We start from the raw sequence: 121,896 nt of genomic DNA on the forward strand, positions 1-121,896 counted from the left end.
CTCATGTGACATAAGCCGATTATGCCAACAAGCGAAAACATTGTAGGTAAGTACTTACTAAAGGAAGACATTATGCTGAGTCGCAATTTTTCGCGAATGTTTCCGCTTGATTTATGAACGCTTTGTGGTTTCTTTAGTGAATTCAATTTACTCCGTATATACGTATGTAGTTCTAGTAAAATATTATATTTTGTTATGAAATTTCGGCTACTAGAGCCGTAATCCTATTTGTATCGAATCCGAGTATTAAAGAATACCTAAAAAATCTTTGTAGTGGTTATTCAATTTTAGATTAAGGTAGGTATTTATATAATATGAACTTGTATATTTTATTATATATATAAATATATAGATACATATAAATATAAGTAATTATGTTCTGTCTGGTCTATGCCATTTTCTGTCAGAATGTCAGAAACATTTTTAATTTAAATATTTTACATAAGTAAACAACAGCTCCTATTAATATAACTAGGTACACAATGTACAGTAACATAATTTTATAACGACGCGATGCAATCTACAAGTACGTCATAACAATAAATAATATTGCAGCTCTACTAACTATGAATATTTAAATAAAATGAATTAAATTAAAATACGTATTAGTAAATTAATCTGTTGAAAAACATTTTCAAAAATATAGTTTTATAGATAAGGCTTTATCATCAGACTTTGAGCATCATACAGGGTTTTGTTAAGACAAATGAAAGTAGTCTAAACACGACAAATTTATCATACGTATTTTCCTATACTCATTTTCCGTCATAATCAGATATTAAACGGTAAGATATACTGAAGCAGATTAAAAAATAAAAGGTTGTAAAAATGTGCAATTTTAAAATTAATATGATATATATAATAAATATAAATATAATAATAAAAGAGGATATTGATTAACTGGCTGACCCATATATCAAAGTCGCTGAGTCTAGAACTTTGAATTTTTGCTGACATATTTATTATACGAGTATAGTGTTGGTGAACAGTAAGATAGAAATTTTGAAAATTTTACACCTAAGGTGGTAAAAAGGGCGTTGGAAGTATGTTAGTTTAGAAGTGAGACACGTGAAATTTTATACAAAAAGAAATTGAATACCACACGCGAGTGAAGCCAGTGGGAAATCTAGTATATTCATAAATAGATACCCAAGTGAACGTAATACGATTTCAACTATCTACGACTGTACATTGTTACTAAGGGTCGATAAAAGTGTCGTAGTCATAATAAAACCTAACCCCTATTTCAAATTATACGAGTAATGCTCAGTTGTTATTTCACAGAATATTTTGTAGGCAGGTTATACATAAATCGAGTTTACAGCTTGTTGTTTAGGATCTGTTTATACCGACGTTACAAATAATAAATTATTCTTTAATATAAAAATGTAATTTCGCCGTGTAGGTACCGGCATAGAATAAGCCACCCTTTGCTTCTCCGTGGGTGTCGTAAGAGGCGACTAAGGGAACTTATGGCAGAAGTGTCCCTCTTAAAATATCACCAAAATCAAACTGCGGTTGTAAACCTGCCTGCCAAGCGTGCCAACTATTGATAAAACCCCCTTATGGGAAAGGCTATGTTCAGCTAACGGCTGATAAATATATATATATATATATATATATATATATATATATATATATATATATATATATATATATATATATATATATATAAAATATACTATTAGACTAAAATTATTTAATATATCCTATTTCTTTATTAGCAAAAAAGAACTACACCATTATCGGATTTTACAGTTCGTGCCTAAAGCGCTTCGTACCAACATAAGTTAAACGGAAAAAAGTCACTGAAATGAATATAAATATTTTTACTCGAAATACTCGTATTTATATTTTTTCTATTTGGCTAAAATTTTTATTAAACCAGTCGGTATTTTTATTATACTAGGTAAATAAGAGCACGTTGCGTTTTAGATATTTTTGTGGGTCATCATTGTAAAAGAAAAATCGATATACATCAAATAATAAACACATTTTTTTACCTGTAAAGAATATTCTTTCAAAAAAATATAATATTTTTTGTCTATGTAAAATGCGTCCTCTTAAATAAACGTATTATCGATAGATTTTTATTACTTTCTCTGTTGTTACATTACATCTTTGAGGACAACTCGTCGTGTTTGTACTCAAAATTTATTTTCAATTTAGAAGCTACAATGGATGTATAAAAGACAAACACACACCGTTGATAAAAAAAAAAAACATTCAAAAGAGAATTGTAGGTAATTTTATTTTTTCCTGACTTCCGTAAAACCTTCAGGATTAAGGGAATTACCGTTAAAGCTGCAAATTGTTTCGTGCACATTTATTTAATTTAAACCCAGATGAATACTGTTTTAAACACTCGGATTGAAGATAGACAATTAACTGCTGTTGCGGGTAATTTGGCTAGCTGACCTCTTATAATTTTATATATTTATGATAATCTAATCTCTTTGTATTTTATGTAATTTTGTTTTAGTTTTTTTATGGTGCTTTTTTTTTGATTATTTCTATAGCTTTTTATTTGATTATTTTTCTGGGCTTTATTTGAAGAACATAACCACATTATGAAAACTAATCGCCATTACTAAATTACTTGCTATAAATACCTTCATCCCTAGTATATTTTGTACGCATGTCTTACTGTTAAAATTAAATCATATTGATGTAACTACAGCGGTTGAAAGAAGATGGAGATAGCCGATAAAAATGCAGACTTTATACAAAGTCTCCCACTGGTATTAACTAATTAAAATACCGGCCACGTTGACAATTTATTTAATCCCTGATTTAAAAACGAGAAAGTCGAAATTTACAAATTTACATAGGTTATAAAATATTTGAAGTTTAATCTTTATAAGTTTGAATCCTTTTATATTTTTCTATATTTTTCTATGGCCATCGTACTTTCCAAACAGAAAGACTATTTTCAATATTGCTTAAATAAAATCTGGTTTAGTCAGGATATCTTTTATTTTATGGAAATCCATTCTTAGTAGTTAGGATCAAAAGAATTGAGATGCTGTATTTGAAATATTCACGGTTAGATGTAAAGCAGTTAGAAATGGTGATGAATTATAATTTTTAACGACATACATTTTTCAATGAACTTGTTCAAAACAATTGTTTGTTGATTGTAAAGGCTGAAATAATTAGAAGAAAATTCATTAAAATGATCAACTGATCCAATGTATTGGAACGGATGGACGCCTGTTATTCACAGTTACTTGTTTAAAATTAAAGAAGTATGAACAAGGCTGTAGAATTTGTTGGCCGGTACTCTGGTAGTAAAACCCAAGATCGTTCCATTCTGATATGAGGCGCCCCCAGCCCTTTACTACTTTGTCGGTTTTATAATGTTTCCTCAATTGCAGATCGTAACGCTGTTCAAATATAGCTCTGTCACCACGTTCATTTAATTACACTTTCTGTTACTAATTATTCAGTAGTTTAATTAGCATAGTAATAAAATTATAAAAAACTGTGTAATTTATGTGTAAATTTTTTTGTAACAATACTTCATAATAAAAATAATTAAAGCTCTGTACAGACGAGGTACAATTTTTGAGGATATATTTATATCGTTCTAAATAGAACATTCAAAATTAGATCGTCTAATGAATAAAAAAGAATAAAAGTACCTACTATTATTGTAAAAAAGACTTGTTTGTGAATGTCCTTATGCTTAGGTCTTGTGATTCATCAGATCCTAAATGTGGTATAACACCTCCTACTATCATAGTCTTTTTATCATCTGTCATACGATCTGTCATTAATAACTAACGTAACGATCACGTTAACATTAAATAATTTACATCTATTCTATGTTTTAATATTATATTGTTATTACAACATTAAAGTAATTGTATATAAATATAATTACACTGTATATTTCCTCATCATGGATATATCTTTTTTAGGTTTGTTAAAAATTGTAGCTGATAGTGTTGGCTGTAAACGTAGAAAGAGCCGGTATTATCTGTATCTATAGCCCTAGACGTTGGTATAACATACTAACATGCGTAGACACAGTCTACGCTGTAACTATGACGTAGGTAGTTAGCTACAAAAAGACTCAATCATCAGATCATCGGCCTTACTAAAAATAACGGTTTATATAAACGCTAAATAATCGTTTAGTTATAAAGTGGATAAGTATTATATACCGCTGTATATAATACTTATTTATATAAAACATTGTTGTCACTAATAAACGGTACGTAGATAATAATATAAACCGATAATAGATAATTAGCTATCTGTTATGCCGAAACCAATGAACTAATAGCTATATTAGGCACTGACGTTTTGAAACACTAATACGTTATACTTTTGTAAATATTTTGCTGAACTAGATGTTATCTTGCGGAAGACTCACTTGAGGTCGATCTTTGAATGTTGGCAATCACACACATACTAATGGTTGTAGAATTAAACAAAATAATTATAATCAAATAGCCTGTTATACTTTTGTATAATTTACTATAGTTATATAAAATTAAATGAGTATAAACAACAAATAAATTAGAGTTGAAATTTATTAGAACTTAATCTTTAATTACTATTATATTTTCTATATGTGTATTTTATTAGAAAATTTATTACAGTGGAGACGAAAGATTTCAATGTTTTCGAACGCTGATATGTCAAAATAAAAAAAAGATCTCTCTTAGTCTTAAGTTAATATTGTTACGAATATGGGTTTTTAATATAATTATTCGTAAAATTTCAGAGTATTTACAAGATTTAAATGCTTTCTTATGGGTAATAAGTTACTTAGTAACTTAATGTTATTTTTCGCATAGCAATACAAAGATGTTAAAAATAGGCAGTTATTTGAGTAGTCTTCTATCAAACAGAGGATTATCTTTGTTGGCCTTTACGTAGCTGAGTACTTAAGTGAAATGTTATATGATCTTTTTTTGCTGACCGTTCTTTTACATATATGAACTGTGATTATTGCTAAGGTCAACTGATATTAATAAATCATATCACAGATAGCAAGGTAACGTCTGCGACTCAAATAAAACGTAACTTTTAAATATATAGTTAATTTAGTATTTATTAATATTCATTTCACAAATTACAATACTCATAAAACTAATACATTTCACAGTATCACAAAAAAAATTCAACAATCTGTCCCACTCATGATTCGTACCCGGCCCAAAGGTTCCCATGACACTTGCGGCATTTCCGCGTTGTTCCACTTTTAAATCGTGTAGATTTTCAATCACCAAACCTAAAGGTGACTGAAAATCTACATTAATACGACGAATAATTGCTAACTGGGATACGTGATGAATTATATATATTACATCAGTACATTTTGTCAAAATCTAAAAACGAGGTGAAAACAATGGTAAAATGTATAGTAAAACCATCGTATAAGGAGCGCCTAAGTGGAGTTAGGAGCAATTTAGCCGCGAGATGAAAGATGTTAATCCATGAATAACTTAGACTATATATTATCGGGTGTCTGGAATACTTGCTTCTTTCTTCATTTATAGGGTTTCGCAACGTGAATACGCCTATGGATTTGTGGTTGTTATAAACTCAAATATATATACAAAAAAATATACCTATAAGTCAAATGAATTGTTAATTTTGTAATGTGAAAATAAAAAGAACAATTAAGGCATGCTTAGTAAAGAAATTAGTTTCATGTTAAAGGTCGTTAACAACAAATTTATATACTGCATTGTATTCTAGAAAACAGCAATAATCCTAATTAGAGCGATAAAGGTGTACTTTTTAATCGACTTAAAAAAATAAGGAGGTAATCAATGCTCATCAACAGATTTGAAAAATTCTTTTTGATCTGTAAGGATATACTTTTAGATTGTGCTCCATAGAAATTTACTCAAAATCGGTTCAGTAGTTAGTTTTTACAATAAAATAATTGTTTTGGATTCGGTTTTTTTTGAGGTACAGAATCTTTAATTATCTTTCAAAGAAATCTCTTCCAGGCAACCTAACCTTACGAGGTTTGTCCGGAAAGTACGTATAAAAGTTTTTTAAAAATTTTATTTTACAATTATTCAGGTAAATCAATTTTATCCCCTTCAAAGTACTCCCCCTGTGACATAATGCACTTGTGCCAACGCCGTTTCCACTGTGAGAAGGCTCCTTGAAAGTCCTCTGGTTGTAGGTTTCTCAGCTGCCCCGTCGTAGCTTTTTTTATCTCATTTATGTCCCCCAAATGCCGCCCCCGAAGTACCAATTTGGTTTTTGGGAACAAGAAGAAGTCACACGGGGCCAAATCCGGCGAATAGGGGGTGTTCGGTCACCGTAATGGAATTTTTACTCAAAAACTCACGGAACGATCTTGGCGCAAATTTTTTTCATTTGAAGTTCGTTTCTTAGAATTTCGTGGACCACGGTTTTGCCCAAATTAAGCTCTTCAGCCACCTGTCTGACCGTTAAACGACGGTCCCCATTAACACAAGTTCGAATTCTTTCCACGTTTTCGTCGGAATGTGAAGTGGAAGGACGTCCTGAACGTGGGTCATCTTTAACGCTTTCTCGGCCCTCTCTGAATCTTTTTAGCCACTTGTGGACGGTTGGTTCCTTCACAGCATCATCCCCATAAACTGTTCTGAGATCGGCAAAAATTTCACGGCCATTCTTGCCGAGTTTCGAGAGAAACTTGATTACGACGCGCTGCTCTTCAACGGAAGCGGGCTCCATGCCGACGGGGTTTCGTTAAGAGGTAACTTCACAGATGGCGTGACAAGCCAGTTCGCACCGCACGGCGGTCAGACCAGAACTGAAGCATTGTTAGGGACATAAGGAAGGGGTCCTGCGCTTACCTGGCCTCCCCACTCCTCTTTCTCGCATTCCAGAACACTTTTATACGAACTTTCCGGACAGACCTCGTATTTAATGATTTGCTAAATTTACGTGACAAACTCTGTTGACGGTCAATTACACTCCAATTGGCAATATTGTACAAAGTTTCTTTCTCTAAGGATCATTTACTAATTCAAATTGAGAAATTATAAGTTAAGCTATCTTTAAACCTATAAGAATTTAAACTTAAAGCTCCAAGGGATTATTAGAATCGTGGCTTTTAAAGTATTTTTCTATAAGAGAAATGCGGTCCTTAAATATTATTGAGGTTCCGTACTCACATAGAAAACTAAAAATCCTTATTTTTTTATTTATTCTTTATTGATTACATTACGTAAAATGTTTGGTATAAAAGGCGGATTTACTGTTATGTATATTATGTTACAATACATATATTTAACAGTCTATTCTGTTCATATTATTTTTATAGGAATATTTGATTATTTCTAAAGGAGATTAATCACATAAACTATTATACTTTAATAGTTCCTTTAATAGGAGCACTAAGAATTTCAATTTCTCTGTGTCTCGGTGGAAGTAATTCTCGTCTGTAAGCTGAACACCACCATGGATATCACAAAATATACTATGACACCCATGATACCTCTCATACACATTGAGGACTAATGTCTGGTAGAGAATGCTATCAGGCATTTAATCCGTTCTGTAGATATATTTTAGTGGGTGCAAAAGTATAAATAAATAAATAATGTCTTATGGCTCCGTGCTTTACAATTTTACTGCCATATTACATTTTTAGAAGTGACACGTAGTAATGAAAGCAAAATTGTTTAATGGTATATTCAATAGAACTTAATAAAAATTTAAACAAAGAATTATGAGTAATTGACCTAGCCAAAGGACAACCTTCTGATGTTCAATATTGGTACAAATCAAATATTGATTAATATGTATAGATTGGTTGAATATTACTATTTGTTAATAATTTCAATTACAGAGTGTTTCTGTGATAATTTGAATAAAACTTAGTTGCGTTTTCATTAATTTCTATTGAAATAGACTATGGAACCAGGGGTGAAGGTGACTTCTTTACAAAGTCTTCCTTTGGGTTGGTAATGAAAAATAAGTAGAAATAATTACGACAGTCAAAGTTTACTTCATATATGGCACATTTCTGTATCGGCTAACATATAGCAAGTAGGTGGTGGTACAATATTAGTTAGAGTGACTTTAATGAAACTTACAAATTGTTAAGCCCTATCTGTTCTTCTTCGGTTTATATGTTTGAAAGTTTCCTTTTTTCCCCATCTCAGTTTAATGTTATTGCGTAAGTTTTAGGCAAACTGACTTTCACAATTTTCTCACTGCTCTAAATATGTGTTCTACTAAATATGAGTATAACAATATAATCGCTCGATTACAAAATGTCTGTTTCAAAGTCGGTCTTCTATATTATTAATTAACAATTATCATAAAACAAAAACTAGAATATAATAACACAAGAAGAAAAAATAACACAAGAAGAAAAAACTAAATTTACAGTAAATAATGTCCAGTAACAAAATAATATTGTTAGAATATTTATAAAATAATTGTAGAATTTTTACAAAAAAATACAAAAGTTTAGGGGAAAGACGTGAGTATCTTCGCTTAGTATAAATCTACCTTTACAAGTTTTGCGAATATTGTACGAATTCATATCAAAGCCCACGTGTAGTCATTCATTGATTGAAAGACATTATATGTATTGCTATTCTTGGCAATATCTAAATATATAGGTAAATAAAGAATTGCGTAGAAATTTCCAGCCAAAAATACTTCAAATCTGATTAAGATTAATATGCGACGAGCGAAAAATGGCACATAGCTTTCATTTGTGGTGGCTTTTATGTATTTTCATATTGTTATAAACGGGTAACTGGCAAGATGGCAATATTAAATTATGACATATTATTATTTATTTATTTTTAATCCAAATAAGTGTGACAATTCCAATTTTAAAACTTGTAATCGTCATTATTGACATGTACTGTAATTAATATATAATGTTATTATTATTTTATTTCAAATGTTGTCATTATCATTATTATCTACTTTATTAATTTAAAAATTATAATGTAAATATTGACTTGCCATTGTGTGACGAAAACTGTTATATTGGTTAATAAAGAAATATGAATATCATATCTGGATAGCTGGCATAATTTTTATATTTAGTGATATTGGTATTGTTCATGACTGTAGGCGTTTGTTTATACTACATAAAATGTACATTATGGTAGGCACTGAGTCTGTTAGCTTGTTTCCATTCTTGTTATAATATCATTCTTGTTGTTGGCTGCTTGGTCAGCCAGTTTTTTTCATACACATATTTGTGTTTTTCAATTATTTTTTTTCAAATTTTATAATATGTCTTTGTTTACACATTGTTTTAGTTAGTTCACGTATACAGTTTATAGTCACAGTCCTATACCTCCTATTCTTATAAAAAATATTAAAAGCATAAGTTTTGATTATATTCTTTGGTTTAAAAGGGAAGCAAGAAATATATTTAAAGGGCCCAGGACGGTTTAATTATGAAATACAATATTGAAAGTCCGTCTAAGGGATGTCTATATTAAATTTCTGAGTACAACAAAATTAACGCATTAGTTTAATCTAACCTTTGACTACGAATAATAATTTGCAAACGTTCCACCGTAATGAGGACAATGGAGAATGATAATACGTTGTCGATTTAAGAACGTGTATTATATTTGTTAGCTACAAATAAAACTAGTTTCATTCGTACTAAATTTAGTATAACCAGATGTATAATGTTGAACGACCAAGCGTATTAAACTATTTGAAACAATCTGACAATTAAATATTTTCTATAAAAATTTAAGGATTTATCATTATTTTAAAGATATTTTTGAGATTTTTAAGAATAATATTCTTGGGATTTAGGAAATTTTATATTAAAAAAGTTCTCGATTTACCACTAGATAGTCAAAACAACGATTCATTCATCCTTACAAATATTCGCAAAGTTTGAGAGAATGGATGTCTGTTACTTTTTCACACAAAAACTACTAGAAATTTCAATAAATTTTGGTACACGGACACGTTATATTGTAACTTAGAACATAAGATGTTTTATATTTGCGGACAAAGTTGCGGGAATAGCTAGTATTAAATAAAGATTTGGTTACATTAAAGAGTAAGAGTTATAAAGGAAAAATATTTTTAAAATCTTTGAAGCTTCCTACTGGGGTTTTCCCAAAAGATAATAAAAAGAGAACATGAGGTTCTTAAAAAGCTTTCAAGATTAAAATGTATCCGTTATATATTTGAAATTGCAGGCATGAGACATGCTTAATATGAGATGTACTGTAAACTTGATTGCTAGCGTCATTGTTCAAAGAAATATTTTAATAATGTCAGCTGTGGTGCACGACCATGTCTTAGTATGTGGATGTTGAAATTTCTTTTTAAAACTTTGGCAATATACATCACTCTAGTCTGTAGCAACTGGAACTTACAATCTATGTATGTAGAGTTACAGTAGTTTACAGTGTATTGCAAATTACTAAAGTACTTTTATATTGTTTACACAAGGTTTGAACTGAGATCCACAGGGACTCAATAATTTTGTCGTTTATAATCACACAGTATATTTTTAAATGCAAGTCGTTTTAAATTTGGAAGATGTTGCTTTTGGTTTCAAACGGTTTAAAGTAAAACAATATCTTGCTATGAGTGTTGATGTTCTATGTGCTTTCTCTGAGATTGAGTTATGGAATAGAATGAAGCAGAAAGGTCGTTAGCCCTCCGTTTTTTTTCTATTCCGTAAGAGATGTAGCGTAATAATAGTCAGATACATAAATAGTAAGCTTAATTAGGTATTCAGTAAGTTATGAATAATTTACTATGGTACGTCGAATTAATGTTCGTAGTTAAACTAATGTGTAATAATATTACTAAAATGAATGTCTAATAGTTCAGTCCACAATATCAATTTATTTTAAGTATTCAATTTATATACATCTGTTTAGTAAATATGATTTTATTTTATTTTAATCGAATCAAAGAGTCCTTTATACTGTAGTAATATTTTAAATATGAAAGTGAGTTTGTTTCCTTACTTATTTCTTTGTTACTTTTTGGTGTCTTAACGACTTAACCATTTGTTATGAAATTTAACATAAAGGTACAATTTTGTATTGAGAAATACATGAACCTCATTGTCTACAGGTCACGTGAACGAATTTGCGGAAACAGAAATATCAATAAACGAATTTTGTAACGAGCGTAATTCTATACTATGTAACAAGTGCTTATGTATATTGTAACCATCTGAGCGTACTTTTCGTGGTACAACGAGAGCTCGTTAGTATACAGAGAGTGCCGCTTGGTACTGGTTGCATTATGCACGTAATGAGGTAATAAGCATACGCGACTGCGCGAACATAATGAGGTACTATAACGGAGCTTCTAATTTGTAATATTCCTTTTTATATTACAGTAAGGAAATTCCGCGTTACTCATTGGATCGAAAAAAGTCACCGGAGTTATGTTTGAAATTTCACATATAACTTTACTAATTTTGGCTTTTCTGAAAATTCTTACGGGAATCAGAAACAATGAGTTCCTATCAGGAATGCTGCCGGAAACAGCTTCAATATAAAATATGGATATCAAAGAAGGTACTTTATAATATTATTATAAATAGATACATAGATATATCACACAGTATAGTAGATATCACATAGTATGTGACATTATTTCTCAATTTCGAGTACGTAACTATTTTGGCCTAGAGTATAAAATTTTATAAATTTTATATGGATATTTGTAGTTAATAAAGTCTAGTACTAAGAAGATTAGGTACTTAGAAATGTCTGACATAAGTTGGTCACGCATTGAATTTTTTCGATTTTATTATATACAAGCCTTTGAGATATAAACAAGGTATCTCCCAGCAGTGGGGATAAATACGATTATTGTTATTAATATAGCATTATCATCCCAAGGAGGACAAGCGGGTATTGTCAGATTTCTACTGACTAAAATCCTAAGGTATTCTTCTCGCCGAAGTGCATATCGGCTTTCGGGTTCATATTAGACCTTGACCTCAGCAGTAATGCCGTGAATGGGCTTTTCTTTGTGTAGAAAAAATCTTCTCTATTCAAATGAGGGATACAGTGGAACACATATATCCCCACTTTTCGGGATTTACATCCAATACCTAGACGTTTTTGCTTGTTCTTCATTTGTTTAGAAAAGAGCGAGCTAATACATTGCAGCGGGGGTAAGGGATTGTTAGTAATGAAGATTAAAGTGCTTATTGCTAGCAATATACACAACCAGGTCGATCTTCCCGTGCCCCCCCCCCCCTGAAAACCATCGTGCTGAATTCCAGGTGTATTCATAACGATGGGTTAATTGACCTGCCTTTTTTATTCTTATACATTCTTATCATCCTTTACAGGTGTCTCGTGTTAGCGCAGGCGAGGTTATCATTCCATTATTATCCAAAAAAAAAACACAATGCGGCATATCACAAGAGATATGGTGCCCTCATCGCCGTGATTTTTGTTAATAAGATCTCTAATGAAAAGTCCAGAACGCTTAGCACCGATCGTTTTTCGTGGACGTATACAAAAGAATAATTGACCGAAAAGCGGGCAGAGCACTGCGATTCCCGATTCGCCATTATTTAACTACCTACATCAACTTATATATGTTGCGGCTTAAAAGGAAGTTCCCCCGAACGAAGCGTACAATACTTTACTTTTCAACTTTTCATGTTTGTGTTGTGCTAAACATACACGGCGCACGTTATTTCATTTAATATACTCTGGAGTTGCGCCATTTTATTACTCTTGTTTATTTCTCTTCACATGTAGCATTTGTGTTTTATCTCTGCGTCTCTTTGTAATGATCACGAATTGAGAGCGCTTGTAAGATAAGGGCCATAGTACACGCGAAACTCGCGTTTGAGCGATTGTTTTGTGTGCTGCATTGCTTTTTGACGACTTGCTATATTTGATCATTGTTTCAAAAGTTTTTCATTTTCACATTTCAATCGTAGCGTTATGCTCCTCATATGATAACTGGTGTTAAAAGTGGGTATCTTGTGTGCTATGGCCCTAAATATCAACGCATTTTGTTGTTTGTGGTTTAGAAATAAAATATATTTAATCATGCACAATATGTAGTAATATAATATATTGTGTTTATAAGTTGATATAGGGATTATTTAAAGCAACTCTTCGTCTATAAAATGAGAATATTTTCTTAGGACTGTATTTAGAGAATTATTTCATTAAAGTATTTCTATAAATAAAATAAACAGAAAGTAATATATATATATTTGATTTTCTCTCTTTCAGTACCGTGCTATAAATAAGGGGTTATTACAAAAATGATATTCAATAATGGAGATTGAAAGTTATTTATATATACTCGTAAATACGTAGGTATCGCAAATTTTATCCGTACCACCCCGTTCATACAGGTTATTGTAATGAATAATTATTAAACATTCTTATATATGTGCAATATCTTAATAACTTGAGCAACTAAAATTAACAAATTTAATTATTAATAAGAATTTTGTTATCCGCCGTGTAGTCCCGACGTAGAAAATGCCATCCCTTCGTGTTCGTGTTCGTCTTCGTGGTGTTGTAAGTGGCGAATAAAGGAATTTATTAGCCAAGGGATGGGTAGCAGCATCTCCCTTAGAACATCTCCAAAGCTTAACTGCGGTTGCCAACCCACTTGCTAAGCATGGCAACTATTGGCAAAACCCCCCTTATGAAGGAGGCCTATGTCCAGCAGTAGACAGTTAATGGTTGATATAAAAAAAAAAAAAAACTAATTTTGTTAGGAGATTTTTAAATATGGTTTATCATATAAATAGCTATCTAATTAACAACAAACAAACACACACACGAAGATTCAAATATCTCTTTACATGTAAAAAATATAGCCAAAGCGGTTGGTTATTTTTATCTATTAAGGAATTTCTATTTTTATTTAGTAAAAACATTATTATTTTAAACAATTCAAACGAATCGATAGACGATGAAAGAAAAAAAATATTGCCTACTAGTGGAGTTAGGTACATTACTTATATTAATAAAAATCTTATTAGACTTAGGTATTAATATAAATTTTTAATGTAATAACCAGATTCATTTTAGAATACCCACACGAGAAGACATGAATATCTTCTCATATGTAAACAACGTAGTCAAGGCGGTCGGCTGCGGATTTATTGACTAAAGCTTCGCTTCAACCTCAGGTCCAACTTTATTTGTAAGCATGTTGCAGGTAGAAAGTTTTCTATTTACACATTTTCGCTTTGTTACACAAGACGAAAATATTTATGTAACATTTTATATAACATTTTAAAATTAATATAAAATAATGATTTCCAAAGTGTGCTCTTGGAAAGTTTTTTTTTTTTAAAAAGTAAAGGCTATTTTGAAGAATACTTTGGTCACAGAGAGACACTATATTGAGACGTATCGTTGCATCAAATATTTTCTAGAATGGAATGGAAAATAGTATTGGATTTGGAAAGTATAACGTTAGCTAGGTGAGCCAAATTCAGAGTTTGGAAATAAAGAAATATAAAGATATTTTAGAAACATGATGTTTTTATGTAAAAATCAACACGAGATTATTTCGAAACCGTCAAAAAATATTAGTGAATAATTTAAGACTTTTCCAAACATTTTCCTTAATAAATCGGTTTACAAGCGGCGAAAATGTACATATGAATAATACAGACAAATCTTCCTTTTTTTAAATCGATTTTAAATAGCAATAAGTAGTGAATATGGTATACATAACGTATACATCTAGAGATAGCGATTTAACGAGATTTATAAAAAGATGCAGTCTTCAGAGAATTGAATTCAATAGAAAAGTATATTGATATGATATTATAAGACCTTTATACATTAGCATAATACATCATAATAAGAATGTTGATAAGCAAAATCGTATTACTCTGATGCTTATTACAATACATGCTATCAATAAGTATTCTGCATTGATTTTTATACGGCTTTACACCAGCAGTTTAAGGAAAAAAATGTAAAAAATAAATGACAAGACATGTGAGTGGTCCCTTTCCATTTCCTCAATAGGACAAATTCAATTATTTCCTTTGGGATTTTATTAAATTGCCAAAAAAGGTTTGGCTTATTACATACACTTTTTTATTTTATACCGAACGGAAAATATACTGAAATATTCCCTGTGGAAGTTATTTAGATTATTCATGTTTAAAATTGTGAAATTGTATCGTATTTATTTAAATTTTATTTATAGAAAAATCTAAAATATTTGTGCATTAACATAAACAAAAAGCAAAATGGATAATTGATAACGAGTTACAAATGTAAAGAATTATAGATATTGTTAATTGAAATCGCAAGATAATGTATGTTCGTTAAACATATAAGTACATACGAAAAATTTCGTCATATATTAATACTGCTTAATAGTAATACCGCTCCATTTTATTAGGTATGTTATTTTAAACGAATGGGGTAGGCTCTGTCTAAAACATCCGCGTGCACGTTACTTCACCCAATAAAGGAGTGACGAAGCATTATTGTATACCAAAACAAAGTTTGAGTAACGAACAACATTTACTATGGTGGAGAAAAGACAGCCATTGATCGATTGTCTTGCGACCTAGATAGACGTCGAACTTTCAATCAACGCTTCATTCTTCCACCCTATTCACGTTGTTTATATTTCCAAAAAGAGGAGGTTCTGAATTCGTTTAAGTTTTTATATGTATATATCGCTTAGGTTACATCACCAATTACTAATTTATTCTTATAATGCTTTTAGCAATGGATAGGGTTTACACTTATGTTGGTCTCATATTAATTTCGTGATAACTGAATATTTCATTTTTCGTAAAACGAAGTCGTACGTGTAGACACATGATCGTGCGAGCTAAGTTGAATTTTAAATCTGTTTGTGCCTATGAAAGATCTCGTCATTCACCGATGCGTGTTATTTATTGTTCGATATTTCGATTTATTTTACGTATATTTTTTTATTAAATTTATAATGAAAATAATTGTAGGTTATACAGTACCTAGTAAGAAGGTAAGGATATTATACATTAAGTTTCTCAAGATTTAAGAACACTGGAAAATTTTAGTTACTGTTTTAATAGTTATTTTTACAGCTCAAATTGTTCGCAGTTTGTTACAGCTTTTATATACTTCTGTCAAAATATTCGAAAAACAGAATTAAATAGATTTTTTTTTATATTTCTACTGGTCAGTGTTGTCGAAATATTAAATTTTCTCAGTTTGTATAATTATTTTATTTAGTTAATTTAGATTGCAAGGTAAACAAGCTAACGGTCCACCTGATGGAAAATGGTAACGGTTGCCTCTAGAAATGAACAGCATCGTGGACGTAATATAATACACTGTGCTAATTATAATACTTTTAATGTTCCTGAAGACTAAATTTTTATGCTTCCATAAATCGTAATTTCACTGCCATATTGAAAGCGAAACGACGCCATCGATGTTAATTTTCAATTAATATTTAAATACTAATGACTAATTTTAGCAAAATTATTAGGAAATACAACTGTCTAATTAAAGTAGGACCGGATGGAAAATAGACAAAAGCCGAACAAAGGATGTCCGTGTTTGTTCCATGCTAACAAACGACCGATACAATAGGAACGTTGAACCACAGATGAAATTAGGCAAATATTATGTAAAATTGCCCTAGGGGATCATCATTCTATGTTTCCAAATGTGAGGTTTCTTCTCTTTATAGGAATGAAAAATTTCAGTGTTTCACACAGCACTTTTACTTCAAGTATTAAAGCAATAAATAAATATTAAATTAATAAATCCTTGAGTGACTTGTTTTTATCCATAGTTTAGTATTTGTATTTGAAACAATGAAATCGCTATGTCTATAAGACAAAAATCTCTAAAATAAACAACATAAAGGAAAATCCGAGAGGCTTAGAATTTGTATTATCAAATACTTGGGCTTGATATAATTTACTGACCTAGGTTACCTGTTATCTAATTAAATAAGCAGTGATATATACCTACGTTTAATTATAAAATTAGTAAATGATTAATACAGGGTAAACTTTTTGTTTAAAAAGTGTCATAATGTTAAAGTATATCCTATTAATTTATGTATATCCTGAATGGATTAATATTACAAATGTTTCAACCGTGATGCAGTTGTGTTTGCATGGCTGTGTTTCGGTTTGAAGGGTGGGATATATCAATAAATTTACAAGATACAGAGATTATGAGTCCTCAGGAATGGGATTTGGGCGAATAAAATTCTATGGTTACCACTTTCCATCAGGTGGGCCATCAGCTTGTTTGCCATTCTAAGTTGTATAAAAAAAAAAGAATGAAATTTGGTACATGAGTAAGTTTTATCTTACATAGGATACTTTATGATATACTGATTCATTGGGGTAAAGCTGTAGCTTACTTTTCAAAGATATAGTGACTTCAATTGGGTCAAAATTAATTTGGGACCAACACGGAAACGAACCCTATGGATTGCAAAAAGAAGACGATTAACATGAAGGGATTGTTATTAATAAGGACTAGCAATATATCGCGCCGGGTCGACCTCCACGCGGTGTTCTCTGAAAGCTGTTGTGATTATTTCTTGATTCATCACGATGAGCTAATTTTGTCTTATACCACTGGATTGGCAAACCAGCATACGACCCACCTGATAGTAAATACTTTCGTTCCTGGTGTCCCATCAGAGTATACCGATAACGGAAAAGAGGTTAGTATTCCATTTTTAATTAAAAAAAAAACCGTTGTAAAACGTACAGTAATTTGACGACAATGTAACATATATTAAAGAAACAGTAGAAGAATTGAAAACTTTTTCCTTTGTAAAGTCGGTCGACAAACGAAAAATGCTTCGTTGATCACTTTAAACCGTCTAGACAGCTTTAATGCATTTCTCCTGCAAGTTTATTTTTAATTTGAATTTACTCATTAAAGAGTGGAATGTTTTTGTTTGCTTATTATGATTTTGAAGCCAAATAACTATAAGGGAGTCTTTACTTACAATATCATAACTTGTAAATATTAAGCTTCTGTAGTGTATTATTTTATGGATGTTTACAGGAAAAAAGGAGAGAATTGTAATATAATAAATATTATATTTAGTTTACAACATCAGAGTTAATTTAATTAAAGAGAATTTAGATTTTTTACTTAAAGTAAACTGAAATAGAGATGTTTAGATACCGGGGTCAATTCTGAGGTACCTAAAGTAAAATGTAAAAATTATTATATTTTTTTTATGAATCATAATAAATTTAATTTGCAATAATTATTTTATAACTTTTGTAAATTTATTTAATAATTTTGAATGAAATTTATTAAAATTTCAGTTCATATTAGTCCTTAGAATAAAGATTTCGCTGTGCTATCAAATTTAAATCCGTTTCTTTTATCTATACTAATATTACAAAGAGGAAATATTTGGTTCTTTGTTTGTTAGTTTGTAATAGATTAACATAAAAGTTACTCAATCGATTTTAAAAATTCATTTACCTATAGAAAGTTATATTGTTAGTAAATAACATAAGATATATAGTATGTGCGAACATTCTATCTTCCCGTTAGAAGCCAGGGTGGGTTGCTATTTCGAATATGTAAAAAAAATTATATTATAATTTTAAAGATAGGTTTAAAGAATGGTGCCACAGCATCGATCCCAATAATAATTTCCTTATGAACACATGAATTGTCTTGTTACAAAACTAGGAAACTAGAAAACTAGATTTAAGTGTACAACTTCTGCGTATACCTACTACTCGAATAGAGTTAGTTTTCTAAACTGGTTTAACTTGAGAATCAAACTCGGGTCTTGTTCATGTAAGTGGATATTGTATAGATATCTTTATTGGATTTAATGTAGGAAAGTGTTATCTGTGGTGTTGGAGTAGGAATACAATGTCATGGCTTCTTTTATACTTAGGTTATCGCAAAATATGGTTAAAGAAACACAACATTATCAGTGCAAGCTATGTAAGAGAATTTTTTTTAAATGAATCACTATATTAAACAATTTGGCCAGCATAGTAATAGTATGCTACTGTTACTACGCCGGCTAAGCGGTCATCTTTATAGAAGATACTTTTGCCCAGCAGTGAGTCGATAATGCTTTGTTATTATACAATATCCATTTGTAATTTGTTTGGGGAAATATATTACATAGCAACTAAGTATCTAAGATTTTATAGGGTACTACGAGTTCCTTTTTATGGTAACACCGGCAGATTGCCGCTATTAAAATTCTGCAGAACCTTTCTGCTTTTACGATCCGTCTGCCTTATGTTTATAGAATTATGGCTGTGTAGAGATGCCAGTTCAATTCCGTTGTAGATCATAATATGTTCAACAGATTTATAATTAAAGATTGACTCACAAAAAAACATCGACTTCAATTGTGACAAAACTAGTTATTTTGGTCTAAAAATTTAATTATTGAACCGATTTTGATAAAATTTTATGGGACCAATTTGTAAGTATACTTTCTATTTTCAGGTAAGAAAAGAATTTTTCAAATTGATTCAAAACTGATGGATTCTGAGGTAAAAAACATAAAAATATATAGTTGAATTGAGAAGTCTTCAGTCTTCGATTGAAAAGAGGAGGTTTTTAACACGTGATACATTTTATTTGTATGTTTATGGCGATATCTTTGCTAGTTCCGAATTGTTTTATTATTTTGTGATCCGTATAGTTTTCCCTCGTATTTTTTATATAATAATTTTAAGAATTAAATTAATATTTTAAATATACATTCAGGACTTAATGCAATGTAAAAGCCTTTACAAGTAAATAACTAAATACTTGCTTCTTTATTACCGACGTTTCGACGTGGATTGCGTCACGTCGTGGTCACGACAGGACTGAAGTGTGTAGACATGTGTAAAGAACGCGAATGTTTAAAATTAACTAATTCAATAAATGTCCGATTTAAACTTTATGTTACAATTATTTGACTCATTTATAAACATTTCTTACTATATTTCTGACTCCAAACACAATTAAACAGTTTATAGATTTTATATGACGTTTTCACGAAAAATTTAAAATTAATAATGTATTAGCTACATCCTACATCTGAATTTTTTTACGTGAATAGGGTCATTGGTGGTTTATTTGTGTACGTTTGTTATTTGTTAAGTTTTTTGAGTAATGTTTAAATAGATACTCTTATAATTCAAATAAGTATAAAATAACAAATTTAAAAAAGTCTTGAAAGGATAATTTGGAGTCAGCTTAACTGATTTCCATCAAACATAGCTAAAATAATCCTGATTAAACCAGCTTTGGAACAAAAATAAGATCGTATTGAATTCAGTTAATTCGTTTGGGTGCTACGATGCAAACTTAACACGCAAAAGCGTTGAGGGCTGAGAAATTGGGTTAGCTGCCTTATTTGATTATTTTTCAACCGACTTCTGTGAGGAGCAGGTTTTAGATTTTTATTTTTTGTGTATATTATACGTGTGATTTGTCAATTGTGAAGCGATTGTAAAAGAAATTGTGTTTGCAAATAATTAATTTTGTAAAAAAGAAATAACTTTAATAATGAAAAAATTGATAAACGACTAAATATTTCGTAGAAATCCTTCTTTCAGAAATTACATATAAATATTACTTTTATGTTCGTTACTTACTAATTTTATCAATGTTGAAGTTCCTTTTTTTTTGTGGAATAAAAGTTTAAATTATTCATGCAATAATTTTGCGTTTCATTGTTATTTCATAAATTTATATCGTTCAAAAAGTTCTATACAAAGTGCCTAACCTAACGGTCCATTTGTTTATTCTAATAAATTATTGATTATGAAAATTAAAAAGGTCTCCATACAGACGAAGGGTTATGCATATATAAGACGAAAAGCTTTATTACAGGTGTATAATATTCATATAAGATGAAGTAGGGACATTGTCGTTCCCAAGCACTCGTAGTATATATAAGTAGTTTCGTTCGTGAATATTTTTTGTATAAAAGTTGAGTGATTTTCTTTTAAGAATGTTCCTTTTTTAAAAGATAAAAGTAATGTATTTTTAACCTTTTTGTTCAAGGCAGTAGTATTTTTTTTATAAAGTATTATCTTTAATATTTTTAAATCTGTAATCTGTTGTTTATACTTTGTTTATACTTAAATTGTTATAACAATTTATGCTGAAATATCACTTCCAGTGAGAGTTTACAAAACTTCGATTTGACCACGATCCGGTTGAACTGTTCCGGGTTTTTGTAGTTACCTCCTACACTTTTAAACTTAGAGTAGCTAATCGCAGATTATTTCGATAGGATATTCAAGTCTTTATTTTTTTCACCAGTAAAAAGTCTCGATAAAGCGCTCCTCTAAATCAATAACATAAAAATTTAAATGTTTTTATATTAAAAAAATTTAGGTAAATACGATAAAATACGGAGAAAATTCTCGACAGGTTATGGGGTTAAAAAAATTAGGTTAAGAGGTTATTGGGTACAAATATTTTGGGTTTCTATGATTTAAGGCTACAGACTGTAGTCGAGACCGTCAGTAAAGGCCTCAGGAGTACTTGGGCGAAGGAGGGGGCTTTACAACCGCTCGGCTGCTCTGCATCACATGATTTGAATTAATTTATTTTTATCAATTTAACCAAGTACCTGGCCGGAAACAATTGTCAATCGTAATCTTACAACTCCACCTGAATAAGATTGTAACTGTAACTTCAAACTCCGAGAATAGGCTTAGTTGAAACTGAGTTGAAGACTGCTCGTCGACGATAACGACGTCATGTGGAGCTTAACGGAATGTCTTCACTGTGATTAATTATTGCCGTAAAACGTCCTGCTGTAGGATTAAAATAGGCTAAGGGATAGAGATAATGTAATCTATCTAAACCAAGAGACGTAAAAAAATCTATTTATACTAATGATGCAACAGTGAAATTAATGGAAATCAAGTTGGATCGAGACGTATCGCGGAAGTAAAGTTTTAGATTTGTTTTTCTTATAAATTAGTTTTCACCCGCGACTTCGTCCGCGTGACCGGACTATGTTCATTTAACGGAATAAAATGTAGCCTATGCCCTTCTCTAATCCATGGTAGTATGTTCATACCAAATTTCATAACGGCATGGTTCAATCATTAAGGAGCCAAAACAAACAAACTCATGTTCACATTTATAATATTAGTAATTTTTTAACAAGTCTATCCATCTATAATGGCTAATGTTCTTATTTAATAGAAAGAGTTTGTATTTGTTAGTGGATCGTTAATGGATTATTATGGTAACATTTACTACAAATATCTGTCATGATTAAAAAAAAGAAAGATGAAGAAAACAAAGTGTCAGGGGCCGAAAAAAAGGTGTGAGAGAGAGACGGACGGATGGAAACAGAGAAATATGGCTGTCGTGTGGAAAAAAGGATTTGTATGAGAACTACATTTTTGTAATATAAACGTCAAGTAAAAAAATGTATATGAAATCTATATTTTATTTCGCATCCAATCAAAAAGAAAAAAGCAGTAAACACCTAAGATTTTACAGATTCAAATAAAAAGCTAGTGCGTTCTAATACTACATAGTTTTGGTTCTAATGTATTTACGAACACAATATTTCTCAGATATTTTGTTTTGAAACTTCCCGTAATTAATTTCACACTTTATTTATTTATAACATATTTATAACTTCATTGTTAATTCAGAGTGTAGAAGGTGGATTTAATACTAAATATAATTTTCTCCCAGTAAATTTTACGGAGAGAAAGACAGAAGAAAATATATGTGGTATTAAGATATTATTTTCCTCAACAGAGAGGCCTAGGTTTAGCAGAGGGCAGTTAACGGTTTATTATAAAGATGATTAAGATATTATATCAACAACAAACAAACAATTCTGGTTTGAACTATATCCATAAGTAGGTACATCTAAAATTGTGGCTTGTACTCGTATTGGATATGATCCCACAGCAAAATCGTCAATCAAACTAACCATGCCCGTTTTCAATCCCAAACGAAAGCAATTTTAAGCTCGAATGTCGAAATCACTCGTCAAAGTTAACAAAGAGCATGCGTTATGAGATAAATCTTTCGTGTTAGATGGTTAATAGGTGCTTGTGTATTATAAAGCAATAACTGTATTGCAAAGCATAAAATGTGCATTATATGGTGGAGTTTTTTTTTAATTTTTTTTTGCAGCAGAATTTAAGCGCTTATTTCATTAGCGTACTATAATTGTTGTATATAGAATAACTAATTGCATTTATTTAAAAAAAAATACGCAAAAGGTCGCGAAAAACTGTTTTTTTTTGCATCTTGATTTTGTTCTGCGAAATTCTAAAAAGCTTACAAACTTCTGTGGGATCATACTTTAAATTATTTATTACACAATATTTCTATTAACACTTTTGTATTCAATAGTTGATATTATTGTAGGTACTCTAATTAATGCTTCGTATTGTAGATATTTAAAATTTTAGAATTTGGATTAAAAATAGTTCTGAGCAACAATGATAGAATTGTAACTCTAATAAATAAAATATGGATTTGGGTTCTATAACCATATTTTGCTATTTATTATAGTTCATCGTCTACCGTTTAACAAAATATAAAATAAAAGATATTAGAGATATATAATTGATGTATATAATTAATACACAATTAAATCTTGTTTTCAAGAAAATAAGCTTGGTATACTAGCGTAGGCTTCCAGGAGGTTTTAAAGCTGTAAGTAATGTATACATTTACCTCTACACTGCCAGCGTCGAGCGAACCTAATGGCAGACGTAGGAAAATGCGGGCATTATGGATTCAGAGAAATTTATCAACAGCCTGTACTGTAATGTGGGAGCACTTTTGTGTCGACAATTTAATTATTCGACTTCATTTTTGGATTTTAAATGTTGTTTTTTATACATACTTATATGTAAATTAATTCCTATTTTTAGCTGACATCAGATAGGAAGAGATTTTTAACCATAAATACCTGGTAGCAGTAATAAACCTAGTTTATGGCGATAGAACCATACTTAGAAGTAGAATAGGTATGGTAATGGTAGTGGTTAGGTAAATTCATATAAATATGGTTTGATGCACTATTTTACATATTTCTGCTCGAAACTTACAAAGACACTTCAAGGGTGCTATTTTTATGCGACGTATGAATCTATAAAATGAAAGATTTTACGACTGTACTTTCAGTTCAGTGTATAAAGGCCTATCATAAAACTACCTACACACGTAAAATTTCATACCTGAAAGTAGATACATCAACTTTTATATACGTGGGTAACGGAATAATGCATTTATCAGATCCTAAATTATTGGAAATATCCATTTTGGATTATATATTCTCCTTTTTAATAATTGTTATTGCCCTAATTTTTGGTATTAAACATACCTATCGTAGTGATAATTAAATTGTTTATTAATTTTTCTATGAATCAGATTTATTGGTATTTTTTTTTATACAACTTAGAATGGCAAACAAGCTGACGGCCCACCTGATGGAAAGTGGTAACCGTCGCCTATAGACATGAGCAGTACCATGGACATAACATAGTATACTGTTTCGCCCATGATACCCCCTATGTGTTGCCATTCCTGAGGACTCAGGTGTTATGCCTCTGTGAAGTTTAGAACTTCGCAAAGGTAGACGCAGTGGATTATAAGATCATTCATGCACTCTAAAGTGTTTAACTTAATAATTAAAAAGAGATAAAATTTAAACAACTTTATTTTCTATGTCTCAAAATCAACAAGGACAGTAGTCATGGAAACTAGAACTAATTTACCAAGATAAGTCACATCACTAACATAGATCAAGTAATAGTATTTATGATCTCAAAAATACCTATCTATTACACTCCCCCTCACGACGAACTTGAACCCTAAGTACAAGTTTGAGTGACTCCTATCTTCTTGAGCAGTTTTAATAATCTTGGTTGTGGTAATGCTTTGGTCAGAAGATCTGCTTCCATATTTTCTGTGTCCTTATACTTAATGGCCACTAAGAAAGAAAGAAAGTAAGAAAAAACTTTATTTTACAAGAAATATGCGACGGCACCCACACAGGGGTTAAAAAAAATCCATATATTAAGAATTATAATAAAGAAACAACACAAAAAAATATTTATAAAAAAAAAAAAAATATATATATAAAATTAAAAAAGAAAAATAAAACGATTCGTATTATAACAATTTCATCAAAAATGAGTGTGTGTGTGCGTGCGTCGCAATACCTGCAAAATGAGGCGCGTTATCAGCAATGCTGTAGTGTCAGGGACACTACAGCGCTGATTTTCAGCACGCGCCTCGCCAACCCGCGGGGTCCTAATAATAACAATAATGTTTGAAAACTTGACCAACACAGTGGTGTGCTTAAAGTGTATTAATTTCTTTTGTATGCAATCTCTTATAAAATGTTCTCTTATACTGATGTGTTTCGATCTCTTTCCAGTTATCAAATTGTTAGCTAATTTCTGTGCGGCCAGATTATCATTATAGATCGTAACACTCTCTTGAAATACTCCAATTCCAAGAGCTTCCTTCGCCGCTTCCGTCATTGCCATATACTCGGCTTCTGCAGTTGATAAAGCTACCACTCTCTGTTTCTTTGTTTCGTAACTAATTAGACCTCCACCATATTTAAAAATATAACCAGTGTAAGAACGACGATCAACAGTGCACGCTGCCCAATCTGCATCGGTCATACCAATAAGAGGCATTTCAGATTTCTTGTATCTTATACAAACGCTTTTCGTCCCCTTCAGATAACGAATTATTCTTTTGGCTGCTTGCCAGTGATTTTTACCATAACAATTATTGTATTGACTTAAATAACTCACTGCAAACATTATATCCGGTATTGTTGCTATTGCCAGATACATCAACGATCCAATAAGTTTTTGATATGGATAGTCATTCTTTTCTTCTTCATTCTCATTTTTCTCTAATTTTAAACCTATTTCCATTGGTGTAGATACAGGCTTACATTCTCCCATGTTAAACTTTTCTATTAAATTTTCAATATAAGTTTCTTGCGATAAAATCATCTCTCCCCCTACATGGGTGAATCGTATGCCCAAGCAATGATGTAGAGAACCCATATCTCTCAAATCAAATGCCTGTTGTAATTGCAATTTTACTTCTTTCAGTAATTTATCTGATTTGTATCCTAGTATCAAATCATCAACATAAATATTTGCAAAAAGTTTTTCTTTTTCTTTCTCCAAAATATACAGACAAGGATCTGCTGTAGCATTTCTAAAACCAATTTCCAACAATTTTTTATGTAATTTTAAAAACCATTGCCTTCCTGCCTGTTTTAATCCATATATAGCTTTATTTAATTTACAAATTCCCTCATTTTTGTATTTGTTTATATCTTCTAGCATTTCTTTTGCTTTTCGTACCAATTCTTTATCTTTTCCATTTAATATAATAATATTTAAATATTTATCAAGATTTTTCGGATTCTTCATATATATTTGTTCGTCTATGTCACCGTTTAAAAACGCGGTGCACACATCTAATTGACATAATTTCATATCATTTTCCATTGCATGCGCAATTAATAGTCTCACTGTACTTAACTTCGCTACTGGTGCAAACGTTTCGGTATAATCAATCCCTTCTTTTTGATTAAAACCACGTGCTACTAATCTCGCCTTTCTCCTTTCTATTTCTCCTAGTTCATTGTATTTATATTTAAGAATCATTTTGCTATCAATTACATTTTTATTCTCGTTTATATGTACAACTTTCCAGGTATTATTTTTAAGATGAGATTCTATTTCGTTTATTATTGCTTCTTCCCATTCATTATTATTCTTATTTATTTCACAGAAAAATATTTGTTCTACATCCATTTCATAAACCTGATGCCATGCTGGTGGTTTCCTTTGTCGTTTTTCATTACTGTAAGTAGTGGTTTCAATTTCATGATCAGTTGATACTTCATTTCCTGTTTCTGCAGGTACATTTACGACTATTTCATCAACTTTCGTTTCTTGTTCTGATTCATAAAATTCATGTCTATTCAAATCTTTTAAATCTTCTTCTTTGGGAATTAATTGTTTCTGTTCGTGTTTGTTTTTATTTTCATTAAACATTTTATTTAGTACTTTAACATCTCTGCTAATAAGTATTTTTTCGGAATTTGGGTTGAATATTCGATAAGCCTTGTGATTTTCTGAATATCCTACAAATATTCCTACAGTAGTTCTAGCTTCAAATTTTCCGTTTCTTTTTCCTTTATTTAGAACAAATGCCTTAGATCCAAAAATATGTAAATGTCTTACAGATGGAATTCTATTTACCCATTTCTCAAATGGAGTCGCATTATCAATGCTGCTACAAGGACTACGGTTTGCCAGATAATTAGCTGTGTTAACTGCTTCAGCCCAAAAATCTTCTGTCATATTAGCATCTATCAGCATACACCTAGCTTTATCAAGTAAAGTCCGATTTTTTCTTTCTGCCAAACCATTTTGCTCTGGCGTGTACGGTGCTGACAGTCTTCTTTTAATGCCATTATCTTTTAAGTACTTGTCAAATTCGTGATTTATATACTCTGTCCCATTATCACTTTGTAAATATATTATCTTTCGCTTAGTAAATCTTTCAACCTCATTTTTATATTCTCTAAATTTTGATAGAGCTTCATCCTTAGTTTTCATAGTATATATTCTTGTATATCTTGAGTAATCATTAGTGAAAGTGATGAAGTACTTCGAACCTTTCTTTGATGGTTGTCTCATAGGACCACATACATCAGTATGCACAATTTGTAATCTCTCATTTGTTCGTTCCTCATTTTTAGATATTTTAAATTGTAGTTTTGTTGCCTTACCTTTAACACAAACTTCGCAGTCTCGAATTGTGTCATTTTTATCAAATTCCAGATCGTTTATATTCCTTTTATTAAGAGCTATTTTCATTTGCCCCTCGTTCAGATGAGCTAGTTTTCTATGCCATTCCAGCATATTGGTTGTTTTGCAGTAATTAACATTTTCTTTGTTATTTTCTTTCACATAGTATAATCCATCCTCATTTCTGAAAGCCCTCAATAGAATAGTACCATTTCGCATGACAGTTGCGCTATTCCTTTGAAACAGGACTGTTGCTCCTTTATCCGTTAATTTTCCTACTGATATTAAATTTGTAGTTAAAGTTGGTATATATAATGCTTCTGTCAGTTGTAAGTCTGGTTGTTCCTTTATATTAAGTTTTGCTGTACCACGGCCTTCAATTTGAGCTGTACAATTTTCTGAAGCTAATTTTATGGATTTATTGTCTCCTTTTTCTATATTGCGAAATCTTTGTATTTCGTGTGTCATATGTGACGTACAACCACTATCTAAACACCAACTATCTAGTTTTTCTTTATTATTATTTGTATTCAGACATGTCTCTTCCGCACAATATAGGTTCATATCTCTTTTGTTATAGACTTTTGATCGGCATTCCTTAGCTTTATGTCCTTTCCTGTGACATTTATAACATTCTATACTCATTTTCTTATTTTTTTGATACTGTTTACTGTATAGTACTTCTTGTTCATAGTTTTGGTCACTTGTATTAGCCATGTTTTTTCTTGCTTCTGCTTCTTCGATAATTTTAACTTTTAAATTATATGGATCTGGTAGGTCATCCCTGGATTCTATGGCAATTCGAAAATTTTCGAATGATTGCGGCAAACTATATAACAACATTATACTAAGTAGATCTTTATTGATATTTATATCCATTTCCCCTAATTTATCAACAATATCCATGAATTTATTTAGGTGATCCACTATATTATCGCCATCTTTCATTTTTCTTAGTATTAATTCTTTTAAAAGAGTTGCCTTTCTTGCAGGACCTTTGCTATAATAAATACTCTCGAGTACGTCCCATGCTTCTTTGCTAGTTGTACAATTCTTCACTTGTTTCAGTTCACTTGGTGAAATTATAAGAAACAATTCAGCTAATGCTAATGCATCTTTTTCTAAATATTTATCTAGATCTTCACCTTCGCATATCGGTTTCTTTATTTTTTCTGAGACATAATCCCATAGGCCTATTTTCAATAAAAGTGCTTTTGCGTGAATTCGCCATGTGTCATAATTTTCTCTTTTCAACGGTTCAACATATGCATGATGACTCATTGTAACTTATATGTTCTGGGCCCATAACCTGAAGTTTAGAACTTCGCAAAGGTAGACGCAGTGGATTATAAGATCATTCATGCACTCTAAAGTGTTTAACTTAATAATTAAAAAGAGATAAAATTTAAACAACTTTACTTTCTATGTCTCAAAATCAACAAGGACAGTAGTCATGGAAACTAGAACTAATTTACCAAGATAAGTCACATCACTAACATAGATCAAGTAATAGTATTTATGATCTCAAAAATACCTATCTATTACACTCTGTAGCCAGTAAATTCACGCCATATCCCACCCTTCAAACCGAAACACAGCCATGCAAACACAACTGCTTAACGGTTAAAACACGAATGGGACAGAGGTACCCAAGCAATCGACTTTTGTACAAAGTCTCCCTCTGGTATTATTAAAAAAGGTTATATACATATATACATATGAAAGTGAGTTTGTTTGTTACCTCTTGGTGCCATAACGGTTTAACCAATCATTATTAAATTTGGAGTACACGTACTTTATGAGATGTAGTAGGACATGACTACTATTTATTATGATGAGTCAACATATCTTGGTTATGAGAACGAAGTCGAGGGCAAAAGTTAGTATACTTGTATGTATAATTTCGAATTAATATTTTAAGGTCTCGCGTACTTCGGAAAATTAATGTAGGTAGGTATTCCTTTTAGATAAGATTCCTTATACAATTGAGTATAGAATAGGTATTCTTATGGGAGTCGTAAGCCTAAAATGTTCAGGTAATGGTTAGTATTTTCTTAAATATTATTAAAATGTCATAATTACTGTTATTTTTGAAAGCAGTTATAACAATGGAAGAGTAAGGAATATGAATAATTAGTGATACAAAGACCGACATACATGCAGCTGTTACCAAAAACGATGATCTGAGAATGTGTAACATTCATAATTTATCAGTTCCTTAGATAGTGGGGAATAGCAATATTCAGCAGTCAACAAAGAATGGCTGATATAAGGTACCAGCAGAAAATCAGCGCAACGGGCACTCCGCAGCTTAATGCAGAGTTGGTTGCGTTTTCACTGTAAAGGCACATAAAACCATCTATATTTTTTTTGTTTCGCTTTTAAATTCATCAAATATGTACTTGTAATGATGAATAAATAATTTATCTATCTATCTATATATCGACAGAACAACAATAAGAAAGAATAATGTACAACGCCTTAATCGTGAGAAATAATAAAATGGCTTAGATAAATGAACTAAGTAACAAAGAAATGAAAGGGAATCTGAATGATCTGAAGACAGAATTTTAAATCGCCTTCAATATTTAAAGTAGCAGGACAGTAAGTAAAATTTCAAGCATCAAAGTGCGTCAGTTTATACGTATATTGAGTTACACATAAGGAAAAGTTCACAAAGATGTAGAATAATTAAGACTGTGAGCTACCTTTCGAAACAAGGGTGAAGTTGGAAGGTTCGCTCATTACAAAGTTACAGGTCTGAAGCGACGATAATTAACAGATAAAAGTTGATAAGGGCCAATTATTACGGTTTTAATTGTTTCTCCTCTTTTACTGAGAGGATTTTATCATTTGATTTGTATAGACGACAGTTTGAATTTGGTTTTACACGTATAATGAATGATTTGGGTAAGGTTCCGAAATGACAAAGTTTTGCATTTTGACATTTCGTATTTTCTCCTTCTTTAAGTTACGTGTTACGAAAATAGAACCATTACAACATCAGTTTGTTACTTATTAGTTTATCTGTATGTCAACATTTTTTTAAGACGAAATTTATATTAAATATTAAGGGAAAATGGCTATAAAACGGTGAATTTTTCATATAATGTACATTATAAAATTCATGGTTTGAATTTAATTAAGTCAAAAGTTATGACCGACAAGCCACCACACGAACGTTTTAAAAAGGGTACTAAACAGATTCTCCCAGTTTTCTTAGAATATTCAAATTTGGTTTAGAGATTCCAATAAAATTATTAAGTAAATATCAAAATGGAAACTTTTTGGTGTCTTCAGTAACCGTTTATCTTTATTCTCCTTAATGCTTAAAATGATATTTAGATTGTACGTTTTGATACATACCAATACGTATCAAATATATATAGGTGTATATGGCACCCATTAAAAGTTAAATTTGTGTTAATGCATTATCCTTTAGAATAATATAACTCAAAATAGGGTTGTTGTGGGTGAAAAAGTGAACCCCAGTTAGTAATTCGTGCGATTGAAACTTTCCAGTTCCAGCGAGCCGACGGTCGACCGGATTAAAATTCAGCGGCTTCCATTAGACTTTTCCGTTGTTTGAGTGGACATTAAAATGTGCGCGTTTTACAAAACTTTTTTTATTTATTTTACATCCCCGAAGACTTCCAGTGTTTTTGATCAGCGCTTTGTTATTTGCATTCTTAGAGCTTTTATTTTGTTTTAAATAAAAGGAATAAACAAGTTGGATGATGAACGTTGAATGCTGTCGAGTTTTTAAGCATTGTTAAAGTTATGTTTCAATAAACAGTTATAAAATCAATTTTATACAAATGTTTAAGTCTAAAAAGAGTTATCAATTGTTGGGAGGCAGTGGATTTCAATTCAATTCAATTGGATCAAACCATTTCTTACGGCGCGTTGTCAGGTACGTACAAAGAAAAAATTGGGTATGTAAACATATTATGAGATTTTTTTCACAAACAGGATTGGCGAAGACTAATGCAGATCAGAGACAGAAGATGCGCATATACACAGTTGAACTAAGACTGCTTTCCTTCTAAAGTAAATATTTGTAATAACTTAATAATAAATTCAGTATAACCAGATATTGATAAAAGCTATATTTCTCAATTATATTATCAGATCAATTATATTTATATTATAAGAAACGAAACTAAATTAAAACTGATCGCGTGTACAAACAATAAAATTATTATAAATTAAAAATAGTGGAAATAAATATAGGTAAGTAACTAAAGTATTATAAATAACATCAATACAGTCAATAGAATGAAATTCCATTAAGACGCCACAATATAAATCGTGAATTACTTATATTTATCACTTTAGCTAACCCGTTCCTGGAATGTCTTGACTTATCGTAGGTAAATAATTTTAAGTTGCTTATACTCGTATCATTAATCACTACAATTTCTTCTCTTGGGACTGAGTTTACGTAAGAAAAGATGAATTTAATGTGATAGCGAAACAAATTACCTTTCTTACTTTCTTTATTGCGTTTTCTAAAAACAACTACGATAAATAGAGCAATATACACTTACATTTCACTAGTCATTTTATTAAAGGTTAATTCATATTTCTTATACAAATATACATACACACATATCTGTTACGCCTGTCTTCCATTAGGGTAGGCAGAAACAATGGAACGCCAAATGCTTCGATGATTCTTATATTCTATGAAAATGTAATTATTTAGCCTTCAACATTTTAATATAATTAAAAATGCTTATTAGGGTTATAATATTAACTGTAAAAAGTTTTTTTCAATAGATGATAATGGAATGGTAACCCCCGCCTGCGCTAACGGTATACGCTGGCGGGATGAGGGATGATAGGTGAGGATGAAAAGGCAGATTAGCTCATCGTGATGAATACAGCTGGAATTCATACAGGTGTATTCATCACGAAGACTTTCTGGGGGAACCAAGAGGCGGCCTGACAGAGCAAATTGCTGTCAATGAGACTGGTATGTACAATATAACTAACAATTTCTATTCCCCAGTCATCAGAGTTATCACAAGCTAATCGTTAATTAGTTCCATTATGATAAATATAACAGATATATTAGAGATAGGAACATAATGTGTCAAAGGTTGAGTACATTGCTATGTCACAGATTAAGCAGTGCGGATGTATACTATACAATAATATTGATAATGTCAGATTATGCAAGAAAGAACGAAGAATATGTTAGAAAAAGACACCGTTCACTTCAGAACACCTAGTCTCAGATGTAGGGGGAGAAGGGATTGTTAGTAATGCGGATTATCAGTTGTATTGCTAATAATATACCCTAACAGGTCGACCTCCCCGTGGTCTCCCCTGGAAACCATCGTGCAGAATTCCAAGTGTATTCATCACGATGGGCTAACTGACCTGCCTTTTCATCCTCATCTATCATCTATCACTGGTGCCCCGCTAGCGTATAATGTTAGCGCAGGCGGGGTTACCATTCCATTATCATTCATTAAAAAAAAAAGTGTGAGATGCACAAAGATTTTTGTTACAATTGTGTTCACGTTATATAATAAGTTTGTATTAAAATTTTTACTACTTTTTATTAAATTTCATATATCTATAAACTAACGTCGTAGTTTTATTCTTTTTTAAATAAAAATATAGAGATCACCAGTAAATATTAAGTTTGAGACGCTTTTTTTTTTGGAAAACCAACTTGTTGAGTGTTTTATCTTCTTGTCTTGGAATATTAGATTAATTAGACATTATAATTTATTCATAAATGGACGGGTTGGGTTATTGTTGTCTTAATAGCCTGGAGTTTGTTTAGTCTGCAATTAGAAAAATGAAGCAACTGTTCATATAAAATAAAAATGAAAGAATCAATGAAGAAATTTTTATTTGTCTAAAGTACAACATGTAAATTAACAATATTTTATTATAAAAATGACATAATTAAGTAAATAGTATAGGTAGTAATTTTGTACTTCGCAGTGCTGATTAAAAAGGTATCCACTCACATATAATGCTGTTTTCAATTCAACAATTTCAACAATTTCAGCCTCTAGTTAGGACAGCAGTAACCATTGCTTATAGACATAAACAACAAGACAAGACATCACAGTATACAGATATTATTTTACTCTGTGCAAAAGTAATAAGTCTGAAGAAACTGATAATACTTTTAGTCTGGCATTAACGGTTTTTGTATTGAGTACGTGGATGGATTTAATGGATGGGGGGAAGAAATAATGATTGCGTGAAAGACGATATGGGTAAAAGAGTGAACCCGTCCTACGAGTAGATATGCCGATAGATAGAGATCAGTTTAAAAGGAAAATATACTGGGTCGACCTCAATGAAAATTAGGAAAAGTGATGATGAAAATTTATATATTTGGTATATACTTGTGGATTCAGATAACGATAATATAATCAGAGTATCTTAATAAAAATCCCGTGTCACGATGTTCATTCACGTTAATCTCCGAAACCATTCAAGTGATTAAATGACATTATGTAAATATGTATTGTTTACTCCAACTTGAGATATAGGATGGTTTTTATTGAGATAAGAAAAATTTAACCCGATAGATGGCAGTATTTTCAAATTATATTAGTTATATTAGAATGTATTTAAAATCTTGTTTGGATTGTTTGTATTAATATTAACTTATGACAAAAAACAAATAATGTAATAAAAATATTACTAAAATCTACGAGTATAACAAGCATTAAAATTGTAGGGATCTAGGTATTAAACTAGGTTGCAAAGTTTTTAAATTTAATGGTAATGCCCCCTTTTTAAAAAAAAAAATGTAAAGAACAAAGAATTTTATGAGTATAATAGAAAGTTTCGAGGAAAATGTAGGGATTCTTTAAATATTTAACGTAAAACTAAAAAGTACTAAGTGCCTGAGGATATCAATGAGCCGAATTTTTAGTGTAGGTATAATTATAATAACTGTATTCATAACCAACTGTATTTTTTCAAGATATAAAAAAATATACCTTTATATATGCTATATTTTTCCTAACCAAGATAGGTAAGTACCTTTGTTATTATTATATTGGTTGTATACATTTTGTATTATCTATACATGTATGAAAGAAAATACATGAAAAATACATAATAAATTACCTGTAAATGAAAAATAAATATTTGACTTACTACTACTACTTACTTTTACTACTTAAATATAATAATATAGTACAAAAGTTTATTTTTTTGTATAGAACATATATAAGATTTACCTTTTAAACTTTATAGTAATATTCAATTTGAATATAGGTTTTATTATTAACTGTAAAAATAAAAGGTAAAAATTAAAAAAAAAAAAAAAACAAAAGACATTGGAATAATGCAGATCCTAGAAGTTTAATTCTCTAATTACATAAGATCCTTGTAGCTACTATTTAGATATATTCTAAATAGTATAGAAACTCCAAGCAAACTTGGTTTTAAACAAATTGCGCACCTGTTTCTTAGAAAAATCACTTTTCCTTTAAACTTAATCTTGTTGGTTACACTGTTTGAGTCATAAATTGCTATTTGCTCTTCTAATACAGTTAATTGGTTTATATAGTTATATTGTATGTATTATGTATGTATTTATTTATTTAATAAATTATGTGTATGATAACATAAGTCTAATTATATGTATAATACTTGCTATATTCATATAATATAAATTATATGAATATATCAAGTATTGCTTTATTTTTCCTTTATTCAATAATGCACAGCCTACTTATTTCTCGGTTTGCCCAATGGTTGACTGGTAGTAGAGAATATCGTCCGGTATTAAGTCTACCAATTGTACATAGAATTTTACTGTGCATTAAAGTTTAAATAAAAAAATAAATAAATATTTTATTTAGTACACGGTTCTAGAAGAATCATTGAAAACAGCGTATATGTATGAGATTTGTTATAAAATAAGATAAATATGTGTAGTCTTTGGTATTCGGTAATCTCTACCTATCCTGTAAGGAACTTAGTGCAGATGTTACTAGATAGATTTTACTATAAAGGTATATTAATTCTAATTTCATTTACATTTTATTACTGTAAAAATAATAACATCGGCACTAATTAAATTCTTATGTAGCAACTTAATTAATATTAAAAAATATAATCGTCGTCTATTAGACGTCAGGAGAATATTACATAATATCAAAATGATGTGCCAAATTGGTAAATTGAACGCAATCTTCGTGCTGAGAAAATTCAAATTTAATACATTAACTGCGTATGTAGGTCGTAAATTGTTTTATATGAGTCCACGATGGTATCTGAGTGCGTAAAGACATAAAAAATAAATGGCAAGAGAAGTAAACAGGGATGTCTCTAGATTAATTCTATAGTAGGCTGTTGAGGTTTTACTGCTTTGACAAATCTGTTTTGTATTTTATAAAAGTTCCAATAATCTATTATGACCCGAATGATCTATTAGCGCGCGACAATCTAGCTACTGGGAATATAGTTGAATAGTTTTTAAGCGATCTTAAAAAAAATTGAAATTCTTAGTTTGAATTATTTTGTTTCTAAATTATACGATCACGTAGCCAATTAATTATAAACTGATTCCGCGTTCCAAAATAAAATATATTCATTATAAGATGTTTACGAAATATTTATTGTTTCACCAAGTCTCTTTTTTCTGAGCAAAATATATTTGTTTTTATATTACAGAATATCTGGAATGTATCAGTTATAGTTAAACGATTTGTGACATTATGGGTTACAGGTACTATTCATATTCTACGTTACAGGTAGTATAAATATAACTTTAAAATGTACAAATAATTCCCCTAACTGTTTCGATGGCCGATTGCATCGAAGCTGTTGCGATTGTAATATTACTAATGTTCAGGTGAGGGCGAAGGCCATAATTCACTGCATTGCAGACAACACTGACTGCACGGACATGTCAATTTTGGTACAAGTAATAACCTGCAGCGAATCAGTTATTTTGATATAATTCACTGTTCTTGTTGGAACTTCATTATATCGCTTATATGATAATTATTTGGAATAGTTACATATAGGCATATAGGAATACGAACTTTTGACAGTAATAGTGGTGGTCAATCTTCGAGTATTGGTAGTCACTAATATACTAATGGTAGCGGAATTAAACAAAATAATTCTAATCAAATAATCATTAATAACGAGAATATAGAAAACTATACAGGGAGCTCTTATTTTTTTATGTTTGAATTAGATATAGTCTAAAAGATTGATTTGAAGGATCTTGAGTAACGATCCGTACAAGCAAATATGCCAGTGAAAGTTAATTGCAAGTGGTTAGTGTGTATTCAGGACTATTTCTTGTGATAGTTTTTAGAAGAGGCTTCTACATATAGTGGTGGAATGTAAAGACGATGATCTCTCAGTCGTTATTATTATTGAATGATTAAAAATGTTATCGCCCGTCACTTAACATGTGACTATAGAAGCGAGCGGTGGTTAGATTACTGTGTTCCGTGCACCACTATTGCCTCATAATTTGCTTGTTCACCAACCCCTACCTATTTGCTCGACGGAAAATTATGTATTCTTTCAAAATTGTAGTAAAAACGACCACTCATGCATCGTTCTTTGTGGGGAGTGGGTCTGTATGATTACAGAGAAACTGCTATTTTGAATATACTCGTACAACATTGCCGTTAATGGATATTAAATTGCAGTGTAATGTAAAAACACGTTATCACGCCTTTCAGATTTTATCCCTATCAAAGATCGGGGGGGGGGGGGGAAGGGGGACTTCTATAGGTTTCAATAATCGGCTTGTTCGACAGGAACTACTGATGTCTATTTATTGGACAATGATTTCATCACGATTGCTTTTAAACAATATTTCCACCGTTTCCTGATTATGCGCCGTGTGTTTCACATTTTATTTAATATCTTTAATTGTATTAAATGTTATTTTGCTTCCATATCATATCAATGATTGAATAGACCGTTTTTAATTTTTTTTTATATATCTTTCATTACTCATATAATGGACAAAGGCTACGGTTATATGAATAGCAGTATCTACCGGTGAATCTGTTTATAACTATTGATTATTCCTACTAAACTTTATAAAGACGTTCGTTATTCAATCATGTTGAAACGGATAAACGGATTTTAATGAAACATGTTACGCACAGATGGACCGTATTCTGTATTAATATATGGGATTTTTATCCTAATTCAGGCGGACAAAAAGCGTGGGTTATTTTTATAGAGAAAAGAATATATGCATAAAAAGAAATATAATATTCCGCAAATTTACGGATGTTGACATTGAGGGTTCCGTTACAAAGTAATGCTTTCCATAAAAAAGTAACAGTTCTATTTATTTTCATCGGAAACTGTAAAAGTCAGGAAATCCGTAATGTTTTTTCATGACGTGTGTAATATTTTTTGCCTTGGAAATTTTTGCCAAAAAGAGACTCTATTTTTCGCAATATTTTCGATAAAACAAGACGAATGCGAGTTTTTAGTATAAAATAGAAATAAGGTCACATTAATTATATTTCCTAGAATAACGCTATTACGATTCCTAGTAAGAACAGCCTTTTAATAATCTAAAAAAAAATATTTATGACTCTTGCCTTTTTGTTTATGATTCGGCGGAAATATTATTTTTCTTTATTAATATTTTTATTAAGATTCATGCCCGATAAAAACCACATCTTTAATCATTACAAATATAAGACAAATATGGTAGCAAATCTAATCGATTACAAAAACAATTTAGCATATAACAATAGACCACAGATAATATACTACTATACTAGTGTGGTCGCTTGTACTTGCCCTGTGGTCCCGGCATAGAATAAACCACCGCTCTCTTTCTCGTGGGTGCCGTAAGAGTCGACAAAGGGAGGGCAAAGGATGGGCAGCAGTGTCCCTTATAAAATATCTGTAAAAGTCTAACTGCGGTTGCCAACCCGCCTGCCAAGCGTGGTAACTACTGGCAAAACTCCCCTTATGAGGAAGGCTTATGTCTAGCAGAGGACAGTTAACGGCTGAAATAATAATAATAATACTAGTGTGATTCAGAATAGATGATGTAATTTCGCAATTTAGCCACAAATTACAGATAAATTGAGAATATCTTCCTTCTGGACATTGTACAAACCGCGAAATTTTACGGGAGATCGCGTTGCTTCGATTTATAACAAGGAGAGGGCCTCTTATCTATGAGACCGCCGTTGAAGGATTCGCTCCCGTATTTGGGTATAAAGTTTTGTGTTGTGGTTTTTGTGGTCGGCATCTATTTGGCTATGGGATTGTTTCCAATCAAACGTCTGTAACGTCGTAGTGGGTCCAAGGGGGCTCTTGTTAGGGTTGGCACTTCTAAAACTGGAAAAGCTGTATATGTTGTATTATATATATATAGTATAGCCGGATATTTTTTTAAAAGCTGGTTTGTTTTATTATTTTTTACGTCAAGTGTCTTATATCATAGGCAAAGATAACTGAGTGTTAACGATCTTCATAATCACAAACGTTTCTTTCATTGTTTACATTTATCATTTTGTTATATATATTGACTGGCTTCTCAAAATGACAACTTTTACTTCTTTTCCATTTTTCTGTTGTATTTGCAATAGAGGTTCTTAATTCGTCTGCATTTTTTGTATATATTTCAATTTTGTATATTTGTAATGACAAATTTATTAACATTTTCAATCTGTAATTGCATGTTATTATCATCATATCAGCTTTTATCTGTCCACTGCTGAACATAAGCCTCCAAATTGGGGGATTTTGTAAGTAGTTTGCCCTCCTTTAGTTGCCTCTTACGACACTCAAGGGAAAGTAAGGGGAGGCCTATTCTATGTCAGGGCCACACGGCCATTATTAATTATTATTACAAATTTCATATGATGAGAAATAAAAATTAATCATATAATAATAAACATAATTTCAGTGACTTTTGGGGAGCTCAAACTTGAATAATAAAACATAGTCACAATAGGAGATACATTAAAATTTTAAAAATGTTAGAAAGCTTAAAAAACAGGGCATGCTGAATATATTTTTTTTTATCGGATATAAATATCGGATATGATAAACAAAATATTTCAGGTTAAGTTTGAATACAGAACAACCCTAGCCTAGGGGGAAGGCAGGCCATATTGGTCTTGTGGTTTGAGCTTGAGCGCTGTTGGCCTTGAAACGTACTTTTTGTTCAACGCAAGACTTAGGTTTGGTTTGTCCAAAATTATACAAAATAATAAAATATTATATTTGTGACTACCTCTCCGTGACCACAGAATAAATATTTACAATTTTTTGTATGTAACGAATTTTTAAACAGAACCGGTTTAGTAAAAAATCCGTTCAGAATTGACGTAATCGTATGGCTGAGGTAATTATATTTATTGTACAAAAGTGTTACAGTTATTGGAATGTCAATACGGTATTTGATATTTATAATAAGAATTGTCAAAAAGTTAGCTGTCACTGACATAATATTCTTTTTAATAGGTGATAATGGAATAGTAATCACGCCTGCGCGGCTACCCGTATACGCTGGCGGAGCATCACTGAGGAGTAATAGGTGACGATGAAAGCAGGTCTGTTAGCCCATCGTGATGAATTCCATTAACGTGGTTAAAGTTAGTTTCCTGGGGGAATCGCGTGGAGGTCTGATAGGGTGTAATAATCCTATCTGCCTACATTGTTACGGACCCAGCGTGAAGATACTTGTAGAATACTACTACTGCACCACACATCTATTTACTTTCATATTTAAACATAAAGTGCATACATGTAAGTTATTGAGTCCACAGTTTCTCAGTATGAAAGTAAATATTGAATACAGCTTTGATATAAAGGTAACTTTATAATGAAATGAAAGTAGGGTAGTTAGAGAAATGTGGATTGATAATATTCTGGACAATATCTAAACCTAATTGAAATTAATGGTTATATTAGCGTTAAATATTAAAAAAATCGGTTAGAAGCGAGTCGAATACACGCTTAAAAAAATAAAAGCCTATTTTGGAATGCGCGAATGAAGTCTTTTTTTTTTTACAACACAGGGGGCAAACGAGCATGCGGCTCACCTGATGGTAAGTGACTACCGCCGCCCATGATCACCCGCAACACCAGCGGCATTGCAGGTGTGCTGCCGGCCTTTTAAAAAGGAATATACTCTTTTCTTGTTATGTATGATATTGTATTTCATATCAAATTTGAAGATGCTAGTGCACAGTTTATATAATAGTGCATTTACAAGATACTAATACATCTGGCAGCCTAACTTAGAAGTATTGTCGCTTCGTTTTGGTCCCTTTTATGAAGAAACCAAGAATAATTTTTGCTTTGTTGGGAATATATTTTCACATACTCTTCATTAAAAAAGAAAACATAGACACAACGACTTTCATTTACCATTTCAGTCTGCACCATTTTTAACTAGGATATTAATATTAAAATAATGTACTTATCAAAAAGAACAATTTCTGTGACAAATTATTCACCATGTCGTTCACTCCATTTAAAATTGATGTACATCGCGTATAACACAATAATGCTTTTAGGGTGTCAATGGGGCTTCCACGGTTCTGTAGTACATCAGAGATATTTGCATAACGATATACACTCAGTTTTCACGATATAATATGCAAAACACTGCATCTACTTACAAGAGATAGACACCGTACAAAAATTATATTTTATTTATTCTGGTTTGAAATAAAACAATAATAATTGTTAAATAAACACTAACAAGATTTAAATAAATAAAAATAAAACAAAAAAAAGATGTCCCTGAGGCGATACACTTAACGGCTAATGTAATTCATTTTTATCTATATAAACTATATAATTATTTATCATATTTTATTTGTTCTGGTTTGAAATAAAACAATAATAATTGTTAAATAAATACTAACAAGATTTAAATAAATAAAAAGAAAACAAAAAAAGATTGCTTGGATTAACGACAGAATCCGAGAATAGAAGGGATTACTTTTCTTACCATCGTATATGGCATATTATGTGACTTATGATAGAGAAATATGTGGAATTTATCTTCAGATTTCTCAAAATCCTGTACTAATTTATTATTTACTAAGTATAAATTTTGTATAAATAAACACAAATAATAATTGTTACTATTGTTTGTTTTTAAAGAATTTTCCTTCCTAAATCGGCATCCTGACGCGTAATAAAATTAGTACGAAACTAACATAGAAGTAAACTATTTCAGGTAAAATAAGATTCTTTAAAATCAATTATTATTGAATTAAATTATAGAAATAATATTCATTAAATGATTTAAATCACGTAATGATGATTGAATTATGGTTTTTCATAGGTGGCAAACAAGTATACAGCCTCTCTGATGGTAAAAAGTCACTGTAGTCTATGGACACCTGCAACGCTATGGTAGTCACGTGCGCGTTAAAACTTGTGAAAATAATTTCAGACAATTCAAAATAAAAAGGTAAGATATTTTTAAGAACTGCTGAAATATATTTTCTTAGTTTCTATCAAGAAACTAAATCTACAAAATTGTTCCCTAAAGAGCTGAAATAGAGCGGGAAAGTTCGTGTGGGAAGTCGAATATTTTGTAAGTTGGATCGAATCTGCAACTAAAAATGAGGTCTACTGCAGGCATAGTATTATAGTATCTGTGTTCAGGACTTTGCCAATGAATTTACAGGAATTTCCTAACGTATGTTGACGCTTGCATTCAAAATAAGATTCTAAATACAAAGCTGATAGATTACCACACAAATTATAATTCCGGTGTACTCGTATTTTCTCTCTCTATATTGTGTACAAAAAATGTGATGATATAAATATGATCTCATAACTTCGGTGCTTTCGGCTTAATGATGATAAGTCGGCCAGTTGGGAAATCGGAACATTGAGTATCTTTTTATAATAAGTGTAAGTGAAAATAAGTAATTATCTAATTATTCACGTATCATTTGCGTAAATTGATATAATACAAATAATGTTTTTATATGCTTTTTAAGCAGTGTTATAATGAAGTTTGTTCGAAATACGGAACTGAGCGATGGTTGAGAGACTTTTTTCTTTTTATCTCTTCATCCCAGGATAAACAGTTTCTGTAGAACTCATTAAAAGTTTTAACTGATTTTACCTTCGTCCAAGAACCAGGGAGCCGCCCAAAGTATTAGCTCTAATGTAATATCTACACAGAGAGAATTATAACGTGATAATATTTATATTATACAGTGGTCGGTTATCGTTTATTTGTATTTGTTAGCAAAGAAAAATGATATAGGATACTGATAATATAAATTATAATATATTATTAGTAAACATGATTAATTAACTTCGAAGATAAGGAGGTCAAAATAATGCATTATATTACATTGTATTTATTATAACCTATATAAAAACTACAATTATTGTTTATTAATATTATTGGTATCCACATGTAATACAAAAGTGAATATATTTATATATATTGTATTATATTTATTGGAATATATTGTATTATTTTTTGTTTTCTTGGAATTGATATATATCGTCCTTTGCCTTTGCATAACATTAAAAAATAACTATTAATTTATTTGCATTAAAAACAAACTCATTTTATAAATTAGTACATATCCGAAAAATTAAAGGCAAAAATATATTTTTCAACAAAAAAAAAAGAATATATTTATTTCGCAAAATGGCTCTTCCATATCAAGATGACTTCTTTAAAAACCAATATTTCTTATTATCAGTTCATTAAACAAAAAGTGCCTGAGAAAAATAGTTCTAATGGTTTGAAAAAGGAAGTATCTATCTACGTACACAGATTTTTTTGCACGGCTGACGAATGTTGTGTTTGATGTGTTTGTAACTTTTTTATCTACAAATTTAAATGATTGATTGTAATAAAAAAAAATCCTAATTTACGCAAACAGTACGAGATCGTTTTTATTTTTCTAAACAATCTACAGGGAGTTTTGTAGACCGTCAAATAAAGTAAGTGCCTACACATCGATCAATTATGGCGGATACTTACCCAGATTAGTCCTATAGGAGTTATTATGTAAAGGCTCGTCTGAAACATTAAGGCGTCCATTAAACTCATTGAGTGGGCTTACTCGTATAATAGAGAGATTTTTACTAAAGATGTGAGATGGTCTTTTAATACTTATGTTCAATATTCAGTTTTTGTATTCAACTAGCGCTATTGAGCGCTAGTGGAAAATTTATGAAGAAACTTTATATTCAAGTATTTTTCTGTAGACTATCCTACGTGATGTGGACATATGTATCAATTTAGACTTTATATAAAGTAACTATAACAATATGTTGAAGTCCTACTATGGGTTTCTCCTCATAAGGAGATATTAGCCAACTATTACATACGCGGTTTGATAGAGGGTTTTATTTCCAGTTTTGTGCTTTACTACTTTGATTGTCTCTTACGATATTCTGGGAACGAAGAAAAGTAGTGATATATTTTAATTTTACTGTATCATCACAAGGAGCGTAAAGAAATTATGAAGATAAATGCCATTCTAAAATTCTTTAAAGGCTCTGGTAGGGAAAGGAAACCTTTAGACAAAAAAGGTGTGACAAAATTTCTACCGGTTTTGACATACGGATGCCAGACATGGAAATTTACAGCTAAAGCCAAACATAAAATCAATACCCGCCAGCGAGGTCTAGAATATAGCATACTCAAAATACAGAAACTGGATAAAATTCGATACACGAAATTAAGAACTATAACAAAAGCAACTAATGTTTTGAGTTAAGCACAGATTTTAAATTGGAAATGGCCAGATCACGTAGCGAAGCTCACAGATCAGAGATGGACTGTAAAAATAACACTAGGCCTATAAGGCAAAAGAGGCAGGAGGAGACCACTGTCACGATGCGAAGATGAGATCAAAAGAACAGCTGGCCCTAACTCGGTCCAAATGGCATAAGTCAGAGACAAATGAACATCCTCGGAAGAAGCTTTCATACAATGTGGGGTTCTTGTATAGAGAAAGAATATATATACTCGTATGTATAAATTATTTAACTAACAATTAATTTAAGCTAACTTATGAACATACCTAGTAGAAATAAGAAAATACTGTAATAATGCAAGAAATTGTAGGTTTTGTCGTTATTTATTGTTATATGATCATTGCAAATTTTTTTAAAATGATATATAAATTAGAAGTATGTTATTACTGTTTTATTTATGACAATGGATATTAAAATTCTCTATCAGATTGGGTGCTTGTATATACCAGATTATATGGATATAGCAAAACTGTTCTATATTCGTATATTGATTAAAAAACATCAGTGAGATGAAGCATCCGAAGGAATTCCGCCTGGAAAACATTTAATTTTGTCTTCAAGTATAAAGAGATTAATGTAGCACTCAGAAAAACGTCACGTACTTTATGAAATGACTTGCGACTTGCTGTAAACATCTATATTGTGATTTGCGACGTAAAAATTTTAAAAATGATTAGGGTGTGTTATATTTAAAATAATTTCTAGAAGTCGAGTAGTGTCTAGAATTTTTGTGTTATTTTGATTCTTTTATTAGTCCTTTGAATATATTTATCGTTTTCGTTTTATCTAATGGGAATCAAATAACATTGTACTTAGTTTTAAGAGGTCGCAACTTGAGAACTTCTTTTCGAGTTTTAGTTTTATTTTTTTTAATGTCAACTTTAAAAGAGGGGATAAAATTGATTTACCTGAATAATGTAAAATAAAATTTTTAAAAAACTTTTATACGTACTTTCCGGACAAACCTCGTATTTATCGTTTTCGTTTTATCTAATGGGAATCAAATAACATTGTACTTAGTTTTAAGAGGTCGCAACTTGAGAACTTCTTTTCGAGTTTCAATTTTATCTTTTTTAACCAACTTCAAAAAGAGAGGAGGTTGTATGTTCAACTGTATATTATTTTATGTATGCCTATTGATATCTCTATCATTTTTGGACTGATTTTAGAAATTCTATTTTTATCCAAAATAGTATACTCCTGAAATGGTCACGTTGTTACCAACGTCAGGATCTGATGATGGGATCCCAAGAAAATCAAGAGCAACACTCAAATTCTATGGGCACATATAGGGTGTTTGATATTTTTTCAAAAATTATTCATATATTTGCATCTGGTAATCATCCTCTTATGTTGCTGAACTGATGATGGAAAACACAACTCCTCAAGGGTAGTTAGAGGATAGGGAGAGGAAAGTTAGAGGATAATTCTTTAAATACTATAGGCACGTATAATCCGTTAGTTGCTATACTCCCTTAAGTTACTCAGATGAGCTGATGATGGAAGGTTTAACTCCTTAACGATGAGGAGTTAAGGGATAATCCCATGAATATTATAAGCACGTTATGATCATTTTTTAGAATTTATTAAGTTATTTGAGTGATTGCTTCTGGACGTCATTATTTTTGCTGCTGAGATGATGATGGAAAGCACAACTCGTTGGAAGGACTTTCAAAACTCAAAAGAGACTCAGCTTAATGTACATGTACATACTTTGGTAATAAATACATATTTATTTTTTATTTACTTATAGATAGATGGGTAAATCTAGTTACTCTAAGGATAAGGAGAAAAGTTATACTTATTAAACATTATCTAGTTTAAATCGAAGAATCGCGTGTTTTTGAAAATATAAGGATATTTGTGCCTACACGTATCTCACAAGATATTTCGAGAACGATTTTCCCACCCAGACTACTGCATAAACCACTTTCCCGTACGAGACATGCTGCTCACGCAGCCACGAATCGTGCATTGCACTTGATTGGGGATATGCTCACTCGATATGACAATATAGACATTTTCGCTGATAGGCTGGAAAATTGGTTGACGCATCTTATAGATTCTCGGATTCTCTATGACATATCTGTAATGTATATATTGACATTTGGTTTGGGATGGATTTGGACATTGTATTATATATGATTATCGTTTACCTATTTACAACTATAATTTAAGTTACAGAATTGACATTTTTATGCAAATTTAAATATATGTAATTTTAATCTTTTATAATTAAATATTAATATTAAATATCGTGATTAATTATTCATCCCAAAGGTGAACTGGTAGTGAATTCTACTAGCATTAAATACATCTTTTGTATTTTATTTTATTTGGTCAATAAAGTTATTTAAATAAATTTAATAAATAATTTGACATGTACAGAAAGTATAATTGCCCATGGTGTGTTAGAGTTTGATTATCGGTAAACGGCAGGTAGATAAACAAACAAACGAACAAGCAAACAAATAAGTAAACAAATAAAGGAACGAATGAGCGAGCGGACTAGCGTGCGAGTAAGCGACCAAGCGAGTAAGCGACCAAGCGACCAAGCAAGCAAGCAAGTAAATAAAGCAATAAACTCCTTAATAATTAGGGAATAATTTTTTAAATACTATAAGCACGTAATGTACGTTAGTTGTTATACTTCCTTAAGTTATTTAGAAGAGCTGATGATGAAAGGTTCTTAACGGTTAGGAGTTAGGGAATAATTCCTTTAATATTATAAGCAAGTACAGATAATTTCTTAGACTCTCATAAGTTATTTGGGTGATTGCATCTGGGAGTCATCTTTTTAAGCATCTTTCTAACATTCTACTGCTGAATGGATTATCTTATTAGCGAGAGTTAAAGGTTTTTAGATATGAGTACTGTGATCACTAATAATAAAAAAGGAATTAAAAAAGAAATTAATTTTCAATCCGAAGTTAATTAATTTGTAAACTAAGATACAATTATGCTATGATATAATGACAGTTTGACTGTATTAGATGAAGTGGTTTCTTCTCACTGCTTACGTATTATTTACACTAAAATGGAAAATATAAATAAACATCTTTTTTTAAATAAACCAACTTAATAAAATGTAACAGGAACCAAAAAGCGAAAAATAAACTCATATTTATCTTTTAATTTAAAGGGCGAAATCTGTTTGAAATCAGTGCCAAGACTAAGGAGAAGGAGAACAATAATTATGATATTTAGAGCTATTATGATATTTTAAAGAAACATAATTCTAATGAAATATTTAAATATTTTTGTTAAGGGTTAAAGATCAACCCAACAACATCAAACAAATGTTAATTTATATAGTTATCTATCCTCAACAATATAATCCATCAATTGGCAGTCAAAGGTCAGTTTATTTTTCACTTTTTGGTCCTTGTTACATTTTATTAAGTTGGTTTAATCTTTTTTAAAAAGTTTGTTTACTTTATTATAGATAGTAGCACTTATGGTATCAAGGTCGACCTACATGTGATTCCCTTTGGAAACCTTCGCGATTAATTCCTGGTGAATTCGTCATGATGGACTAACTTGACTTTATCCACACCTATCATTTCATTGGTAGCTTTTAGTGTAAATTATGTGGGATTACCATTCAATTTGTATCTGTTAAATAAAGATACTCTCCGATCACTTCCAGAACATTAATATTTAATAGAAAAGGTATAGAATACTGGAAACATGTTTCATGTCGATGTGTGTTCATTTCTATACATTCATGCAATAAAGCTTACTGGTAATCCGAGACGCCGTTTGTTCACGACAGGACAGATCTGGGGATTTTCCAGATTCTGCTCCGTTTCGTCTCTAGGTAATGTGTGTACTTTGTATATCTGTACAATATCTTCCAATGTATATATATATATATATATATATATATATATATATATATATATATATATATATATATATATATATATATATATATATATATAAAGTCATCTGCAAAGATAAGAATATCAGATATAAATTTCGGTTATAAATAATAATATAAATTTACTGTATAATTAATATTTTTATAATAATGGTATAAATAATAGTACGGCACCATAAATAAAAAAAAACGCAAATCATAATTAACGCTCTCTACTGAATAGCTGTTCTGTGTGCGTATCTCTAACGATTGGACGGCGCACGAGTCGCGGTGATTCAGTTCCGTGAACGCGTCAGCAGATTGCTCGTGAGCTTAGCCCGTGCCGCCGTTGACATTTCCTTTTAATATTTTTAATAGCTACAGTTTAGTTTTACTGCTAAATTTTTCTATTGCTAATAAGTGTGTGTTTAAATGACGCTGGGGATCTCAGACTATCTCTAAGCGTCGTAGCTGTGCTTGCTTCTGTTCCGATGCTGTCACGGAGATGCCGCGTGCTTTGCTTACTTGGTACGGAGAAAAGATAAACCTCATGTACTACTTCCACCACTACCAATACCTCTCCAAGGTAGTGAATCTAATAGTTACTTAAGTCTTATTGGCGTGTACTAGGAGAAAAAGGACATTATATTAGTATTAATACCGATACAGTGGTTTCATTGACTCAAACTACCCTTTTAACCGTGGCTGCTGATCCACGATTTATCTGCCGCTGTAATAGGAAATACTGTTTTTAGTTATGGTAATACTTATTGTGTATTTAAGGTTCAGCTACTGTACATTAGAATTAAGTACAGAAGTAATGAGTTCCTATTTCATAAAAAAGTTTTGTGCGAGGAATTTGCAATTTTTATGCTGTTGTTTATGACATTTTTTCTTTTTATGCTTATCATTAAATCAGGAATGACAATGCATAGGAGGTATCATAGGCTCCCACAGATGTCCATGGTACTGCTCATATCTATAGACGACGGTTACCACTTTCCATCAAGTGGGCCGTCAGCTTGTTTGCTATTCTAAATTGCATAAAAAAATCTTCTCTTACATTTTTGTCTATGATATGGCAATAATATTACAGAATACGGAGGCGTAACACATAGTCTTCAGAAAAGGTAACGCATGAATGGCACCATGTTTGTAACAGTGCAATCTATGACGTGTGAAAAATTTAATAACGTGATAGTGTACCAGACTGTTTATTTGTTTCAACTATCTACTATAAGCATGTCTGGAAGAAATTGCATGGAGATACGAATAAGATTGCCTTGAGTAGTCACGTCTGGGGTGTATGTACTACTTTGTACTCATGTTGTTGGCGCGTAAAAGATTTGATAAATAAAATAGATGGGACGGATAATGTCCGAGGGTCTTAATTGGATTCTAATTTCAAATATTTTTTTAAATCTTTCATTTTAAAAACATATAATTGGATATTGAAGTATTCGAAAGAATAATAGAATTAAATAATAATAATATATTTTTTGGAAATTATTTGATTTCGGCTATCATATATATGGACGAAGATAATATAGAGAAAACAGGCGTGGGAATAACTGTGTACTAATTTATTTTAAACTACTATTAGCTAGTTTCAAAATAAATTATTAATACTACGTAGTCTTTAGTTCTCTATTCTTTATATAAAAGTACGTTAATTACAACGCTTTAATATTCAAGGACTGCCTGCGGCTTCAAAGAGTGTAAAAGTGAGTGTATAATTGACTTGCGAGTGTGCATAATTAAAACTTTTACTCTGCCATATATAATTATGTTAAACTTATATAAATATAGCTTTGTATTTGTAATTGTTTAGGCTTGTATTAGTTATCTATATAAAATAAAATCAGTTGCTGAATGTACGTAAGCGCATTATTTAAGATCAGCTGTTCTTATATGGCTAATTCTTTTTTATAATGTTTGTATTTGTTAGGAACTTTTGTTTGAAATATCGTACGGAAAAGTGAAATATTAGAAATAATAATATCAATACATATAACAAAATCGTAACTGATCGCTGTCTGTGTATGGAATATATATAAGAAAACCTACTATATTTAATACTAGGCTTTATGAACGCAATAGTACCCAAAATAATGATTTTTAGAATTTTTGTCTGTTTGTCTGTACGTTTATGCACGCTTATCATAGAAACGGCTTAACCGATTTGAATGCGGTTTTCATTAATGTATTGTGGGTTATACCACTTAACATTTAGTGTTTGTTTTATTTTAATCGGTTCATAAATAAAAAAGTTATAAGAATGTAAAAAATCATATATAAAATACCATAAAGTAATCGGTAAATTGAATTAGCCAAAAATTTCTTGTATTGTATGTATTGCTTTTTAAAAATTCTGTCTACTCGTGCGAAGCCTGGTCAGATAGCTAGTTTATATATATAAAAGTGAGTGAGTGAGGCAGAAGATAGAATTGACAGATTGACGTTCATTATAGTATATCCGTGCGATGTTGGTGCGGACAGCTAGAATAGTTTACTAACTACTAGCTTTTACCCGTGACTCCGTCTACGTGACTAGGATATGTTTACTGTATATATAAAAGTAGCCTATATTCTTCATCATTCTATATAGTACGTGTATACCAAATTATATAGTGATTAGTTAAGCCGTTAAGGCGCTATTGGGTTACAAACAAACAAACTCACTCTCATATTTATTAGTAGAAAGAATACAGGTGGAAATCTGTTAAGTTTTCATTACAATAAAGATTTATATTGATCATAATTAAAATAATTGAGGGACAAATACACAGTGAAATGGCAAGCATTAGCATTTTTAAGGGAACGTTTTGTCAGTGAAATGGAGCAAAAAAAGGACAAAAAATATTGTGCGTCCCGTGCTAACACGGCGCAAGTCAAGGTAATCAAGTAAGTATATAATATTCTGGATTATTTATTAAATCTATTTTCATTATATTATATATTTCTCGACGTGCTGAAGAAGGGCCAAATTAAAAGTACCCGTAACCGGCGAGCGTGTATGGAAAGATTGATGAATGTGGAAGAAGCGAAAGAGGTTTGTTTGAATCGAAGCATTTGGCGTTCCATTGTTTCTGCCTTACCCTAATGAGAGACAGGCGTGACAGATATGTATGTCTATTTTTTTTTACTAGCCTTAATAAAGAACTTGATTTCACTCTATTTGCATTGAAATAATTTTGTTACATATTCTTTATTATATTTTAATAATAATAATTTAATGATTACTACATTACATATGACTGAACATGTTTTTCATACTCAATAAACTTTCAAAACGCAATGAAGTTAGTTCTCGAAATTTCCAACTATGCTTACATTTACGTATATTGCGTATGTAGGTCAGGTAGTGCGTAGGTAATGGCAAATATTAGACGACGTGTAAGTTATGTTATAACAGAACACTGTTATGACTCTGAATAATTATATTTTAATGCAAATAGTTCAGATATTAAATTTCGTAGTGCTTTTCGTTATGATAGTTTACGATTTAGTGATATAAACTATTTATGTTTAGATCGTAAAGTACTTAAGTATGACTTAACTATAATTCATTTGTAATTTTATTTTATAATTTAAATCTTATTGTTATTATTTATTTTATTAATTTCAAAATTATAATGTAAATATTGACTTGCCATTGTGTGACGAAAATTGTTACATTGGTTAATAAAGAAATATGAATATGAATATGAGTATGCATGCAATTTTGTTTTACTGTACACAGGCATATATCCTTTTTAAGTTTACTTTTTTTTATAGATCTATATAATATTTTAATCTTCTTCAATTTTATACCTTTATATAAATGAATAGTCAGCTCTCATAGTAGCTATAGTTTTTTTAAATGTATGATAATGGAATGGTAACCCTGCCTGCGCTAACCGTATACGCTGGCGGGGCACCAGTGATAGACCTAGCACCTAGTGCTAGCAATGGGACTGGTAGTCCTCATTACTAATAATCCCTTCCCCCCCAGTAGCTATAGTTGTGTGTATGAGACAGTAACAAGAAGTTATAATTGACTGTCTTTTATTTGGATGTAGGTCGTAATAGCCAAGTTATAATAATAATAACGCAAAATTTAACAAAACATGAAATTGAAAACTTTATTCATGGAAGACTGAAAGCTTAAAATTTACTTATATTAATTTTGTTAATTAAGTGTAATATTATGTTCTTTTTTGTACTAAAAATAAGACTTTGGTCTTATTAAAATCAGTATTGGTTCAATTTATTAAATATTAGCGATTGAAAAAAGAATGAACAAAATCTGTTCAGAATTAATGAAGATATCGTGTAACGTCAGTTTAGATTGAAAAATAAAAATGCTTGTGAACGGTCGACGAGTTTTAGATTATCTGTGTTGTTACATTTTAAGATTACGCTTTTATACTTATAGACAACAAATAAACAAATAGTTTGATTCACTGTTGATCCTGTCCAATTCAATAAACTACGACGCGTAGTTAAAACAATTCTTCTTGAAAACAAAATCCAATTTATTTCCAGTACCGATTGGAGGATTTCTATTGACGTAAACTAAATTGATACGTCACATTTGATGATGACGTGTCAAACTGGAAATGTGACATTTACGTTAGTAAAATTTCAATTATATAATAGGCCAAGAGCTTGTGACATATTTAAAATGTACTTGATAAATCGTTGTCAATTTGCCAACATTTTTATTGTCGACAAAATTTTTATGGGATATGTTAGTTTTAACTGTATTTTTCAAAATAAAGTATTAGGTTTTTCGTAATATATTTTCTTACAATATAAGAAAAAGGGCAATTCTGTTTAACGTTCACGAAAACATGCCATGTCGTTAGAAATATTATTAAATTCCTGTTAAGCGATTGTAGTATAAATTAAAATTTCCTCAAAATAAGAAGAGATACCTATAAAATAAATAAAATAGCCTTCATTCTAGTACTTACAAAATTTCATGTTGCAGTAGATAGGATAGAGGCCTTTGGAATTTAGTAATATTTGTTTAACCTTAATCCCTAAAGACTTATATAGCAGAAAGCACCATATATTCGCGTAAAGATAAACAGATACTGTCCAAAATAATTTAGGTCAGTTTATTTCTAGACAACAATACAAAAGAAAATATAAAATATGCTTACTCAAGTCTGCCCCAGAGGGCGCTACCTTTCTACTATTAGAGTGGTATTAGAATAGTCTGACCCAAGGCATATTTAATACGTTCAATATCTTTATTTGAAGAGATACTGTGATAGTCTTTAATATTGTTTAATAAATTAAAATGTAGGTTCAAAGAGTTGTTACTTATTCAAAACAAAATATGAATATGTACCTATTTACATTTAATTTAATTTATTGGAGATATAAAAAAAAAGGAAATCGAAATGAAATGAAATGAGATTTATTCGTAAGAAAACATACCTGTAGTTTCTTAGCTAATATTAATATTATAGTTTTATAAGGGTACAGTAATTATGGTTTTAGAACTGGGCTCCAAAATAGGTTAATATAATTATTTTAATACTGGTATGTATTAACACAATATATATAGGTATAGTAATAATATTATATTAGAGAGTTTTAATTACATAATAATTAAGCCTATATAAAGAAAAATTTGGAAATATTATATTGTATTGGTGGACTTTTTTATGTAACTTAGTACGACAAACGAGGTGACAGGACATGACATACCTGATGGAAAGTGGTAACGGTTGCTTATAGATATGGACATAACAGAGTACACAGTGTCGTCCATGATATCCTTCACACGTTGTCATTCCTGAGTACTAAGGTGTTTTTTTCAATGAATAATAATGGAATGGTAACATCGCCTGTGCTAACAGTATACGCTGAGGCATCAGAGAGGGATGATAGGTGAGAATAAAAAGGCAGGTCAGTTAGACCATCGTGATGAACACCCCCGGAATTCAGCACGATGGTTTTCAGGGGGGGGGGCACGTGGAGTACGACCTGAGAGGGAACATTGCTAGCAATGGAACTGGTTATCCATATTACTAACAATTCCGCCTTCTCCAGTATTAGTACTAAGTATGTATTTGTACCCTGTAATTTCATTGCCATATCTCATTTGCCCTTCAAACCGAAACACAGCCATGCAAACACAATTGCTTTATGACAGAAACATGAATGGGACAGATGTATCTAAGTAGACGACTTTTGAACAAAGTTTCCCTCTGGTAAATATGTGATCTAGTAGATCTGGCAGATGTTTTATAAGTAGACAATTTGTAGATAACTTTCAAATAAATATTGTAAGTGTATGTAAATTAGACAATGTAGATAAGAAGTTCAAAATTGGAATTAAAAGTAGTATATTAGTATTTCTGTCAGTTGTCTAATGTCCATCTACAAGTTCTATTAGGTTAGGACTAGATAACACTGTGTATAACAATATCTTTATTTATCTGTGTATTTATTCATTTATTGTTTCATTTAAGTACAATAGTAGATGTAATTGATGGCCATCTTTGTTGTATTGTATAAAGGTCTCCGAGGAGACGTGATATACGAGTATAGACAGACAAAAATAGATCTAATTGAATTTGTTGTCTACGCTTTAGGCATTTTGTGGACATGCTATTTTGAAACTCAACAGTAATGTTAAATAATATTATTTATGACAAGAAAATATCTCAAAATTAACAAGGATTTGATTGCAAGAAATAAATTTAGCTAAATATATAGACTGTATTTTCAAAATATACACATTTACATTTGTTTTACAAACTAAATCGATAATTGTAAGTTATTTATTCAGGGTTAAATAGAATGTGATGGAAATTTAAAAATAGTTGAAATTCACGGATCAAATATGATCTCTCTATGGTCCCAATGAATGAATGAATGAAAAAGTTAAAACATTATTTTACACATTTACTTTGAAGGGAGTTCAAAGTAAATGTGTAAAATAATGTTTTATTTTTTACAGTTCCGTATCTCAGTGATTTAAAACATAAATATTATGAATTTCTTTGATATTCTATTTGTCTGTTTATTACGACTCTTTATAAGTGCTACTGGATTAATTTGAATGAAATGTTGTGGATAGTATACATATATAATATAGTATTTGTGACACCATTTAAAATCTTACGAAAAGTGTCACAGGCATCATCTAACAGGTGATTTTATATAAACGTAATAAGCCACAATATAGTAGGACTTTATTTCTTTATTTAAATTTTTATTGCATTAAAAACATAAAAATAAACAATGACATACAAACAATTCAAGTGAAATACAGTAGCATGAAGATTAAAATGTACACATAAAGGTACAAAAGCCGGTCTTATCGCTAGGGCAATCTCTTACAGACAACCTTTGGTTAAATTAGACCAGAGGGAGACTTTGTACAAAAGTCGTTTGCTTGGGTACCTCTGTCCCATTCGTGTTTCAATCGTGAAGCAGTTGTGTTTGCATGGCTGTGTTTCGGTTTGAAGGGTAGGATATAGCGTGAATTTACAGGGTACAGAGGAATAACACCTGAGTCCTCAGGAATGGCAATGCAAGGGGGGTATCATGGGCGAAACAGTATACTCTGTTATGTCCATGGTATTGCTCATGTCTATAGGCGACGGTTACCACTTTCCATCAGATGGGTCGTCAGCTTGTCTGCCATTCTAAGTTATATAAAAAAAAAAAATTAATAAAATTAATTATAGTATAATAGGAGAGTAAAATGTATACAATTTTTTAGATATTGGCGCGTACAAGAACAAATTGTGGTAAGAACCCGTTAATCACGTATATGAAGTGTAAAATATGTGCAATTTTATGAAGATCCTTTTTAATTTCATCCTGTAAAATCATAAGTGTATCTATATAAATAAAGTATGCAATATTTGGCTCTTCTATTACATCGCGACGGTATTATCGTACGATATGTATGATAAATAATACAAAACGAATTACATACAAATTATGCGTATGACTTTGCCGTCACGGCATAATAAGGAAGCAAAATGCGTATCGTACAATATCGTGCCGTAATATGGTAATTTATAAAAGCGCCGAAAACGAATACCTTACAAACTTGGGTTATAAAACCAACCATGGGGTTATAAACAACATACAACACTCGTTATTGTGTAGAAGTTATTAGTGGGTGGGTAGACACAGACCCATCTTAGGTATATGTTATACTGTCAAATATGTATAGCATCAGAGTAACCTATTAATTTATAAAGCTATAACCTGTTTTAATAGAACTTAAAGATAGGGTTAACAGGTTTTGTTAAAAATTACAGAAACACGCTCTAAATCGCTCGAAAAACTAGTAACGGACTTATCCAGGCAATCAATTAATCCAAATTTTATTTGTACAACTATTGAATATCGACAAAATGTTTAGTTAAATGATTATTGATTTGTTTTTATTTTTACTACGTTCTATTGAAACAAAACATAGTAAGTAGTACCCTATTTGTTAATGTACGAAATAGTCTTATCTGCGTGTTTCATTTAGACGTGACTGAGTAACGAATTAAGATCCAAATATATGTTTGAATCTATACATACTCTCACTTTTATAATGTTAATGACGCATTTTTTATATCAGTAAAAGTTTATAATGATAAATAAAAAAAAAAAAAAAAACTTTTAACGGCTCAAAATTCGAATTCGCATTTCCCATCGAACTGAGTGTGTTTTTAAAGCTTCGGCGTGAATTAAAAATGTATCTCGAGAGCAATAACAAACACCTACACATCTGAAGTGCTTACAAACATATTTTTACAAACTTTTGCAAACATAATATTAGTAGAATAATATTAGTAATGTGGTAGCTAGGAAATAATTTAGCGGGATCACTTTTTCTATTCATTTGACAGTGTATTACGCCCCTTACTACAAGACAAATGTCATGTTGTTATACCATAACGGCCCGAGTTTGTGAGTTATTGCATTCAGACGTGTGTAGAAATGATAAACTAAATGAAACAAAGTCTTATTTTGTCACGTGGTATTTTGAGGAGTGCTTATTATACTTGTGACGTGATGTTATAATTTCGCTGAATAGATATTTCTTTTTAAATAATTCTACATCTAAATATATTTTTTTAAATTTGATAATATTAATATCATATTATATAAAAATATATGTTAAGTCGCGGCTCAGTCATAAAGAATGACGGTTTCCGTGTGTGCGCTGTTGTGATGTATTTAACTGATTTTTTTTTATAAAAAGATAACTTAAATTTTAATAATATTGAACCATCTTAAGAATTATTTTTTTATTTATATGAAATATTTAAAATTCGTATTGTTTAGAAAATTATAATGATTAAACGTAGAATGTAATAATAACTACTTAAGTGGCAAGATTAAGCTTCATTTTAAGTATATTTTAAGTCTTATTTCTATCTATAAGTTTTTAATATAAATTATTGTTTTAAGAGTTTAATTCATTTAGAAGGAAAGAAAGAAATATTTTAAGTAAAAATTTTTATTTAAGCATTATTGAAAAGTAATTTTTTCATTACACCGATGTCTATAATATAATAATAAGTTATATAGAATAATTATATATCAATTCAAATTCTAAACCGATTATGACACACTTTTGAAGAAGAAAATTATTAAATTATATTCTAGGATTATCTGTGTATTTGTTTTGAATCTATTTTTCTAACTTATAATAGAGATACGAGCATTAATTTAGCAATTGTGTGTTACATCCTAATGATACATTTATTGGCGGAGGGAAGATAGAGTGAACACTCAAGCTTGTGAAGTGTCCTTATCAGACGCTGGTATTCGATTGCGTTTGCTGAGACAGGCGCCATTGCAAAGTGTATTTTTTTTGCTCCAACGATACGTTTGATGTTTATCAAGCAATTCAATTAACACTGAAACAGCTGTGGTCCATAGATTTTTATAAATTATATAAAGATGAATAATGCACTAATTTATTGTATCTTTTTTTTTATTTAATGAAATAATTATAAGATTGGTAATTGGTAATTTTGCTTCTTCTGTTTTGGTAAACTTTAATAACTTATCTATAAAAATTAGCTTATATATAGGTATAGGTGTAGTGTTTCAAACACTATATCCTATATATAAAACATAGATTGCTTTTTATCTTGGTCTATCAGTATACTGAAGTTTTGTAGATAAATCATCGGACCGGAGTGAGTGAGTTCGTTTGTTTGTAACCTCTTGGCGCATTAATGGCTCAGTATTCAAGATAGAGAAAAACATAAACTAATTATATATTAACCCTGTAACGTAAACGATGACATAGATCAGTAAGTTTAAAATTTAAGGACGGAGATAGAGTACGAAACTTTAAACTCTAGGTCAATATGAATAAAGTCGTTATTTTTTAAGTTATGTAAGAGTTTAACTGGTAAGAATATTCATAAAAATGTTTTGAAATCCAACCATTACCATAGAGTATGTAAGGTTCTACTTACTTATTTATTACTTATATTTTATAACTTTAAGGTTGTTAGTATTAGGCTAAATTCATTACCAAATCAACCACAGCAAATTTTTAATAGGAGACTCTATGTATAGATTATTCATTCTCTATTTTCCACTTTGTAAAGTATATCATTTCCAGCAAATATTTTAAATATCAACTATCGCTACTGGAAAGTGCCGGATAAAAAAGTTTGAAAGTTTTCTCATAAACCTTTTTTATCCAGTACGCTATCAATCAATATGAAAAAAGAAGTAGCTGCGAGAGCTTCAATACAAATAAGCGGTGTAGCGTAGAGTAATATGCCCACGGGGAGATCTATGGACGAACTGAAACTATAAGGATTGTAAAAATGGCAACGCGACTCTAAAAAAGTCCTTCATAACCAAATAACTCTCATCAATTTTATATTATATCGTATTTCCCAGGAGGTGTTTGATACACTTATTGGACAGTTATCGTCATAAATATATAATGGATTTTATTTATTTATACTATATTACATTCAGAAAATATAAAAAAAATAACAGGATAAAAGTGACACAAAAAAAGGAAAGAAACAATTATAATAATATCTACAAAATGACTTTGATTTATAAACGACTTCATTGCTTATAATCAATCTCTTGTATCTGTAAATTAAGAAAATTTTAAGAAATAAGTAGGATTTTTGCATGCCGCTGATAAATAATTTGAAATTGATTATCTATATCTATTGATTATTCTTCCATTAATAATTATTAATGGAAGAAACAGATGTTCCGGAAACGGATAAATTGTTTATTTTTACAGTAAATAATTTAGATAGTAGGTATATTCCTAAAGGGATACACGACATGAAGAAATATGTACTCGTAAGCAAATATCAACATAATACAAGGTCGGCGTTATTACGGTTTTGTAATGGGAAAAAATAAAAAAATTACGTGTTCTTTGCTTTACTTTATGAAATATTTCTACTGCATTTTTATTTTTATGTACTATATACAATACAGAGAATCCTATACCTACTGATACTGATTTTGTAGAAAGAAAGTGTCATATATTGTAAAAAATTCATTGTAATAGTCGGATTAAAGTCTTTAAAGATAGACAATCAGGAATTTGGACAGGACACCGTCTGTCAGGTAAGCTAGTTTCTAATATATTTTGTTCTGTACTGTATCGCCATCCATCTGTTCAGGCAGACCGATAGTTATCAGATTTCTCGGGTGGCTGCGTACATTTCTATGCTCGTTGCGTACTACGACGTTTTAGTACGCCACTCGAGCGTGGAATATTAACCGATCTACTGACAGCTCAAATTGAGGTCCCTTTTTGTGGATTTTTATTTTATAATAAATTATTTATCTACTACAATTCTCTGAAGTAGGGGCTAATAATTTGATGCGGCTACTGATGATAAATTGACAAATATATCAGAAAATAAATTTTTGGATACCCAGAGGAGTTTCCATCCGCGAACATTTAGGTTGTGGAATGAGTTTCTTCCCGAGGTTCGCCCTAGAGACTACATAATGGAGTTCTGCAAAAAGGGCGCAATGATGTTATACCCACGTGATACACGCGTTCAGGTTACGGTTAGCGTTTATCATCGGACGAGTCAATTGCTTGTTTGCCAGCATTGCAGTGTAATAGAAAATATACATAGATAAATAATAAACAACTAAAGGAGGTTGTAAATGCCTCTAAAGTTCGCTCCGAGTCTAGTCCCATTCGTAGTTCCGTAACTTTAACAGTTGGAGCGGAAAATATCTTAGTCAAGTTCAGTAACGCTTTAAAACACAAGGTTTGCATGAAACTTCCTTCACTTCATCTTACAATATACTTCATTGTGCTGAATATTTTGTTGCAACTTTGAACTCGCTACAATGGCTATACAATAGAAACTTCACTTTTATCTACCTCCAAACCAGATCCCTCACGGGTAAAAAGAAAAAGCGGAAATATTGTTTTTTTTTTTGTGAATAAATTTTATTTTTACTTAACCTCACAATACACATTTTCCCTATACATTAAGTCAAGATTATACGTATATTCTGGTATCTCTATTATACCTTACCATGTAAGAAAAGAGAGGTATGAATAATAAACCTTTTTAGGCTTTATTTACTTATTACTCGCGACTTTGTCCACGTGAGTTTGATCCGGTCAATACCGGAATAAAAAATATCTTTATTCATATCATATAGTAGTAAGGTAACAAGCAAAGTCTCTTTCACATTTTTGTAATATTTTTTTTAATATGTGATAGTGGTATGGTACTTCCGTCTGCGCTATTGGTATACACTGGCGGGGCACCAGTGAGAGGTGAAGGTGAAAGCAGGTCAGTTAGCCCCTCCCCCCCCCTGGAAACCATCGTGCTGAATTCTAAGTGTACTTATCAAGATGGGCTAACTGACTTGCTCTTTCATTTTTATTTATCGTCCCTCACTAGTGGCCCGCCGGTGTATACCGATAACGCAGGCGGGGTTACCATTCTATTATCATCTATTAAAAAAAGAACAGTAAACAAGTGGGACTATTTTTGGCAAAGCATCTATATAGATTATATTCTAGATTGGTTTTTCTAGACACAATATGCAGAATTTAGACCCGTAAATAAAAATAAAACTAATTTAGATTCAATACGAGGTATTCATCGATTGTAAAAATAATTATCTAAGTCGATACAGAATAGGCGAAGACATACATGTTCAATAAATGCAGACAATTTAAGAAACTACTTCTTTTGGAAGCCGAATAAAAACGAAAATCTGTTAGAATTATATAGAGAAGATAATTAATTTGCAATTAGAATTGTTTACTAGATAATCCCCACTATAAGAGCATTTATCGACGCTATATAATAGCATGAATGCTGTACGTAATAGCTGAATTTGATTTAGCCCAAATCCTATTAGCTAGCTATATACGAATGTATCTATTTATCTAATAAAGGATTATTCTATGTATAGTTCTATTCGTGAACGAATGGTCAAACGTTTTACTCTTGTCTCCTGAGTGTTTAAAGATATTAATTTCATTTCTTTAAATATAAAAATGCGATTTTCGTATGTCGATGTTTTTGATCAGTGCTCTTGAATTATTAGAAAAGGAGAGAAGCGATTGTTAGTAATAGAAACTAGCGTCACATGTTTGTTTTTTTACCTAAAAGTTGAATCATTGCACCGTTCGCCGTTGATCCTCTCAAGCTTAAGTGAGGTTCCAGAGAAATTTTCTCCTACGAATGTTCAAGCTGTGGAATAAGCTCACTGCCGAGGGTTTCCCTAGAGACTACAGTATGGGGTTCTTCAAAAAGGGTATATTAAGGTTTTTCAGGGCCGGCAACACGCACGTGACATCCCTAGTGTTGCAGGCATCCATAGGCTACAGTGATCGTTTACTATAAGATGTGCTGTATGCTTGTTTGCCTCCTTTGTAGTATAAAAAAAATCGAATATTCTATTTCGACGAGCTTGTTGTTAAGTATCTACTCGTACTAGGGATGGTCGCTCTTAAAATATCACTAAAGCCTGACTGTTGTTACCAACCTGCCTGCCAAGCATAGCAGCTACTGGCAAACCCTCTCCTACATTGGTAAGTATCAGTGCAACCTATGATCAGCAGTTTTCAGTTAGCGATTGATATGATAATGATACGTAGAAAACATACAGACCGATGAAATCAGACATATTCAAGAATACAAATATTTTGTATTATATAGGGAACGAACCCATGACCGTCGGAAGGGTGCATTGAGTGTCTGGACCATTATTTTTTTTTCTTTTACTTTCTTTTGGCGTTTTAAAATAGATAGGGTATGCTGTTTTGAAGTAGATAGAGTTTAGTTGTACCCATAATTCCATGTAATTTGAGTAAAATATTTGAGTCTTTTATCTCTGTCTCTTTCTATTATCCAATTTCAATCAACTTCAATATTTTCATAATCCATATCACTTGGTTAGCTACGAGTATTTCTGGGAATAAAATTATCCAATGTAGGATAGCAAAATATATTGGAAATGTTTTTATTTAATTTATAACGCAGTTTGTAATTAAAGATAACTACCTATGTTAAAATAGAATATTGATTATTACAAATTGCTACTAGTTAGCCGAAGCTTTGCCTGCGTGAATTACTCAGAATACAGTCTATTTATAATCTAAATTTTAATTAGTTCAGTTGAGTAATAAATTTGTAAATATTTCCATAAAAAATCACATTCATAATCATAAGTACTGTAGGATTTTTCATTAGAATACACAACAATTACATTTCATAATTCGTTACCAACCTGAATTTTTTTTTTTCAAATTATTGTCGGATTTGTATTGTCAATACGATTATAACGAGGTAATTGTATATAAATACTGACTGTCAGAACTCCCTTTCTAATATCGTAAATTAAGTTATTCAGCAAAATAATTCAATTTTATTTTCAATATGGATTTAATTTATCTTACATGGAGCGAAAGACCACAAAAAAGGGTAGGCTCCGGAAAGCAGAATCATGAATATTTATGAATATAATAATCGGCCACGCAACGCAAGGACCTTTTGGAATCCGTATTGAAAACGGTGGACTATTAGTCACTTTAATGTATTATTAACTGATTGGAGATTAAAATACGAAATGTGCAAATAATTTCATATTTTAATTCCCAATCAGTTTGAATGTTTTGTTTAAAATTTTTCCCATTGTGTTCACGACAAAAATATTAATATCAACCCTCCATCAGGAATTGAACGGTGCTTATCTCTGCGCTAATTTCCGTACCGTGTCATATATAAATATAAGTATAAATTAATCACCGGTTCGAGAACATTTTCACCTGATTTCTGGTGTAATTTGTGTATGTTTAAACATATTATTAACGTCTTTGAAAACGTATCTTCATCATATTTAAGAGCGTACGTAATGAAGTTGGCAAAACCCTCCAAGGGGGACGCTTATGTTCAGCAGTGGACAGTTAAAGGCTGATATGATGATGATGATGATGATGATGATGATGATAATGAAGTTTGGAAATGTTACAATTATCTGTCAATTTTCAAAAACAACTAAGTACTTTTCAATGTTTTTAATTGATTATTTTAAAAGATTAGATGCAAAGTTTTTAATGGTAGATTTATATGCAATGTGATGTTTTTTTTTTCAACACAGGGCGCAAACGAGCATGCGGCTCCCCTGATGGTAAGTGACTACCGCCGCCTATGATCACCCACAACAATGTCTATGATTATCGATTTAATTTGCTAGCAGAGCATTGTTTCAAATATACTGATTTTTAAAAATCATCAGCCAGAAACATTTAAAAATAATTGTTTTCGAAAATTGACATAATTACAACGTTGTCACACTTTGCTAAGTAAAAGTTATAAACACTCTTAAACAAAATTATGTACCTATTTATTTAAAAAAAAATAACCATAATATTATCATATTTACGACTATAATTGGTAGTGTAGCGGTTTAAATACATTGTATTGCTTTCTGATTGCGGGTTTAATCCTAGCACAATATAAACATTTTTATTCATGAGTATATTTTTATTGGTTTCAGTGTATATAATAAATTTATTAGGATTATTTATTAGGATTAGATAGTTTTACGTGGTAAGTTATTTATTGTTTGTTTATAAATGTTAATTCATTTATTGGAGTCGTGATGATATTATAATGATAAAAAATACATTATCACAAAATAAGGAACATATATAATAAATTCTATTCGCACTTGACCTATCCAACCGGCTTATCTAAAGCTGGCCCTTTTTTGTAGCTGCTAGATTCTCCATTTTGTTACTTATACCCTTTAATTTATGGTATGAGATAGGGAATTTGTGATAGAACTTATGCAATAAACCTTTGTATTCATCAAGATAGTGAACTGCCAATAAACAATCTGGTGAACTTTTTGGAATGGAAAACAGAATCTGTGCTATAGTTACGCAGATGTGAAAGTCAGGTCAGTTGACCCATCGTTAAGATATTTTAGGGGATTCGCGTAAAGTTCGATTACACTTGATTAATAACGATATAAAAATATGAACTCATATACAATTATAGTAATTAAGTGAAAGCAAAAAAGGCATATTAAATATGACAACAATACGGGGGAAATCCTGTTGGTTATGAGAAGAATTGTTAAAATCAAAATGCAAAAAGAATTATCTATGCCGAATTAGACGAATACACGCAAAAAAAATGGCAAATTAAAAAGCTGCTTTTTTGAAAGTCGATTAAAAACGATAATCAAATTTAAATTGGAGATGTATGTAGCCGCTGTCAAAAGAAATGAAGCAGTATTGACATCAGTGAATGGGACGTCTAGGGCAGCCATCATGCGTTACCATTTTTGAGAATTATGGAGCTATGTCATTGAACCTTATAATTTTACTGCTATTTTTCAACCTTCAAAGCGAAACACAGGCATGTGAATACAGCTGGTTTGATAATTTATTTAAAGAGCTTTTAAAATAGCATGTTATAATTCAGATTGCCACATGATGTTCATTATTCAGAAATTAATATTCATCACACGTCTCATTTATTGTGGTGAAGAGAATAAAATTTACTTTGAGAAAGGTTTTCGTTTAAATTACATCAGTTCGAGCATTCACTGCAACATAAAATTTAATTAATTGATGGAGATTTTAGCGGGAAATTAAGAACTTTCTTTTTTATTTATCTGTGCTTAATAGGTATTTACAGAGATAAGTGTAAATTGGATGTGTTGTTAATTTATTAACCGAAATGATTGAAGGTAAAATATTAAGTTTTTCAATAAAATTGAAATTATTATATTTTTAGCCTTTTGGACTAATGAATGAATTTCAGCTTGAAAATTTTATATTCAATTTGATAATATTTAGACTCTCTATAATAAGTAACTTATTAACTGTTAGTTTCTGCAGAAATGTTAATGAAATTAGTATTTAGATTGAGCATTATTTTCAACCTGTAATTTGGTTGTATTATTTTTATGTTTATTGCTTCATAACTTTTTCAGTTGCAAACCGATCTGTTAATCTTATATATATAGATTGGTCAGAAATTTTGTTAATATTTAGTCGGTTTTTTTGTAAATATTTTTATTTATGTTAATTTTGTCTATTTTTATTTTTCACACAAAGATTATACAACTTAATTGAATAAATGTGTATAAACATTATCTATTTTTAAAAGGTAACATTATTAGAAATATAATTATAAATAAAAATATAGCCGCAAAGGTAAAATAACTTTGCTTTTTCTAAAATCGTATTAAATAAAAAAGTATTAGAGATCTCATTCGGACACTTTATTTAATAGCGTCTCGTCGTCGGAGCAGTCTGGAGTTTAACGAATGAAATTTTAAAGCTATGATTTTTTATTTTCACCTCTGACCGCTAATTATTATATTTCTACTGCTAAAATATTAAGAATTACATTTTACAGGAGATTTATTACTTGTTTAGTTATGTATAAGAATCTGAATAATTACCATAATCCTTACCTTACCATACCTTAGTTGTATATCGATAATTCAAAACAGGCAATACTCGTATAAAAGGCTGTTTTTTATACCTATATCGATTGATATTTTACTCGTTATTTTACTAAGGACAATAATACAGTTAAGATTTAATAAACAAGTATATTCAAATCAAATGCGCCTAAAGATAAAAATGGAAATTTTTATTTTGATTTTGTTTTAATGGGTGAAAATGGAATGGTAACCCCGCCTGCGTTATTGGTATACGCTGGCGGGGCACCAGTGAGAGGTGATAGGTGAAGGTGAAAGCAGGTCAGTTAGCCCATCGTGAGAATTAACCACGATGGTTTCCAGGGGGAACCGCGTGGAGGTCGACCTGATATGGTATGTTGTTAGCAATGGAACTGCTAGATTCCATTACTAACAATCCCTTTCCCCCTATTTATTTTGGTTAGGATTTTAAATGTGAACATTAGTTGTCTGTGACTGTTTACTAACGTACAGGCACAACTAACTGTCATACAATTTTGTATAGGTATACGTAGTATTCGGAAATGAGAAGAACATACGATATTACTTTTTATTCTGGTTAATCAACGTATCGCGGTTTTGCATATAAAGTCGCCAGTAACAATTATTATGAAATGAAGGAAAACATAGAAAATATACTCGAAAGAAAAACTGAATAAGTAGATTTCTTTGTGTGTATAGATAGATATGTGGATAGTATCGAACTGAGCCAGTCTGTCCAGATAACATCATCTCATTAGTGGAAAAGGTTTATATATTCAGCCCGACGCCGAGGGGCAGCCAGTTTGATGTCCGAATGGGAAATAACTACATCCGACAGAAGATATATGTTTTGTGTTTTATTGTGGGTTCTTTAAATTCTGAGTTGACGTTGATATATTCTTTCTAGATATGTTGCGAATAAAACTTATTTTAGAGTTTTAAACATTACATTAAGGTGTGTTCATGGTTTTGTTTGTGTGATGTGGTATAAAAAATAGTTCTTTATGCCGAATACTATATGTATGCCAATTGGTCACTATGTTATGGTGCCAAGAAATACCGAGCTGATACACTTTCACATATATAATATTACTAGTTGTATCCTGACTTCGTTCTCCTGAATTAGAGTATAAATAAAAGTAGTGAAAATGTTATAATATTTTATGACAAGATAAAATATGTCATGTAACATATTATCGTGAGGTACAAGATATGTATACAGAAGCGCGCGCGATATTTAGAGGCTTAAAAGATTTTATATATTAACGTTTCTCATATATTATCCGTATGTGATACCTTAAGGTGTTGTAGTATTTTTAGCTAATATAATATAAAATATTACAGCATCTGTTGGATAAAAAGAAGGGTAAAGGACAAACCTGGTTCACGTAGTCCCCGCGTGTAGGTGTTTTGTACGCGTTCTCGTTCTCTCTTCAAATTATCCAACATGTATCACGGGCGAAACAGTATACTCTGTTATGTTCATGGTACTGCTCATGTCTATAGGCGACGGTTACCACTTTCCATCAGGTGGGCCATCAGCTTGTTTGCCATTCTAAGTTGGAAAAAAAAATCCAACACTTTTGTTGATTTGCATAAGGTTTCACTGTATGTTGCGCGGAGATCGCGGCTGATTGAATAATTTGCAACTGGCAGAGATTTGTTCGTGATCTTAGTGGAACTTGACCAGCTCGACGCGCAGTTGGATTATAGACTGATTTTGTCCATCTACCCCCCAATGTGATCCCAGATTTAATAGGGAATATGGATAGGTAAGGAGGGTAGAAGGATATTGCGTTCGGAAATGTTTAATGCATATACAAATTATGAGATTATATTTACCAGAATCTATAGACAGATAGACACAACCATGGAAGCATACTTGATTCAGGGTAGAAAAGCGGTAAAACTGAAGTACTCATGAAGATGACTTTTGTACAAAGTCTCACTCTCTGTAGTAATTGTATTTTTATGTTGTTACCATATTCAAATTAGTAAATAATTCTATTCATCATATCAGCTTTTAACTGTTCACTGCTGAACTTAAGCATTGGATGCTTAAGCAAGAAAGGTTTTCCAGTAGTTGCCACGCTTGACAGGCGAATTGGGCAGTTAGGCTTTGGAGATATTTTAAGAGGGACGCTGCTGCCCATCTCTCGCCCTTCCTTAGTCGCCTTTTACGACAAGACTTAGGAAGGGGTAGTCTATTCTATATCGGACCACACGGCATATAAAAACAAATAATTCATTTAATTGGTATTAAAAACTCCTGAAATTTTAATAAACTTTTTTTATAACAGAGGGTGCAAACGAGCATGCGGCTCACCCAATGTTAAGTGACTATCGCCGCCTATGATCACACACACCACCACAAAGCCATTGCAGGTGTACTGCCGGCCTTTTAAAAAGAAATATGCTCTTTTCTTGACTAGACTTATTAAATTTACTAAAATTTACTTTATATATTTAAGGTATTATCTACATTGGTTCTTTTTTTATTTATTTGTACCTTTCTACCGTAGCATGATTAAGATTGCCATCATCATTTGTATACATTTAATATTCAAGTAAAAAGAAATATTATCATTAAGTATGTATATTTATATGTTGTAAATACTACATGTAGTAATATTTAAATATGCTTCAATATTTTCCTGCACTACTGACGGCTATTCAAAACTTCCTATGCCACTGTGTTGGGTTGACTGGAAGAGATCTCTTTTAGAGAAAAGTTCATCTTTACTCATATTATTTTTAATATTGTTATTATTACTTCTGAGTGCAATAAAGAATATATATTACGAGTAAATTATATGACTAAAACAATAGAAATTAGTACGAAAACCGTTTTAATATCGAACTTTGGGAGATCATAATGAAATACAAACAGATTCATATTTACTTAGGTCCCAGTAATGAGAGCCACGGGATCTTTGTAGCGTTCTTTTAAAGTGTTTTTTTAGTCCAATATAAAACAGGGTGGTGTAATTAACGGAATTAAAAGGAATATGTTAAATTAATATTTTACTATAAATAGGGAATCTAATAATAGTTGAGGTTGTAGGCATAAATTAATTTAGAATTGTATATCAACAAAAGTTAAGTGTTAATATTTTGCATTTTATTCATGTAAAAAATCTATTTAAAAGATCTGTGAATGTAGTTATTGTCATTTAAAAAAATTCTTTTGGGTAAATATTTTAATTTTTAATTTTTAATATTAATTATATATAATAAAGAAAATATTTATTTTGCTTCATGATATGAACGTACATATGTGTTTTTAATTCTGTATAATAATTTAATTATATATTGTGATTTTCCCGACTTAGATATACTAGGCATATTTTAGATAAAACATGTATACTTAATTATTTATTTTATTTATATTTACACTTTATTGCACCAAGTAAAAATAACAATAACAAGTACAGTAAATATTAATGAGAAGTGATACAAAAGGCAGCCTTATCGCTAAGCAATCTCTTCCAGACAACCTTTGGGTAGAGGACATTGAGAAAAGACAAAGGGTAGGTGGTGCACTATTATATAGATATTATCACATATATACACATATATATACACTACATATATACACATATATATACACTACATATACACAAACAAATATATACATAAACATACATGTATATATTTTTTATATAAAATGTGGCAAATCAAAACCTGTATATATCGGTACCGAATTGGTAGTAGTGCTTACGATACCTTGTTATACACGATTTTCCGCTGTACGGGAATTCGCCGTAAGTTTCCACGGCGGAAATCCTTCTGTTAACAAGAGGCTTAGATGTTAAGTAAAATGGTCCTTCTCTATAAGCCGGCAACATGTGTCCTATAGAAGGTTTATTTTTGCTTGTATTTGTTTGTGGTTTCTTTATTATTTCCGACCAGTATATAGATAAAGAAGTTGGAATCATTCGTGTATTAATTGGTTTAATAGAAAAAAAAAAATTACGTAAAAATATACGTTATTTAAACTATTAATAAGTTCCATTATGTTTGCAGTAATTTAAGCAGTATTATATCCTTTTATATACTTTCTTTTTATATCCAACTAGTATTTACCCGTGATTTCGTCTGCCTGGTCGGAATATGTTTACTAACCGGGTTAACAAGTAGCTTATAACCGTCCCATGCTATAGACGGAAGTGTAGTATATGACAGTGAAATTACAAATCATCACAGGCACATAAATCATCATGCCATAGAACCCAGGAATAGCAACGTACGAAATGTAGTACGGGCGTCACAGTGTATTCTGTGCTTCCATGGTGCTGTTCTTGTTTAAAGGCGATGGTTACTACTTCTCATCAGAAGGGTTGTTAGCTTGATTGCTGTTCAAGTAATAAATAAAAAAGTGTAAGTGTATTTTATTAAAAATGTTAAATTAGTTTATTAATTGAAAAGAGTTGAGATGTTATTACACTTCGATATGTATATATTATTCGGTATTGTGAGCGTGAAATTTAATATAAATTTCTTCGGTCATATTTCGATGAAAAACGATCAACTAACATTAAAAATCATCTTCACATGATATGAATATTCACACTTGTGATATTAGAGGGATAAGACGATACTTTGATAGTGCTATAAATATGCTGTTTTCTAACATTTGTGTCAGAAAGATAAAGGTTCTACCAGAACGTAAAAAACTGGTTAGGCGCGAGTTGAACTCACATGCCGAAGGGTTTCCGTATATATATATATATATATATATATATATATATTTGAGATAAAATGCTCAGTATCTCCTACAGGCTGTAGAAACGCTATTCATATCGTGGGAGATGCTGAGGTGAGCTAAACTTTAGAACCTCTACAATTACGTAGAGATACAGTCTCCCTTTGTGTCTTTTACCCCTTATTCCATGGGGAGTACTCGGAAAAACTTCATTCCCTTATTTCACTTTTCTCTTTCCGATATCGTACCACGAGGGTGGTTCAGCGATTGCATCCATTTCCGGTGACACATTTTTTTCACCTTATAACCTCGGATTTTCAAAGGTAGTGTAAAAAAAGGCTACGGTAACCGCTTACCATCAGGTGGGCCGTATGCTTATTTGCCACCTCAGTGGTATAAAAAAATACTAAATGAGCCTGCATCATGTGACCAATCGTTAAGACTAGAACATTCCCTTTTCAGTTTATCGTATTCTTGAACTACGTTGTTACTGTGTTCGCTCAGGATGGTGTGGTCACTTATCGTATGATAATAAAAAAATATCTTTATTGCATTTCTTATATCATGACTTAATAGATTATTGATACTACAATTTGCAGTTTATTATTTTGGGTTTAATTGTTAGTTTTTAATTTTTATATAACAACTTCATCCATTCATAAATCCGAAAATCTAAAAATGATGGTGCATTCACCTTCATCAATTCATGTTTTTAATTACTGCAATAAGATTAGATCCAAGAGTAGACTTGAATTCGATATTTTCAATATGAATTGATAACTATATTTTCTTATAAATATAAGTATATTAAATACAATATTTCAACTGTATTATTAGAAGGCGAATTAAGTACTTATCAAAGGAAAGAAAGTTTATACCAATTTTTTTAATTAATATGATTATCTTTTCATCCAAAATACCTCAGAGTTTGAAGACGAAGGTCTTTAACCAGTGCGTGTTGCCAGTGTTGATGTATGGAACCAAAACATGATCCTACATGATTGCACGTATGCAAAAGCTTCAAATTACTCAGCGGGCTATGGAGAGGGCTATGCTCGGAGTCTCTTTGCGTGAACTCCGAAACGAGTATATCCCCAAAAAACCAAAGTAACCGACATAACCCGAAGGATAAGTAAGCTAAAATGGCAATGGGCTGGTTATATAACTCGAAGAACTGACAACCGATGGGGAAGAAAGGTTCTTGAGTGGCGACCGCGTACGGGCAAACGCTGTGTAGGATGACCCCCCCATTAGATAGAGTGACGACCTGAAATGCATTGCAGGGAGTCAGTGGATGCAGGTAGCTCAGGATCATTCTTTATGGCAGTCTATAGGGGAGGCTTATGTCTAGCAGTGGACGGATAATGGCAGAAATGATGATGACGATGATAACTACAAATATAATTATAAAATATTCTGCCTATCCCTTTTATGAATACAGCTGTGAGAATATTATATTATTTTTATTTTAACCTTACCATACACATTTATCCTATTTACGGAGTAATAACTTTATGTTCACCTATTCACGTACATAAAAACGAAAAAGCTAAACTGCTTTTGGAGACTCTTTTCAAGTGAGACAATCTATTTAGACGTTATTAATCTTAGAGTGTGACACAAAGAGAATCTTAAATTAGTAAACATTGAGGTGCTTTGAATGAGATAGTACTTCTAAGTAGGTACTTAATTCTATGTATAGAAACAATGTTTTAATTTTTTTTATATTTTTGCACTTCTCGTAATCCGGGACGACCTTAATCATAATACTTATAATTAGATACTGATTTATTACGGTGTATAATTAAAGATAACAATACTTCATTGTTCGGAACATAGTTTAATCTATTGTTTTATTACAATTGTAATTAGTTTTCGGGGATTTGTTTGGGAACTATAAACGTATCTATGAACTTTAATATAACATCGTGTTTCTGTAATAAACAGAGGCTAATGGGTAAATCGATATAATGAATAAATCTTAATATACAAAGTAAGATTCAATCGATGAGGGAGAAAGATCAACCAGAGGGAAACTTTGTACAAAAGTCGTTTGCTTTTGGGCACCTCTGTCCCATTCGTGTTTCTAACGTTGTTTGCATAGCTATAGGCGACGGTTACCACTTTCCATCAGGTGGGCCGTCAGCTTGTTTACTATTCTAAGTTGCATAAACACAAGTTTTTTTTTTTTACATTTTTATACAGCTACGAAAAATTTAATTGTAATTCATAGATTAGTACTCTTGGTAGTAATCTCTTTCTTCAAATCTCTGTCATCGTAGAAGGTACTGTCTCTAATCTATGTCTGTCATGTTAAAGCTATGATTACACGATATAGCACTTAGGTAAATAACTACTACATCTTTGATATGACTATAGAAAAAGAGTTATTCATTTGTAAGATTAATATTACATTGATTTATTTGAATTCTTATTCCGACTAATGGAAAATTCATAGGAAAAATTATTTTGATTTTGTTGAAATAATTAAGTAGATATAAAAAATTGCTAGCTTTATAATGAAACTAATTAAAAAATAACTCTAACCACCCAAATCAGCTTCCTTTTAACTTATATACTGATATTAAAGATTTTCTACAAACATAAGGAAGGTTTGAAACTTAACAATACAATTAGATGTTGAGTCTAACCAGGTAAATTACAGTTTATTAATTATAAGAGTCGGCTTTTGTTACAAGTAAATAATATTTTTGTGAAAATATATTTAGATTTTTTTTATTAAAATTTAAATGTGGGAGGATGTTTAATTAACAATTAAGAAATATTTATATATAATTACCTACGACTACATGCTATTGGACTTTTTTTCATAATTTATCCTTTATTACATTATACAAGTCTAAGTCTATGCTTTAGATAGAGCATCGAGTGTCAAAAACGTGTCAATATTGAGCTAAGATTTAGTTAGCTAAGTTGATATTTGGCTAACTCAATATGACATATATTTTTTTCGAACGCGCTATTTTGTCAGTGTTGCAAGTAAATAAAATAAAAACATTCCAGGTCAGGTCGATTTCTTAAATTTGAATTGCAAACTATTTTCCGATCTAATGTAAATAAATATATTTAGTGTTATAAACAAATTAATATACAGATATACCGGTATAAATTAAAAAAAGGGCGGCCATTTTTAATGATTTTAAAACGATAATTTAACGTCCATACTAGGGTATAAATTAAAGTTAACACACAAAGATAAGCATCGTAACAAATATTTAGGCAGTATTTACCTTGTACTTTCAAATATATTTTTAATAATTTTATATCGTTTTTATTTTTTAATTTAATCTTATAATTTCTCTTATATTGTTACAATTTTTTTTATTCACTCGTAGCAAATGTTTATTATACGTGCACACATGGATAAAAAAATTTACCAATAGGTCAAAAATATTTGACAAAACATTTGTACACACTTTTTCTATATAATCTAAGAATTTACCACAGCACTGTATGATATTGCGCGACTTTACTGTCCCGTGACGATATGACAGGAGAATAAAATTAATGCAATATAGCAATTTTGGTGACTATATCGTGGACGAGAACGGAAATTTAAAAGCGTTTCCATATAATTGTACAATCTTTGCTCCCTTATTATAAACTGTGGTGATAAAATCGTACAATATAGTGCTACTCGAATTACAGTAAAATTATAAAAGCATGATAATTTTGTATTAGACGTATATACATTAACAAGATCATTACATAATATGATGGCAAGCAGGCTGGACTGTGTGTACGTTAATCACTGTTGTGCAAATTACAATTAAATAAATAGTAAATATACTTTATGTGTGTGTGTGTGTGTGTGTGTGTGTGTGTGTGTGTGTGTGTGTGTGTGTGTGTGTGTGTGTGTGTGTGTGTGTGTGTGTGTGTGTGTGTGTGTGTGTGTGTGTGTGTGTAAATTTACTAACATTAGCTTTAAAAACATTGTAACTAATAAATATTAATGAACCAAAAAGTTCGAAAGAAACATTATTATTATTATTATAAAATTAAAATTGTTATTATTATACTAGTGTAAGTAGTATTAACGTAAGTATATTCAAATAAACTTTATAATGACTTATTAAAAATACTGTTTCAATCACTCATAAGACTATCTAACTGAAATAAGAGAAATTTGTCAAGTACGAGGAAGTATAATATATGTAATATAAGTTATGTCAGCATCCCTATCGGAAGTTTGGATAAAAAGTTGCGGAGATCTCGATTTATGTTATGGAAACAGCCTTCAGGCTTGCTAAAATTTCTCCAACGCACAGTGGGAACTCTCCTAAGAAAGCCATCTCATAAATACTTTTTCTAAAACTCAGTGGATATGCATGTATAATACCTCAAATTGTAGCTAAAGAGTTACTCTATCATTATAAGTATGATTCAAATCTGTCACTATTCATACTTCATAGAACAGAGCATCTAAAGTCAAGGAATGAAAAAAATACAAAAATAATTATGAAACAAACCAGAGGGAGACTTTGTACAAAAGTCGATTGCTTGGGTACCTCTGTCCCATTCGTGTTTCAACCGTGAAGCAGTTGTGTTTGCATGGCTGTGTTTCGGTTTGAAGGGTGGGATATGGCGTGAATTTACTGGGTACAGAGGAATAACACCTGAGTCCTCAGGAATGGCAACGCATGGGGGGTATCATGGGCGAAACAGTATACTCTGTTATGTCCATGGTACTGCTCATGTCTATAGGCGACGGTTACCACTTTCCATCAGGTGGGCCGTCAGCTTGTTTGCCATTCTAAGTTCTATAAAAAAAAAAAAAAAACTTAAATTTCGTTTGGTATAATTTTATAGTATCAAAACAATAGAAGTCATATAGTGTGATACCATTTTAAAATGCTTAGAATGTGTACTTTACTACAAAATAAAAATATATTTAGTTTAGTACAATATTACTTAACCAAAGAACCATATATCGTTATATGTATTATTTTCTTTTCTCAAACTTTCACTTGGAGATTTGACAGTTGCCGAAGCTTGCCGAAGTTCTGATTTTGGTTTAATTTATTAGGAAATATAATGTAATTTGAGGGCAAAAGATTTTTTTTGCAGTTTTACTGCGTAATATATTTAAATCTAGTATAATATGATGGTGAGAATGTTTTTTTCTAAGTACGTATATTAAGATTTTTTTCTTTATTTGAGATTCTCTGTCTGGACACTCAAAAAAATACTTTTGTCTCAATTATTACTTTATATTTTATCTTTTGCGTTACTTTTAACAAGTATTTCACATAGTATTTAGTTCCCATTTCCATACAGACCTATTCTTTACCGCATAACCGCATAATGATGAATTTTTTAAATCAAGTAATTTTGCACACGTCTATGATCATTATTAAGTATAAAATAGTGCATTTACATATTAAATATTACAGTTCTTTATAAGCATTTGTCATTTCTAAACAGTGAAGTCTCGTGTACCGGACGCGACTTAAGTCTCTTATTGTTAAAAGTGATACAAATTATATTGATTATATCTCAAACTATGTACGAAATAATATTACCGAATCTTCAGATGCGAATATAGCAAAAATTATCGCAAGTATTTAGAAGTCCTTCATAACTCAGTTTCGTCAACGCTATACGAAATGTGGTCGAAAGAAAGAACAGTTTTTAAATCAAAATAGCAATTGATTTAATGTCATTTTCACTGTAAATCTAGAAAAAACTACATGCGAACCTGAACCTTCTACTTCGACAGAGAAAAGAGGAAGACTTTCTAAAAGATACGATGACAGTTCAGAGAGTACAAAGAAACGGAAAAACAAGGGACTGCTTGATACCTGTGGACTTGATTTCATACTGAACTCATATGTACAGGGTTTAAGGTCACGTGGTGAAGTAGATGAAGCATTCATCGTTGATATTTTACGAGCATGGCCGTTAGAAAAAAAGAGTGAAATACGCAGTAATTTTCTTAATGAACCGACACATATAATAAACAGCATATTCAAAAGATGAAGATCTTAGCATTTTTGTAGAATTGGATCTGAACAAGGCACAGTATGAAAATATGATGAGTTGTTTGATAGCAAAGAATTGCTTATTGTTTCCATCATACAAGTTGATTCGTGAAGTTACAGAATCTTGCTATCCGCCAAAATCACAAGGTGTTGATTCATTGTGAAAGTGTGATACGTTACTTTTCTGTCTTGCCTCTTGGGCAACTATCAGAAAATGCTCAAGAGTCACGGAACAAAGACTATAAAGAGTTCAGGCTTCATCATGCAAGACAATGTTCGAGGGTAGCCACTAACGAAGATGTTCTACACGCACTTTTATATACCTCTGACCCATACATAACAAGTTTAAAAAAACCTTCCAATAAAAAATATTTAGAACTTGTTGATGAAGTAAAGGAGCTCTTGAGTGACTTCTAAGTTATCTTTATAAGAGTTTTTGTTTTTTACGCAGATACTTTTACTTATTCCTGTATAAATTTCTTAGGACATAAATGTAAGCCTACAAATTTTATATTTCTTGTATTCCTATATTATTTATAACTATTAGAAATCAATTTTTACTCACAACGCATACATAATTTAAAAGCATATATATTTAAGATTATCAGGAAAAAAAATCATGTACATATCTTTATTAATACGGAAGTTATAGATTTATGAGATGAAAAGGAGTCAAAGTTCCCACTGTGCACGTCGAGGTACCCAGATACAAGTATGTATACGTAAAAATGGGGTTATGCTTTACTCTATGTATCTTATTAATATAATAAAATTATAACTAGACGATGTTTATATATAGGAGGCATTTAAGAAAAACAATATACCTAAGACCAGTAGTTGTCAAAACAATAATATTTAGAAGTTTTTTCTGTCTATATGTATGTTCTGGTAACATATTATGAATAAAAAATACTATTACTGCACCAAATCGGTAGTTTTCACAGTTGTGTTCCTAAGGGTCTAACTTAAAATATGGTATGTTTTTTTTTAATACGCTAACTAGAATAGCTCTGTTTCATTGTTCTTTCTACTTTTGAAATCCACCCGTACTAAGTAGCGAGCAAAAACCTAGTACATAATGTATATACATGTAATATAATCGCCGTGTGACCCCGGCATAGAATAGGCTATATCTTCCTTTCCCGTGGGTGTCGTAAGAGGCGAAAGGAAAGGCGAGGTTAAGGGAGGGCAAGGGATGGGCAGCAACGTCCCCTTTAAAACATCTCCAAAGCTTAACTGCGGTTGCTAATGCATGGTAAAAACTGGCAAAACCCCTCCAAGGGGGAGGCTTATGTCCAGTAGTAGACAGTCTAAAGGCTGATGATATGTAATATGTATATATATGCTTACGACTGTAACTTCCAATAGAATAGTCAAAGGCTTTTATCAACTGCTGCCTTCGTGGTTGTGGTGTTGTGTGGTGATAGTAATGTCGACATGCCCATATCTCGCTGTGCATATTGGAATGTAATATGGCAAAGAGCGAATCTGTCATCATTCGGATTTATGTGATTATCCATATTTTCATCATTAGAGAGTTACTCTAAAATAGAAATTGGCACGAAAAGTTTTTAGAGTAATGTAAAGCATTTTCGTGACTGATTATGTATTCGGAATAAACATACTATTACTCGTGTAAGTAATAAAACTGCGTTATATTTTTTCTTTTTATAATCAAGAAACAATGTCAAGGCAACAAAAATATACATATTCAAAGAGAATTCATGATCTGTCAACGTCAATATATATTACTGCTTAATACTCGTATATGTATTTTGAAAGCCTTTTATTCCATTAAAATCATAAAGTGCCTGCCTAACATCTCAATCGACGTTATCAAATAATACATTACTTTGTCGTTGTATATTGTGCATCATATGCAGAGAAATAAGATATTAAAAGATATTTTATAAATTGTACCATGATGTCGAAGTCAGCGTGGGGATAATATACGATTACAAAAAAGCAAAATTGGCGAAAATGTCGCTCTTATAAACATAATAAATAATAACCATCTTTTTAAGTTTGTCGATATTTTTTTACAATATAGGGGGCAAACGAGCATGCGACTCACCTGATGGTAAGTGACTACTGCCGCCCATGATCACCCATAACATGGCATAACACATAACGGCATTGCAGGTGTACTGCCGGCCTTTTAAAAAGGAATATGCTCTTTTCTTGAAGTCTATGATGTCATATCGGTTCGGAAATATTGCTGCTGGAAGTTGATTCTAAAGAGTGGTTGTGCGTGGAAGAAAGTTCCTTGAAAAACGCACGGTGGAAGATCGCCACTCGTCCAGATGGTTGGGATGAAACTTTAGTTTATGGCGGGTTGTACGATGGTGAAAATTAGCAGCAGGTATCAATCTGAACAATTTCTCAGAGCACTTCCCATGATATATTTGGTAGAAGATGCATAGAGATACAATATCTCTGCGCAGTTTCAGTGGATCGAGCCGGACAGTAAGGCGCTGGTTATCAATAATTCGAGTCGCCCGACTTTGAATGCGGTCTAACGGAAGGAGCTGGTACTGTGGCGCTCCTGCCCATAGGTGAGAACAGTATTCCATATGCGGCCTGACTTAAGCTTTGTACAATTTCAGGCGGAGTTCCGCCGTGAAATACCGTCTCACTCCATTGAGCACTCCTAATTTTTTGGAAGTTATCTTAGCTTTTTCCTCCAGATGAACGTAAAACTGGATGTCGCTAAATATATCAACGCCAAAAACTCCTAGACTCGACTTATTATCAAGGGAAGTGCCTTGAAAGTGAGGAGATAAGACAAACAGAAATATGTATTCAATTGCAATAAGATGTTATTATTGTTAGATTTCGAACTGCCCTTTTTACTTACACGTAAGATTAGGTTGTATGGGCATCGTTTATTTTGCCTATGCTTTTTAAAAAGAATAAACAAGAGAGAAAGAGAAAAAATAATATATTATTATTTTTTCGATAATTGTTCTATTGAATTCCAAGAGTCCTTTACAGTCAACTATAATGACACTGTATACAGTCACTTATCCCCGACAGCATATATATAAATATATAGAAAATAAATAAGTTGTCATTAGGAAAATAATTGACTTTGTGTATTATTTTCCCGTACTGTTTGCGAACATTAATAATATGTAATAAATACGCCTTACGAATGTTAAGTACGTATATGTACCTACATAGTTTTGCCACACTATCCTCCTTGCAGGTTAGACAGGGAGAACGAAGTATCAAAGACTCTCTCTATTCTCTACTTTTGACTAAGAAGTCAAGATATTAAATTAAAATAATAAATAATAATATTATTATATATTATATAAAGTTGGTAAAATATTGTGATGTGAACGTAATAATACTACACAATCATTTGAAACGATTACATATTTTTCAAATTAAATAAAGCAGAGGAAATTGCGGTGCCTTTGAAGAAATTAGCGTTTACACAGATCGGAGGTTATCGCTGATTATTCGTTGGAATGACTGTAATCGATTTGTATGCCTTCAAAATTATACTCAGAATGTAACGTCAATGCTGAACTGCTTTATATTTCCATATTATTAGTTTAACAAAGAACCTTAATTAAATATTTAAAACGCTCTGGTGCCTTCTTGGAATGAGCTGAATGGAGAGAGAATAATGTGAAATGAACTACGTACGGAAAGTTTTACAAGCAAGTTTGCTCTAGTCATTCGTTAGGTATTCAATAAAGTTGGGTTGCTGTAACAACACCTTTCTGTTTCATCATATAATTCCGGTTTACATTTGGATTTCATGTGTAGTATTATTTGTTGAGATGAATACAACAAGTCTATACACAGTAATATTTCCTTTATTAATGAGAAAGCTTTGTGGTAAGGTAGTCTGCAAAGCAGACTATTATAGTTGCATATATAATATAGCTAATACTAAAGATTAGTATAGTGCAGAATCATTGTACGTATATTACGTAGTAATGAGTGAAAGTACCTACGTAAGTACCAGAGGGAGACTTTGTACAAAAGTCGATTGCTTGGGTTTGAACCGTGAAGCAGTTGTGTTTGCATGGCTGTGTTTCGGTTTAAAGGATGGGATATAGCGTGAATTTACTGAGTACAGAGGAATAACACCTGAGTCCTCAGGAATGGCAACGCATGGGGGGTATCATGGGCGAAACAGTATACTCTGTTATGGTATTGCTCATGTCTATAGGCGACCGTTACCACTTTCCATCAGGTTGGCCGTCAGCTTGTTGGCAAACAAGAATGGCAATAATAAAATAATAATAATAATAAAATACATAAATTGAATATTATATCGACCTGGTATACGCCCAACCATGCCAGCTAATTCGAAAATAAGCTAATGATTTGTAAACAGCTGAATAGGTACTCGTATTCATGAAACATAGCAACAAGAAGTAAGAATTATTTATTTAAGATCTCGTAGTCCCTAGAAAGGCAAGGACTTTGAATATGTAAAACTCTTTTTTGGAATGATATTACAACAAATTAAAATATTTTAGAAACTTCTAATAACAGAGAAAAATTATATATATATATATATATATATATATATATATATATATATATATATATATATATATATATATATATATATATATATATATATATATATATATATATATATATATATATACAGTAACAACATATAATGGCAGTATATTGTGTCATTAAATATGAAATAGATAAAACACATTCTTACAAAAAAGTCTAAAGGATGAAGGTGACTCAGTCATCCAGAAAATCTATTGATATTAGGTTAACAATGATCAATACGCAACTGAAATGACGATGATCATTATAGTGTATAATAACGATAAGATATTATGAAGGGACGGTATTATGAGAATACTCATAATAATGAGAATGAGGTTGAAATTGCCATATAATATAAAAGAAGCTCTACCAAGCAGCGTATTTGGCATAACCGTTTCTTAGTATTGTTATTACAACAGTGTACTTGTTGCTTCATTATGATACTTGTGATAATGATAATGGTTGAAAAAGTTAATCACCTGCAATAATTAAAAAAAAATACGACCTATTTCAAGATATAAGGTAACCAATAAACTACCTGTTCTTATATTAACTAATTAATGTAAATTATAGTATATACGGATCTACTTCTGTACACCAAAAATTTGTAAAATTCAATTATTTTCATAAAATTCGAATATTGTAATCCGATATAAATTTATAATTTTGATTCCATTATCTACTTATTTACATTACGGTTATTTTTTATTTCTTTACCTGTATTCTTTATTTATTTTCTTTGTTCAAATATATATTATTATATAGGATTGCAAAACAAAAATATGTGATTGAAATTTAAACAATGTGGTTATCATTATTCGTGTAAATATTTATTAAAAATAAAGTGAGAGCAATATGGGATAATTTATATGAAATAATATTTAAGAAATTAGCTGTATAGATATGGTATAACACAAAGAGATGATCCAAAATATACCCACATTAGTATAAATTAGTTTATTAAAAGAGCAAGTAGTGTGAAATATAGTTCAAAAACTTACTACAACTAAATTTAATATATCGATTATCAATGATTTAACGGTTCTAAATGAAATATAGCATCTTTCAGTTGAAATTGTCTAGTATAAGTTAATTTTAAAGCAAACAACCCGAGCAAAATCCTATTTTGTTACTTCACAATAACTGTAAACTCTATCGATTGCTCGAAGGATGATAAGAATCTATTCACAACACAGCAACATTTAGAACTTTTTAAAATGGATATCCACCAACTTGTAAAATAAACTATGTTCAGTTGCAGATAATTTTCATGCAACAACGTACTTGTTGCTTTTCCGTCCTGCCACATTCTGATCATGTTGCTTCCAGCTATTTTCCTATTATTAAGGCATTTCGAAGTCCGATTATTTACAAACAGCTTTAGGCGATCCTGCTATTGATGGCAGGTATCAGATATTTAATAAATCTAAGTGATAAAATATGTATGGCACTTAATTAGCTCATTAATTTTTATATCAAACACTTTTTGGATGAGTAATTTTATGATGATTGAAGCTGTCGACTTTGAGAATCAAAAAACGCTTGTTACGAAGCAAAATTTATAGATGCGATACTGCGTTATAAGTTTAAGTATTCGTGAATGTATTCGCAATTGATGTAATTTTTTTAGTGGAGCAAAATTAATGTTTGGATTCTTTAAAAAATATTTGCACTTAGTTCGTATTTTGGAGGTGACTAAAAGCCGCTAAGATTAAACTTACTAAAGGTAGATTAGAAATTTTTGAAATTTGAGGATGCTTCTCTCCAGTTAAGTACCTACATACAATTCATGTTCATTCTAAAACAAATAAACCGCGAAGTGAACTAGATTTGTTTATTTATTTGTTTGTTTGTTACTTCTTGGCGCCTTAATGTCTTAACCAATCGTATTAAAGCATTGACGTATTTTTTGGTACGAGAAAGGATATCGGTAAATTTTTATCTAGGTCAGGAGGACGAAGTTGCCAGAGTAGTGAGTTTTTAATAATTTTAGATTTTGTTTCAAAACTAACAGAATTGATCGAATAGAAAATTTATTGTGGCAAAATTATAATACTAACATGAAGATAGATAATATCGATTGTAAAAAGAATAGTCAATAAATATACAAAAAAAGGCAAATTGAGTATCTCCTCGTTTTCGAAGCTGCTTCAAAAAAAGAGATACAAAGACATTTTAAACCTAATAGTAATTGTTTTAAATACAATTATTCTGTTAAACATACTTTGTTCAAATGTCCTGATTTTTGCTAGATTCGTCCTTAAAAACGGGGAGAGCGAACGAAGTGCTTGTAACAAAGTTAATTCTAACGTGACTTACATGCGATTCAATTTAAACTGGATTATTCTGGTCCCTGTCGAGATTCGTGCCGAAGAAACAATTCACTGATATATTCAAAATTAATTCAAGTAGTCCCGGATTAACATCTTCCAGGTTCTGCCCTGGCATTGTTTTATTTTGTAGCGTTGATTTTTCTTTCGTGATTTAATAGCCGGTCATAAATATTTGCAGTCTCACAGCAAGTAAATACTTACCTTATTCTTATGTAAATACCAGATTTGACTGCTTTGTTTGCTTACATTTTGTTGTTTTGATGGTAATTGGGGCTAAATAAAAAGCATAATAAATTTTTAGAATTTCTTGTAAATTTTATGTGTCAGATGAACTTGATTACTCAGTATTTTAGATGTAGCTACTAATAAGGTATTACATATTTTACATAAAAAATACCAATATGAAACGTATTCATACATATTATTTATAGTGGAGCGCAATTTTACTGATTTTTACAGTGCAGATATTATTCTGTATTTTTATTTTTCTGTTATCTATGAGAAGTAAAAGTAATTTAGGGCATGTGGAGTGAACATAGTTGCATTAGAAAATTAATAAAATTGTGTCTACGCATATAAAGAATAATTAAATGCTTTTTATTCCCAAGTGTACGATTGTCATCTAAGACCAGCTGGCCTGAATTGGATATTTTTTAAACATTAGTAAGTTCTTAGGGAAAGAATAAAATTTAATTGAACAAAACAATATCTGTTGGGTCTAGCAGATCCGAATAACTATTTGATGTAACCAATAAATTTACGATATTTTTTTATTTTAACCATATACGTGTTTCCCATTAGTATTCTTAAATTAATATTGTCAACATTAGGTGGTGAGAAATGTTGATATAGGGGTAAACAAATACCTTGTTAATTTTAACTGTGTATCGTTTTTACAAATTCAAGAAGGAATGCTAATAATGAAACGGCGAGGGAGAAAATTGCTTAGCTCGTTTTGGTCTTGTTTGTATCGTATCGACCACAATGGATTTAACGTTTATTACTGTAAAAACATTTTCTGGGGCGAAGTTTGCGGTTCCAGACTGAAGCTTTTATTTAGGTATGTGGAAATTCTTTTTAGTCTATTGCCTATATTGGGATATTTTGTTTCAAATTCTATGCATTGTTACTTTAAATAAAATCAAGTATGTCAAGATTATTCACTAAATATAACAAGTTTAAAATATAGATTGTAAGTAGGTATCATGTCGCATATGTCTTTATGTTATGTATTAATTAAAAATTAATAATAGGTATTCGTATGTATGCAAAGAACAACTATAAAATTAAAAAATAATAACAATTTTTTATGAAGTAAAACCATTAGCATGCGTTTCTCATTGCCTATTCAGTAGATATTTTGCTTAAGAATAAATATCAGTTTGTAGATATATAGGTAGAAATGGAGTTAAAGTTATGCATTCTGTATAGAATATGATAATGAGATCGATAAAACTCGATTGCTTGGGTACCTCTGTCCCATTCGTGTTTCTACCGTGAAGCAGTTGTGTTTGCATGGCTGTGTTTCAGTTTGAAGGGTGGGATATGGCGTGAATTTACAGAGTACAGAGGAATAACACCTGAGTCCTCAGGAATGGCAACGCATGGGAAGTTTCTTGGGCGAAATAGTATACTCTGTTATGTTTATGGTACTGCTCATGTCTATAGGCGACGGTTACCACTTTCCATCAGGTGGGCCGTCAGCTTGTTTGCCATTCTAAGTTGCATAAAAAAAAGGTAAAAATATGTTTGAAGTTGTGCATTCTGAATTTGCGTTATATTTAATGTGGCACCCGAAAGCCTAATTAATTAGATATTAAGCTAAGTGATAAATGGTTTACTCCATAATAATGCAGCATGTTTCATACAGATTGTAATTTAATTAGCTTGATGGCGAGGCTAAAATCATTATTAGTAAAAGTCTGAGAAATTAGAAATTGGGTATTGGATTTATCGTGTATACAAAATGACATTTTAACTTTGTTAGAGTTGTGTATGGAATGTTGTGAATTTAGTGATTCAATAGAACTGAAGGAGAATGTAAAAAAATTAATAAGTAAAGTGTAAAGTTGCCTTTACACTTATTCATTATTTGTAAAAACTAAAATCAATTATAATATATTATATAAAATTTAAACAATAAACGTCAAAAGACTATTATTTCTATTAATAAAATTAGTTACACATATTCTATTATATAATTATATAAAACAATGACAATATCGAATTGAACAACTGCTTTTCGAAGTCGATTGATCTAAGCCAGACCAATTATATATTAATTCTAAGGATATCTGAATAGGGTTCAAATGTTTAATTCTAGCCATTTAATTTAAACAAGAGAATTTTAAGGTGCTTATTATATTACTTAAATAATGTAAATTATTTTTTGCAAGATTTTATTTATGGGGGAAAAGTATTGTCATTAAATATATACATCTAATAGATATTCGATGAAATATTTATTTGAATAAATAATTATAATGATTCACTAAGATCGTATTCCGAAAAATTTGCTTTAAACCGTTATGGAGAGAAAAATGCCAAATTTCGATATTCAGTATTATTGTGGAACCTTTTCTCGTTATATACGCGGCCACTCATCCTTCAAGTTTATTTTCTCATATAAAACCTTTTATATTAAAATACGAGTTTTTATGTCCATACTTTGCGTTAATAAGAACTTTACCTTTGTATCTCCGTAAAGTTAGAAAAGTTGTAGCGAAAGTTTACATCCTAAAATGTCTTTATTTTTATCTGCCAACCCTACCCACTTTTATATTTCTTACAAAAGAATATTGCTTGTATCCTACCAAGCTTAAGCGATGTTATTATGTGCAAACGATAATATTCCCAATATACGACGACAACAAAATATTTAATTTCGTTAAAAAATTGCGTATAATAATTAAAAAAAATAGTATGGGATTAAAATGAGATTAATTGGTATCGATTACATAAAAAAAATCATTCAAATTATTATAATAATGTGTAACTTACATACAAAAAATACAATCAAATACTTGCATATAAAACTACAATAAAAGTGAGAGGCTTATTCTTTTTGAAGTCGGTTGCAAATATGTCAAAAATTTAATAGAAAAGTCAAAAGCTGTCAAAGATATTTTTTTACAAAATCCATGATAGAATTCATCTATTTTTTTTTGTATCAATGTCTGTTATTGAAAATATAATAATCTATTATATTTTTTTTGTATATTCCATTTGTTGGGTATCGTTATTAACTTTATCAATCCTTTTGCATTTGTAACCTATTAACGAAGTTAAAATTTAAAATACATTGTAGACCCTAATAGAATCGGAAAATTTCTAATTTGGATCGCGAACAATTATTTTTATGTAGCTTTCATACTGATGATGAAAATATCTCCGCCAAAAAGGGAAATCCGGATAATATTGGGTCATCCAATCAATTATAAGAGAGAATGACGTGCATTCTATATTTATTCTCTCTTTTCATTTAAGAGCTTCCTCTTGTCGGTGCAACGAATTTTATATATTTATTAATAACTTAATTTTTATTTTAATTGGGACATAAACATTATGACGTTCGGAAATAAAATTATTGCTTTAAGACATTATACGGTATTTATTTAAACTTTTAAATAAATAGAAAAAATAACAAGTTAGTCCTAATAAAGTCCTAAATATTCTGCATTTACTTTTTGATTATTATAATAACAAATGACACTACACCTAATTTCTAATGAAAAAATATTTGTTTTTAAGTTCGATCCCACATAAAATCCTGTCAGTTCTTCGGAAAAAATACTAAAGGCTTATTCCCGGCTATTATTGTACTAAAGTGACAATTATTTATAGCTGTCCAATCTGATATGGGTTTGATTTACCTCGTGGACTGCAAAGATACGATAGGAAATGCCTCTTGTAAAATACAAATACCCCTAAGGTATTAGTCAGATTGAGTAGTGGATACCACTAAAACAACTGAAGAAATTGGTACTTACATAATGATGGTATTATATATGCTTATGATTATAATCCATATTAGGCCGTGTGTTCTCGGCATAGAAAAGGTCATACCTTTCCCATCCTGTGGGTGTCGTAAGAGGCGACTAAAGGAACTTAATGGTAGAGCATCTCTCTTACAACATCTTTAAAAGGCTAATAACGGTTGCTAATTCGTCTACCAAGCATGAAAACTACGGGAAATACTTCTAAACTAGAACATTTGTCACTTGATACCGTCGCTATGAACGTAACACTCGATATAATCACCTTTCATTGAGCATATTAGAACCAATATGGCTGAAGTAAAGGATTTCAGTGTAGTGTTCCTCAAGTTACTACTATCAGTGCTTGTCTATCTCTTAGCCGATTTTTGATGACATTGTTTCCTTGAATATCTACTGAGTATTTTATAGATTAAGAATAAATGGTTTTTTGTACAATACAGGGGGCAAACGAGCATGCGGCTTACCTGATGATAAGTGAGTACCGCCGCCCATGATCGCCCACAACGCCAACTGTATTGCAGGTGTGCTGCCGGCCTTTTAAAAAGAAATATGCTCTTTCCTTGAAGGCTGGTTGCACCTATGTTAATAGTATAAAATAGCGAGATACTCGTATAGGTTGAAGTAAGGTCAGTTGGCATTGTGATGATTGCACAAGTAATTTATTGTAATTAATTTGGTAGTAATTACCACACTGATTTCCAGGCGGTATCGCGAGACCTGATAGAAAGAGTATATTGCTATGGGATGCAATGGGACTGCTAGTCCCTATTCTTAACTATCCTTTATTCCTTTCATGTATTTATGGATTGTGTATCTGGAATACGATAAGGGGAAGAGCGTGACGTATTAAAAACATCAGCTTTTTCTTTTTTTAGAACGCAGTCTGTAGATCATAAGGGTCGATCATGATTAAGAAGGCACGTTTCCTATTGCAAATGTTGTTCACCTCTCAGTCGACAGTGAGGGACCGCCATCGTTAGACTTCGTTTAATGATGATAGCTATTTATTACGTTACGGGCTGCCGTCCGTCTCCGATTTAAGAAAAATAGACGTCAATATTTCACATTTATTTCAAATGATAGCAAAGTATTATTTATTACTTAAATGTGCCAAAACCAACATCCTAGGTCGACATTTTCGCCTTTTTGAATGTGAGCAGTTTTAATTTATTTTTATTTCTTTTTACTTTATATTATGCATTAATACTGAGTCATTTATTTCTATTGGGTACAGATATGGGTTTAGAGGATTTTATTATATGAGCATTATACAGTGGTTAACTAAAATTATGTATTTTTAAAGTCCGATGTCCTATTGCCGAAATATATTAATGCAGTGATATACATGTATTTAAATTAAAAAAATATTAGCCAAAAGGCCGAGAAGCGATAAGGGATAGCATCGATGCGGCGATAGTTAGAATAATTGATATTTTGTCGCCTAGTTAATTGTTGCCCTACTGGTATCCTGTGACATTTATAGAGGACGAGTAACATCTAGAGAATGTGTATGCAAGGGTGTCAGTTCCCTATTGAAATGGGGGCGAGGGACCTTCACTATCATCTACCTGGAAATAATCGCGATTGGTTAATACCTCGCGATATCGTCATAATGTGCCAATTGAACTAACTTCACACGCACATATTGTGCTTATATATATGAATGTAATTCAGAATATGGAACAGGTAAACATATAAATCCATTTATTACTTGTATTAATAACTTTCGTTAGAAACATTTTTGAGCCTAAAAATCGTAATTTTACCTGACAGGACATGAGAAGATTGTTGTACACTTCATATAATTGATGCATGTTCCTTAAAGGATCGATAACTGTTTCTAGTATGTAGTCACACATTTGTTATTATAGTGACCTGATGGTACTTCTTATAGAGTAATGATATACCTTAGAGAATTGACGAAAGATACTGTTTGTTAACTTGTGCGTGGTAAGCGTGAGGGAATATTTTTCTTTTTAAGGGACTTCCAAAAGAAGTCGTTCAGTGATTTGTTTGATTTTTGCATTTTATCCCTAATTCTAATGATTTCACAATTATTTTTGTAATCATCGTGATTTGATTTCATGTTGCTTTATAATAAAATTGTAGTAACGGTTGAAGATGCTGTTTTACTATATCGAGAAAAAATGCTTGTTGCGAAGCAAAACCTACTAGTAGAGATAGTACAAAAGTAACATATAAGTTGCTATAAAACATTTCATCATTCCTTGATGTGTGAGTGTGTTTGTGTGTGGGTGTACATTTGCGTGTATGTGTGCGTACGTGAGCGCGTGCGTTGTTGTCTCTCTGTGTGTGTGCGTGCATGAGTGCATGCGTGGATGTACGTGTGTGTGCGTATATATTTCTTTACGATTGAAGTTGCTTTTTTGTGGAACAATAACTTACTACCTGATATTTCTTTACTATTATACGGGAGACGGTACCTCGGTATAAACGTTCTTAATAATACCACTCAGAACCACTGCTTTCTTACTATCTTCTTTAGGTCACGTATCAGACGTTTGAAAAATAGTTGTATTTGTATCTGTTTGTTTGTAGACTCTGATTTATTTGAACAAAAGTAGAAAATACTTGGAGCACGTGACGCGTTGATTCTTATCAGATATTTGACGTGTTAAAATATTTTTATTATACAGGTGATTTCTTGTGACGAATATCTACTGACAGATGAAAATTTAACTTATCTTTTAAAATAATCGATAATCCAATAAGTTGTCGAATGTCGATTATTTTAACTGACATTGTATTTTATTTTATTTTACTATCTACTTTAGTACCAGTATCTAATTAATTGTCAAGTAAATATTATAAAAAAAACATTTATTGGCAATTGATATGTAATAGGAAGAAAGACCTATGTCCATCGGTGGACGAATAATGGGTGAAATGATGATGATGATGATATGAGTAATAAAATTAAGATTTACATTTCTATACAAAAGATACATTTAAAATATTTTCGAATATAAATAAAATAAATATATAAAGACAAATTATAATCTAATAATACTTATTTTATAGTAAATATAAAAGTTCATGTTTCAAACATAATTACATTTATATTTTTATATTATTATATAACAGTATTTGGGTTCTAGGGCATCAAGGATTTTGTTATAAACATCTAGGTAACATATTTTGGTTATTATTTCTTTTCAACAGACACCCACATAGTTAAATTTTTATTCTTTGTGCAGTATAATAATAGTAGATAGTTTTTAAGTCCAATAAAATAACAGAATAACTTTTTTGGTCGTGTAGTAATTAGTTATATGTTTTTAGATTTTTATTAGATTTTCACGCAATTCAGATTTTTTATTAGTAGCAACTTCCATACTAGCAATTTCAAAATAAATCATGCACAATAATACAAATAACAAGCATTTTATTAAGAAAAATGTTTATATAATAACAAAATTATTGAGTACAAAAGATAGAAGCTCTATTATGTTATTTATTTATAGACTTATACAAGAAATATATTTTCGGTGTGCCGATAAAAAGTCGTTGGAAGGATAAATTTGGCAAAAAGTCTATCGTGTGATACAGCTTAGTCGGGTCCAGGATAAAGCACTCAGATTTCATTTGGAGACACGGCTATTTATAAAGATTATAGAAAGTCCACGACATATCGACTAAAGGGACCCAAATAAAGTCGGTTGTACGCGGAACTCCGAATAGAATCCACGAAATCTAGACCCTGTCTCTAAATCACTTAATTTTCATTAAGACCGTTTGAAGCTACCTAAGCGGACAGTTTTAAAGTGAGAATTTTATTAAAATCAAGCGGAGCGGAGCATTTATTCTGAATGATTGTGAGAACATTTCAGTGAATTTGTATTTTATGTTTTTTGTTGTCTTATTTCATTGTTATTCCTTGTTTTTTTTTTTATAGTTTAGCGGCTATAAATCCAATTAATATTAATGATTTTAATATTTGTTTATAATTTAAGTATTTGTTTGTTTGTTTGTTTAGCAAAATATGGCAATTTTGACTTCAAAAGTAACACAATTGTTAAGAATTAACGTGGAAGTAAATCTTATCGAGTGCAAGAGACGTACTCGAATTAGATACATTGAAACTAGTTAATTGCTTATTCTGAGTTTTATGCAGACAAAGTTAGGGGCATATCTAGTATAAGATATAATAGTACAAGATATAATAGTACAAGAGAAATTTTGCAATTTGCAATATATTTGTACAGGAGTCTGCTTTGAGTCTGCCGTAAGAATCTATTAGGAAATGCCAAATTATTTAAGGCGTAAATCCCTAATGCTGTAATTAACAGGAAATTAAAGTCTGCGGGTGGTTAGCTCTGTTGGATAAGCTCTTTGTTACCCCTTTTAGGTATGGCGAATTAGCACGCTTACCGTGTTTATCCCGGCGTATTCTAGACTTAGGTAGGTACATCTATACGAGAATTAATATTATAAAGAAGAAAGATTTGATTTTGTTATGTTTTTTGTAACAAATAAATTTAAAAAGTATCCAACCGATTTTAAAAACCCTCTCATTTATAAAAATATATATTATCAGCGAATAAGATAAGATATACATTATTTTGAAAAATTCTATTTATCCTTGTAAAGCTGGGATGACTGTATTTATATAAAAAGGATTTCCCTTTTTGTAATAGGTCTTTATGGTGACATAGGAGGTAGGAGGAGAGTAGATAATCATATCTTATTTTGTATACCAATACTATAAATATGTGAGTATTGCAAGTGGGTAAAGTTTCAATGTTGTCGTTACACAAAAGCAACTGACGTAGCTTATTGAAATTATACGTCCTACGTTTCAAACGTAGTGTTTCTTTAAGGGGATGAAAATTACTACACTGATTGATTACGTAAGTAAATTATCATTAAAGTATGTATTATAGATGAGGATAAAGTCTATCATGATGCACTCACCAGGTTTTAAACACGATGGTTTCTGAGAGGCATTGCTTGGAGATCGACCTGATATGGGTTGATAGATAACGGCTCGATTACTAGAACCTTAATCTCCGTAACTATGAACCTTCCCTCACAAATGTAGATCGTCAAACTGATATCAGATTCTGTTCCATATTTCTTTTGAAGTATAAGGGAACGACAGTTTTTCGTTTAAGCCGATTTAAAAAAGAGGAAGGCATCAATTTAATTTTTTTTTGCGTTTATATTATGCGATAACTTTTGAATTTAGAATCGCTTTTGATGACTTCTTTTTTATTCGTATTGATGACTATTTTTGTAAAGAATGAAGTCGGTATTTTCGGTAATAAGTCTTAAAGGATACGAATTAATATATTAAATATTCAGACATTGAGATTTGGTTTGGAGTTTCCGGAAAACAACATCCCTTTGTCTAAGATATTGCGTTGTCAATCAATTTGTATGACATCGTTCACGCAATATTGATTAAAAGAACGTCAAAAACATGTCTTTGGCGAATTAAGTGGATGAGATTAAGCCGTCGAATCTACGGGATAAAAATATGATGGAGAAGGACAAACGTTTCATCTCGATTAATCAGTATTATCTCAATCACGCGGAGAAAGTCGTGAGTAGAGAATAAAAATAAAAGATGATATAGAAAAAAAAATAACAGAATATATGAGACGTATTTGAGTTAGTTGAGACAACTATTCATAATTAAAATGTTCTATATCCAAAATCATAGCAAATAAATTTATTATTATTATTATAAGCCAGACAAATGTCATTACGAGTATAAATACTAATTAAAGTTTAGATATAAAATGAATAAAAAGTGGCCACTTGAGTAGATTAGCCTATATCAATGATAGCTATTTATGGCTATAATAATATTTCTCTTTGCTATCTAAAGGAGCAGTTTGACTTCTTCCATAGTATCTTTTTTCTTAATTTTTACGTCGTTTAGAAGTCTTCAGTTGCAGACACGAGTAGGAGTACATTTCAGTAGTTTTTATAACAAATCGTTTATTGTACAACTTGTTACCATTTTTTATACGAATTATAAAATACCTACTGAGTTTTAAAATAAAGGGTTTCATTTGAGTAAATTGTCATTTTTGTAATTTATGTTTGATGAGCATAGTAGTTTTTTTTTTATTTTTATAACTATATATGTATATGTATTCGTATACATAGTATAAAAATTATATTTATATATTTGTATGTGTTTATCAGCAAGTTATGTATCAGCAAGTTAAAATGACTAAAAATTAAAAAAATGTTACTCTTTTCTGTCCAAAGGTTACATGGCAGAAATCGCTTTAAACTATAAACCTGTTCAATGTTTTTTCAGTGTGACTTTTTCTTGTAGTTTTCTTTTTTATATTTTTATTAAGTCTTACTACGGAAAAATAAAGATTATCTATCTCTTTATCTATGAAGTTGTTATATGTTCAGTTACAATATAACCTACCATTTTTTCATTTAATCCATTCAGCCATTTAAGTGTGTTTGAGTAACTACATCCAAACATCTTTACTAACTTTCATATTTATATTAAGTAAGATTAATAAAATGAGACGTATATATTTAAACAAATAGGTTCATAGCAATGATGTATAAGCCATTCAATATTTGCATATAAGAAAAAAATACTATCTCAAACAAGTTATAGGACCATTGAAACGAAACTTGACGTAAATATTTGCGAAGTAAATAAATAAACAAGTGTTTACATATTCCTTGATATTCGACTCAGGGATAAGGGAGGGATATCATAGAGGATATTTGATAGTCCATATCAATATCCTTCAAGCGGATATTAAAATAACAATTTGTATTAAATAAAAATATATATATATATATTTCCGTGACTGTAAACTTTAATAAGTTAGTCCGAACCATTTGTCGACATTGCGCAGATTGTTGTAATGAAGGTACTATACTCTTCATGTCTATATTTCGCCGAGCATATATGAATCCGAAGTGGTGACGAGTTTACTGGTGTTACGTATGCTTTACTATCTTTTACCCATTTTTCGTCCGCGTGACCACGATATGTCTACAGACTGGAATAAGGAGTAGCCTATATCCTTCTCCATCCTATATGGTACGTATATTTCAAATTTCCTTAGTATAGACTACAATGGAATAGAATAGAATGGAATAGAAATAATCTTGTGATTGGTTTAGCCGTTAAGGCGCTAAGTGGTAACGAAGAGAACACATTTTCTTTTTATTATATCAGTAAGAATTTTGTTAGCGATTGTTACAGACTATATATTGTAGACCCTTCGTAGATAATATCTAACGGAAATACATAGATAATATAAATATAGATAAAACATTAATATTTACTTTTGTATGCTAATACAGTAACAAAGCAGGGATCATGGTTGACTGGAAGTTCCTAAGTAAACTTGAACATTTAATCGTAGCCGTGGGCTAATTTCGGGTATGATTTTGTTTAGTAAAATATAACTAATCTGTCAATAAAATTTATATATCTGTCTATCTCTCGGTTATACCTGTCTACATCTCATGAATATCTGCCTACTTAGCATGACTAATTAATTTTATGTACAGAATCATCATCATCATATCAGTTATTAACTGTCCATAGCTGAACATAGGCCTCTTCCATAAAGGGGAGTTTTTTAATAGATGATAATGGAAGTGCACCTGCTTGCGCTAACGTTATTTACTGGCGGGGCACCAGTGAGCGATGACAGGTGAGAATGAAAAGGCAGGTCATTAAGCCCATAGTGATGTATACAACTGGGATTCAGCACAATGGTTTCCAGGGGGGACCACGTGGAGGTCGACCTGGCAGGGTATATTACTAGCAATGGAACTGGTAGTCCGTATCACTAACAATTCCTTTCTCATAATATAACTTATAAGAGGGTTTGCTAGTAGTTAGTAATGAACAGAATAAAAACGACAAAATATAACCTATAATAATTAGCCAGTTATAAATAAAGTCGTAAGGGTCGGAAAATCTGTGTATTGCGTTTTTGCGAAAATTAACTGGGAAGAATATAAAATAAAAGGCAATTAAGTCAGCTATTTCTAGAATTGATGTTTGTCTGTCACGCCATTACGAGGAAATGACTGAATGAATTTCTACGAATTTGTATAATTGAGTGGGTATTAGCCTTTCATAAAAAAACTGGTGTATGTTTTGTTAGAATTGATCAAGCGATCGTTCAATGAAGTTTAACCCTTCTATTGTATGACGTCGTGTTGATCGTAAAATTTATTGTTGATTGGACATTGTTATGTTTACGAAATTATTAACATAGAATTCAAAAAGCAAAAACTTCTAAGAAGACATTTTCCGAAATTCCCCACAGAAATGCGAGATACTGGCTTGCAGGCGGAATAAAAAGAAGATAGATAAATAGATAGATAGATAATTTATTTAAATTACTTATAGCACAAAAATTACAATAAAAAACATACACATAATACACAGTAAAAGAGATAAAAGAATGAAAATAAAAAAGCAACAAAACAAAAAAAAAAGAAACAAAATAATGCAACAAGTGTGCCATAGTAACACAAAATGGTCACAACTCAGTTTATTGCTTTGCCCTTAAAAGAGCAAAACACTGATATTCTGTTGTGGCCAAGAAACAACCAGTATGCGATAAAAAAAAAAAAACATAGATTCCATTATGTATATAATAGATTATATACACGTATCTCAAAATAAATTAATCTTGATGTAAACATATATGAGTTCACGATCCGTTCCACACCTGCTACCGTAAAGTGTGATAGCCGCTTACAAACTTGGAAGTTTTGCAGATATTAAAGAAATTCGAGTAATTTTATAGTAAGTACATTTTCTTGTGGTACTTTTAGTTTTACATACTGGTTAGTGAAGGTAATCCTATGTAATATAATAAATGGGAAAATTTGTAACGATGGATGGATGCTTGTTATTCTTTCACGTTAAAACTACTAAACGAATTTGATTGAAATTTGTTACACGGGTATTCTATATACTAACTTGGTAGGATAGGATATTTTATATACTGATTCATGCGAGTAAAGCTATAAGAAACAGCTAGTAATGTAAATAATTTAACATTTTCATACAGCTTCATATTTTAATTTGCATAATTAGTTAAATCATTTATATGTACCAATATTAATGTAAGAGTCTGCATAACATGTACCATGCAGGTGTTTCTATCTAGATATCCATGGGTATAGGTAGGTATTGAAATCTGTACTTACTACCTGTATACATTGGCTAAATAACGAATATGTTAAATGTTTGTTATCCAGTATTTAATGTCGAAATGAAGAACCTAATTTAATAAATTAAAATAAAGAAATAATTATAAATAGCATAATAATAAAGAAACATAAAGAAATTAATATAGACATCCGGCAGGTACGGGCGATATCGAAATGGGTGATGACCTTTTTTCTGCCGTCAATGTCCGAAAGAACCCAATATATAAATATTGGAGGAGTACCAATGTTACCCATGTCCAGTTTTTTGATGTCAAGTGAAATTATATATATAAATTACTGGATATGGTAATTTAAGGTATCCATATTGCGAGAGGTAACCGCTTACTATCAGGTGTACTATATGTTTGTTTAAAACTTTTATTAGATAAAAACAATTTATAAAATATTCTTTTTAAAGATATAAATAGTTAGGTTATAGACTCAAGAAATTTATGAAAACTTTATATGTGACGTCATACGAATCTGTGAATGGACCATAAAGTTTATCGAAATAGAAATATTTTAAAGTGCGTCCCTGCCCGCTCTAGCACTTTTATCCAGTTTTTATTGTCAATATCTTTGATATCAGAACAAGATGAACGTACTTGTGAGAACAATAACAAACATAACAGACTACTTCGTTTTTGGTACAGACTTTTTGTGGGATGAGAATGGAATGGTTACTACGCCTACACCATAGGCTGGCAGAGTACTGCGAACTTTTTCTGTAGAATATACTTACATTCGTCAAAAAATCTTTTTTTTTTTTTTTTTTTTTTTTTTTTTTTTTTTTTTATACTTAGAATGGCAAACAAGCTGACGGCCCACCTGATGGAAAGTGGTAACCGTCGCCTATAGTGAGCAGTACCATGGACATAACAGAGTATACTGTTTCGCCCATGATACCCCCCATGCGTTGCCAAATGTTATTCCTCTGTACCCAGTAAATTCACGCCATATCCCACCCTTCAAACCGAAACACAGCTATGCAAACACAACTGCTTCACGGTTGAAACAAAAGAGGTACCCAAGCAATCGACTTTTGTACAAAGTCTCCCTCTGGTTGAAAATGTGATATTACCTTTAAGTGCAAAAACTGTCGAGAAAAAACTTTTACTACTTCAGTCACATATTTTAAGGAATCAATTCAAACTCATCGGTCTAGTGAAATTTCAGCTGAATTTGCAGCTTGCCTAGCAACGGTCGTAGTCGTTTCCCTTTATTTATGTAAGAGTTTGCTATCTACACTGTATTCTGGAAACACCCTTCAGCAAAATAGCAAAACCATCCGACCATTCACTTGCCTGAGCCCAAAATTTGAACCTTATTATTTTACGAATAGAGAATATAATATTAGAACGTCAATTTTAAGTTTTGGTGTTACCTTCAAGAAAATCGTGGTAGTTTGTATTAAGTGTTATATTTTTTGGCAAAATTGCTGCGAAAAACGACAGTTTAAAATAATTTAGTGTAAAACGTTTTCAAGGTTGATAATTTCTTACTAAATAAATTGTTATCCCTTTTACGTTATTTTATAACTTGTTTTTGCAATTTCGTCTGGCACATTACCAAGTTAAAAATTGTGTTAACCTAGATAGGTGCATGTGTGCATACATTTGTGTAAATAAATCTATTATGTTGTTTGTAACAATAGAATATGTCATTTATATCTAATGTTATTGATTAACAACACCAACATGCTTAATTAGCTAAACAGATTTTAAAGAAATTAGATATCTATTGAAATTATTTGGATAATTAATACAATACTTTTGGTTCAAATTAATGTATACCATAAAAATATTAATCATGAATTAAAATGCATGATACTTTAAATATGGATACAACTAATTATTAATTACTACAAGATAGCGTTTTTACTTGCGATGAGATTTTCGTTTTATTTGAATTATCTGTGTATAATGGAGGTACGTGCGTATAAAGGGAAAACTTATGGTCAAGGGATGGATAGTAGTATCTCCCAGTAAAATATCATCAAAGGGTTAACTAGGGTTGCCAACTAATCTGCCAAACGTGGCAACTATTGACAAAATCCTCCCGAAAACCCTGGGGAAGCCTATGTTCAGCAGTGGACAATTAATAGCTAATATGGCATGGTTTGGTAATGGAAGTAGGCGCTTTTATATTTTTATTTTTTTTTTTAATTCACAATTATGATTTTTGTTATATTCTAAGTTACATTCACGACGTTAAAATGAACGCCTATTCGTAATCTTGAATCGTGTAGTCAGTTTTTGATTGAGATTGATTGATGATGTGAGATTTGTATAATTGAAATATCATCCAGATGTGTATTCTACGGTCGTTCGTAGAAAGACTATTTCTCTTTGTAAACGTTGCAGTGTTTTGAAACTAATAGATCACTGAGTTGGAAGCTTCAAGTGGAACTGGTGCACTTCCACTCGTAGGGAAACAAGTTGTAAGCGATAGCGGACTGCTTGAGTGCATTGAGTGTAACATGCCTTAGGAATATATTGGCGAGTTGACTGTATCATCTCAATGGACATTTTATGCAAAATGTGTGTAAAAATCAATCTGTCTTTATTATCGTGCGACATTGTAGAACGATCATTTATATATCTAATTACTCAGGATACGGTACCAATTTTATTTTAGATTAACAAATGTTTTACATTGATGAGAAGAGAGAATTTATGACCAGGCATTTGGTACCTGGTAGTTTAGTGCAGCATTTAATACAATGTGTCTTTGAAATAAAACTATTTAATATTTTTTTTTACTTTGTTTATGATTTTGCATTGTGTTGTGTGTCTGAAAACTTAAACTATTAATTCATGAGTACCTGTTATACTTTTTGTCATAAACAACTTTTATTTAATAACTATTTGAAACATGAAAAATAAAATATATACATCTCTAATTTAATTGGCAGTTTTCGAAAAACTTTTCTTACAACCTGTACACACAATATTAAATAAAACAAACGTAAGCGAAATGGGAATTTCCACGAGCAACGCGGAAAATAAACTGAGATTTTTTTATTATATTTCATGTTACTTTTTATAGAAACGTATGAACATAATTAACTAATAATGAAACAAAATCTTGTGATAATAATGAATGTCAGAAATCTCGTCTCTAAATCGATGCTAAAATTAGAGTGAGTTATGTAATTAGGAATCGCATGCTAACATGAATAGTACATCTGAGGATAAGTGACCACCGCCGTTCACGATCACCCGCAATACTAAAGGCATCGCAGGTGTATTTTTGGCCTTTTAAAAAGGAAAATCGCCAAAAATTATCCAAAACAGACATAAAATGTATTACTTTTTATTTTCAAAGAGCCCTTTTATAAGTTTTCCTTATATCTAATAAATATATATAAATACATTATGTATGTATATTTCATAAACCTTTTTTTCTTGTTTGGTTACTGAAGTGTTTTGATTTTTTCTTTTGCGTTGAATTCCTAATTTAAGAAATTAATTAAATAAGAAAGTGACCAAATACACTAATAGTCAAAATAGGTTTGTAGGAGGTTATAATTTTTATAATAAGAGCACAGAATATTGATAATATTTTACCAAAGCTCAAAACTTGTAGCAAGCACCGTTAAAGGATACTTGATTCAAATTTAACTACAGCCCGACTCGTCGCTGGTCTACAGTCACGTCAAGGGCATTCATTCCACTGAGTATGATATACGATTTTTTATTCTGGCTAGCAAATGTTAGATATTTTTAATAGATGTTTTTTATATGTAAATTGGGGTTTTGTCTTTTGACCCTCGATGTTAGTCTTTCTCTATTCGGGGCACAAAATTGTTTATTGTATTTTTTATTTGTAGATTAAGGATAGTACCTTTTTTATATCACTGAGGTGGCAAACAAGCATACGGCCCACCTGATGGTAAGTGGTTACCGTAGCCTATGAACACCTGCAGTACCAGATTTATATATATATATATATATATATATATATATATATATATATATATATATATATATATATATATATATATATATATATATATATATATATATATATACACGTGTACGGCAATTTACGTGTACAAATAGACGATAGATTGAAGAAAGGTCAAGTTAAAAATACTCGTAACCGGCAAGTTTATGTGAATAAATTGATGGATCTGGAGAAATCTAAAGATTCCAATTGAATTAGAATAATGTAAATAGAACACAAAACGCATTCGAAGACCAATCGGGATATATTTGTAAATATATATGCAAGTATTTGTAGTATCTATACACTTTTAATTCCTTATTTGGAACAATAAATAAGTTGAAGCCTATTTGATGGAAAGTAGAATCAATAGTATGTACTTAACTGCTCGTAAAGAAATTAACAATTCTCTCTTGTGTCACAGATAGCTAACTTACTGTTCTAATAAAAATATTTCTTATAATTAGAAGTTATATTTATATATATATTTATATATATATTCTTTACTGCACTAAAACATACAGTAACAACAATAAGTTAATAACAATGTTAGCAAAGGCGAACTTATCTCTAAAAGAGATTTTTTCCAATCAACTTAACACAGTGGCATAGGAAGTAGTGAGTGGGCAGTGGTAGTGCTAAACAGAAGTTAAAATAAATATTTACATAAATTATAAATCATTATATATATATTTGAAAGATACAATATGAATACATACATATGAATATAAACCTACATAAATAAGAATATATTACATTTATATACACACACACATACATATATATACATACATACACACACACACACACACATATATATATACACACATACACACACATGTACATATACACAAGTACATACATATATTTCATTTTCATTTAAGAGTTTCCTCTTGTCGGTGCAACCAATCCATGCATCTTCCTCCAGCCAGCTCTATCCCAGGCCATATCCTTTATCTCCCTATACGACATGACGCCTAGTGTTTCCTTTATCTGTTCCATGTAGTTAGTTAGTTTAACATATATACATATGTTAAATACAACATATAAATATCAAATAAAAGAGAACACAATGATGACAGTCTTCTAATATTTTTTTTATATTTAAACATTTATATTTTACTGAAGTAAATATTATTTTACGGAATTCCATATAACTGATTATTTGATTACAATTATTTTGTTCAATTCCGCTATTATTATTATTTGTACGACTGTCAACGCTCGACGATTAACTACTATTATTATTACTAAAAGTTCTACGACCTTCCACATTAGCCATCAATCTCCGACTGCCATTTCGTCTACGCACGTTTTGTGAAACGTCTTTCACCTCTAAATGAGGCTTCGTTCGATTCTTTGGTGACATTCAGGCAAATTAATGGAACCTAGTGTTTATCCATCCACACTGCACCCAAACTGCAAATTTCACATTCTCAGATCCGAGCATATAAAAATACCTGTGAGAGAACTAACACTATAACTTTTACATTGCCGTAAGAAAAGTTATAAAAAAATTTAATTCAGGTATGTACTAGAAGAATAAAGTAAAATTACATAATACATATTTGATAGGATAGATTACCTAATTGATGCCTATTTAAATGGTTGAACATTAGAAAGAAAGAAATATTTATTTATTCTATTCGTTTTAATTTTTTTTTTAATTATTGCATTTGAGAACAATACAGTCATTGTTTTATATATAATGTCTGTTTTTTCTCTTTTTATTTAGTATACGATCTATTTTGATTATGATAGACCGGTTCAAGTTTGTCTTATTACTTACATCCATTTTCATACCAATATAATACAAGTAGATTTTCTTCGCAAAAAAATTGATTTTAATCGTTAAAATTGAAATCTTTAGCATCGTTTAAGTTTTTTTTTTTGTATACAATCAGTGTAACTTAATTTTTTTTTACAAAGAAATATAGGTTGAGGATCAGGCGATATGTGTGATTGTGTTACTCATTATTATTTTTTAATGTATGTATCTTTATTGTGTCTTAAGTGGATATTAATTTAGATATTTTTTTTTATATTATTTTAAGGGCTTTTACCTTCTTCAGGTATATCAGTCCTATTGTACCCCGAACTGATTACTCAAACAAAACTTTATCTACTTTCCCTAGACGCGGAAAGAGAAGAATTAATGGGCATCAATAATTTACAGAGATGTTCAAAATTTTCTGGTTTAAGTTCAGCTAACATAGACTGAATAAGACCAACATTCAATTTATTTAAGTTAAAGTGGCGCATGAATTCTTCTCTTATATTTAGATATTATATAAACCAATATATTTAAATTTTAATTAAAAAAAAATGTAAAGGGAGCTCGATAAATTATGGACCCGTGTTTTCTTAAAACTAGATTGAAGGGTTAGCTTTGGAGCCGAATGCGAAGAGAATGATAGTGTCTGCAAGTGATGTTCCATCTCATTGTTAGTACACTGATAAATCAGAGCATTCAGGTGGCGTGTCGACTTGGAGCGAGGTTAGTCAAAGGTTGTTTTATATAATTATAACTTCTGCTATTCTATTTGTCCTTTTCTATAGGTTGAATAGAGCTTGTTGAAATTGTATGTTCTGTTAGGTGAAAGACTTGATTGCGGTTTGGGGTTCTAAAGATTAAATCTCGACCGTAATATGTATTTTATAGTCATATAAAGTGTGGTTATGTTTTTTGAATCTGCGTAACATGTGGCGAAACTAATGCGGAAACGTATTTACGGTATACTTGAATAAAAGTGGTAATCGTTGTCTATAAACCTGAACAGTGTCATGAATGTCACTGTAATGACAATAAATAGAAACTTTTCAGCGTCTTATAGCAGTAGGAATGCGTGTACCGCTCTTGATTTACGAGTAGTACAGGAGGCTTGAAATTTTTTGTCATTTTTACTTTTATGTTTTTTAGGGTAAAGCTTAAGTTTCAATAGTAGAATGGGCATTCTAAGGGCTTAGAAGGATGCAGACTAAATGGAAAGGATGGACTTAGATTTCATCTTGCACATAGTTGTAGATATATAAAACTAGAAACTGACTAACTTACAACCGCTGCAAAATTTGTTGGCTCAATGCTTCTAAAACTTTTCGCCTGGAAACATGAAACTTTACATCTCTATTATTACGATACTTTGTATTAAGAAAAGATTTTCCGAAATTTCCGTAGCAACAGGGTTGCAAAGCAGCAAGAAATATATAGTCAGACTTATAAATAAGGATGGGCAATACATTTAAATATTAAATACACTTTTCCAGTGGACAGAACATTCTAAAGAGCAAAACTACGTTTTACGGAGGCAACGTAACGTGACATCGCTTCAAGGTGTGTTAAGTCCCGCCTGCTTTCTCTGTAAATAAATTATGTAGCTTTTAAGCTGTGAAAAGGGAAACCGTGTCATGAGTATGGAAAAATATCTCTCTTTATACGCCACAGAGCGCTTAAATAAGGTATTATTTAACGACATTAAAAACCAAGCAACATGCAGGATTTTGTTTCTACGTGTTATTTTTTCTTTGCTTTTAGGGGTAATTAGAAAATGGAACTCTTATAATGTTATATTCGCTATATAGGCACTATGTGGGTTTGCGAGTCACAGTATCATAAGTTTTAGTTTTAGAATGCAGAACTTTATGAAAATTTACAGGAAAGTGTGCCTTACTTAAAGGACTTATCGATATTTGATTCGTTTGATTTTTCGTTATAAGATTCATAACTCGACTATATTTTTTGTATGTTACGCAAAAATTAAGTTCATGTGGAAGCGAATTTGGTGATTATTTTTTTTTAATAATCTAAATTATAATCGAATTACATCAAATGAAAGTTTGAATACATTTTCTATATTACTATTTTTACGGCCTAATGTCTCTTACGCATTTTAAGAGATATATTTACCTTAGAAAAGCTAGAGTTTCTTCACAATTTTCTTATAAATACTCAAATAGTGGTTATCAGTCGACATTATATTGCACAAGAGTTTCTGATTCTCAAGAAAATAGCTTTGTCTATGGCGAAAATATTATTGTAGAACTATACGTAGGAATAAACTCTACTGATTATCTACTAACAAATATATTTATAAAATTATTTAAAAATTGACAAAAATTTTTCGTAATATGTGCTCAAAAATATACAGCTAAATATATAGTTCTTTTTGAAAGTTGTTTAATAATAGCTTATAATTACAGAGGTATAAACATCTATATAGTTACGGAACCTCATTAATGCTTATCAGACATACACTTGGCCAGTATTTTTGTATTCGGGACCACAACTCACGTATTCCAAGATCTGTTTCGTCTACGTTTACATCGTACCTTGTTATTGAACGTCTGATATAAATTACGTTTTCAATATTATGTTTAACCTCTAGAGATAGGTCAAAAGTACGGTTTGAAATAGGTTAAAATATTTTTGGTATTGACAAATATGATAAAAAGTATTAAATGTGGTTTGGACACAGTTAATTTGTTGTATTTTTTGTTCTTTGTATAGCTATAAGTTACTAATATTATAAACTAGCTTTGCTCCTCTTTGATCATGTTAACGCAAAAAAAAAAATGAAAATATATGTGAAAAAAACTTTGAAGACTGGAGATGAAAAATAAAAAAAAATTAGGATAAACAGTGTATCTATTGTGTATAGTGTATATATTAGATACTACACAATATACAGTACAAATGTCGTAGTATTACTAGTATGACATCATTCATATTAACCCAATAATACTATCCTCCTTTCGGTAGTTGACTGTATACTTACATAGTAACATATGTTATAACTATTGTAAAAACTACTACATTTGCAAAAGATATAAAACGTGTTACTATGTAGGTATTTAATTGAGGAACAACAGACATGAGAATTAAGGCGTCAACTTGATTGATATGGGATACCGTTCTACAAACTCAATGGGCCGTGCAGAATTGTTTCCATTTGTCTTTCTGTCAGGCTTTTACTTCACTAAACTATTTGTATGTATTTTTTATGGGAAAGGATAGCCCTCTGTTACCAAGTGTGTAAAAGGATGAATTATTTTAATATTAACCGGCTATTTTATACAATATTTTTATTATTTTAAGTTTGAGATACAGATTATTGTAATTATCCGTCATTGGGTCTCTGAGGATGATGGATGATATCCTATTAAATTCTTAAGTCTTCTAAAACTTTCAATTTGTCTTTTCTTTCTCTGTATGTGTCACGTAACTTCTTCATAATTTTCAATCGATTTTGATGACTATTTTGATTGTTAATAAGGTTTACTTTCATATCGATCCAATGAGAGAATTATGTAGTGACGGAATAAGTATACATGCCATACTCCCATAAGGGTATTTAAAGAGGGAAAAGGGGGCGTGCCCCCTTCAGAATTGTTCGGTGTTCACCTCAGAATCAGGAGTGGAGCTTTCAACTATGGGAAAACTCATTTCTAAGAGTACGTGTGCGCCTATTATAATGAAGTTATGATGGAATAAACGCACTTATATATACATGTATGTAAACCTTAAAAACATTCCACTCTTTTTTCAGACAGTCGTGAAATAAATGTATATTAGTGTTACTTCTACCTAGTCTAATATTTTTTATATTACAAAGACATATTAGCCCCATCATATCTAAACCTAATTATATATAAATTTACATAATTTGATTCAAGCCCCCCTGGACAAAGAAGTATTGTAATTAAATAAGTAAAGATTTTAGTATTTATATATGTGGGCCCGCTCGTATACTTCCATTTAATTATAGTTCTATATAAGACTATTACAAAAGCCGTGGTAATGAAATACAGAGAAAATTGAATGAATGTTAAACATCTCTTTAATCAAGGAACGAAAATTACATAGCCTTCATTAACGTTTTAATTATAGACTGATTTACACACTCAGATATAACCAAGGTTATAAATAGTCATTAAAAGACATTTGTAATGTATTTTTCTCATATTTCTCGTTGATATCCAAAAAAGACAATGTTTGAATTGAATCTTAATAAAATTCACTTAACTGGAAGTAGGTTTATGTTATATCAAATATATTACGTATGTCTTGTATTTGCAATAGGATTACATGTAGTGAAAGGGCAAACCACCCCTTTAAATGTAAGTGAAATAGGTATGTATTAAATTTTAAAGTGATTAATTTAACGAAAATGTAAATAAACAAATGAATTATTGATTTGATCATATAATGTTGATGTCCAGTAGTAGTTATAAAGTTGATTAATGGATTAAATATTTCGATTCGCTATTAATTTCATTCAGAGAGTTTCTGTGATAATTTCAATAGACTGTGGTTGCCTCATCATGAAGTTTTTTTTTTATACAACTTAGAATGGCAAACAAGCTGACGGCCCACCTGATGGAAAGTGGTAACCATCGCCTATAGACATGAGCAGTACCATGGACATAACAGAGTATACTGTTTCGCCCATGATACCCCTCATGCGTTGCCATTCCTGAGGACTCAGGCGTTATTCCTCCGTACCCAGTAAATTCATGCCATATGCCACCCTTCAAACCGAAACACAGCCATGCAAACACAACTGCATTACGGTTGAAACACGAATGGGACAGAGGTACCCAAGCAATCGACTTTTGTACAAAGTCTCCCTCTGGTATTTAAACAGATCCTATTGAAACAGACATAGTCCCAATATAGAATAAGCCAGCCCTTCCTATCCTGTGGGTATCGTAAGCGGCGACTAAGGAATTTCGTGGTTCCTTCCCTCATTGACTACCATAAGTGACGGTCCTGAACCACCTGCATCGTCTAACTCCCTGTAATATACGACTATATTACTACTAATAAAATTAATGTATAAGTGAGTTTGTTGGTTTTTGTTTGGCCTTTTTAATGGTACTATCAATCCTCATAAAATTTGGCCCACATGTAATATTTGGAATGAAGAAGGATATAGTATTTACGTAAGTCAATCAATATACCGTGATCAGACAAATCCACGAGTAAAGAATAGTATGTAATAATTCTGCATAAATTAAGTATCACAATGATTTTAATTAGATGATTATCTGTTGTTTACTTTATTACGAATTTTAAAATTGTCATTTAAACGTACAAGTAAATATACGTAATAATATTTGTTGTATATATGTGTAATGTTAAAATATATAAATATATATTTTATTTGGCAATTTTTGAAATATGCTTTTCAACGACTTACGTACAATATACTATAATAGTTTTGGAACTTATGACGTAACTTTGAAGTAATAACATTATACTTTGGCAAGTAATGTTTGGTCAGTTTTAGTGTTCAGTTGTTTTGAAGTTTAGTATCAGTTATTTTACTTTGCTAACTTTACTAACACAATATGAATTTTTCTGACTGAAACAATGCAATATACTTTAATTTTTTTTAGAGAACGCGACAACTGAAGCTGACAATTTGGAGGTCACTGATCTATCAGAGTCGGAAATTGTAGACGCCATGAATTTTGATGTGGAAGTTTATAGTACAATATCATTTCACTATTTAAATTCACAGAACGTAAATCCAGAAAATGTGAAATTTCAACCGATAAATCAAACAATGGAGAGGTGCTACGATGACTATATTAGATGTATACTCACACAGTGAGTACATATATGTAATTAGACAGAGATGTATATCGCGTAATGTTTATATAAAACAGGAAAAATATTTATGTATTTATTTAACTCTTTATTGCACTAAAAACTTAAAAATAAACAATAACATATAAACAATTCAAGTGAATACAGTAGCGTGAAGTACAGATTAAAATATACACACAAAGGTACAAAAGGCGGTCTTATCGCTTGGGCAATCTCTTATAGACAACCTTTGGTTAAAGGAGAATATATAGAAGTGGGTAGGTGGCGCAAGAGCGAATTCATAATTTTTACGTACATAAAATACAAAACCTATAATGCATAAAAGCATCAAATACATATTATTTATTAAACTACTTATTATAACAAATAGGTAATATATAATATATACTAAGTAAGTTTTCCTGTTTTTTGCTGCTTTTTGTATAATTGGCAACATATGGTTTTTTTTTATTTTTTTAATAAAATAATATTTATATTATTCGTTCACATATAACTTTCTATAGGTAAAAGAAATTTTAAAATTAAGTGAATCAGTTTTTGAGTTTCTCCTTATCAAACATACATTTATCCTTTTCAAACATACATACATACAAATTTTGAGATTTTTAATCTTAAATTGAAATATTCTTGTAGATCAAGTTTCATCAAATATGAATTACTAACATTACTACTATAATATTCGAAATTTGTAAATTTGTTCGAAAATACTATACAAATTTTGAGAAAGATGAAAAGTATTTGTTAAACAGAAAAGTTGCAGAGAAAAATAAATTTTAATGACAAGTTACAAATTAAGTATTTACACGACACACAATTGAATATAGTCTTTTTAATATTAAATACTTCTAATGTAATAACCTGTATTCAAGAAAATAATGTTGTCATTCACTCATTCATTTAAAACTACACTATATATTATTTATTCACACTAGTTGACCCGAGATAAGCTGCCTGTGTATATTTAAATTTGTTTTTCTTTTATCGATCTATTACTGGCGTTAAAAAAACGAATCAGTCAAATTGTTGTAAAAAAAAAAAAAAAAAGGAATTACTAACATTACTATATTATATTCAATATGTTTAATATTCGAAATTTGTAAATTTGTTCAAAAATACTATACAAATTTATTTTGGGCTAACTGACCTGGTTTATATACTATATATATTTAGGTGTATTGTTTTGTTAAATTTTCGTACTTATGCAATTTAGAGTGGCAAACAAGTTGACAGCCCACTTAATGGAGAGTCCTTACCGTCGCTTATATACATGAGTGGTACTATTGACATCACAGAATGTACTGTGACATCCATGGCTTTTCTCATGCGTTGTGTTGTTATGAGGGCTATGGTGTTATGTCTCCTCCTGAAATTTCACTCTCACGTCAAAACAAACTGAAACAAAGCTATGTAGGTAAATACAGCTACTTCACGGCAGAAACACGAGAGGGACAGTAGGGATGGAGAGGGAGGTACACATGCAGATAACTATGGTACAGTCTCCTTCTAGTAAAATAAAATACTGAAGAAACTGCTTTTTTGTAAAGCAAAATCCTGCTTGTATTTCAGACCAGTTAGAGAGCAAGTTTGCGCTGCAAATGAACCGAATAAGGGCTACGGTTACAACACATTGGATTCAATTTGCGATGCATACTTCGATAACTGCAGAAGAGGAATCAGTAAGTAAATACACTATTTTTTTTATGAAATTTGGAATTTAAAACAAGCCAATTGAAAGTGATATCCATTGCTGATAAGCATAAATAGTATTATGTACATTTGACATATAACAACAGTTGCCATTTCTGAAGATAAAAATATTATGTCTGTGTGCTAAGTAATTTCATTACCATATCCTTTTAAACTGAAATAATGGTGAAATAAGACGAATTCTGTGAGTTTATAATATAAAAACGTGCGCATAATTTTTATAATCACAAAGTGATATCAAGTATCAAACCAACATCATTAATACAATAAACAGTACGTTCTGTGATGTCCATACGTGCATGCATGCGCGCACGTACACGTGCGCGCGCGCACACACACACACACACACAACAAACACACGCTCAAGCTCATCTTACATCTCCTACACGTTGCACACATCACATGCACTAATTTCGAAGCGTTAATTAATTTAATTGTTGCTGACTGTGATTGATAAAATTATGGTTTCACAAAAGAGAGAGGGTTTCAAAAGAGAGCATTGATGTCTATAGCATAGGTATAAAACTAGTTTAGGTATTAGTAGTATTAGGTAGTCTAGGAAGTCCTCATTTTTGGTAACCCTTTTTTCTGGTTTTTACTTATAAGACACTCGTTGTACTTTTGGCATTTTATATTTCAAATGTTGGTTATAAGTAAATTATTGTTTATAGACAACTTTATTTTTTACAAAACATCCAAAAAATGAGAATGCTATCAATTCAAATCAATACCAATTTCGTAGAAGATTATGTGGTACAAAATATTAAATTATAATGACAATAGTAAACAAGTTAACGGTCCCTTTGATGAAAAGACGAAGCTGTCTACGGGTATGAACAAGCCTATCGATTTTATAGAACATACCCTCTTTCCCCTTCAAACCTCTTAAGTTACTTTTAAGGTTTGAAGACACGCTTCGTGTCTCTTATGTTAGAAATTGCATTGGATAAATTTTTGTTCAAACTGAAATACAATAATATATAATACATTGTTATAAAATTACGACAATGTATTGTATTATATATATATATATATATATATATATATATATATATATATATATATATATATATATATATATTTATTCGGTATGATACGAGTATTTATTGTTATATTAATTTATATTAATAGGTACATTTTTTATTTTTTGTGTATTTACTACTGTCCTTATATATCCCTTATATATATTATATATATGTATATTTGAAATCCTATAAATGAAAATTAACACCAGTTTTAATGAATGAGTTACCTTAAATCACATTGTATTATGTGTTCATTGACTTTTAAGAAAGGGCTTTTAGTGCTAACTATCTACTTATAGTATACTAAGTTAAGTTTTACTTACAAAATATATCTTTCAGGATTTTGGAGAATTGTCAAGGATGGAGCGTGTGATTATAAAAGTAAAAATACACATACTGTGTATTCCTTTGGAAGACGATAAAAGGTGACAAGAAGGTGTTATGGTGGTTATTTTCATTCTTCATACAAAATTAAAATGTTTTTTTGTTAATTGTATAATTATTATTTTAAGATCAACATTTAGTTGCTGGTCACAGTCACAACACTACTAACACTATTGAATTCAAATTTGGAATTTATTAACATATTGCAAAGGAAATAATTGAAAAAATATTTTTGTTTTCTTTGCTAGGAGGAAAATTTTAAAATGGATTTCTTGGTCAAAATAGGGTATCATAATTAACTATTGTTATAATTATTATTATATTACATAATATAATTTTATTTTATGTATATTTAAATTAAATATTTTTTATTTAAAATGAAACAATAACCTATTTAGATACTCTATTATGTGTGGAACCTTCGGCGTGTAAGTTCACTCACATTTGAACGGTTTTATTTAATATATAAACTATTTTATGTGTTGTATCTGTTTTGATATCGTTCGTGTACGATATTCATTTTGGTAAATATATTATTTATTCAAGAACTCGATTCAATTCAAATTCCTTACAACTACCATACATTTCTAATATGTTTTGTGCCTTAAAAAAGCGACTTTAATATATAACATGCCGATGAAGAATTTTGTTTCGCAAACAGCTTATTGTAATTTATATCTTCAATATGAATTTAATTATTATTTAACACCTTTTAAAGTTTTTTTTTTAAATTAGCTTAACTTTTCGTTAAGCGGTAGTAAACTTGCCCCACGCGGGATATTTAATTTTGAACTAAAAATCGGGACGTACCGCCAAAATCGTGATGTCTGGCAACGATCTTAGCTATGTATAATAAGTATAATTGTATGAACAAAATTAAAATTCAAATATTTTATTTCACTCTCCATGTATAATATAATATAATATAAAATGAACAATATATTGTGGAGATTGATGGCTGAATTAGGAAAACCTGTGACATCATCACAATCTTCAGACAAGTTGTAACAACAAGAACGTGTGGTCCCGGCATAGAATAGGCCACACCCTTCCTTTTTTGTAGATGTTGTAAGAGGTGATTGAGGGAAATTAATGGTCGAGGAATGGGTAGCAGCGTCCCTCTTAAAACATCACCAAGGACTAACTACCGTTGTCGACCCGCCTGTAAAGCGTGGCAACTACTGGCAAAGTCCTACAAGAGGGAGGCCTATGTTCAGTAGTGGACAGTTAACGGTTGATATCATCATCGTCAAGGCAAAAATTATCCCTTGTCCTTTTATATCCTTGTCTGTATAACATAACGATTCATGGGTAAGGCAACAAATAAACTACCCGATATTCACATCTAGATAATTACTAGTAAAGAGAGAGGAATGCAAAATTACATCTGTAGGATATATAGGATATCCCGAAATGTTTCAGCTATCCTATTGTTATATGTTTTATCGAAAACTATACAAAGTAATAAAGTAGTAGACGTCTAAAATGAAATTTCACTGGATTTTTAGTTCATGAATAAAACTCATACAAAATTTCTTGGAACTCTGTGAAACGTGATCCAATGCAAAACATTCACTGAAGACAGATTAAAGTTTTAAGCGCTTCAACGGTAGATAAAGACTTGGCTACACTGTGCTGTGCAACAGTATTATTTGGATGCTCTAATTTCCAAGTTTTACGAGGTCTACATTGTGTCTACGTACGGTGGAGGGGTTTCGGTTTTATGAACGTTTCATTGTATCGCGACAGCGAAACATCCTAGTTGTTCTCATTTTCATTGTTATTTATTTAATTATGAAAATACCTAAGTTAATATTGTCTACTTAACATTAGAATCTAAAATTAGAATAAAATAAATCAATTACATCAAAACATTTCATATTTAAAGGTAAAAATGGTATCGTTACAGTTTCTAAGTAAAATTTTTAAGTAACAGGTTTTCAATTCGTTGAATTCTGTCTTCCTTATTCATAAAAATATCAAACCTCTCGTAAACCTATTATAATTATAGAACTGTTTTGTCTATTTTTTGCGCTAAATTCTCAGTTTCAATGAAAGTAATCAAATAGTGAAATTAGTTAGAATAGGATTAGTAGGTTTAATTTTTATGAATCCTTATTTATAAAACTACCTCCTTGGGTAAGTGTTTATTTTTTTTTTAAATTGTCGACGTGATCGATTTCACTGATTTCGGTAATTTTGTGATTATTGAAAAAAAAAAAAAACTGTTTATAAACACACGATTCTGCGTTCTAATTTCAAATATAATATTTACGGTATAATAGGTATCTCTGAGAGAAATTTTGTAAGTCATTAGTGTGTATTATAAAATTTATTTGTATTTAATATTGTATATTATGATATATTTAAATATAAATTCGATAGCAATAATTAATATTTAGAGTATAAGTATTCATTTAGTCATGAATGTTTATTTGTTTGTGAAAAAATATTTTCACAAATATATATACAATCTAAAAAGACTTACTAGTAACGCATTTTTCTATATGACGAGTCATTAAGTGCTTTTATACTCATACATAGCACTTAACGGTTTGATTTTATCGTCACTATAATCTTAATAGGCAAATTAATGCAATTGTACGAAGTCCCTTTTAATTTTACGTTGACGACGACGTCATGCTGGTACCATAGACTCGCATGGAAAATTATTTACTGGAATCGTCCATAGAAATAAATCTACGAAGAGTTATCAGTGCATAAAAATATTAACAAAAGAAAAACGATTACACTCTCTACATAGTTGTCTACATGGATAACCTTATTTCTGCCGTCATGCAGTTTCATAGCATGCTGTTATTAAAGGGTGAAATTTTATGACAGTAAATTTACTTGGGAGCGTGTTTCAAGAACTTTATGTCACAGACTACAAGAAACAGTTACAATATTACGAAAAATTTGTATGTTTTCTGATTGATAATATACTATAGTACTTTAGTACTGTATTAACATTAAAAATACATTAAGTATTATATATTATAATAAAAATAGATATGCGTTGGAATGAAACATGTTTTTTGACATGCATTCTTGTGAAAATGTGAAATAACAATAAACATATGTATATTTTATATTAAAATGTTTGATATTAATAGATAAATAAAAATAACACATGGTTTAATATCTTAAGCTAGAATGAATTTATATGAAATGTTATAAATATGTCACAAAGACTTTTACGATACTTATTACCTACTTAAGCAATATGTTTATTACCTGTTATTTATATGTATGTATAAAAGGCAACTGCAACTGTGTCGTAGTTTATCCTGTGTAATATTGTACACAATTTTGTACGAAATAGGTGCATGAAGAATAAATAAAGCTGACATAAAAGCTAAAAGCTCTGCAGTCATTTTATAGCTGTTAATATCAGAGGGGTAACAAATGCTCTCAACATTGTTATTATAGAAAATATAATTATGAACAATATTTTCCATTTATTAATATAATATAAAAATATTTATGTGAAAGTGGAGGGATGCAGGTGCTAGGGGTAGCTTAGACCAAAGACTATATACGAGTATGTACATTATGAGTACGCATATTTCTTTTAAAAAGGCCTGCAATTTTTATGATGTTGCGGAAGCTCATGGGCAGTGGTAATCACTAATCATCAGATGAGCCGTATGCTCGTTTGCATTACATAGTGTGGTGTCTAAGGAATTCTGTGTCTAAGTCTTAAGAACCGGTGGATATGAATAAAGGTGGATAGAGCAAAAGATACCTTTAGGACTTCGTTTTCTCTGTATATTTTACAAGCCTATAGCTGTGAAGAGAGATAATAAGCCAACGATGTTATTCACGTAAGGAATTTTTCTTTTTTTTTCTGAGCAGTTAGACAGATCCTTTGTAAAAAATATTCTATATATTGATTCAGCTACTAAACTATTATCACATCAAATTTCATTAAGATCAATTTACTACCGAAGCTTCCAAGGTTTTCTTTAAGGATCGAGTACCAAAAATTTATGGCATTTGGCACTCGGGAATTTAGTCTGTCTATCCCTTATTAATATACCAACCCGCTGACCCAGCGTGGTGACGTATGGCCATAAATTCTCTAATGAAAAGGACCAATAAAGTATGGATAAATACAGGCTGAAATGAATTCCTTAATATGTATATATATGTCGGATTATTTCGTAAAGATACTTTAAATGCATAGCCTAAAATATAATAGGTCTAATATATGTATTATTATTTTACATTAGAAATACGAAAGAGTATTAAAATAAAAGTGATCACGTACCAGTGGAAGGAGCGCAATAGATATATAGTATGTTATTTTAATAAAAATATCTAAGTTGATATTATCTACACAACATTAGAACAACAATATACTTTAGTAAAATAAAAAATATTTCAAATACAGAAATGATTTTGTTACAGTTTTTAAACGACTGTCTCCATTTAATAGACTTTTTTCATAAGGCTGTGTTACTTAATCACGTCGACAATTTTAAGTCGATTTTGATTTCCCACACGATAGAGTTTCCCGTCTTGATCCCATATTGAAATAATACGGTTGTCTGGAAGAGATTGCTTAGTGATAAGGTCGCCTTTTGTATAATTTCTTATTACAGTTAAATGTATTTACTATTTTATAAATGGTGCAATAAAGTGTAAATAAAGAAAGAAATAAATAAATTATTATACTAGCTGTCTATCGCGGCTATGGCTATTTGAATCCATACATAAGGTATCCTATGTGCTAAGTTAGAATATAACCTAGCCGTGTACGAAATTTCATTCAAATCAGTTCAGTAGTTTTAGCGTGAAAGAGTAACAAATATCCATCCATTTATATATCTATCGTTACCACTATTACGCGATTGCGTGTTAGTCGAAGGAGCGAAAAGTTGATGCAGCATGTCATTTTAATGAGTAATATTTACTTTATAAGAGAAAATTATCGATAAGAGAGATTTTAAAAATGTATTGCCATATAGGTGAACATGTGTAATTTTTTTAGATCATTAAGGTGGTAAACAAGTATATGGCCCTTGGCTTGCAATACCAGGAACATTGCACATTTGTTGCTGGCCCTGAAGACACCTCTTTATCCCTTCTTTGAAGAACTCTATGCTATAGCTCCTTGGAAAAACCTTAACACGGAGCTTATTCCAGAAATTAGGTCTTATTCTTAACGTAGGTACTATAAAACTAAACTTACTATTGTATGTTTAATACGAGAGCCAACATTGTAACCAAGCGTCCGGCAAATAGTCGTAGAGTTGGATACCACTTTACGTTCACTATAATGGGTTATCCAATTTGCCGAGACTCTTGCAAAATACTAAAGAAAATACTATTTTATACTTACACTGATGTTTAAGCAATTGTCGCTTCGGAGGATTGCTACCGAGGTCTAATAACTTGACTGAAAACTAAAACCGATTAACACGTACAAAATACTACAATTCTAGGAGTAAAGAAAAATGAATTCGGTCAGATGAAAGGGTTCCGTATTAAAATTAATCGTTCGTACATTTTTATACGAAATAGACACTTAATAGTTATTATTGTTGATAATGTAATTTGTAATTTCTTATTTTGAGTCATAATTTTGATTTAAAATTTTGTTTTGAAGGGTTTGTGTTAGTTTTACAAAAACGGCACTAGTATTTATTTCACCTTTAATATTTACATATACCTTTATAGAGTGTAATTATTTCTCATTTCTCACTTCATAAACTTCGAAGATAAAGAGTCGGGGAATGGTATATTATTTTTCGATCCGCTTAAGTTTTAAGTCAAAAACTACTCATCTTCAATACTTATAATAAATCTGCAGAGAGGTCAATTCTGTACATTAAATATATTATCAAAATAACTATCAGGGGGTGATTAGTGATCGATACCGATGCCAAAAATGCAATCAGTAAAATTTTTGTCTGTCTGTCTGTATGTTCGTTATAGAAACAAAAAATACTCGACGGCTTTTAACAAAACTTGGTATAATTATTCTTCATACTTGTAGGCAGGTTACAGTATACTTTTCATCACGCTACGATCAATAGAAGCAGAGCAGTGAAGGGAAATGTTGGGAAAACGGGAGAAGTTACTCCATTTTTAATCGCGTGTGCAGCCTTAATGGCCACTTTTTAAAATGTAAAAATGTCCACCTATGCGATGCCGGGACGAGCCGCTAGTTATAAAATAAAGAAATAAAAAACAATTTTAAAATGTTCAAGTAAAGCCTTTTCTCATATGACACCACTTGGATTAGTCCTTTTTGAAAATTCGATTACTAAAGAAAATAAAAAAATATTTTCACTTTTTTCTATTGCAATCTATGTAGATATGCGGGCCAACAATGTGTAAAACTTTTTCAAATTTTAAATCAAAAGCTTCCCAAATTTATTGTGTCTATTTGAATTTCCAATTAACTTTCCGGTAATGAAAAACGCCGTTAATAAACTAAATTAATCCTAGTGACGACAGAAGGCTTGCCCCCAGCCATTTGTCGTTTGAGGAATTGTTCGGATTGATACCTGCTGCTGATTTTCACCACCATATAACCCGCCATAAACTAAAGTTTCATCCCAATCATCTGGACGAGTGGCGGTCTTCTACCGTGCGTTTTTCAAGGCACTTTCTTCCACGCGCAACCACCCTTTGGAATCAACTTCCAGCAGTAGTATTTCCGAACCGATATGATATCATAACCTTAAAAAAACAGCATATTCCTTTTTAAAAGGCCGTCAGTACACCTACAATGTCGTTGGTGTTGTGGGTGATCATGGGCGGCGGTAGTCACTTACCATCAGGTGAGCCGCATGCTCACCTGATGGTAAGTGACTACCGCCGCCCATGATCACCCGCAATACCAGCGGCATTGCAGGTGTGCTGCCGGCCTTTTAAAAAGGAATATACTCTTTTCTTGTTATGTATGAAATTGTATTTCATATCAAATTTGAAAATGCTAGTGCACAGTTTACATAATAGTGCATTTACAAGATACTAGTACATCTGGCAGCCCAACTTAGAATTATTGTCGCTTCGTTTTGGCCTCTTATATGAAGAAACCAAGAATAAATGTACGTTTTTGCTTTGTTGGGAATATATTTTCACATACTCTTCATTAAAAAGAAAACATAGACACAACGACTTTAATTTACCATTTCAGTCTGCACCATTTTTAACTAACGTTTGCCCCCTGTGTTGTAAAAAAAGATCATATTCCAGTATGTTTGGCGAAATGTCGAGTCGTTTACCCAAGGACAACAGTCGATATATGCCTCTGCCTGCCCTCACAAGGATGGGAATATTTACCTTATATTTACTTTATATTTTTTTTGCATAAATAAGTAGAAACATCAATTATAAGATTTGAAATCAATATCCGGAGAGGCGTGGCAACAAGTAATAAAACATTTTAATAAATATTTATCGTGAACCATTAAAAACGAAACATTTTCTTCGAGCGAACTTTACTTAAATTGAGGTATATCTTTCTTTCATCGTACTTTAAGGTTTTTTGTTAGAAGTTTAATTTTGTTAATTTTTTAACAGAATGTGTGTAAGGGTTGTGAAGAATGTTTATTATCTATCTATACCTTTTAATTTAAATATCAGGAGCTTTTATCTGCGATTTAATTAGCGTAATTATCTTAGAATTAGTACTTAAATCATTTGAAAAAGAATTGGTTCAGAATTAGAAAAATCTTCTCGTAAGAAAAAGTAATTTTGCTGGCTATGAACTCCTACAATAACGTCCAACATATTCTTGACTAGTTTTTATATTGCTCCGTCACATTGTAAAATACTTAAAGTTACGCCAAGTACTAGCGTTAAAATTTTGCAGAAATTTTCCATTACTTTTTTTATGACGTTTTTAAGTGTGACGCGTCGATAGAAGTCTTATTGCATGGAAGACGTTATAACTTCTTATTAAATTTAAATCTATTATATAATATTGTGCAAATTTTTATACTACTGAATTATTATAACACTGATTCATACAAAATACCCCGTGTATATTTAGTACGAATCATTACAATATTATAAAAAAAAAACCTTTATAATTGTGATTGCAATTATAAAAGTTGTCTAAAATAGTCCAATTGACAGATAGATTGAAATGAAAATTAGACTAAAATATGTATATATGTTTTTTTTTTTTTTTTTATAGAACTTAGAATGGCAAACAACGGCTGACGGCCCACCATGGACATGTATACTGTTGCCATTCCTGAGGCCATTCCTGAGGACTCAGGTGTTATTCCTCTGTACCCAGTAAATTCACGCCATATCCCACCCTTCAAACCGAAACACAGCCATGCAAACACAACTGCTTCACGGTTGAAACACGAATGGGACAGAGGTACCCAAGCAATCGACTTTTGTACAAAGTCTCCCTCTGGTGAGATGTATCGTGAGATGATCCTAATAAATACCTTGAATTTATCATCTTCATCATCATCATATTAGTTGTTATCTATCTACTGCTGAGCCCTTCCCCATAGATTGCCATTAGGAACGGTCTGGAGTCACCTGCATTTACTGACTCCCAATGCTTTTGAAATCGTCATTCTATCGTCACTCTATCTAGTTGGAGGTCGTCTTATACTGCGTTTGCCTGTCCATGGTCGTCACTCAAGAACCTTTCTTCCCCATGGATGGTTCTTGAATTCATGTCACGCATTAATTTTGTAAGTAAATCTATAAATCTCTTAAAACGACATAAAAAAACCTTCATGGAAAAAATATGACATTGTTAGCTAATTGAGTATTTTAGCTTCCATTAACTAAATGAAATCTCTTAATTACTGTTTCTTCTCGAACAAGGATGTTTTTATTATGAGATTCATTCATTTCAAAATTACTTTCATGAATATTTATTCTATGACTATATGAAAGTAGGTAGCGACATTGTTGGATTAATGTGATTTTTAAGAACAATACTTCATAAATATATAATATATATAATAAAAAATAAAATAAAACAGATTTATTCTATTTTGTACCAGTTATAATGGAACATTTGCTTTTGCTTATGAGAATAAAAATGAAATACATCATTTTAAAACAAACGTAACGTTTTCAAAATATCATATAGGTATAAAAAAATCTAGCAGAAACATTAAAAAGAGAGACAGTAAGGAAATAAAAGAATAAAATTTTGTGCTCTCTAATTAAGTAAAGCCACACGAAATGGATGTTACAAATATGTCATTTTTCATATTTTCATAATGAGGAAAAAAGGGCTTGAATTTCTCGTTTAGGTGGAATTTAATAATAGACCCGGCTTTCCGGTATCTTAATTGTTCATGAATATTAATATTATTTAAAATTAACCCATTTTTGATAGAACGCCTCGGAGTTTAACATTCTGATCGAATTTCTTCCTTATTATTTTAACATGTTTTTCATTCCTTCATTTCATTTTATATTGTTTTATATATAACAGAAGGGTATCTAATAATTTACGTTCTTTAGCTAGTATATATTTGTTTTGATCATTATTTTGTTTTTTTTTTAATATTTACAATTATACCTACTGTTGCCTTCAAACGTTTAAAAGAGGAAGAAAATCTTCAATTAGATCAGATTAAACCGATTTAAATCTATTAAAACCAAATAACTTATTTAACTTACTTAAACCAATTTTAGTTTCTATTCCAAATAGTATACTCCTGTGTCAGTAAGGGTAAAATGCAATATAAATTTTGTCGAGAATAAAATATGTTTAGTGTAGAACAAATTCTTTAAAGTGACATCTATATAAAATAATTCAACTTAATAAAAATAGCAAGGTATTACTGTTCACATTAGCGTGTTTATAATGCATTCGTAAATCTAAATATACAGAAAACTATTGTGTTATTTATTTAGAAAATTCATGTTCTGATAGTTATCTACGAACGTTCGATACAATAATTTGTTTACCGCCAAAGTGAACTAGAGCAGTTCGACGCGACCTGATTTTAGTACTTCGACCTTACAGTTTAATTAACATAAATTGTTCGATTTATGGTTGTTAATCTAAATAACTAATATAATAAGGAAGTGACTTTGTTGTCTCCAGACGCCTTAAGGACACAACCAATCATTATGAATCGTGTATTAAACTATTACTAAATACATGATTATTACTACGATTAATTGATAACAATCAATAATCTCATTCGCCGTGTAGGT

At 30.8% G+C, this 121,896-nt stretch overlaps 1 protein-coding gene across 1 annotated transcript; it reads left to right on the forward strand.

Moving 5' to 3' along the window:
- Window positions 1-51,198: 51,198 nt before the first annotated feature.
- LOC116412842 (uncharacterized) lies at window positions 51,199-112,337 on the forward strand. The gene is made up of 6 exons (XM_052896813.1): window positions 51,199-51,258; window positions 103,454-103,501; window positions 104,269-104,335; window positions 108,400-108,613; window positions 110,180-110,289; window positions 111,685-112,337. Exons 1-6 carry the CDS (start codon window positions 51,199-51,201, stop codon window positions 111,765-111,767), a joined length of 582 nt encoding a protein of 193 aa, XP_052752773.1. The 3' UTR covers window positions 111,768-112,337.
- Window positions 112,338-121,896: the final 9,559 nt, after the last annotated feature.

This window comes from Galleria mellonella, unplaced genomic scaffold (assembly GCF_026898425.1).
Source record: "Galleria mellonella isolate WM207_F2 unplaced genomic scaffold, CSIRO_AGI_GalMel_v1 utg35, whole genome shotgun sequence".
Lineage (NCBI taxonomy): Eukaryota > Metazoa > Arthropoda > Insecta > Lepidoptera > Pyralidae > Galleria > Galleria mellonella.

Bases quoted from the DNA above. Each gene is read 5' to 3' on its own strand.
- LOC116412842 (XM_052896813.1), top strand. From the start codon at position 51,199: ATGGAGCAAAAAAAGGACAAAAAATATTGTGCGTCCCGTGCTAACACG. The intron at 51,259-103,453 runs GTAATCAAGTAA...TCTCATTGTTAG, and splicing joins CTAACACGGCGCAAGTCAAG to TACACTGATAAATCAGAGCA. The intron at 110,290-111,684 runs GTAAGTAAATAC...TATATCTTTCAG, and splicing joins TAACTGCAGAAGAGGAATCA to GATTTTGGAGAATTGTCAAG.